The sequence below is a fragment of the Mus musculus genome, chromosome 9 (assembly GCF_000001635.26).
Source record: "Mus musculus strain C57BL/6J chromosome 9, GRCm38.p6 C57BL/6J".
NCBI classification, from domain to species: Eukaryota; Metazoa; Chordata; class Mammalia; order Rodentia; family Muridae; genus Mus; species Mus musculus.
In genome coordinates, this window is record NC_000075.6 from 68434872 (window position 1) to 68579050 (window position 144179).

The following is a 144179-nucleotide window of genomic DNA, read 5'->3' on the forward strand; positions in this document are numbered from 1 at the left end:
GTCAGCCGTGAGCCACAGAAGCTTGAAGTGCCAGCACCCTAAGAACCTACCATGAGAGCTGGGACAGGGTCTTCTAGTAGGAAAAAGGAGAAGGGAGTGAACCAATGCCTTGGGTTCCTTAATGAGAATATTTCCCAGCATGCTAAGTGTAGTGACGTGGAAGTACAATACAGAGGGTGCTAGGCACCAAAGGAGGGAAGTGGGCAAATGGTGTTCTGCACACACACATGCACACACACATATGTAAACATGAAAATAGGAAGTAGACTATACTATAGTATATTTAGGAAGCAGAAAGGAAATAGGAGGAGAGACATGAAGGGACCGGCAGGATGAATATAACTAAAATTTATTACATAATTCATCAAATTAAAGTATGTATTTGGTCAATGCTTTGGTAATATGTATGGTAATATGTATGCATATGTTCAGTCATATATGTATACGTGTCACATATACACATGTACTATTTTCTTCATTTTCTTTTATTTCTCTCTCTTTCTCTCTCTCTCTCTGTTTATGTGTGTGTGTGTGTGTGTGTGTGTGTGTGTGTGTGTATTCTCAGTATATGTGAGTACAGATGTGTGAACAACACAGCAGATGTAGAGGTCAGAGGCTGCCTTGTATGTCAATTCTTGCTATCACCAACACGAAGCAGCCCATATAAGGGATCTTTCTTCTTTCAAGAATATTGACAGGATTGGGATTTAGCTCAGTGGTAGAGCACTTGCCTAGCAAGCACAAGGCCCTGGGCTTGGTCCTCTGCTCTGGGAAGAAAAAAAAAAGAATATTGACAGCATTTTTGTTTAACCTCTCTAGTTGGATAGTATTTAAATAAGTATACTTTATTCAGAAGGACAATGTGCAGTAGGAAACTGGCTCTCAACAGAATTTCTTCTGCTCCATTGGAAGTAGTCTCTAAGTGCCATGTACTCTTGTGTGGCTCTGTTGTTGGGGACAGTGACACCTGTTCCCCAGGATGCTTTGCAGTAAGTGGTTGGAAATACAATTTAAGACAGCCAGTGGGACTGAGGAGATGGAGCAGAGTTTAAAGGACATGTGATGTAATCAAGAAGATGGGATTGTGAATTCTCAGAACTATAGTGCAGCTGTGACAGTCCACCTATGATTGTAGCCTTAAAGGGCAGAGGTGAGGGGTCCCCGGAGCAAGATGGCTGCAGAGGCTAACTTATCCAGGATCTCCAAGTTTGAGTGAGAGACGCTGCCTTTAAGATACTTACTGAGGAAGACACCTGATGCCAGACTCAGGGCTTCCCATCCATGTGCACACATGTGCCCATATATGCACCCACAGACAAGAGAACATACATATACATATGTACACACACATACACATTCTCAAAAATAAGAAAACGAAAAGAAAAAGACTGCCTGAGGCATTTCTCTGACCTTTCCTCTCCATAGCCTCTCTGCCCATCTTTATTGACCTGGTTCCTGTCATAAGGGAAAAGAGGCAGCAAAGTTTCACAGTGAAGTCAAAGCTATTTTGAGTTCTCCTTTTTAAACAAGCTACTTGGGAAAATTGCATTTCATTTACCATATGTCATAATGGCTCTCGACAGAATAGGGAACTATTAGATCCAAGTAACTTGAAGATCCAGGCAGGTGATATAAACTTCATGAACTCAAAACTCTCCAACAGCTGGGCGATGACCCAGTGGATAAAGTGCTTGCTGCATAAGCAGGAGGGCCTGAATTCAGGTCTTCAGAACTCACATACAAAAGCCGGGTGTGGTGGGACACACCCGGAGTCCTATGGCTAGGGAGGCAGAAATGAGGACTACTGTGTCTCACTGGCCAGCCAGCCTAGCTGAGAAAGGTGATCTTCAGAGTACATGAGAGATCCTAGCTCAAGAAATAAGGTGAAGAGAAATTGAGAAATACACTCACCACTGACCTCTTGTCTTCATGCATGTCTGCATAGTTGAGTGTGCTGTCTATATGGGAACACACTTATTGCACACACTCACCCACACATATGCACACACAAAACAGAATTCAAAAATAATGACAGTAGAATACTTTACTTAACCTACAGCTAGTTTGGTTAACTTGTCAGGCATGAATTCAGTTCACCTGAGAAAAACCTGGGCTAGGCATAGTGGCACACTCCTTTACTCCCAGCACTCTGGAGGCAGGCCAGTCTCTGAGTTCAGTCTCTTTCAACCTGGTCTATAGAGTGAGTTCCAGGATAGCCAGAGCTGTCAAGAAAAAAAAAAGGAAGGAAAAAGGACAGAGGAAGGTAAGGAGGGAGGGAGGGAGGGAGGGAGGGAGGGAGGGAGAGAGAGAGAGAGAGAGAGAGAGAGAGAGAGAGAGAGAGAGAGAGAGAGAGAGAGAGATCTAACAGAAATTTTAAATCAACTCTCAGTGTGAAATGACCAGTCTGTTGAATCAATACCTGAGGTGGTTGTGCATGTAGGTTGAACAGTGGACATCTAGACATTCTCTCCTTACTATTATTCTTTCCCATTTATTTATTCATGTGTGTGTGTGTGTGCGTATGCATGTATGTATGTATGTGCACTTGTGTGTGCACACAGCAGAGGACAACCTGCAAGGTGGGTTTCTCCTTCCATAATGTGGACTCCAGGGAATGAACTCAGGTTGTCAGGCTTGTCTGAATGCTCCTCTGCCCAGTGAGGCATCCATCCCATGAGACCCTGCCTGGTTATTCTTTATCAAGCAGCCTGAGAAGTTGAAGAGTTTTGCGAAAGTCAGTGAATATCACAGTTCCTGCCCCAGGATTAGCATGCAGCCACCTCTCTCAGAGCACAGAGGATCCATTAAGTGTGTATACCAGATTCTGGTTCAAATCCAAGCCTAGCCCAGGGCTTCCTGGCATCTCCTGTGTCATTTCTGTCCACATCCTTGAGCAGCCAAATTGGGTTTAAGATGCCCTGTTTCTGTATATGTCCTGACAACTTGTTTATTTCTCCAAGGACAGTGTTTGCTGATGTGGGGTGGGGATCAGATAACTGCAACATGGCTGACAACGCACCAAATTAATTTTTGTCTGGAACGTGTATTTTAAGTTTTTGGGAAGAGGAAAAACAGGCAGGAGGGAAGGAGAGAGAAAGGGAGAGAAGGAATCAATTTTTGCATATCGGAGAAAACATTATATACAATCACCACTTAGAAAATTAAATGAGAAAATGTATTTATATTTCATCATAAAATAAGTAGAAATTGAACCAAACCAAATTATACAACTTTAATTTCCTCCTAATCCAAAGAACCCTTTCTTTTTTCTTTTTTCTTTTAAAAAAATCATTTCTTAGCATTATTTTTCTTCTTTTTGCAGCTTCCATCAGGATGTTAAAGTGGCCCATTGTCTAGCAGAGAACAGCTTTGTAGGGACTGGAGTTTGTGCTGCTGCTGTGTCCAGAACCCTCACAAATAGGAGTTCTGTGCCAGAGCTCTCTTTGGGGAAACAGGTTCAGTGGATGAGTTTTTATTGCAGAGAAAAGTTAAAGTTTGCAGATTTCATAGCAGTCAAACTCCCCTCTGAAGAGCCTTTGAGGTGAGTGAAATGAGTCAGAAGCACGTGGATTACTTTCTGCTCCAAGTGCCTCAGGGCTCAGAATGTTGGGCTAAGTGCGTTTTAGGTTATTCCTAGTACAGAAATGGGGAGGGGGCAGGAGGGGGGAGGTCCTGCTGTTGCCTGAAGCACTTTCCCAAACTCAACCTGTACTAGATCCAGCTGCTAGACCTTCTCCCCTTCTTCCCTCAGAGATGCAAATGAGCCCAGAGCTTCAGCCTACCCTAAGGGAGTAGATGTCAGGTCTGTGCCAGGGAGCTTCACAGATGACATCACTTATGAAAAGGGAGGGAGGAAGGAAGGGAAAGAGGAAGGAAGAGAGAGAGGGAAGGAGGAAGAGTAACAAGGAGGAATGAAGTAAGTTAAGAAGGAAGGAAGACCTGGAAGGAAGGAGAGAGGAAGGAAGGAAGGAAGGAAGGAAGGAAGGAAGGAAGGAAGGAAGGAAGGAAGGAAGGAAGGAAGGGACAGGTTAAAGTCAGGTGAAAGAAAGGCTTCAGACATCCCTGGTGCTAGTGAAGTCACTAGCTCAGTGCTCAGTGTGTGGAAACTCACCAAGTTAAGTGTTTGTGGTATGCCGGCTTTTCTAGTCTATCTTACAGGACCATGTAAAGGTTTTAACACTTTGTGAAAGACTAATATGTGCATATGTGATAAACATCACAGCCAGAAGCAGCTTAAGGGAACAAGTTTGCCTTGGCTCACAGTTCCAGTGATCTAGAGTCTGCTGTAGTGGGTATGGCATGGTAGCAGATGCCAGCTGGTAGCATTTCATCTGCACACAGGAAGCAGAGCATGAACTGGAAGTGGGAGGAAGTTGTAGACCCTCAAAGCCAGTGCCCAGGAACATGCTTTCTCCAGCAAGGCTCCAGGTCCCTAAAAGCTCCAGAACTTCACCAAACAGCAGCACCCACGGGGAACCAAGGCTTTAGCTGCATGAGTCTGTTGGTATGGGGAACATAGCTACCTCATGCACACCATAGCACCGGCATGTATGAAGGCTTCCCCTCGTTTCTACCTTCAGTGTCTTTGTACATGTTCTACAGTGCTATGTCTTTTACTTTTATTTTAAAACTGACTAAGGACATTTGGTACTTATTTTTTTAAATACCTATTTCTCTCTTTCTCTCTCCCTCCCTCTTTCCCTCCCTTCTCTTCCCCCTTCCTCCCTTTCTTTGCTTCTCTCTGTCTCTGTCTCTCTCCCTCTCTCTCCTTCTGTGTGTGTGTTAGTGTGTGTGTGTGCACATGAGTGCAGTGCAGAAACCCTCAGATGCAAGAAGAGAACATAAAGTTCCCTGAACCTATGTAACCTGGCAATTGTGATTCTCTCAATGTGGGAGCTGGGAACCAAACCCAGATCCTCTGAAAGACTAGGAAATGCTCTTCACCACTGAGCCATGGCCACAGCTCTCTGCATTTTTCTAAGAAGGCATAGAAATTATGCAATCTGCTATATGTTTACATAACTGATTTATCTAGCTCATAGCTACTCAAAGCAATTTGTTCAGGAGTATCTATAAAGTTATTGCATATATTATGACTATAGTATATAAATGTCATACATGCATCAATATACACTTGTAGCAACTTGTGGAATGGCCTGAGCAAATGCTAAACTGGTTACTAATTTTGGCATGTGTTGACAGATACACGTGTTAACACAATTTGTCTTTTTGTTTCCTACCAATGTAGAATGAATGTTCTGTTCTTCCATGACCTTTTCTCTTTTATGAGCAGGATATATATTCTTAGCCTTTTTCAGTATATCTGACGTAACATGTTAAAATCTATCACCTATTAATTTAATCTATATTAACTACTTTATTGACTTAATTATTAGGTAAAGCTTATTCCATGAGTTTATGTATGTTGTTATTTGGGTTTTATGGTTTTTCAAGTTATTACTTGCTTAGTTTTTTGAAATTTTAAAAATTAATTTATTTTTAAATGTGTATGTATGGGTGTGTGCCTGCTTGTGTGTAAGCGTACCACATTCATGCACTGCCCACAGAGGCCAAAAGAGGAAGTCAGATCTCCAGGATCTGGAGTTACAGGTGGTTATAAGCAACCTAATATGGGTGCTGGGGATTGAACCAGGGTCCTCTACAAGAACAGCAAGTGCTCTTAACCACGGAGTCATGCATAACACTTGCTTCTTTTAAAAATTATGATGTAATGTACGTTAAGATAAAAGTTTCTGTTTTAGCCAATTTTAAATGCATAAGTCACCAGCCTTGGGTGTGTTCTCTTGGCTGAGGACCAGCAGAAGCAACCGTTTCCAGAACTTATCCTCCAAATGGAAACTCTATACCCATTAAACACCAACTCTTCATTTCCTTATTAGTTTTATGAGCTTTCTATACATTAGGATAATTTATGGTTTGCTGTGTAAATCCTCACAATCGTTCTCTGAAGTTGACAACGGTTTTTATGATTCACTTTCGACAGACCTTCCCCCAGCGTTTAACTCGATGGCTCTTACCAAGGTCATTGGTGACCTCTATATTCTACAATCCAATAAGTGAGTTGAGTTCTCACCTTACTGGCTGGATCAGCAGAATTTGACACAATTGATCACATCCTTCATTTTAGTTACACTCCCCCCTGCCCCACTTAGAATCCAGGCTTCCAGGAAGCCTGTGATATTTGTTTAGCAGTACGTCACATCATATGAGTCTCCTCTCTCAACTCTGTTGCAGCTCTTCCAAACTTCAGAGACTGCCCACCAGTTTCCGAGTCTCGGGTCTTGCATGGTCTTTCTTTGCCTGTGCTTACTCCCAGAGAGCTCTGCTTTATCTCTGGCTTTCAATGGCATCTATATGCTGGTACAGGTTCTCTTGTGGATCTCATCTCCATCACCACGTATGTACATTCAACATCTCCACATATATACATTTGATATCTCCACATTTATGTACACTCAACTGCCTTACCCACCTAGTATTTTCACAAGAATGTTTAATCAATTTATCAAGACTAATTTCTGTTTCTGATCATAGTAGAAAAATGTATTAAACTGCCTTCTCCACAGAGAGCAATTTAAATAACAGGAATATGGGATGGATCGATGGCTCAGGGTTTAAGAGCACTTGCTGATATTTCTAAGGACATGAGCTCAGTTTCCAGCACCCATGATACTTGGCTCACAAGTGCCTTTACTCCAGCTTCAGGGGCTCTGATGTCCTCTTCTGTCCTCCATGGGTACCTGCACACATGTGTTATATAAACACTGACACACACACACAAATAAAAAGTAAAATTATAAATAATATTTTAAAAGCATGTAAAGAAACTAAAGTTTCAAAGCTGCTCTCTCTCTCTCTCTCTCTCTCTCTCTCTCTCTCTCTCTCTCGTGTATGTGTATGTGTGTGTGTGTGTGTGTGTGTGTGTGTGTGTGTGTGTGTGTTTGCTAAACAAGGCAGAATGGGATAAAGCCATAGATTCGCTGGATTGAAGTATCAGAGGGCAGAGTTTGGGGACTGGTAAAATGTCTAGAAGAATAAGGAGAGAAAATATCCAAAAGGAGGGAGCTGGAGCCAAAGCATGCAAGTCTGAACTCTTCTAAACATTGAGTAATAACTGAACTGTCCGTGCTAATGGGCAAAGCCCAGTGCTCCGTGTCAGCAGCCAAGGGATCATGGAGAACTAGGGAGGGCTTAGCTTCTTCATATTACAGGGCAGACAGGTTCAATCCATGTTCTTTATTGCAAGATAACAGACTCTGAAATAGATTGCCATGAGTTTCCAATGAAATAATTACTAGACAAAGGAAGAAGCAGAAATGAGACCCAATTCTAGAAAAAGTCTCATCCTGGATGGTTTTCAGGCTTCGTGGCAAGTACCTTTACCTGCTGAGCCATCTCCCAGACCTCCACTGCAGGCTCTTAAACACTGTGCACTCTGTACCGGGGTAGACCTGATTCCATATCTCTAAATTCAGCACTAATCTCTGAAGCCCTGAAGAGGGACTCTGACTGATTTCCAGTTAAGCTCCCTCAAAGAGACTTTACTCAAAGGACATTTATCCTAGATCAGCAGTTCTCAACCTGTGAGTCTCAGCCCTATTGGGGTCGAAGGACCCTTTGACAAGTGTCAGTACTCTAAGACCATTGGAATAGACACAGATATTTACATTACTATTCATAACAGTAACAAAAATTACAGTTATGAAGTAGCAAAGAAAGTAATTTTATGGTTGGAGTCACCACAACATGAGGAACTATATTAAACGGACATTGTGTTAGGAAGGTGAGACTCAGTCATTCTAGATGTTCGTTTTCAAGTGAAAATGGCTAAGTATTAGAGACAGGCATATTGACATCTGCCAAAAAATTACAGCCCTGCTGTGGCTTCTCTGGTCCTTGGACATATTTGGCTGCAGTATAAGTTTTCACATGGCCCTAAAAAAACTTTTCAGCAGGGGTCAGAGGAAGGGAAAGGAAGAAGGAAGCTACGGAACAAGCATGTCCAGAATGTAGCCCACAGGCCACACGCATCTCAGGAGAGTTTGGGATGTGACCAGATACATTTGTAGAAAACAGTACTATGTCACAATGTCAAAAGGGTGAACATCCTTTGTTCTAGAACAACAAGAAATAACATCAGGAGAAACAACTAGGTTTGGCAACTGATGACAGATTTTAAGAAAAATAATTCTATGACAGTTAGGAGCCCAAAGGACAATTGTACAAAAGACAAGAAGAACTAGGTTCCCCCTTTGAAGAACCACAAAACCAGGGGCAACCAACACCAGCTAAAACAAAAAACAAAAAACAAAAAAAAAATCAAAAACAAAAAAAGAGGAAAATCTATGTCTGGACATTCAGCTTAAGACAATTGTGGGTTGGAAGATAGAAACAGGATCCAGCAGTTTAGATGTTGTGGAAGTCTTTCTGGTTGCAAAGACAATTCCATCGATCATGTCACAGGATAAAGATCTGGACAAAAAAATGTAACAGGGGTGGGTATGGGGGACCTTTGGGATAGCATTGAAAATGTAAACGAGGAAAATACCTAATTAAAAAAAAAAAGAAAAAAAAAAAGAGTGTCAATTAAAAAGCAAAAAAAAAAAAAAAAAAAAGAAATGTAACAGGATCAAAGCAACACTACTCAGATATCATCCTTAGATGGCACTGAGGGCAAGGCATCCAGAGAATTATGGGAGATTCAAGATTCAGCCAGTGCTAGCGGTGCCTCGCCCAGAGCACCCCCCCCAACTGTGGGCTTCAAAGAATACACAGCTACAGAGAGGGAGGAAGTGCTGAAGCTTAAGGTGGAAAATCTAGCCTAAAGTAGAGAGACTGAGCAATGGGGTGGATAAGCATGTGAGCTTTGGTGGTTTGAGCTAATGAGTCAGCACATTGTGAACAGAAGGAATGACTTGGGCTGCTCTGCTGAGTAGGGAAGATGTCAAGTTGAACAAGGGAAGGTAGTTCTGAAAAACTGAGTGAGAAACACACAGACTCACACACACACACACACACACACACACTATACACATTCTATTGAACCCAGGGAAACCTGGTGTATTTTTCCCTTTAGAGATCATAATTGCTAGCATTAAGTGAGTGATTGGTCTTTGCTAGGCATGGTTTTCTGTCTTAGTTAATATGGACTTTTGCTTTTATAATGTTCCTCTAAGGTAGTACCCCAATATTCTCACCTTTTGAAGATGAGGGGAAAACTGTAAAGAACTTAACCTCATGGGAGTTGAAAATATACAGTATGCAATGATAGATGCTGGAATTCCAAAAATCTATAATACCCCACACTATGATTTAGTAAAGTTCAAGAAAGCTTTTTCACTGGGCCACTATTGAAAAATCTATTAATTCATGAGGGTTAGAAATAAAAAACAGGAGGAGGGCCTTCCTTCTTGTTAAACTTCTCATGATCTGTGGATTGTGTCATGGTTATTCTGCATATTTTGGCTAATATCTACTTATCAATGAATACATACCATACATGTCCTTTTGTATCTGGGTTACCTCACTTGGGATGATATTTTCTAGCTCCACCTATTTGCCTGCAGAATGCATGATATCCTCATTTTAAATAGCTGAGTAGTATTCCACTGTGCAAATGAACCACATTTCCTGTGTCCATTCTTTGGTTGAGGAACATCTGGGTTGCTTCCAGTTTCTGGCTATTATGAATAAGGCTGCTATGAACATAGTAGAGCACATATCCTTGTGGTATGGTGGACCGTGTTTTGGATATATGCCCAGGAGCAATATAGCTGGGTCTTCAGGTAGAACTATTTTCAATTTTCTGAGGAACCACCAGATTGATTTCCAGAGTGGTTCTACCAGTTTGCAATACCAACACCAATGGAGAAGTGTTCCTCTTTCTCCACATCCTTGCCAGAATGTGTTGTCACTTGAGTTTTTGGTCTTAGCCATTCTGATGAGGGTAAGGTGTAATCTTGGGGTCATTTTGATTTGCATTTTCTTGATGACGAAGAATGTTGAACATTTCTTTAAGTGCTAAAGAATTGTTTCTGTCTAAAAGAAATGCAGAGACAAAAATGGAGCAGAGACTGCAGGAAAAGCCATCTCGTGACCAGCCCAACCTGGGATCCATCCCATAGGTGGGCTCCAAGCCCTGACACTATTACTGATGCTATGTTGTGCTTGCAGACAGGAGCCTAGCATGTGTGAGAGGCTCTACCACCTGGTGATGGGACAGATGCAGATACAGTTAACCATTGGACAGAAGTCGGGACCCCCAAAGAGCTGTTCTGAGACCCCCAGCAGAGAGCTGCCTTGTCTGGCCTCAATAATTAATTTAAAAATTAATTTTAAAAAAAAGGCAGGAGGAAGAAATCCCAGGCTGTGGAACTACCAGAACAGGTACCAGGAAAAGAGGTGAGAGTAAAGTAAATATTCCTAAGAGAATTTCACAGACATTGGAATGCTTGGGGTGTCTTTATCAATAGCTGCTGAGTAGACATGGAAAGGTTAGAGGATCTATTATGGAGATGGTGGGAGATGGAAAATAGAGGAAGTCAAAACAAGCCCACCATGAACTTCAGAGCAAGGAGGGATGCTCTCAAAATGGATATATGGATTCTGCAGACCCTTCTCTGGAGTGGGAAGCTGAACCATAGATTGACTGCACTGACACTCGGGGTCCCCAGCATGACAGAATCCAGTTCTGCTACCCACCAAGCATACTGGCTATGAGGAGACTTCCTAGGTGCAGTCTTCACTTGTGTAACCTTGAAGAAGTTATACAAACCTTGTTTCTCATTTTCCTCATCTGTAAAAAGTGAGGATGTTCGGGTGCTATACCATCTGAACATTATAACAGCAAGGATCCGCATTTACTACAGAAAACAATCATGCCTAGAAAAGAGCAAGTCACTTAATGTAGGCAGTTATGAGCTCTGGAGGAAAAATACATAGGAACAGGAAGCAGAGAGAAAACTAAGGGAGGACCTTTTTCCTTTTAGTTCCTAAGAACAGGAGGAAGCCCAGTGGGACCCTCTCAGGATGCTCTGAAAGGCAAATGATGTTGGTACAAAGTCTTAGCAGGTATCTACCATCCCCTAGAGTGCACATTCAAATGTTAGATATTGCCACTATCTATCCTGGCTCATTATTTAAAATGGAGGGAAATTGCTATCACATTTGTAAAATAAATAAATAAATAAATAAATAAATACAGAACACAACTCGAATCCACTTAATCACCTGCTACATCAAAGAGAAGAAAACAGGTGTGACTTATTCCCAGAACAAAAATGTCACAGTGTTCCTTTGAAATGTCGTCCAGTAGATGCCCCAGGACAGGAAGAAGTTCCATTGGTAGATCTTTCATCATGTAGAGAACGTTACCCCAGTTCCTGCCTGACTTCCTTTGATGATGGAATAAACTGAATCAACCCTCTGCACCCTGAGGTAGTGTTGATCAGAAAGCAAACTAAACACAACAACAGCAACAAAGGCCTGGCGTGGTGGCGCATGCCTTTAATCCTAGCACTATGGAGGCAGAGGCAGGCAGATTTCTGAGTTTGAGGCCAGCCTGGTCTACAAAGGGAGTTCCAGGACAGCCAGGGATATACAGAGAAACACTGTCTCAACCCCCCCCCCCCAAAAACCAAACAAAAAAACAAAACAACAACAACAAAACAGCAACAGAGAGCAAATTAGAATGGCAAGAGTCACAAGCTGAGTGATTTTTAAGCATCGTTTAATATTTCTAGAATTTTCCAAGAAACTGAAGAGCAATTAATTATTCACAAGTATGACTGACTAGACAATATGGCAGTAGACAGAATCTTCAGTTGTAACCATACTTGTCTAATACCCCAGGAGGGTAGAAATTTGGATTGACATTTGACATAATGATGAATTTGTATGTATTGTATATTGTTTCAATATTCTTAAGTCTTCTTTATTTGTCAGTGCATGTGTGTGCCTGGGTGAGTTTATATGCACTGTGTGCATGCAGCTGCCCTCAGAGGCCAGAAGAAAGTGTCAGATCCCTAGAACAGGAGTTATAGGTGGTTGTAAGTCACTTAAGGTAGGTGCTGGGCACCAAACACAAGGGCTCTGCAAGAACAGTTAAGTCCTAATAACCACGGATCCATCTCTCCAGCTACTTTTGCTGTAACAGGCTCAGTGATAGCAATTGAAAGTGTGTAAACAATGCTTTCTTTGAATGAAAGGTCCTAAATAAATATTGAATAGCTTTCTTCCCAGCTGTTGGCACATTGCCTTCCAACTGTGGCTTCTGCTGCCACTGAAGTTGATATCCCAAACAGAAATTGTATACAGGTATGACATTTGTTTTCTGTGTACCCAAATTTGAAAGAAGGTTTACAGGCTACAATTCATGAGGAAATATTTAGAATACTATGTTAGGGGCTGGAGAGAGGGCTCAGTGACAAGGCGCACATATTACCAGCATTTATGACATAGGTCATCAACTGGACCTTGCTGATGATAGCTGGGTGGTATTATTACTCATGAATCCTGGCTCAACTTCATTTGTCAAGGATTTATGGCAAAGCCTTCTATGGGGGAATACCGCTGCCAAGCCTGGGTGATCACAACTTTTATTTTCTCTTCCTTACCTTCAAAATAGTCTCTTCTACCTAGATATGGACCAATTTCACAGATTCACATTTCAATTCTAGCATCTCTTTCATCACTTGGTTCCTTTTGAATATTTGGGTTAACTATTTTCTCTCTACTTGAAGCACATCTTTTAGAGCTTTGATATGTAAAGATTTTTTGTTGGTAAACTCAAATTTTACCCCAAAATATTTTTTCTTCATCCTCCTCACAGAGACTATCATGTGAGTATATAGTTATTTTTTCTTAGTGTTAATATATATATATATTTTTTAATATATCTTGGTACCTATATTGTGTTAGCAATTTTATGATTCCATTTGTAGTTGAGTTGGAGGTGTTCTGTTTCGTAAGGGAGATATTTGGCTCACAGTTTCAGAATAGTGTCCATGATTGTGAGCATGTCAAGGTAGCATGAAGAAAGAAACTTGTCACAATCCACCCACAGGTGATAGCAGAGAGCAATGAATTAATGCATACATGATAGTGCCCAGCTCACCATGTTCTCTAGTAGTGTTCCAGATACCCTGCTTAGGGAATGGTGCCACCCACAGTGAGAATCGTCTTCCTACTCCAAATAACACAATGAAGATATGCCCCCACAGACTTGCCCATGAGCCAGCCTAATCTAGACCATCTTTTGTTCATACTCCTTGTCCAGGTCATTCTAGTTTGTGCCCATTGATAACTAAATATACCACAGATGTTCACTCTGTACTTTAATGTAGCAGCCTAAGCAGCAAAGGATACATGCTAAGATAACCATTCAATAATCTTTCTAAAAGCTGCTTTTGATGATTTATTATTTATAGATATAGATTTTGGGGGGTTAGTATTTGTTTTCATTAATTACTGAATCTGAGAATTTTTATCAATGCTGAAATTCTTACTACCATTCATATACAACCTTCTTTCTTACTGTTTCCTTCTGTAACTTTTACTTCACATATTCTAAACTTTCACTTCTGATCTGTTTCTTAAAATTATCATCTTACACTTGCTTTCCCCATAAGCAGAAAGCAATAGCTTTAGAATGTAGTATATGGTAAATAGTTGACTCACATCTGTATTCCAGTTCACCAATTCTCTCTTTACTAGTCTAGTCTGTTCTTCAATCTGTTACTAATTTTAAAAGAGTTGTTGACTCACATCTGTATTCCAGTTCACCAATTCTCTCTTTACTAGTCTAGTCTGTTCTTCAATCTGTTACTAATTTTAAAAGAGTTGTTATTAGAGGCTTGGTTTTTCAGGATTGGTATTACTTTCATATTGCGTTGCTCTTTGATTATATTTTGAATTCCTTTTATCTCTATCCCCTTAAAATATCTTAACTGCATAGTTTTCCCCCAGTGGTTGTTATTTACATTAGTGGGCATTTAAATCTTTTTTCTGTGGCTTTGCCATACCTAGTTCATTTTGGTTTTCTGAGGGTGTGACTTTGCCTCCTCCTCTCTTACACATTTCAGTTATAAAGAATTTGCCTAAATCTGAGTTGAAGATAATTCTTTATAGAACTGGGTTTTGTTTCTGCCCTGAGTCTGTGCTGTAGCCACGGTCAGGGAGTAGTAATGATGTCGTTTCCTGGATCTCCTGGGTTCTGCACAAGGGAGCCTAGAATCCATGTGAGTCCATACCTGTGGTCACGAATTCTATAGAGAGACTCTGACAGTACTTTATACTCGGATTAATAAGCTTAATTTCTTCCCATAGACTAATGATTTCTAATCCATACTTTCATCTATGTTAAATGCATAGCCTTGTTTCATTTATGTTGCTGTGATAAAATACCATGACAAAAAAAGCAATTTAGGGGAGAAAAGAATTTATTTCATCTCACAATTTCGGGTGAGAGTCTCTAATGGTGGGGAGGTCACAGCAGGAACTTTAAATAGCTGCTCACATCACAACCACAGTCAAGAGCAGAGAGAAATGAGAGCATGTGTGTGCGCTTGTTTACTTGCATTCTTGGGCTCAGCTTCCTTTGCCCACTCTCATATAGCCCAGTGTACCTTGCAGAGGGAAGAGTCCTATCCATAGTGACTTGAGTCTTTTCACATCAGTTACGTTAACTAACACGGCCCCCCTCAGATATGCCTGTAAGCCAACATAATGTAGATAATCCTCACTTGTTAACACAAGATGACAATCAAAACTGAGCATCCCAAGTCCTTTCAATAACCCTGACTCTGGAGTCTGGCTTCTGTTCCAGACTATGAGTAGCCTCAAGGTTTCCTCCCGTGTGCACATGCAGCTAATGGACGAGAGGTCACAGGGACGAGAAGAAACTCCAAGAGCACCCAGAACCTCAGCAGAGCATCTCTTCTTAGCCTTTGCCCTGTGGAGATTATTTCAGTACAGGGTTAGCATGATTTCTGAAACTTCTGTGAAATGTTTGAGGGAGGCCAGATCCTGTATTCCCTTTTATTCTTGTAGTATCAGAACTCTTTTTAAATTTGTACTGCATTTTATTTTATTTATTCATTTGTGTGTATGCACATGTACATGTGTGCAATGCAATTGTTCGTGTGTTTTTTTTGGCATGCTTTTGCTAATATAACATGTGTATGGAGGTCCGAAGGCAGCTTTTGAGAGTCAGTTCTCCCCTTCCACCATGAGGATCCCGGAGTTTGAACTCAGGTAATTAGGCTTGCCTGAGACCCATTTACCTGCTGAGCTATCTCATTGATTGCCTCCATTAACACTGTCTGTTTCTTCCTAAGATTCAAAATTAACTGAATCAATGTAGAAAATGCACCAAAAGTGAATATTCATTGAAAAATCTAATCTTGTATGATAAAAATTAACTTTTTTTTTCCATTTTTTATTAGGTATTTAACTCATTTACATTTCCAATGCTATACCAAAAGTCCCCCATATCCACCCACCCCCACTCCCCTGCCCACCCACTCCCCCTTTTTTGGCCCTGGTATTCCCCTGTACTGGGGCATATAAAGTTTGCAAGTCCAATGGGCCTCTCTTTCCAGTGATGGCCGACTAGGCCATCTTTTGATATATATGCAGCTAGAGTCAAGAGCTCCGGGGTACTGGTTAGCTCATAATGTTGTTCCACCTATAGGGTTGCAGATCCCTTTAGCTCCTTGGCTACTTTCTCTAGCTCCTCCATTGGGAGCCCTATGATCCATCCATTAGCTGACTGTGAGCATCCACTTCTGTGTTTGCTGGGCCCCGGCATAGTCTCACAAGAGACAGCTACATCTGCGTCCTTTCAATAAAATCTTGCTAGTGTATGCAATGGTGTCAGCGTTTGGATGCTGATTATGGGGTGGATCCCTGGCTATGGCAGTCTCTACATGGTCCATCCTTTCATCTCAGCTCCAAACTCCGTCTCTGTAACTCCTTCCATGGGTGTTTTGTTCCCAAATCTAAGGAGGGGCATAGTGTCCACACTTCAGTCTTCATTCTCCTTGAGTTTCATGTGTTTAGCAAATTATATCTTATATCTTGGGTATCCTAGGTTTGGGGCTAATATCCACTTATCAGTGAATACATATTGTGTGAGTTTCTTTGTGAATGTGTTACCTCACTCAGGATGATGCCCTCCAGGTCCATCCATTTGGCTAGGAATTTCATAAATTCATTCTTTTTAATAGCTGAGTAGTACTCCATTGTGTAGATGTACCACATTTTCTGTATCCATTCCTCTGTTGAGGGGCATCTAGGTTCTTTCCAGCTTCAAATCTCTGAAGAAAGAAATTAAAGAAGATCTCAGAAGATGGAAAGATCTCCCATGCTCATGGATTGGCAGGATCAACATTGTAAAAATGGCTATCTTGCCAAAAGCAATCTACAGATTCAATGCAATCCCCATCAAAATTCCAACTCAATTCTTCAACGAATTGGAAGGAGCAATTTGCAAATTTGTCTGGAATAACAAAAAACCTAGGATAGCAAAAAGTCTTCTCAAGGATAAAAGAACTTCTGGCGGAATCACCATGCCAGACCTAAAGCTTTACTACAGAGCAATTGTGATAAAAACTGCATGGTACTGGTATAGAGACAGACAAGTAGACCAATGGAATAGAATTGAAGATCCAGAAATGAACCCACACACCTATGGTCACTTGATCTTCGACAAGGGAGCTAAAACCATCCAGTGGAAGAAAGACAGCATTTTCAACAATTGGTGCTGGCACAACTGGTTGTTATCGTGTAGAAGAATGCGAATCGATCCATACTTATCTCCTTGTACTAAGGTCAAATCTAAGTGGATCAAGGAACTTCACATAAAACCAGAGACACTGAAACTTATAGAGGAGAAAGTGGGGAAAAGCCTTGAAGATATGGGCACAGGGGAAAAATTCCTGAACAGAACAGCAATGGCTTGTGCTGTAAGATCGAGAATCGACAAATGGGACCTAATGAAACTCCAAAGTTTCTGCAAGGCAAAAGACACCGTCAATAAGACAAAAAGACCACCAACAGATTGGGAAAGGATCTTTACCTATCCTAAATCAGATAGGGGACTAATATCCAACATATATAAAGAACTCAAGAAGGTGGACTTCAGAAAATCAAATAACCCCATTAAAAAATGGGGCTCAGAACTGAACAAAGAATTCTCACCTGAGGAATACCGAATGGCAGAGAAGCACTTGAAAAAATGTTCAACATCCTTAATCATCAGGGAAATGCAAATCAAAACAACCCTGAGATTCCACCTCACACCAGTCAGAATGGCTAAGATCAAAAATTCAGGTGACAGCAGATGCTGGCGAGGATGTGGAGAAAGAGGAACACTCCTCCATTGTTGGTGGGAGTGCAGGCTTGTACAACCACTCTGGAAATCAGTCTGGCGGTTCCTCAGAAAACTGGACATAGTACTACCGGAGGATCCAGCAATACCTCTCCTGGGCATATATCCAGAAGATGCCCCAACAGGTAAGAAGGACACATGCTCCACTATGTTCATAGCAGCCTTATTTATAAAAATTAACTTTTAATAAAATATAAATTGAGAAAGAGCACAACGTTGTAAATTACGTTATGAACAGTGAGAAGGATGAAAAGCTCATGTCATTAATGAGGGACTCCAGCAGATACTAAATTTCTTGAGAGTAGATCATCAGTGAGTTATTACTATGTTTCCATAGCACTTCATAGCTTGTAATGTGATTCTTATGTTATCACATTTATTGTTCAGATTAAAGGGGGGTATTTATTAACACCAGTACCATTGTATAACTGACACATTCATGCCTGGTTCTTTTAACTCAAGTCCTACTTCTTGCATTGGGACTGCACATATAGATGGTGTTAATTCAGCACAACTCTTCCTATAGTAATTGTTTGTGAACTAGTGAAATGAATGATCCTAGGAGAAGATAATTTGTAACTTTAACTTTTTTCAAATACTATTTTTTTGGATGATGATTTTTTTTTAAATTTCCATATTTTCTTTTTTTTTAATTAGGTATTTTTCTCGTTTACATTTTCAATGCTATCCCAAGGGTCCCCCATACCCACCCCCCCAATCCCCTACCCACCCACTGCCCCTTTTTGGCCCTGGCGTTCCACTGTACTGGGGCATATAAAGTTTGCAAGTCCAATGGGCCTCTCTTTGCAGTGATGGCCGACTAGGCCATCTTTTGATACATATGCAGCTAAAGACAAGAGCTCCCGGGTACTGGTTAGTTCATATTGTTGTTCCACCTATAGGGTTGCAGATCCCTTTAGCTCCTTGGGTAATTTCTCTAGCTCCTCCATTAGGGGCCGTGTGACCCATCCAATAGCTGACTGTGAGCATCCACTTCTGTGTTTGCTAGGCCCCGGCATAGTCTCACAAGAGAGAGCTATATCTGGGTCCTTTCAGCAAAATCTTGCTAGTGTATGCAATGGTGTCAGCATTTGGAAGCTGATTATGGGATGGATCCCTGCATATGGCAGTCTCTAGATGGTCCATCCTTTTGTCTCAGCTCCAAATTTTGTCTCTATAACTCCTTCCATGGGTGTTTTGTTCCCATTTCTAAGAAAGGGTAAAGTGTCCACACTTTGGTCTTCGTTCTTCTTGAATTTCATGCGTTTGGCAAGTTGTATCTTATATCTTGGGTATCCTAAGTTTCTGGGCTAATATCCACTTATCAGTGAGTACATACTGTGCGAGTTCCTTTGTGATTGGGTTACTTCACTCAGGATGATACCCTCTAGGTCCATCCATTTGCCTAGGAATTTCATGAATTCATTTTTTTAATAGCTGAGTAGTATTCCATTGTGTAAATGTACCACATTTTCTGTATCCATTCCTCTGTTGAGGGGCATCTGGGTTCTTTCCAGCTTCTGGCTATTATAAATAAGGCTGCTATGAACATAGTGGAGCATGTGTGCTTCTTACCGGTTGGGACATCTTCTGGCTATATGCCCAGGAGAGGTATTGCGGGATCCTCCGGTAGTACTATGTCCAATTTTCTGAGGAACCGCCAGACTGATTTCCAGAGTGGTTGTACAAGCTTGCAATCCCACCAACAATGGAGGAGTGTTCCCCTTTCTCCACATCCTCCCCAGCATCTGCTGTCACCTGAGTTTTTGATCTTAGCCATTCTGACTGGAGTGAAGTGGAATCTCAGTGTTGTTTTGATTTGCATTTCCCTGATGATTAAGGATGTTGAACATTTTTTCAGGTGCTTCTCTGCCATTCGGTATTCCTCAGGTGAGAATTCTTTGTTCAGCTCTGAGCCCCATTTTTTAATGGGGTTATTTGATTTTCTGGAGTCCACCTTCTTGAGTTCTTTATATATATTGGATATTAGTCCCCTATCCGATTTGGGATAGGTAAAGATCCTTTCCCAATCTGTTGGTGGCCTTTTGTCTTATTGACGGTGTCTTTTGCTTTGCAGAAGCTTTGCAATTTTATGAGGTCCCATTTATTGATTCTTGATCTTAAAGCACAAGCCATTGCTGTTCTATTCAGGAATTTTTCCCCAGTACCCATATCTTCGAGGCTTTTCCCTACTTTCTCCTCTATAAGTTTCAGTGTCTCTGGTTTTATGTGGAGTTCCTTAATCCACTTAGATTTGACCTTAGTACAAGGAGATAGAAATGGATCAATTCACATTCTTCTACATGATAACCGCCAGTTGTGCCAGCACCATTTGTTGAAAATGCTGTCTTTTTTCCACTGGATGGTTATAGCTCCCTTGTCAAAGATCAAGTGACCATAGGTGTGTGGATTCATCTCTGGGTCTTCAATTCTGTTCCATTGGTCTACTTGTCTGTCACTATACCAGTACCATGCAGTTTTGACCACAATTGCTCTGTAGTACAGTTTTAGGTCTGGCATGGTGATTCCACCAGAGGTTCTTTTATCCTTGAGAAGAGTTTTTGCTATCCTCGGTTTTTTGTTATTCCAGATGAATCTGCCGATTGCCCTTTCTAATTCGTTGAAGAATTGAGTTGGAATTTTGATGGGGATTGCATTGAATCTGTAGATTGCTTTTGGCAAGATAGCCATTTCTACAATGTTGATCCTGCCAATCCATGAGCATGGGAGATCTTTCCATCTTCTGAGATCTTCTTTAATTTCTTTCTTTAGAGACTTGAAGTTCTTATCATACAGATCTTTCACTTCCTTAGTTAGAGTCACGCCAAGGTATTTTATATTATTTGTGACTATTGAGAAGGGTGTTGTTTCCCTAATTTCTTTCTCAGCCTGTTTATCCTTTGTGTACAGAAAGGCCATTGACTCGTTTGAGTTAATTTTATATCCAGCTACTTTATTGAAGCTGTTTATCAGGCTTAGGAGTTATCTGGTGGAATTTTTAGGGTCACTTATATATACTATCATATCATTTGCAAAAAGTGATATTTTGACTTCTTCCTTTCCATTTTGTATCCCCTTGATCTCCTTTTGTTGTCTGATTGCTCTGGCTAGGACTTCAAGTACAATGTTGAATAGGTAGGGCGAGAGTGGACAGCCTTGTCTAGTCCCTGATTTTAGTGGGATTGCTTCCAGCTTCTCACCATTTACTTTGATGTTAGCTATTGGTTTGCTGTAGATTGCTTTTATCATGTTTAGGTATGGGCCTTGAATTCCTGATCTTTCCAAGACTTTTATCATGAATGGATGTTGGATTTTGTCAAATGCTTTCTCAGCATCTAACGAGACGATCATGTGGTTTTTGTCTTTGAGTTTGTTTATATACTGGATTACATTGATGGATTTCCGTATATTTAACCTTCCCTGCATCCCTGGGATGAAACCTACTTGGTCAGGATGGATGATTGTTTTGATGTGTTCTTGGATTTGGTTAGCAAGAACTTTATTGAGGATTTTTGCATCGATATTCATAAGGGAAATTGGTCTGAAGTTCTCTATCTTTGTTGGGTCTTTTTGTGGTTTAGGTATCAGAGTAATTGTGGCTTCATAGAATGAGTTGGGTAGAGTACTTTCCGTTTCTATTTTGTGGAATAGTTTGTGAAGAACTGGAATTAGGTCTTCTTTGAAGGTCTGATAGAACTCTGCACTGAACCAATCTGGTCCTGGGCTTTTTTTGGCTGGGAGACTATTAATGACTGCTTCTATTTCTTTAGGGGATATAGGACTGTTGAGATCATTAACCTGATCTTGATTTAGCTTTGGTACCTGGTATCTGTCTAGAAATTTGTCCATTTCATCCAGGTTTTCCAGTTTTGTTGAGTATAGTCTTTTGTAGAAGGATCTGATGGTGTTTTGGATTTCTTCAGGATCTGTTGTTATGTTTCCCTTTTCATTTCTGATTTTGTTAATTAGGATGCTTTCCCTGTGCCCTCTAGTGAGTCTGGCTAAGGGTTTATCTATCTTGTTGATTTTCTCAAAGAACCAGCTCCTTGATTGGTTGATTCTTTGAACAGTTCTTCTTGTTTCCACTTGGTTGATTTCACCCCTGAGTTTGATTATTTCCTGCCTTCTACTCCTCTTGGGTGAATTTGCTTCAATAATTTCTTCTTAACTTTTAAATTTTAAATATCATTTTATTATCTCATAAATAAGAACATCTTGCAACTGTTTTATGAAAAGCCATTCAAACACTCATCGTAACCTCGTACTTCATATTTCTATACAGTTACAATGGACATTCTGAAACCATAGAGCTTCATGTAGGGTTTCACACTGAAAATCTAATGTCTTAGGGTTTCTGTTACTATGAAGAAATATGACCAAAGAAAATCTTATAAGGGACAACATTTAATTGGGGCTTGCTTAGTTTCAGAGGTTGAGTCTATTACCATCATGGCAGGAAACATGGCAGCATCCAGGTAGACATGGTGCTGGAGATGGAGCTGAGAGCTCTGCATCTCAATCTGACTGAAACCAGGAGAGAGGCTGTCTTGGGAGCAGCTAGCAGGAGGTTCTCTTCCCCACTGGACAGATCCTGAGCATAGGACCTCAAAGCTTTCCTACACAGTAACATATTTCATTCAATAAAACCACACCTATTTTAACAAGGCTATACCTCATAATAGTGCCATTTCCCATGGGTCAAGGTTATTCATACCACCACATTCCACTCCCTGGTCCCCATAGATTTGTTCAAACATACGAGTCTATTGGAGCCATACCTAGCCAAAGCATAATGCAAAATGCATTTATTCCACCTTCAAAAGTTCCCACAGTCTATAGCTGTCTCAACAATGTTAAAAGTCCAAAGTTTCTGAAATTCATCAAATCACTTAACTGCAGTCCCCTGTAAAATCAAAATCAGAAAGCAGATCATGTACCTCCAACATCCAAATCATAATAGTAAGAAAATACTGGGCCAAAACAGGACTCCAAACACTGCATCTCCATGCCTGATGTCAAAGAGCTCTTCAGATCTCCAGCTCCTTTCATCCTATCACCAGCTTTCTGTTTTCCAACTCCTTCACTGCCTAAGCTTGGCAGTCCTGGAACCTCCTCTTTAGACTGTCCTTGAACTCAGAGATCTACATGCCTCTGTCTCCTGAATGCCAGGATTAAAGGTGTGTGCCACCATGCCTGGACTTAAGCCTTTCTTTTTTTTTTTTTATCATTAGGTATTTTCCTCGTTTACATTTCCAATGCTATCCCAAAAGTCCCCCATACCCACCCCCCCAATCCCCTAAACACCCACTCCCCCTTTTTGGCCCTGGCGTTCCCCTGTACTGGGGCATATAAAGTTTGCAAGTCCAAAGGGCCTCTCTTTCCAGTGATGGCCGACTAGGCCATCTTTTGATACATATGCAGCTAGAGACAAGAGCTCCGGGTACTGGTTAGTTCATATTGTTGTTCCACTTATAGGGTTGCAGTTCTCTAGCTCCTCCATTGGGGGCCCTGTGATCCATCCAATAGTTAACTGTGAGCATCCACTTCTGTGTTTGCTAGGTCCTAGCCTAGTCTCACAAGAGACAGCTATATCACGGTCCTTGCAACAAACGCTTGCTAGTGTATGCAATTGTGTCATCGTATGGAGGCTAATTATGGGATGGATCCCTGGATATGGTAGTCTCTAGATGGTGCATCCTTTTGTCTCAGCTCCAAACTTTGTCTCTGTAACTCCTTCCATGGGTGGTTGTTTCCAATTCTAAGAAGGGGCAAAGTGTCCACACTTTGGTCTTAGTTCTTCTTCAGTTTCATGCGTTTTGCAAATTGTACCTAATATCTCGCTATACTAAGTTTCTGGGCTAATATCCACTTATTAGTGAGTACATATCATTTGAGTTCTTTTGTGATTGTGTTACCTCACTCAGGATGATGCCCTCCAGGTCCATCCATTTGGCTAGGAATTTCATAAATTCATTCTTTTTAATAGCTGAGTAGTACTCCATTTTGTAAATGTACCGCATTTTCTTTATCCATTCCTCTGTTGAGGGGCATCTGGGTTCTTTCCAGCTTCTGGCTATTATAAATAAGGCTGCTATGAAGATAGTGGAGCATGTGTCCTTCTTACCGTTTGGGACATCTTCTGGATATATGCCCAGGAGAGGTATTGCGGGATCCTCTGGTAGTACTGTCCAATTTTCTGAGGAACCGCCAGACTGATTTCCAGAGTGGTTGTACAAGCTTGCAATCCCACCAAAAATAGAGGAGTGTTCCTCTTTCTCCACACCCTCGCCAGCATCTGCTGTCACCTGAATTTTTGATCTTAGCCATTCTGACTGGTGTGAGGTGTAATCTCAGGGTTGTTTTGATTTGCATTTCCCTGATGATTAAGGATGTTGAACATTTTTTCAGGTGCTTCTCTGCCATTCGGTATTCCTCAGGTGAGAATTCTTTTTTCAGCACTGAGCCCCATATTTTAATGGGGTTATTTGATTTTCTGGAGTCCACCTTCTTGAGTTCTTTATATATATTGGATATTAGTTCCCTATCCGATTTGGGATAGGTAAAGATACTTTCCCAATCTGTTGGTGGTCTTTTTGTCTTATTGACGGTGTCTTTTGCTTTGCAGAAGCTTTGCAATTTTATGAGGTCCCATTTATCGATTCTCGATCTTACAGCACAAGCCATTGCTGTTCTATTCAGGAATTTTTCCCCTGTACCCATATCTTCGAGGCTTTTTCCTACTTTCTCCTCTATAAGTTTTAGTGTCTCTGGTTTTATGTGGAGTTCCTTAATCCACTTAGATTTGACCTTAGTACAAGGAGATAGAAATGGATCAATTCTCATTCTTCTACATGATAACCGCCAGTTGTGCCAGCACCATTTGTTGAAAATGCTGTCTTTTTTCCACTGGATAGTTTTAGCTCCCTTGTCAAAGATCAAGTGACCATAGGTGTGTGGTTCATCTCTGGGTCTTCAATTCTGTTCCATTGGTCTACTTGTCTGTCACTATACCAGTACCATGCAGTTTTTATCACAATTGCTCTGTAGTACAGTTTTAGGTCCGGCATGGTGATTCCACCAGAGGTTCTTTTATCCTTGAGAAGAGTTTTTGCTATCCTAGGTTTTTTTGTTATTCCAGATGAATCTGCCGATTGCCCTTTCTAATTGGTTGAAGAATTGAGTTGGAATTTTGATGGGGATTGCATTGAATCTGTAGATTGCTTTTGGCAAGATAGCCATTTTTACAATGTTGATCCTGCCAATCCATGAGCATGGGAGATCTTTCCATCTTCTGAGAACTTCTTTAATTTCTTTCTTCAGAGACTTAAAGTTTTTATCATACAGATCTTTCACTTCCTTAGTTAGAGTCACACCAAGATATTTTATGTTATTTGTGACTATTGAGAAGGGTGTTGTTTCCCTAATTTCTTTCTCAGCCTGTTTATCCTTTGTGTAGAGAAAGGCCATTGACTTGTTTGAGTTGATTTTATATCCAGCTGCTTCACCGAAGCTGTTTACTAGGTTTAGGAGTTCTCTGGTGGAATTTTTAGGGTCACTTATATATACTACCATATCATCTGCAAAAAGTGATATTTTGACTTCCTCTTTTCCAATTTGTATCCCCTTGATCTCCTTTTGTTGTCGAATTGCTCTGGCTAGGACTTCAAGTACAATGTTGAATAGGTAGGGAGAAAGTGGGCAGCCTTGTCTAGTCCCTGATTTTAGTGGGATTGCTTCCAGCTTCTCACCATTTACTTTGATGTTGGCTGCTGGTTTGCTGTAGATTGCTTTTATCATGTTTAGGTATGGGCCTTGAATTCCTGATCTTTCCAAAACTTTTATCATGAATGGGTGTTGGATCTTGTCAAATGCTTTCTCAGCATCTAACGAGATGATCATGTGGTTTTGTCTTTGAGTTTGTTTATATACTGGATTACATTGATGGATTTCCGTATATTTAACCATCCTTGCATCCCTGGAATAAAACCTACTTGGTCAGGATGGATGATTGTTTTGATGTGTTCTTGGATTTGGTTAGCAAGAACTTTATTGAGGATTTTTGCATTGATATTCATAAGGGGAATTGGTCTGAAGTTCTCTATCTTTGTTGGATCTTTCTGTGGTTTAGGTATCAGAGTAATTGTGGCTTCATAGAATGAGTTGGGTAGAGTTCCCTCTACTTCTATTTTGTGGAATAGTTTGTGCAGAACTGGAATTAGATCTTCTTTGAAGGTCTGGTAGAACTCTGCACTAAACCCATCTGGTCCTGGGCTTTTTTTGGCTGGGAAACTATTAATGACTGCTTCTATTTCTTTAGGGGATATGGGACTGTTTAGATCGTTAACTTGATCCTGATTTAACTTTGGTACCTGGTATCTGTCTAGAAATTTGTCCATTTTGTCCAGGTTTTCCAGTTTTTTTGAGTATAGCCTTTTGTAGAAGGATCTGATAGTGTTTTGGATTTCTTCAGGATCTGTTGTTATGTTTCCCTTTTCATTTCTGATTTTGTTAATTAGGATGCTTTCCCTGTGCCCTCTAGTGAGTCTGGCTATGGGTTTATCTATCTTGTTGATTTTCTCAAAGAACCAGCTCCTCGATTGGTTGATTCTTTGACTAGTTCTTCTTGTTTCCACTTGGTTGATTTTACCCCTGAGTTTGATTATTTCCTGCCTTCTACTCCTCTTGGGTGAATTTGCTTCCTTTTGTTCTAGAGCTTTTAGGTGTGTTGTCAGGCTGCTAATGTGTGCTCTCTCTAGTTTGTTTTTGGAGGCACTCAGAGCTATGAGTTTCCCTTTTAGAAATGCTTTCATTGTGTCCCATAAGTTTGAGTATGTTGTGGCTTCATTTTCATTAAACTCTAAAAAGTCCTTAATTTCTTTCTTTATTCCTTCCTTGACCGAGGTATCATTGAGAAGAGTGTTGTTCAGTTTCCACGTGAATGTTGGCTTTCTATTATTTATTTTGTTATTGAAGATCAGCCTTAGTTCATGGTGATCTGATAGTATGCATGGGACAATTTCAATATTTTTGTATATGTTGAGGCTTGTTTTGTGACCAAAAAATAAGGAATGCTTCACGAATTTGCGTGTCATCCTTGTGCAGCGGCCATGCTAATCTTCTCTGTATCGTTCCAATTTTAGTATATGTGCTGCTGAAGTGAGCACAAGCCTTTCTTTTAATGGAACTTGCTCTATACCAGGCTGGCCTTGAACTCAGAAATATATTTGCTTTTGTGTCTTGAATGCTGGGATTAAAGGCATGTACCTCCATCCTTGAGCCTCTATGCTTTTCAGGGCCTCTATTCCTCAAGATTCAGATCAAAAGCCTGTGTGTTCCAGCCTCAAGATCTGGATCACAGGTGTGCCCTCAATTTCTGGACTGTAGCTCATTTCAGATTAAAAGTCCAAACTATTCATTGTTCAACTGCAAACACAAACAATAAGCTTAGCCAGGTGGAATCTTGCCCTGAGATCACTGCTCTCTTAGTTTCTTTGTCCTCTTGAACACAGGATCCAACTCTATTCCACTTTCTGGTGCCCCTTTATTATTACTCGAACCATACAGTTTGTATTTTTTCTTTTAAAGCTTGTTGTGCTTGATCAGAATGTTCTTCATGAGATTAATCCAGAGAACAAAGTCTCCAGTGGGCTTTTTTTTGAGATTTCCTTTGTCCAGTGCAATTAATATAAATCTCTTTAATTTAGCTTCAGGTAGACTCTTCAGACAAGGGCAAAAAGGAACCATGTTCTTTGCCAAAACACCACAAAAACAGTCTCTAAGCCACGTACTGAAATTCTTCTCCACTGAAACCTCTTGAGCCAGATCTGCACATTTCAAGGCACTCTTCACATAGCCCAAGCTGCAAGGCATTGGTCCTGTGGCCATAATTCTGTATCACAGTTACAGAAAGAAAACTGGAAGCCAGACCAGCTCATTGTTTTCTTCTCAGTTGAACTTAAGTCTGTATACTGTGAGGTAGGAACTGAGTCCAATTTCCTGTGAGTCTATCCTTTAAAATAAATTCTGAAACCAAATCTAAGTTACCCAGGCTGTTTGAAACTCATTTTACATCCAAGATAGGCCTTGAACTTGTCCTGGGGTCTTCATGCCTAAGCCTCTCAGGTAGCTATAATTACAAGCCTGTGCCACCAAACCTCATCCATAGCCCCAGTTTTGAAAATATTTTCCTTCCCCTTTTTATTCTGTACTAAACAGTATTCAGCAACCTATGTAGTTTCCTTCTAGTTCCATTCCCCCACTTTCTTATCCAAGCCAACAACCCTGTCTTAATTATGGCAGCATTAGAGGTAATTTTGAAGTCAGGTTACATATGCCCTGCAGCTTGGTCCTTATTATTCACTTTTATGCAACTGGTCCATCCATCCAGTTATCTCTTCATCATAATGGAAACACCATTTTCACAGGATCTCATTCATTCATATATTTTTCATTCTTTTACAAGATAATGTGAATGCCAGGCCTGTGGCAAGCACTAAAGTTGGTACAGAAAATGGCAAATATGTAAAGCATACTCCCTATCTTAAGCTTCTACCATAGTGCAAGAAAGAGAGAAACAAATATTCCACAGTGCACCAAAAGCAAAAGCTCAGTCAATAAATATTTAGTGAGCACGCGCCATCAGCTTGGCACTGTAGAGTACTGAACTTGTGTCAAGTTTCAGCTTTGCCAATGCAAGTGTGAGCTCTCTTCCCAGCCTGATGTCGCCCACATAATATCTTTTCCAAGCTGCACATTTACTGCTAACAACTTGGAGACTCCTCCTATGAACATTTTCTACGACAAAATCACAATGATGTGACTAGGAATACTTTCTTATCACCGTGGTACTTTCACCTTTTCAAAGTATATTTTAGATCCATTATTTTGATTTTTCTTTTCATGGTTCTCTGATGAGTTACTATTTTGTTTTTTATTATCTATTGTTATTTTATGTGTATGCATGTTGGCCACATGCATGCGGCACCCAGAGTTGCCTGAAGAGGGCGTTGAATCTCCTGAAACTGGGATCGGATGGTTGTGAGCCACTGTATGGGTTCTGGGAACTGAACCCTGGTCCTCTGCAAGAACGGCTCCTAACATTTACTATTATTTTTATTTGACAGAGGAAAGTAGATCACAGAAAACTTAAAAGATTTGGCCATTAACCTTCAGTGAAGGCAAGAAACCATTCCCTTTCTTACTCTGCCTGTCTCTTTTCACATTTCTCTCATTAGCATCTTATCAGCATGTACCTTGTAGGAAAGGCTTCCCATTTTGGGTATCACTTTTGAGCTCCAAGGGAAGCTGCCACAACGGCACTGCCTGTGGGAAGACGACGACGATGGATTGACAGCATTATCTTTAAGTGCTGATGGAGATTTATGAATGGGGGTGGGGAAAAGAATCAAGATCATTTTCACTACTATAACTGCCTGAGAAGATTCATAGTGTTTCTGACATGTTCTTCATCGTTTTCCCCAGACTTCTACTGGCAGGCAAAGGTCGTTCCTTCCCATCCAGCTCTGGAGTGAGGTGATAAATGTGTTGGGAAGCTCACACAGTACAGTCTTCTGAGTTATAAACAGTTTTCATTGATACAAATGTTTAAACTTTGCTTGCAAAACAGCAGTGTCCCTGATAAATACCATCCCCATTGTGAGACTTTTAAGGATATGGGCTTTAAAAAAATATGAAGAGGTCTAAGTGGCTGGGAATCTTTACTTAAACCATGTGTTTACTTTTACTTTATATACACGAATGTTTGGCCATGTGTATGTTGACAACCGTACTTGGGCCCTCAGAGAAATAGCAAACACTCAACTGCTGAGCTGTCTCTCATGCCTCTAATGTTTTAGTTTTGCATGCCTTTAAGATTGTATGCATGGGCTGGTGTCTCTTAGTATTCAGTATAGATGACACAGAACTGGCCAATGAGAACTTAAAGGAATACTTTTACTTTTTCTTTGCCATGGAAATCCCTTCCCCCATGGGTCAGTAAATGTAGCAGCTGAATTATGAAGATGTGCTCCTTTGCCTAGGTATAGGGAGAGATAAAACATTGTCCCCAAAGCAAGCATTCGTCAGGGAGAGGAGCCAAGCCTGCCGGAAACTTCCAATGTGGTATTAGCATTAGAGCACATAATCATAGCTGGGAAATGCACCCACAAAATAACCAGTGAGGAAATAGTGATGCTTATGTGTGTTCGTGGGCTAATAGAGATGTGTGCATTTCACACCTTTATCCAGTGAGAGGACCAAGGAAAGAGGATGCCCCAGGAGCACTGAGCACATCTTGTACTAAGGTCTTGAGTCCTCCATAACACTTGCTAGTAAAATGGAAGTGAAGCTCTTGGGGGTTGGGGAGTGACTGGTTATAAGACTAAAGGAAGAAGAGCACAAGGTGGAAATAGAGCATCTGCAGAACCACAGAATAGATGTTCAAACAGCAAAACAAACCAACAAACCAACAAACCAAAAAAACCCCAAACCAACCAACCGACAAAAGACAAAAAAACAAAAAGCAAAAAACCAACCAAACCAAACAACAACAACAACCAACCAAACAACAACAACAAAAAAACAAAGAACCAAGGATGAAGGCATCTCATAAGGGCACAGGGATTCTCTGTGGCCAAACCTGGGTGAACAGAGCAGCAAAAGAGAGAGGGATCATTGGATCATGGTTCACAGAATTAAATAAACATTAATTAAATAAATTAATTAAATAAATCAGGTCCTCACTGATTAAAAAGTTTGAGAAAATGTGTCTGTGGAGAAGGACAGACTTTTCCTTACAGATATGCAGTTAATCACTGCACAGGGAATTTTAAAAACACAAGCTAGCAAGAGATGACCACAGTGAAAAAATGTTGTGGGCTGGTGACATGGCTCAGTGGGACAAACCACTTGTGGCCATGCCCCGATAACCTGAGTTCAATCCCTGGAACTCACATGGTGGAAAGAGTGAACCGATGCCAACAAGTTATCCTCTGACCTCTGTACCTATGCCCTGCCATGTCCACATGCATGTGTGTGCACACGATAGATAAATGAATGAACGAATGAATGAATGAAGACAGGAAAGATCCATGGAGAGATGTTAAAAAGCCATAGTTATAAGTTTAAGGAAAAGCAGGATACACAGAAGTACCTCTCATGGTATTTATTTATTTATGTATCTAGTATATATAGTAAAGGGAAGAAGAGCAATTGCACAGAGGCACAGTCTGGCAGACTGGCAGACACTTCCTCTCCTCACAAATGGATTAAGGTGAGTTGACATCATGTCATCCCTGGTGCAAAGCATGTTGGTGTACTTGCTCACAGAGCAAGTTGAAGTACAACTTGTCAAAAATGTGTAACCTCAGTCTAATGAAGAAACACCCAATACACCCGAAGGGAGCAGTGATGTGGTCAGCCAGGCCTTTGTTAAAAAAAAAAAAAAAAAAAAGGAAGGCAAGTTAGATGCACTGTCACACCCCTGAGAGAGAGGTTGGGAAGGCATGGCAGCTCAGGGCTGTGTGGGGTCCTGCATTGGACTCTGAAATAGGAAAGTACTGTTAGAAGAAAGAGTGCTGAAATCCAGATGAAGGCAGGGCTTAGCCAACAGTATCCCACAACGTTAAGTTTTAAGCTTTCATCATCCATCGTACATCTACATACGATGTCATATCGCAGCACCGCTCTGCGAAGGATGTGTAGATGTGCTCTGTGAAAAGGTGTGTGGATGTCCACTGTGACAACTGAAAATGTTATGCAAACATAAATTCCTTTCAGAGGTGAGCGGCATATTGAGTTACAGCATTTTCTTTCCTCTGACTGCTGTGTGTGTGCACATGTGCATATGTACATGTGTGTACACACATGCAAGTGCACACACATGCACGCTCATGTGGAGGGCCGACAAGGATGTTGAGCTTCCCCTTTCCGTCAGTCTCCATCTTATTCTCTTGAAACGGGGTTTCTCACTGAATTGAAACTCACTTTTTCCTCTAGGCTGTCTGTCCTGTGAGCCACCCCCACCCCCACTCATCTCAGCCCCACCACGTCGCAAGTGGCCACATCCCGCCATGCTGGGGTTACAGTAGCTGTATGTGGCCAAACCCAGATTTATTTTTTAATGTGTGTACTGGGATTCAGACTCAGGATCTCAGGCTTGCATGGCAAGTGCTCTTATCCCCCGAGCCATCTCCCCAGCCCTAGGACTGCTTCCTTTCTCTTCCTTTTTTGAATGATTTCATTAATTGGAACCCAGCTGTCTGGAGGTTTAAACTTCTCTCTACTGCTGCCTTGAGCTGAGCTGATAAATATGATATTATCTAGAACTTATTCATAAAATTCACTTGCAGAAGAAACCCTGGGGTTAGTGCAGATCCAGGAGAGAGAAGTTCTGAGCTCCAAGGATCTGGGCTAACCTCCGTTTCTACTCTTTTCTGTCCTGCTTAGCCCCAATCTCTGAGTAGCCTCAATACCCCTAGATTTGTCCACAGTGCTTCCTCAGCCAGAATTACATTTCCCTTTAAGCTACCCACATGCCTTTTCTATGAGTTAGACCTCAGATTGAGTGATGGACCTGCCAAAATTAGTCATGGGCGTGGCAATGACGTAACTCTCTGACTCTTGATTTCCTGGGCTGCAGAGCCCAAGCAGGAGCTTTTACTCGATAGACTTTTAGATGTTCAGCATCATAATCTGTGTCGCCAGAGCATCACAGTTTCTGTAACTTTCCCTAATTCTTTTGGTCTGATATTGCTTGTTCTGTGGGCCAGGTGAGCTTTGAACACTTAGTCTCCCAAGTAGCTGGGGGCACAGGGTGCTCCCCACCAGGCCCACCAGTCCTTTATGTTAAGTGTGAATGATGGAAGGCTCAGCGACACCACCCTTTTCCAGGGTTCATTCCCAGTGTTCTCATTAAACAAAACTCTCTAACGTCTGCTTTCTGCCTGGCCCTCTGTGTTGGCCTGTGCTTAGAAGCCTTGGTGATAAGCAGTCAGCAGTGTGGAGATCCCGGGAACAAGCCTAAGTCTAGGAGACTGAAACAAACACACGCTCCCAGTGTAAGCTGTGTTGGAAGAGGAGTGGTGTTGGTTTCCAACCCTGCTGGGTTCTCAGGCTAGAGTTAACTACTCTACCTCTGCTCTCAGACAGACTCTTTTATTCACTGTATTCTTCTATAAGAGCAGGAGCAAAGAGAGACAAAATTGAGGCCTATTATTTACAGTTAAAATAAAAACAGTTTTCTGAAGTTCTAAAAACTTCTAAGTTTAAAAAAAAAAAAAAAGACAGTATTCACCAGGTGCATCATGAGCTGGGAATTAACTTCCACTTCCTGACAAGCTCTTATACTGCCCAGCTGGCCTTGAACTCACTATTGCTGGCTTCTGATGCTCCCGTCTCCACATCCCCAATGCTGGGATTACAAGTATGCACCATCTCATCCAGTATCTGCAGGATTAAGACAGAACCCAGAGCTTCATGAGTACTGGGCAAGTGTTATACCCACTGGCCTATGTTACCAGCCTCCACCCCTGCCCACTCTGCAACTTGTATTCTTTACCGATTTTTGCACGTAGGCATTCGGCTACTTTGAGCTATGAATGGTTTTCTTCATTGCAGTGGTGGAAAAGGCGCTGACCTCAGTGAGTGGTCCAGTAGTAGACACTGAGGTACACATAAGCTACAAACCAATGTGACCAATTAAAGCCCATGCAGGTCTGCAGAGTGGAGAGGGCAGGGGATCCTAGCATAGGCATTACCAATCTGGCTCTAGGGGAAACTGGGTTGCTCTCTGGGAAAGCGCCAGGGTGTCCTCAAGGAGAAGAGGAAGAGCAGGCACTACGGAGTAATGTGTCCAGATCAGTGGTAATGTTACAGCTGTGAGGCAGAGACTGGTCAAGGAAAGGGAATGAGGTCTTGCTGGTATATATTGAGGCCAACTTGAATGCCATATCTGGGATGTAAGATATTGGTGTTAGCTTTTGTCAAGGTTGCTATCCTTCTAGATGGTTCCATGCTTTGTTCTCATGCTAAACCTGTTTCCACTAGGCTTGCATCTGAGTTGCCCACAGGCTGTATCTGTACATGGTTGTGCATGCTCCTCAGATCTCTTTCAGTCAGCAGCTAATGCCTCCATGTCTCTCAGATCCTTCTCTATTCCAGGTCACCTCTACAGCCCTGGGGTCCTGTTTTTGCCTACAAATGTATCTTCGGGCAGGTCGGAAATGCCAGCGTAGAGTAACACTATCTTACCTTCAAGGCTGCTTGCCAGAGGTTCCATGAACTTGGCTTCCCAGAGTCAGCCAGTGCCAGTTAAGGAGGCATAAACAGAGTCTGGAAGTGTTGTCAGCATCCATATTAAAAATAATGTGTGTGCAGTTGGGCAGCTATAGTTGAGGTACTAGAAAAAGATGTGTTAGTCTCAGGACTCCACTGTCCTCTGCCTCCCCAGCCAGGCATTAGTGGTGCTCCCACTACTATTTCCTGGACTTCTGGTTCTAAAGTCACTCCTAGGGTACTGAACTCAGTTAAATATTTTACCAACTGAGCCATCTCCTCACCCCCTAGAGAAAGCTGTAAATCAGGACTCAGGTGATCTGGATTCTCTGCAGTTCTACCTTTCCCAGCCACTGCAGTAAGGTACACTCTCCTAACATCAGGACCCACTTCTGTCAGCTGAGATAGGTACTAATTGAATATAGCTGTCTTCTCTTGAGAGCCGGAAGTGATAATGAACATGAAAGCACTCTGTAACTTCAAAGAACCTGTGCAAATTGAGCAAGGTTCTGTTCGTTTATATGATAACCTTAAATAATCACGACTATAATTGAATGAGTCTTTGTTGACATTCTGAGATTTTAAAATTAATCCCGGATGTTTTCCTAGACAGATCATTACCATCATCATGTGTTATGGAAAGAAGGAGGCTCTAATTTAGCTGAACATTTCTTGAATGTTTATTTCATGTTGATTTTGTCAGATAGTTCCTAAGTCCACCTCGGCGGCAGAATTTTAGCAAAAGCTGATAGCACTTGGACAAAATCCTTCCATATTTGGCCTCTGGAGCCAGGGAGATAATAATACTGAGACAGCACATCTGGAGCTGCAGAGGGTGCAGCAGTTTAAAGCAGGCACTGCTCTTGCAAAGGACCTGAGTTCAGTTCCTAGCATCCATCAAGCAGTTCACAACTGCCTGTGACTACAGTTTCAGGGGATTCAACACCCTCTTCTGGATTCCACAGGCATCTCCACTGACAGTGAGTCCCCCCAACATACATCTATACACACACATGAAAATAAAATAAACCTAGCACACACATATAAGCATGCACACGTGTGTGCACACACATACACATGAACACACATGCACATGCAGTGCACACACACATGCACATGCATAAATGTATACACACACACACACAGTGAAAGCAAGTGTGGTATTAAGTGCTAAAGGTAGCGAGGCCAGGCAGAGGAACTGGCTGCAGATGGCTTCACCTCCTTTGACTTCTCTGATCTCTAACTTTGAATGGGAATACTCAGAACTTCTTAAAGACTTTGACTGAATACATGGTACAGGGATAAGCATAGAATATTCTTTGTAGGTAGCTCAGTGCTTCAGATAGATTTTAGCTACTGTCATTAGGAGAGAGACATTTCTCTTTAGATTGACAGAACTCAATCATATTCCTGGGTGTTGGTATGTGTCTGACAATGCTCTGCAGATGAACACGTTATAACACAATAGAAAATGCCCTGAAGGCACAGGTGAGAGGGCTCAGATGTTTCAGCACGTGAAGGCACTTGCTGTGCAAGCCTGATGGCCTGAGTTCAATACTGGAACTCAAGTAAAGGTGAAGGACAGAGGGGACTTCTGCAAGGTGATCCTCTGACTTCCACGTGTGTACTGTGATATGCACACACCTCACACAATACATCTCATGCAAACAGATATACATATACATCATGCATACCCCATGCATATGCATAGCATATACACATCATCGGTACCCTATACACATGTATCACACCCCTCACCATCACTCTGTCACACACACATATACACACACAGACACATACACACACACACACTTACACCATGCACATCCTATCCATATCTCTCTCACACACACACACACTCACACACACACATTGTGCATTCCCTAAACACAAGCATAACACACATGTGCATGCACACACACACACTTACACCATGAACACCTGATATCCATTTATATCTCACACACACATACACATTAACATCATGCATACCCCATACACATGTATCACACACACATACATTGTGCACACCCCATATACAAGCATAACACACATGTCCATGCATATACACACATACTTAAACCATGAACACCTGATATCCATTTATATCTCACACACACATACACATTAACATCATGCATACCCCATTCACATGTATCACACACACACACACATACATTGTGCACAACCCCATAAACAAGCATAACATACATGAGTGTGCACGTGCATACAAACACAATTTTTTTCAAGAAAAACCCATGTAATAAAGCCATATCTGCAGAGTTCAAATCCTTCCTGGCTCCACACTGGCCATCTAATAGCTTGAGGTAAATCACCTTGCCTGTCTTCCTTCTAAACACAAAGTGAACTTTATTCTTATTGCTCATGATGAAGGCCTGGTATGTCTTTCCATCCAACACTAAGTACTGGTGTCTATAGTGTTCTTTCTTTAATGCACAAAGTGAGGACTGGCCAGGAAAACCTTCCAGCGCCATACACAGAGGAGGCACTGTATCTCAGACAGTGTTTTCTTCCCAGCACCAGGTATCCAGAAGCAGATTTTCCACCGGAGACTCGGGACTTGCCCTCCTCTCTCATCCCACACCATTTCTGACTACAGCATCCAGTGGCAGGTTGGATTGGCACTGTAGAGTCATTTCAGCCCCCGACAACCAGCTTCCTCCTGGTGGAAGAGCAGACACTCACTACGAGGGGCTTCCTTGATGTGTGTTTTATAGTGAAGATTCTTTGTTCCGTTCTAAAACCATAAAAAAGGGTGGTAAAAGTATTTGATAAGTTGTTGAGAATTATTGTTTCTTGGTTATTTGGGGGAGAAATTAAAAGTGATAATTCTTTATTGCTACAGACACATTTTTTTTTTTTTGTGAGACAGATTCTCATGTAGCCCAGGCTAGCCTTGAACTCCTGATCCTCCTGCCTCTGACTCTAGAGTACTGGTGTTACAGATATGTGCTACCATGCCTAGCTAGATCTTTAAATCCACATTTGAAAAACAACAGCATGGATCAGAAATGGAGCTGGTTTGAGCAGCTCAGGCCTGGCTGCTTGGTAACTGAGCCCTCATCTTCCCCAAGCCCACTGGAAGAGGTCACATTCTGGCTTCATTTTGTCATGCTTCATGAAGAAGGTCTAGATCAGTTGTTTTCCATCTTCTAATGCTATAATGCTTTAATACAATTCTTCATGCCATGGTGACCTCAAAGCATAAAATTATTTTGTTGCTACTTCATAACTATAATTTTGCTGCTATTGTGAATAGTAATATAATGTGAATATCTGGTTTGCAGGATATCTGATACACAACCCCTCAAAGGGGTCACAGGTCCCACAGGTTGAGAACCATTGGTCTAGATTCTCCTGTTACAGGATTTGCATTTTCAAGGATCCCAGTGGGAAAATATAAAATGCTTACCCATAGAATGGATTATTCATTTTCATTTTTTTGTCTCAACTACAGATTCAGTCTCCCCAGTCATGACAATTCATCTTCTCTTTCTCTAGTTTTGAGAAGCAGAGACTGTGTCTGATTCCTCGGTAGGTGGTTGGTGATTATGATCATGAGTGTTTAACAAGTAAATGAAGTGTGTGTGTGTGTGTGTGTGTGTGTGTGTGTGTGCGTGTGTGTGTGTGTGTGTGTGTGTGTGTGTGTGTGAGCACAAATGCACTGAGATGAGCTTCCTTCCAGCTTGTACCTTCTGACTTAGACCAAAATATTGACTAATAATTTTTGAAAATGTAATGACTCTTTTTTTTCATCATTTTAGCATGTTCTTCTGGCTTTTGGGAACATTGTTATAGTATAATTATTAAAAATATAATCATGCTCTTCCTTTTTACTATATTCCTCCCCATAGTATGCCACAGCCACTGGTTAAGCATGTATGAGTCATAGAGACAACATTCCTGCCTTCACTGATCTTAATATACAGAAAATGGATAGAAAATAGCCTATTGGAGGCTAAGGAGGTGGTTCAGTGGGTAAAGTGCCTGCTACCAAAAAAAAAAAAAAAAAACCAAAAAACAAAAAAAACAAAAAAACAAAAAAAAAAAAAAACAAAAAAAACAGAAAAAAACAACAACAACAAAAATAACCCCATGAGTGTGGTCCCTAGGACCCATGTAAAAAGACGTATGTGTGCACTTGTAATTTCAGCGAGGAAGGGATGGAGACAGGCAGATGCCTGGGATTTGCCAAGTTAGCCAGCCTATCGTAATCACGAATCCCTTGGCCCATGGGTGATCCTGTCTCAAAAAAACACTGTGGATGCACCTGAGGAAAAATTTGGAATGTTCTCTAGCCTCTGCATACATGAGCACACATGTGCAATTGCACGCATGTGCGAGAGCACACGCACAGGAATTGGTAAGAGTATGAAAGGGAGATTGTGTGTGGCAGAGGGAAAATGATGCTTCCCTAACTGGAAAATTCTAAACATCCAGCTGAGACAAGTCCAAGAGTTAAAGCACAGTACATTAAAGACTGAGGAAAGTGTCCCTCCTGAGACCATCCCTACTCAAATTCATTTCTGCCAATCATAATGTCCTACTTACTGGATCTGCCTCAGCAACTGCCTTCTCCCTTCTCCTACCTGAGTCGCCCTGACTGCTCTGCTAATGGACTGAGCTTCCCTCCCTATCTGACACAGCATCACATTAACTACTTCTCCTACCACCTGTCCCTCTCCCTCTTCCTGCATCCTGGTGTTGACACTTCTGCTCTGCACTGCCTGTCTACCCTACACCCCATCAGCTAATGAGAGCCAACAGATCATGAGGAAAAGACCCAGAGCTTTGAAGAAGGATAGACTTAAGTACAAAGTCCAGCTTCACTAATGAACAGTTTTGTGACCCGGAGCAAGCAGATTGTTGTTCCAAATGACCAGAGAGGCCAAATAAAAGGAGAAATTTGTGTTTCAGGGGAAAGAAATTGAGAATTATTTTTATCCAATCTTGATGGTTTGAGTGTGTTAGTCAGCTTTGTCATTGCTGTGACCAGATAGCTGAAAGACACAACTTACTGGAGAAAGGGCTTGTTTTGGTTACATTATTTTAGCCATTGTCATGGGAAGGATATGGAGAAGGAGAACAGTCACACCATAGTAGCCAGGAAGGAAAGGGGGAAGAGGAGAGGCAGGAGAAAGAGGGAAGAATAGGAGAAGAGAGGGAAGGATGGAAGGAAAGTAGGAAAGAGAGAAGGAGGGGAAGAAAGAGAGTGTGTGAGTGTGGAGTGTGTGTGAGAGAGAAGAGAGAGAGAGGAGAGAGAGAGGAGAGAGAGGAGAGAGAGAAGTACATTAAAGAGGAGAGAGGGTAGAGGGAAGGAGAGAGAGAGAGAGAGAGAGAGAGAGAGAGAGAGAGAGATTGTGCCTATAATGCCTATACTAGCTGGCTTTCTCTTCAAGGTAATATCACCCACATTCATTGAAAGATTTCTGCCTTTTCGCAGTCCCCTCAGGGAAAGCTCTCATAGAACACACCCAGCCCACCAGCCTGATGCAGTCGATACTCAAAGCTATCCATGACGTTTCCTGACTCTTTCAGCAGTAAGTTATAATAACGTACACTCTGTGAACTTCTCACACGTGTTTCCCCATAAGCCCCCTGTAGTATTCCTATGAGATGATACCGCACCACAGTGACAATCCTTAGCCCATTTCACCCCCATGTGGCATGGGAGACCTGGGATGGACCATAGAAGTAGCCTGTGCCTCGGGTTTCAAAAGTTCCGACCAGCAGCATCCAGACTTAAGCATCTTAAATGATTAGCCTCCTATCCTTCAGGGAATTGTTGGAATTAAATAAGATAATATATAGGAATCACACACACACACACACACACACACACACACACACAAAGCTCTGCCTGCTACCTTCCCCTCTAAAAGCAGAGTTGCTAGGAGGAGGGTGTCCTGCTTAGAGCTCCATTGTCAGCGGGACACAGCCTATAGTCATCTAAGAGGAGAACCCACCTGGGGCATTGCTTATTTCAGATTGGCCTGTGGCCCTGTCTGGGGAGGATTGTCTTGATTGTTAATCAGTGTATGTGGGCCCAGCCCACTATGGGTAGCACAATTCCCTAGAGGACTGTAATAGACTGGCCCAGCAGTGGGCTTCAGCAAAGAGCCACTCCTTATCTTCTCGCTCATGGCTCTGCCTGCTGTGAAGGCTTCAACCGACTAATCTACCTTCCAGCTTCTACCAGGTCCCCTTGCCTATCATCACTTTGCTGCCCTTTGGCACAGTTTACTATCAAGAGCATTGATCTGTAAGAGGATGGTTGCATCCGCCATAGAATGAAATTTGGGGGACATTTAAAACAGTACTGAGAGGGTGGTCTATAAAGAGAGGGGCAGAGATTATGTGTTGGCATCCCCTTGCCCCCAAAGATGTTTCTATCTATGAGAAAGAAGGAGGGAGAAAATCTACCCAGAGCATGGGCAAACTGCCATGGAGCACACATTGAAATACCTGGAAGCAACAACCTGTGTTTATCTTCCCTCATCCTGCGTAGACGCCTGCATCTCCCTGCTTCAACTCAGACTGTCCACCCTGTGGTTATCAGCTGTCAGTCAAGCATTACCTTTGCTAGCATTCTGTGTTTCCTCTTATGTCTCTTCTGGGTTTAGTATCTTCTCAGTTCACTCTCATTTTTCAACAGTATTTATGGGTTTAATTAGTGTATGGGGTTACGTGTATGAGTGTGGCCAGTGGAGGGCCATCTACACACGTGACAGTCAGAGGACAATTCTTGGGAGTCAGTTCCCTCCTTCCACCATGTGGGTCACAGGAATTGAACTCGGGTTGTCAGCCTTGGTGCTGGAAGCCTTTACCTGCTGGGTCATCTGACTACTCTTACTCCTCCCCACCCCTCTTAGAGGGTGCTCATCCACAAGCATAGGCATACATTTTTTTGCAACCTATGTTTAATAAGGGTTCAACCTCTCCTCTAGCCCACCACCCAACAGAGGTAGTGGAAGAGGAAAGCTATTAGGATGTGGGGGAAGTGGACCTGTTCAGCAATAGTTCTTTGGGGTCAGGAGGTTCAATCTTCTTGAGCAGCGGTTTAGTCCTGTAGCAAACACAAAATATGATTCAGCAGCTGCAGATCAGTCCTCTAGGCAGACAATAGGCACAATCTGGCTGCTACAGTCCAGTCCTTTGAGCAAGCAGATACCAAGCAACTGTGTAGTTCAACCCTGAAGAAACCATGAGGCTCACCAAACAGCCTGAGGCGAGGCCACAGAAGGTCAAGTGCTGCAGGAACCTCAAGAGCAGTTCTTGGGGGAGTTTCTCTCAACGTTGGAGTTATCACAAGTTGAGCTCAACAAGGCTATGTAAGGCAAACTAATACATGCGTGTCTTTAGCAAAGAACAGTGAGGTGGAACAAACCAACCCGAAGCCCAGTGTGCGTCTCCCACTGTCTGTGGGGTCATATTTACATTCCTTCATCAAGAGTCCTTTCATGTGTCTGCTCTATCCAAACATCCTCCCACCTGTGTCTGCTTCAGGAAAACAGCCTTTCATGTGCTTGCTTCAGTGAGACATCTTTTCATCTGTGTGCCCCGGCAAACCATCATTTGGCATAACTAACTTTCCAAAGAACTAGAAGTTCCCACTTCACACAAGAGCTTTTCAGGGACAGGCTACGGAGAGGGCTTTTGAGGCTTTCCATGTCTGAGAACTGTCATTCGGGTCTGAAGATGGTAACTTAGGTATAATAAATTCCCTCCTCACTTCCAAGGTTCCGTTCAGTTACCTTCTCTGTTCACACGCAGCCGCTAACTACCCGTGTGCCTTCCAATTCCTGTCATTTTGCCCATGCACACGCAACACCCCATCCTCAAACCTTTCAGGACTTTCTCATCCTTCTAGCTTTCTGGAAATTCAGGTCAATGCATGCCTGCGTTTAAAAAATTAATTGCATTAGGTACTGAGGGGAGCTAGCAGCCTGGCCACTCTGGTCCTTCAGCTGGAGCTGATCAGGACTGAACTGAAGCCCAACCAATACGAAGCCAGAGCCAAGAACTCACAGACTAGCGGGGAGGAAATGAACCCCGCCATATGCTGCTGGGATTTGCGAGTTGTTTGTTGTGATCGAGAACCTGATAAATACTCATTGACTGTCAATCTGTGCGAAGCATTCAAACACGGGTTTGACGGTCTGCCTGCGTGTGTTTATCTTTGTGATGTGCATGTGTGTGTATTTACGCAGTGTGTGTTCAGTTAGGGCCTGGTCACTATGGGACTGCCTTCAGAGAGGTTGAGGAGCATCTGACTACATCCTTGGAGTACTTTTTTTTTTCTATTTTTTATTAGGTATTTAGCTCATTTACATTTCCAATGCTATACCAAAAGTCCCCCATACCCACCCACCCCCACTCCCCTACCCACCCACTCCCCCTTTTTGGCCCTGGCGTTCCCCTGTACTGGGGCATATAAAGTTTGCATGTCCAATGGGCCTCTCTTTCCAGTGATGGCTGACTAGGCCATCTTTTGATACATATGCAGCTAGAGTCAAGAGCTCCGTACTCTTAAATGTCATCTGATCTTGGAGAGCTCTCAGGAAAACCCCTTAATTCCCTTCCTAGGTGGTCATCTGAAGGCTGACGTGAAGCTACTCAGTGGGATTAGGGAGTTGACTTTATCTGACTACAGCTTTCAAGCTGATGTCTTACCCCTGCCTGCTTCTACCTCCAAGGGTCAACCTGAACTCCCTGTGTCTATTGTGTACATAGAGCAAACCCCTGGCTCCTCACTGGGGTGAGAGGCTTAGAGAATAGGCTAGATGGCTCAGACGGGTGACTAGGGTTTCCTAGGTGACTGGTTTCCAACTAGAAGGCATTTTATTGTAGGGAGGGTATTGGTGATGTGGGGAGACCTTTTAGCACCCAGTAAGTAGAACCCTTGGCTTCTTACAGAATAGACTGCAACCAAAACAAAGGACCATTCATGCCCGGTGAGAAGTAACCTCACACAGGTTCCAGTGCTCTCCTGTTCTCAGCTCTTCTACTGCCTGTGTGTAGGAGCCTGGAGGCTCTGGTCCCTGAGTGCTTTCCCCTGAGGCTAAGGCATGAGTCAGCTGCTGTTCTCAGAGCTCTCTGGGCAGGGACAAATGCTCCAAGGATTCTCCACCCAGCAGACTTCCACCTCTAAAATGCTCTGGTGAGATCTCCGGCCCACTCTCGCCATGCTCCTGTTTCATGTCTTTATATTTGTTTGCAAGAGAGATGATATAAATGCCCTTGATGAGTCAGACTTGACTGGGAGGCTACATCCCTCCTAAAACCTTAAAGAACTATTTTCCATCACTTAAAAAATTATATAATTTTTTTTCATACAATATATTTGATCATAGTCTTTCCTCTCCCCCAACTCCTCCCCGGTCCTCCCCACCTCCCTAAGACTGTAAGAGCCAGAGCCAGCAAGTGATTCTAAGGAAACAGCCTCATCCAGACACAACAGGGCTGATAGACATAGAAACCACAGAGACCGTGACAGCGTGAACAAGTCCAAACCAGACCAAGTCCTAGTACCGAGAAGGGGAGGTGGACACCAAATCCTACCCTCTCCAAGAAGGAATTTGCAATTGATTCCTGCTGGGAGAGGAACAACCAGTTTTCTTCAGTGGAGTGTCACTGGGTATATTGACCAGTGCAGGCTTTACAATATGTTTCTCTCTCTCTCTCTCTCTCTCTCTCTCTCTCTCTCTCTCTCTCTCTCCCCCTTGTCTGTCTTTTTCCTAGGAGCTGTAGAGTAAAGTAACTTATCCAGAAAGAAGGGGGCATTGGGAGTTTTTACTCTTCTCGAAACTGCACTGTGGTATGAATAGACGTAGCAGCCAATAGGCATGGGAGGTAAGATGGATGAGCTGTTCGAGCCCACAAAAGCCATTGTGGGTCATGGGACTCAGTTGTCCGCATGTGGCTTGTTGCTGTGGTGCGGAATCTGAACACTTGCTCACCAGCAAGACAATGGAGGAGGCAGTAGAACCATTAAGAGGTGAGACAGTGGGTTTTCATATTGGAGATTTTGGTATATGGGGGCCTTGTCTCTTTATATGGCCCTTGCATTCTTTATTGCTTTTCTTTCTTCTCCCCTACTCCTCTCAGAAGGCATGATGCTGCTGTTACCACCCCTCCTCTTCCTCTCCCCACCCCTGCAAAACCATGGGCTTGTTACATCTCAGGAACATGTCCTTGTAGCTTCCCACCACTAACCTTTCCCTTTGAGCTGATTTTCAACTGTTTGGTTTTTGGGTTTTTTGTTTTGTTTTGTTTTTCTGGTTCAGGATTGTGTTTTTCTTTTTAAAATATGTTTTAGATACTCTTTTACAACGTTATCCACACTTTACTGAAAGGCGGCTTATTAATGTTTAAAAGCCACTCCAAAGCTCGCACCTTCATTGCAGCTGAACAACAACAAAAATACATAATGCAAAAAACCTGAGAATTCTACTTTTATTAATTAAACGGCAGTATAACAGGTTCCTTTGCTTCCAGTTGTGGTTTTAACCAGACAGATTTAGAAGTGGATATTGGGCAGTTATGAGGCTATAAATAATTTTAGACTTGGAGTTTTAAGACAAATAAAGCAAGGAATGCATGCAGCAGACAAAATTAATTCAGCCCAGCTAGTCTACAACAGCGATTCTCCCAGAGAAATCAGAACTAAGGAAGAGAAGCACTTCCCACTATCTCACTGCACACACTCTGGTCCCCCGACTTTTACAGTCTTTCTCTCCTCTTTTCTGTGATGTTCTCCATGCCTTAGATGTAGGGGTTGGGATTTATGCATATTGATTCTTGCCTGCATGGAGCTCCATATGTGTGCCTGGTACCCACAGAAGCCAGAAGAAGGTGTCAGATCTTCTGGAATTAGAGGTGAGCTACGCTGTGGGTTCTGGGAACTGCCCTGGGCCCTCTGTAAGAGGAGCAAGTGTTCCTAACCTCTGAGCATCTCTATAACTCTATAGTAGAGCTTTTGATAAATATCTGATGATAAGGTACATGAGCTGCAGTTAACTGGTAGCTAGGGGGAAGGAGTAGCCATGTCTGGGGGACTGTAGGGAAGATGGATGATGGCAGAACCCCTGGGTGGATCTAGGACAGGAGACAGTACATCAATCTTCCTACTGACAACAGAAATCCATAAGGAGAGGATGGCTCATGATGGCTAGTCTACATAGCCTCAATGTTAGAGTGAGAAGCTTGGCATAGCTCTCCATTTATAAACATGGGAGGGTCACTAAGGACCACCAGACAGTGATGTAACCCAGCAACAAGAAGGTCAGCCTTCACAAGTCAGCCAAAGATAAAGATACAATCTTGGGTATCAAAGCAAACTTTTAGAAATTCGTCATGACAACAAATATTGGTGAGGATGCAAACTAAAAGGAGTCATTACGCATGGCTATGGGATTGTAAACTATCCCAGAGGCAGTGAAAGTCAGCACGGAGGCTCTTAAAATACTAAAAATAGATCTACCCTGTGCCTGGGTATGATACTGTTCACCAACAAGATCTCGCTGAAACCCCTCCCTAGTTTCAGGATGGATCTGCAAGGATCACATATCAGCTTGGTAAGGATCTCTAGATGCCTTAGTGACACTGAACCCAGAGGTCTAAGAGAAGGCCACTGGCAATCTCTAGAGGGACAAGGATATGCAGATAAATGAGAGAAGGAAAGAAGCTTGATGAACCAGATGCCTCCCATTCATACTAAACCTGCATGCTTACATTCCATATCCATCAAGTGGATATAAGAAACAGTCATAAAATCAGCATTCAAAAAACTCTCAAAGTCTAATATCACTTTGGTCAAAATTAGCCGTATCATTCCCAAATAAGAATGTTTGAGCCTGGTGAGATGGCTCAGTGGATAAATGCTTACCATGTAGCATGAGTCTTGAGTTCAGATCCCCAGCACCCATGTAATGTGTTGGGCCTGGTAGCACATACCTGCAGTCCTAGAGTTAGAGGGACAGTGACAGGTGAATCCCTAGGGATGGCTGAATTGATGAGTTCTAGGTTCAGAAAGAGACCCTGTTTTACAAGGAATAAAATTCAGAGAAACTGAGAAATATACAGAAGATTCACTTCAGGCTATCATATGCATACATATCTGCACAGACAAGCAAGTCCCCCAAATACACACACACACACACACACACACACACACACACACACATGCACAGGTAAAAATGAATAATAAAATGAGAATATTTACAATGTCCAAAGATAAAGCAGAGATAAGAATACATAATCTTGGAAGTAAAATATATGGAGACTTAAAATGCTGTGAGTGACATATGCAGTAGATGAGATATGATTTATGACATCATTAATACAAATAAAAAATGAAAAATGCAAAGGTTTTCATTTCCCTTCGCCCCCCCCCCCCACCATTTACCAGGGATTTGCAGATGAAAACAACAGGATACCACTTCACAATCATTTCCTTAACCAAAAATTTAAAGCCTTAAAATATTAGTGTGTGTAGGTATGGATATAAATATAAAATCCCACATACCGCAGAAGCATAGAAGTTTTCACCAGTTTGTTATTAAATATTTAGAAAGACCCATACACAGGAAGTTGCTTATAATTTACAGATCAGCCAGACAACTGCTCAGTATCCCAGAGGGATTTTCACACTTGCTATATGGGGATATATAAAAGGACCATCATAATAGTAAGTAAAACTTAAAGCCAACCTTGCTTTTTCCTCTCTCTCTCTCTCTCTCTCTCTCTCTCTCTCTGTGTGTGTGTGTGTGTGTGTGTGCACACGCTGTTTGTGTTTTTTTTTTTACTCTTTGAAAAATTCATCCATGTGTGCCAGGCATCTTGATCATACACTTCCTACCTCAAACTCTCTCTGTGATACCAAACTCATCTCTTTCCTAACTTTGTGTCCTCTTTATTTTTATTTATTTGTTTGTTTGCTTAACCCACTGCATCACACGTTCGCATGTGTAGGCACATATGTGTATGAATGTGTATGATCGCTCTTGGCATCATCCTCAGTCACTTCTTTACTTTATTCACTGGGGCGACATCTCTCAGTCAAATCTCGAGCTCACCGATACAGCTCGTCTTGAACACTTTATATCACTTAAAAATAATGAACTGTAATTATCCATGTGTCAACATGAATAAGTCTCAAAAATTCTGTGTAAAATGTGTGATATGTTATTTATATACATTTAGGAAAGTGTGAAGGGTAATTATATGTTGTTTAAGACACGTGTGTGTAGTAACACTATAATTAGATGTCTAATAATATGAAAATTATGGGCGGGGTAGAAGCAGCAAATTCAAAACACCAGTTACTTCGGGGAGGGAAGAATGGGTGAGATTAGAAGGGTGGGAAAGAAAACCATAGTAATATCTCCAGTTTTTTTTTAAAGAGATCTCAGGAAGTTATAAATAAATGTGAAAGGGAAAATATGTAAAATAAGTTACTTGTCTGATACCGAGTATCAGCAATTAATATTTTGCTGATCTAATTTTATAGGTATTTCTTCTTCATACATTCACATATTTCTCTAGAATTTTTAAAACAAATATCAGACATCTACCTTATGCTACTTTGAAATTATCTGTGAGAACTGAGATAATTCTATTTTACTTCTACTATGATTTTAGATTTTTCTTATTCTATGATTATACTATTTTTATTTATCATTTGAGAATTTCACACATGCATGCAATGTATTTCAATCATATTCACCCCCTTTCCTCTTCTAATTTCTACAAGACCCACTCCCACCCCCTTCCAACCTCTTGTCCCTTTTTGAAATGTATAATCTACCAAGTCCAGTTTGTGCTGTCTGTGTCCTTGCAAATGTGGGACCAGCCAGTGGAGCATGGTGGACCTAGCAGGGGCCACAGTCTCAAATAAAAAAGATTCTCCCTTCCTTAGAAGCCATCTTCTGTCCATAGCTCCTCACTGGGGACTGCAGCTCATGGCTGTTGCTAGAATACTGCCTTACATGAACACAGGCAAACAACCACAGCTGCTGTGAGTTCTTGAAAGCAGAGGTCCTGACATGTCTAGAGGATACTCTTCCATCCCAGCCCTTTGCCACCACTGGCTCTTACACTATTTCTACTCCCTCCCCCATGATGCTCCCTGAGCCTTCATGAGGAGGAAATGTAGAGACCGTTTATTATGAAAGGGACGGTACTCCAGAAAGTGGGAATAGTTTAGTGAGTTGGGAAAAGCCATTTGTATTAAAAATGTAGTCGTTATGGCACTATCCTCTTAACCAAAATTACTAATAATTCCTGTGGGATGTGAGAGTAAGAGTTCCTTACAGAGACTCCTAACTCCTAACCCCTGAGCACCTTACCTTAGATCGAAGGTTCTCAATCTGTGAGTCTCAACCCCCAAAAGACCACTGGAAAACATGGATATTTACATTACACTTCATAACTGTAGCAAAATTGCAGTTACGAGTTTATGGTTGGGGGGTCACCACACCATGAGGAACTGTATGGATGGGTTGTAGTATTAGGAAGGGTGAGAACCACTGCCTTAGCTGGTGAAAGGGTGTTTGCCTGTGTGGTTTAGGCAATGGGCTTGCTGTAGGAGATTAACCTTACTTCTCCAGGTGGGCCTCATGGAAATACGTGGGCATTAAAAAGAGGAAGAAGATGAGACAACATAACCAGGAAGTCAGACTGACCATGGAACATCTGGCCCCACTGGCACTGAAGAGTGTGAAAAGGGCCTTGAGCCACGTGCACATGACCTCTAGAGGGTGGAAAAATCAAAACAAAACAAAACAAAACAACAAATTCTTTCCTATAACTTCTAGAAGGAATACAGCCCTGCTGACATTTTGAAAGCCATCTGGGACTTCTGACCCCGACCTTTTGACTGTAAGATAATGAGTTTGTTTTGTTTTAAAGCTAAGTTTCTGATAAACTCTTATATCAAAAAATGGGAAACCAATGTGGTCCCTTAATATTAGGTAATGAGTTTTCAGTCATTCTTCTCACCCATCTGGGAGACATTTCCCAATAGATTTATGCTCTGTGTCTCAACAGGAAAACTAACTTAGGTGCCAGAGACCATGGATTTGTATTATATGACTTTGGGAAGTCTTTTTCCATTTGATGATTTTCTGCTTTTGTTTTGTTGTGCAAGCTGTGTAGTGGCGGGGTCAGTGGGGGATAGAGGGCTTTAAGCAGGATCCTATAATAGAAATAAATTAGTGAATACAAATATAGTTTCAAATTCAAAGCATGATGCAGCAATAACCATAATGCCTTGATTTTCAATTAGACTGATAATCTTTAGGTCGACTTTACCAAGCTTCTTCTCACAGTCCATGGCCCCACACCATCACATCTAGAGAAAGTCCAAATCCCTACATATCTGACCTTTGTTTATCCTAAAGAATAAGTCCCACCATGAAGCTAGTTGATGATGAGGTTGTTTCTTGAAACCCAAGTTAAAGAACCCTCTGAAGGAGGGAGAACAGCGACTGGCCACTGGAGAAGAACTGAGGCACTCGGATGAGCGTCCATCTGCCCACTTAGACCTTATCGACTCAGACACAGCTGAGTGGACACAGAGAAGGGGAACCTGGTGACATGTGACTTCCCATAGGAGGCCTGGCTAACTCCCACACCAGGTTTAGCAGGCCCCACCCAAATGTGGGAGCCACCTTGAAAGGAGAGAAACTGAGGAGTTTGAACCTAAATTGATTGACTTTTTCTTATAAAAAGGAGACTATTTTAAGACATAGTATTATTTTAGTGAAAAATGCTAATTTTTCTTTTCTTTGTCTTTTCTTCTCTTTCCCTCAGTCTCCTGGAACTGGAGCTCCGGAGCACAGGGCACACAGTGGTAGGAAGTTTCATATCAGGTGTTCTAAAGCCTTCTTCTCTGGGAGTGTCCCAAGTAGACTCATCACAGACACAGACACGGACAAGAATTAGAAAGAAGTCAGCCTAGCTTATAGGGATAGACATTTCCTGCTTCCTCTACAGTGAGCCTATAGGAAGACAGCTCAGAAGAAAGGTTCAAGTGTTGTCAAGAGTCAAAGCAGTCCTTCACCTACAAGCTTCCCCAAGGGAAGGACTAAGGGCTCCCTCCCACCCTCGCCCTCACTCCTATGGAGCACCCTGCTTTGTGCACCATCATTACCCAGCATCCTCAGCGGGCTATGAGCTCTACAGAACAGGACCAGTGGTTTCTCATCTGCTGGTTCTCAGTATCTACCTGACACACAACCATTGCACATTTAATAAGAATTTACTGAATGAAAAAAAAATTAGCGTTTTCCCACAAGAGAGAGTCAGTCTTTTGGCTTGTGATTTTTCTCAGTCACTTTTTTTCTTCTTTTCAATTTCAATTCCATAAGGGAGAAACAATCCTTGTTAATAATTAATATTCAATACAGACGAGCAGACCAGAGCCCAGAGAAATGAGGCAGTAAACAGCGCATCTTCATAGAGAATGGGGAGGCAGTCACAGGATTTGGGGCTAGGAGGGCTCCATGGAATGAAGCCATGTGGGTGGTGGCAAGGGCTGAGCAGGGAACGTCTTGTCTCAGGTATACTTCAGATGACTCCAAATGTGGTGACCAACATACACAGCATTTTAATGTAATATCTAAAAAGGCAAAATTCATGTGAAACAAAAATAGCGTTTTTTCTTGATAATAGGATGGTGATTATTAACTTCACCCCCTTGGTCACTAGTGTGGCCTGGTACAACTTTGACAAATCACATCTTTATTTAAAATTCTGGTATTTTATTGGATTTACTGGATTCTGGTTTCATTTTGCATTATAGTTTTTAAAATGTTTTATTATTTATTTATAATTGTGTGTGTGGGGGGGGTGTATGAATGTTTCTACGTGTGGATGCAGGGACCCTTGGGGAACAGAAGCAGGTAGCAGACACCCTGGAGCTGGAGTCACAGGCCATTGTAAGCTACTTTATGTGGATACGGGGATTTGAACTCAGGTCCTCTGAAAGAGCAAGTCCATGTTCTTATCTGCTGAGCTGTCTCTCCAGCCCCTAGGTTGTTGGTTTTAATGCTGCAGTAAGTGTGATTGCTGAATTTCGAGCATCACTTTAACTCTTGCATAGAATTAAGCATATCACCTCCCTGGCAAGGCCTGGACCTTGGGGAGTACACTATCAAGCCACCCTCCAGGACAAGGTGAGACTTTTACCTGGGCCTAACCCTGAGTTTCTTAGATCACTTAGGCTGCCATACGTAAAATACTCCAGGAGAGGATATATTCTCAGAGTTTGAAGGCTGCAAGCCCAAGATCAAGGTGCCGATGTGATTGAACACTGATGACCCCACTACCACCACCAGGTAGGGCTTGTAGATGACTACAGTCTCCCTGTATCCTCACAGAGGAAGGAGAAGAAAGCAAGCAAGGTCCTTGGTGTCTCTTCTTGTAGGGGAGATATCACTGGCATCTTGAGAACTCAACTCATGTTCTCATCCTACCCTAATGAGTCTTAGAGGCCCCGCCCCATTCACAGTATTCCACGAATAATACGAAATGTTCAGGATCCAAATACCTAGTGGTCTATAGCACCACTAGGAGCCTCTCTCTGATACTGGTGACCCAGCAGGGCTTCCCTGTGCATCAGAATATCTTACTTAAAGTCTTTCCATGATCTCGTTCTTGCAAAGCATCTGTGCAAGCAGGCTTTGTTAGCTCCCTTTACAGAAGGCGGAAGCAGGCATTGGAAGCGGTAGGTAGCACACAGGCGTTATGCGAGTGAACCTGCAGCTCCTGATTCCTAAGCAATGTCCTTTCTGCCAATACTGCATGCCTCACAGCAACCAGGAAGGATGCTACATATGTACTCTGCTTTAACCCCCACTTGCTCCAAGCAAATCTTCAAGGTAAACTGAACAGGAGTCCTCTTCCCTATTTTATGGGTGAGGCTACTGAGTCTAAAAAGCCTCTTGCTAACTCCAGTCACAGGGAGTCTCACTGAGAAAAGTGATTTCACTTCCTGGATTCTCTAAGCCTCCTGCATAGGAAACAAAAACATCCTGTCCCATCCATGTGAAGTGAGAAGAGGGAGTCTGCCTACAGGGAGAGGGCTTTGTAACCCCATTGATTGGGAGGGCCTTCCTGCCAAGGCTCTCTGGTACAGCTTTTGGCCTCATGCAACCATGGAATGAGCCGGCTTTCAGGCAAGCTGTTCGCATCCAGCTCCAGCCTTTACTAGCTGCCAGGGCCTCTGATGTTCACAGCCGTCCTGTGGGCAATGGCAGGTCCCAGGCTCACAAAATACAGATGGTCCCCAGGGCAGATTGGGGGAGCGCCAAGCTCAAGGCCCTCATCTCAGCAGTGCCGATCAACTGGCAGCTGGAGAAGAGGCTTTCAGACCTTCCAAAAAACATGCTTTCCCCCTCTCACCCCCCAAACAGGAGGAAACAGGGGCCCAACTCCCCATCAAGATCTGTAAAAATGCCAGTATGTGTCTAATGGACCACATAACTCGAAATTTGATTATGGCCGCCGAAGCACAATACTGGAAAGAGACAGTTGATCCCAGCCAAGGACAGCAAATGAAATAGGAAGAAAATGAAATCCCTGGAGGAAGGGCTCAAGAGGTCTCTTGTATTGGACATTATCTTAAGAAACCCAAGGAATCTGTCAAAGGCTTTGTCTGTTGGGTGGAGCAATGAGGAGTCTTTAGAAAGACGGAGGATGGAGAGATGGCTCAGTGGTTAAGAGTCCTTCCTGCTCTTATGGTTCCCAGCATGCACATTCAGCTTCAGGGGCCCTGATGGCCTCTTCTGATGTCTACTGGTACTTGAATTAATCACACACACACACAAATGCAGAGAGAGAGAGAGAGAGAGAGAGAGAGAGAGAGAGAGAGAGAGAGAGAGAGAGAGAGAGAGACAGAGAGACAGAGAGAGACAGAGAGACAGAGAGACAGAGAGACAGAGAGACAGAGAGACAGAGAGAATTTTAAAGAAAGGATATCATAAATGTGATCACAATAATAAATATTGAAAATCCCAATGTTCATAATATTAAATATGAATGATAAGGAAAACCAATGCATAGATCATGAAGATTTGCAAGCAGCCCATGAGATAAGAACTTCAGGGACCCATCTTCCTTGGAAAACTTCTATTTCTGCTACTAGAGACCATGTTTTATCTGAGGCCTGTGCCCGTTGTCTCTTCATCACTACCTTCTTCTCTCTTCCTCTCCCTCTCTTCCTATTCGTTTACCTTTTTCTGCTACTTCATCTTTTCTTCTTCCTCTTTCACCCTTTCCCTTGTACCTCCCTACCCTACCCCTGTGGATCCCCCAGCTCTTGTGTTGCTCTTCCCTTCTCTTCCCACTTACTTCTTTTATTTACTTCCTTCTTTCTCCCCTCTTTCCAGGAAGTTTTGGACTCTAGACTACCCTTAGCTACTCAGAAATCTCAGAGGTCTTTCTAGGACAGGAAAACTATACAAGGGGCTCCTTGGCCATGTGTGCAATAACAATTAGTGAAAACTGAAGCCACAAATTTGAAGAAGAGGGAGAGATGTGTATGGGACGGTTGAAGGGCAGGGATGGAGAAATGGTATAATTATATTATAACCTCAAATATGTTTTATATTAAAAATAAAATAAACAAGGGAAGTGTGCATGCATGCACAAAGCCTGTATGGTTTCCAAACAAGTATGTTGTGCTGCCATTAAAAATTATGGCCCTGAACACTACAAAATGGCATGAAAACAGCTTATTTTCTACATTTAAATGAAAAATTCAGGATGCAAAATTTTATGTGCAGTGTAATTACAGTTGGGCTTTAAAACCTGCCAAAGCCTCTGTGCTGGGAACACTGGAGGAGAGAAGCCAACTGTTAGCAACCCCTTCTTCACAAGGAGGTATTGGGGGGAGGTAGGAGCTGGTTTCAATTTTTCACCCCATTCTGAGTTTTATTTCATAAACACATATTGCCTTCATGATGACAAAATAAGCCACCAGTGGCCATAACAGAGACCTGCTGTAAGGACCTCAGCCACTGCCATCCCAGGCTACACTCTACAGTTGGCTGGGTTTCGTACCTGCTAAGCTACATGTAGCATCTGACAAAACCTCCTGTCCTGTCTGCCCCCTCCCATTGCCTAGCAGCTCACATGGCCCCCAGAAGGCTTCTGAGGTTTGAGACCTGAAGTTCACATTCCCTGAGTCTCCCTCCAGGAGCAGGTAGACTGCTGAAATTTTTGGAAATGTTATTGTGGACCTGTAAGAGGGTCTCTGTGATCAACCCTATTTTCCTGGAGAGAAGGGCAAGGCTCAGAAATACTGAGTGGCTTGTTAAGTGGAAAACTCAAGAGGTTTTTAATCCAGTCTGATCAGAACTCTCCATCACCTCCAATGACCTCCATGCAGTTTAAGATCCTGACAACCCCAGATGAGGAGGAAAGCGTCACAGAATAGTGACAGTTACAGAAGCTAGTGAGATTTGACTCTAGAAAAATTATCAATGCAGCGACGGTGATTGTGGCCCTGACTAGTGAATGAAACAGGCTACCCACTACTTTTAAACTTATGTACATGCGTGTGCATATGTGTGCACTCAGGTGCTAGCAGAAGCCAGAAGAGTGGAATTGGATCCCCTGAAGCTAGTTACAGACAATTGTGAACCACCTGACTTTGGTGCTAGAAACCAAACACTTGTTCTGTTGCAAGGGCAGTAAGAGCTTCTAATGGCTGAACCATCATCTCTCCAGACCCTGAGACTGTCACTATTTTCTGATAATATCTATTCCTTTGAAATCTTAAGATCAAATTCTTTCATATTTAACAAAATTTGATGTTAAGAAGGGTGCCATGGATTGTAGGAAGATCTAGCCTAAACATGGCTGTTGCCGTTCCCATGGGCTTAGGTGCTAGACTGTACAGGAGTAGAGAAAGCTGGCTGAGCCTTAAGCATGAATGCAGTCATTCCTCTCTGCTCTTAACCTTGGGTTTCATATGAGCAGGTTATGGACTGTAACTTGGGATTGTGAGCTGAAATAAGCCCTATTTCCCATATGTTGCTCTTTATCAGGTATTTTTTCACTGCAGTCGAGATGAAACCAGGGCAGTAGGTATTAAGGGGACTATTATATCCTGAGAAAGAAAATAGGGGCATAGTCTCTCTGTCCAACCCAACACTGCTCACATTGTTTACTGGCTTCTGACACCTCTATTACATATATGTTTTTACACACATGCCTTCATATTTTCATGGAACTCACCCTCAGTCTTGCCCTTAACATTTAGTATATTCTTTCCCACTTTCTGCGCTTTGTCTCATCTGCATTCATGAAATGAGCACACCATGGCTGTCTTAATTCCCCCATCACTGGGCAGTTAGCTCTTGCAGTTATTAGAAACTAAACTGCTATAAATATATTTTTGCATATTACTTTTTCCATATGAATTATTACCTTAGGAAAAATTCCCAAGGGTCATATTACTGGTACAAAATATATGGAAATAGTAACGATTCCAAATATGTGTTGCTGAATTATAATCTGAAAGGATAGGCCCATATATAGTACCTGTGCCTTAATAGATACTTAATAAATGTTTAATGGCTATGAGAATAAATGCCACAGGCAACATATGTAAATCTTCCTTGAATATGTAAACTGGTTAAGAGAAGAAGACGTGGCTTTGTTTTATTAAAGGCACGTGCTCTGTCCACCGTGGCTGAAATGGGACTTCTGAGAGTCTGTTGTTATTTTCGTCTTTATTTTAGTTTTACAAACAGCAGATTTCTAAGAAGGGAGTTGTCTTAGTATTGGCTTGATGGCTGTAACTAGACACCATGGCCACGGCAACTCTTATAAAGGCAAACATTTAATTGGGAATGGCTTACAGTTTCAGAGATTTAGTCAGTTATTATTATGGCAGGAATCATGACAGCATGCAGACAGACATGGTGCTGGAGGAGCTGAGAGTAAGTTCTACATCTTGGTCTGTGGGCAGCAGAAGGAGACTGCGCTCCATACTGGATGTAGCTTGACCATAGGAGATCTGGAAGTCTATCCTCACAGTGACATACTTTTTCCTACAAGGGCACACCTATTATAACAAGGCCCCACCTCCTGATAATGTCACTCCCTATGAGCCAAGAATTCAAACATGTAAGTCTATGGAAGCAATACCTATTCAAACCACTGCAGTAATATTCTCCAAATAGGTTTGGAGGACTTTTGGGTTGAATGGAGAGCATCATCATGGCTTTGGGCAGCCAGGGATGTATATGGGATCTCCAGTGTCCCTCAGCTCTTCCTGGTCTGTCTTAGCTTCTAAGGATGATGGGTGCTCTCTTCATCCTTGGCTTCTCTGGGGTTCTAGATTTGTCTTAGGATTCTAAACTGAGAGCAAGTGTTAAGAGATCTCCCCGAAATAACCCAAAGGAAGACACTTGTATTGTAGAAGTATGTCCATCAAAAGACAGAGTGTAGACAACCAAACTAATGTGTAAATTCGGAGAAAGGTGAAATTTGTCTTCAGCAGGAACTCATATTATAGTCCAGAGAGGAACAAGAAGCCAATGGGGAGGGAAGACAAAAGAAAACACCAACAAGTGCACAGTCTCTATACAGGTGGAAGAGGTCATCTTAAAGCTAACTGCAAATGAAAGCTTGTAGCCTGCAGAGAACAATACTGAACTTGTATGTGTAATAACAGAGAAAGACCTCAGTGGGAGAATTTCAGGGCCAGCAAGATGGCTCAGCGGGTCAAAGTGCTTGCTGCCAAGACTGATGACGTGAGTTTAATCCTTGGAACACACAGAGTGAAAGGTGGGAATTGACTCTTACAAGCTGTTTTTTGACATTCACAATCTCACTATAACATGACCTCAACACCCCCAAAGTAAATAAACATTAAAAAAAATTGTAGAAGTTCATGAACATACTAACAAAATCCAGTAAAATTATGCCAACATTTCATACAGCACACAAGAGGACCCAGAGATGTAATTAAAGAGGGAGAATTATAACAAGTTAGCCAAAGACACCCCCTATCAGCAGGACCAATGGTAAACAAGGGAGGAATGGGTACAGTGAAGGCAGGCACAGTGGCAAGTATTTACTTTATGCTGAGACACTCTCTCAATAGCAACTTCTTAGAGAATGACCAGCAGAAAAATGACCTGTTGGGATGCAAACTGCTAAATGACCAGATGTAAAAGTAAGAATTATGTCACACGTCACCCACCCAATGTCGTACCAGGGCAGGGGCCCACAGAGGGACATGGACCTATGTGAAGAGAAATAAAATGTATGCAAGTCAAGCTTCTCGCCACGATGATTTCTCTCCTTGGAAGCAGGAAGAAAAATGTTCCAAGATCTGCCCAGAGGACATGAAATGATTTGTCAACCAAGTCCCAGAGACTCCAAGATCAGAAAGCCATGATCACTTGGTGCTCAGGAGAAAGAAATGAATATTTAATGGTTTTATTTGTCTTCGGGTTATCTGGTAGTAATTTCAGCAATACTGCGCTCCGCTTCATGAGTTTACAGGCCTGGTTAACACACAGTAATGGATTGACTGACCCTCCTTGTTCAATGAGTCTCTTAAGTGCCAAGTGTGGAACTTCTAGATATGAATTTGGATAGATGACACATCTTGAAACTTTGGAACTGCACCTTAATGCACTTCTCTGCTAATTATGTACATTCTAGAAGTGTGTGTGGGGAAATGTGAAGGTCTCTCAAAACAGGGATAGGGCATTTGTTTTCAAAGGGACTGTACCATCTTGCATGCTGCACTTGGAACTTGGTGGTGAATATTTGCTTAATCAAAATAACAGAGCACATAGTTGCAAAGTCAAATCTTTTTGCAAGACTCATCATGACATCCAAACAGCTCCCTGCCCTACACTCTGTCTTGCCTGGGGTGGGTTCACTGGTTTCTTCTGGCATTTAAGCAGACATCTTTCTAAATAGCATGCATATGTGGCATTCTTTGGATTAATGAATATTAAGTAAGATCTCTGACTTCCCATTATGATAGATGAGGTTTTAGCTCCTTCTCTCTGGCCCCATCATTTTTAGTAAATCAATACTCAGCTGATACCACAATATTCTTCATAAGGATACTACTTCTGACTTCATAGTTCTATTTTTATTTTATTCTTCCTTGCCTTCTGTATTTTGGAAATTGATTGGCTTGTGCTCTCTCGCTCTCTCTCTCTCTCCCTCTCCCTCTCCTTCTCCCTCTCCCTCTCTCTCTCTCTCTCTCTCTCTCTAGCTATTGCTACTTTGTATCAATTGCTATCTACTCCCCCAATGCACAAAAGCTTTCCAATACAATTTTTCCCAGTCATATCAAGAAATGTATCTATTTTTATTTTGATCCTTGAGCATCTCCACCTGGATTGCTCTCAGTCTTGCCCAGAGAAGCTGCTTTCTGAGTTGGCAGCAGTCCATGCAAAGAGTCACAACTGGTCAAAATGCTAAAAATAAGAAGTCGTTAGGTAGCCAGCCCTAAATGGGACATTTTTATCATATACCCCTAATCCTGGCCAAGGCTGAGAAAACATCACAGAGGAGGAGACAGAAGGAATATAAGAACCAGAGTACAGGGAGGGGTGCTGTGAACTGATGCCTCCTGGACGAAGTGGCTATTGCACTCATGAACTCACAGCATCTGTGATTGTCTGCTCAAGACTTCTGCGGGATCAAGCCAACCAAAACTGTAGCCTGAGTGGAAGTGCTCATGAAGCTCCATTCATAACTGAGGCATCATTGCACGCTGGGAGTGGGGAACTCATTCTTCTCTAGGGATGTGGCCATCAGTGGGTTTCTCTTGCTCCAATGGATGGTCCCACACCCATGCACATATAAGTAAAAGTAACTGGAAGTAATGAATTATTGCATGAAAATAGGAGACATTAAGTTGAAAGAGGGATATGTGGAGATCTGATGGGAGTTGTAGGGGGATATGGGTAAAAATTTATCATATTTTATTGTATACAGATGTGAAACTCTCACAGAATAAACTAAATCTCAAATAAAAATAGCAAGTACTTATTTTTGAAACAGGAAGTGGGAAGGGGAATAATGCATACCAGAGTCAAGAGAAGGAGGTAGAGGAAGTGACGATAGAGAGGGGTTGGTCAGTGAGTATGAACTAGCAGTTAGTTCTGGTGCTCTCTTGCATCATGGCACGATTATGGTTAGCAATATTTTATAGAATGATTCAAAATGGTTAGAAGAACATATATAATTGTCCTCAGCACAACAAGATGATAATTGCATAAAGCAATGGGTATGTAACCCCCTAATTTGATTATTACACAGTATACTTAGGTCATAGTATCACACTACACCTAACAAATGTGTGTAGTTATTATGTGACACATATAAATAAAACTGTACTAGAGAGATGGCCGCAGACAGCCGGCCACCGTCCGGACCAGAGGACAGGTGTCCGCCTGGCTCGGGAGGCGGCCTCAGCCTCAGCAGCAGCGGTCACTATCTTGGTTCCGGGACTCAGCAGAACTTAGGAAATTAGTCTGAACAGGTGAGAGGGTGCGCCAGAGAAGCTGACAGCTTCTGGGAACTGCCAAAGCAACACAGCTTCTGAGAAAGGCCCTGTTTTGGGCCTTCTTCTTCGGCCAGGAGGAGGTCCAAAAACAAGATATCTATGCACCTTCCCTGTAAGAGAGCTTGCCAGCAGAGAGTGCTCTGAGCACTGAAACTCAGAGGAGAGAATCTGTCTCCCAGGTCTGCTGATAGACGGTAACAGAATCACCAGAAGAACAATCTCTAAACAGAGTTAACTATAACTAAAACTCCAGAGATTACCAGATGGCAAAAGGTAAACGTAGGAATCTTACTAACAGGAACCAAGACCACTCACCATCATCAGAACCCAGCACTCCCACTTCGTCCAGTCCAGGACACCCCAACACACCCGAAAACCTAGACCTAGATTTAAAAGCATATCTCATGATGATGGTAGAGGACATCAAGAAGGACTTTAATAAATCACTTAAAGAAATACAGGAGAACACTGCTAAAGAGTTATAAGTCCTTAAAGAAAAACAGGAAAACACAATCAAACAGGTAGAAGTCCTTACAGAAAAAGAGGAAAAAACATACAAACAGGTGATGGAAATGAACAAAACCATACTAGACCTAAAAAGGGAAGTAGACACAATAAAGAAAACTCAAAGTGAAGCAACACTGGAGATAGAAACCCTAGGAAAGAAATCTGGAACCATAGATTTGAGCATCAGCAACAGAATACAAGAGATGGAAGAGAGAATCTCAGGTGCAGAAGATTCCATAGAGAACATCGGCACAACAATCAAAGAAAATGGAAAATGCAAAAAGATCCTAACTCAAAATATCCAGGAAATCCAGGACACAATGAGAAGACCAAACCTACGGATAATAGGAGTGGATGAGAATGAAGATTTTCAACTCAAAGGACCAGCAAACATCTTCAAAAAAATTATTGAAGAAAACTTCCCAAATCTAAAGAAAGAGATGCCTATGAACATAAAAGAAGCCTACAGAACTCCAAATAGACTGGACCAGAAAAGAAATTCCTCCCGACACATAATAATCAGAACAACAAATGCACTAAATAAAGATAGAATACTAAAAGCAGTAAGGGAAAAAGGTCAAGTAACATATAAAGGCAAGCCTATCAGAATTACACCAGATTTTTCACCAGAGACTATGAAAGCCAGAAGAGCCTGGACAGATGTTATACAGACACTAAAAGAACACAAATTCCAGCCCAGGCTACTATACCCAGCCAAACTCTCAATTACCATAGATGGAGAAACCAAAGTATTCCACGACAAAACCAAATTCACACATTATCTCTCCACGAATTCAGCCCTTCAAAGGATAATAACAGAAAAAAACCAATACAAGAATGGGAACAATGCCCTAGAAAAAACAGGAAGGTAATCCCTCAACAAACCTAAAAGAAGACAGCCACAAGAACAGAATGCCAACTTTAACAACAAAAATAACAGGAAGTAACAATTACTTTCCCTTAATATCTCTTAACATCAATGGTCTCAACTCCCGAATAAAAAGACATAGACTAACAAACTGGCTACACAAACAAGACCCAACATTTTGCTGCTTACAGGAAACACATCTCAGAGAAAAAGATAAACACTACCTCAGAATGAAAGGCTGGAAAACAAATTTCCAAGCAAATGGTATGAAGAAACAAGCTGGAGTAGCCATCCTAATATCTGATAAGATTGACTTCCAACCCAAAGTCATCAAAAAGGACAAGGAGGGGCACTTCGTTCTCATCAAAGGTAAAATCCTCCAAGAGGAACTCTCAATTCTGAATATCTATGCTCCAAATACAAGGGCAGCCACATTCATTAAAGAAACTTTACTAAAGCTCAAAGCACACATTGCACCTCACACAATAATAGTGGGAGACTTCAACACACCAATTTCACCAATGGACAGATCATGGAAACAGAAACTAAACAGGGGCACACTGAAACTAACAGAAGTGATGAAACAAATGGATCTGACAGATATCTACAGAACATTTTATCCTAAAACAAAAGGATATACCTTCTTCTCAGCACCTCATGGGACCTTCTCCAAAATTGACCACATAATAGGTCACAAAACAGGCCTCAACAGATTCAAAAATATTGAAATTGTCCCATGTATCCTATCAGATCACCATGCACTAAGGCTGATCTTCAATAATAAAAAAAAATAATAGAAAGCCAACACTCACGTGGAAACTGAACAACACTCTTCTCAATGATACCTTGGTCAAGGAAGGAATAAAGAAAGAAATTAAAGACTTTTTAGAGTTTAATGAAAATGAAGCCACAACGTACCCAAACCTTTGGGACACAATGAAAGCTTTTCTAAGAGGGAAACTCATAGCTCTGAGTGACTCCAAGAAGAAACGGGAGAGAGCACATACTAGCAGCTTGACAACACATCTAAAAGCTCTAGAAAAAAAAAGAAGCAAATTCACCCAAGAGGAGTAGACGGCAGGAAATAATCAAACTCAGGGGTGAAATCAACCAAGTGGAAACAAGAAGAACTATTCAAAGAATTAACCAAACGAGGAGTTGGTTCTTTGAGAAAATCAACAAGATAGATAAACCCTTAGCTAGACTCACTAGAGGGCACAGGGACAAAATCCTAATTAACAAAATCAGAACTGAAAAGGGAGACATAACAACAGATCCTGAAGAAATCCAAAACACCATCAGATCCTTCTACAAAAGGCTATACTCAACAAAACTGGAAAACCTGGACAAAATGGACAAATTTCTGGACAGATACCAGGTACCAGGATCAAGTTGACCTTCTAAACAGTCCCATAGCCCCTAAAGAAATAGAAGCAGTTATAAATAGTCTCCCAGCCAAAAAAAAGCCCAGGACCAGACAGGTTTAGTGCAGAGTTCTATCAGACCTTCAAAGATCTAATTCCAGTTCTGCACAAACTTTTTCACAAGATAGAAGTAGAAGGTACTCTACCCAACTCATTTTATGAAGCCACTATTACTCTGATACCTAAACCACAGAAAGATCCAACAAAGATAGAGAACTTCAGACCAATTTCTCTTATGAATATCAATGCAAAAATCCTCAATAAAATTCTCGCTAACTGAATCCAAGAACACATTAAAGCAATCATCGATCCTGACCAAGTAAGTTTTATTCCAGGGATGCAGGGATGGTTTAATATACGAAAATCCATCAATGTAATCCATTATATAAACAAACTCAAAGACAAAAACCACATGATCATCTCGTTAGATGCAGAAAAAGCATTTGACAAGATCCAACACCCATTCATGATAAAAGTTCTGGAAAGATCAGGAATTCAAGGCCCATACCTAAACATGATAAAAGCAATCTACAGCAAACCAGTAGCCAACATCAAAGTAAATGGAGAGAAGCTGGAAGCAATCCCACTAAAATCAGGGACTAGACAAGGCTGCCCACTTTCTCCCTACCTTTTCAACATAGTACTTGAAGTATTAGCCAGAGCAATTAGACAACAAAAGGAGATCAAGGGGATACAAATTGGAAAAGAGGAAGTCAAAATATCACTTTTTGCAGATGATATGATAGTATATATAAGTGACCCCAAAAATTCCACCAGAGAACTCCTAAACCTGATAAACAGCTTCGGTGAAGTAGCTGGATATAAAATAAACTCAAACAAGTCAATGGCCTTTCTCTATACAAAGAATAAACAGGCTGAGAAAGAAATTAGGGAAACAACACCCTTCTCATTAGTCACAAATAATATAAAATACCTTGGCATGACTCTAACTAAGGAAGTGAAAGATTTGTATGATAAAAACTTCAAATCTCTGAAGAAAGAAATTAAAGAAGATCTCAGAAGATGGAAAGATCTCCCATGCTCATGGATTGGCAGGATCAACATTGTAAAAATGGCTATCTTTCCAAAAGCAATCTACAGATTCAATGCAATCCCCATCAAAATTCCAACTCAATTCTTCAACGAATTAGAAGGAGCAATTTGCAAATTCATCTGGAATAACAAAAAACCTAGGATAGCAAAAACTCTTCTCAAGGATAAAAGAACCTCTGCTGGAATCACCATGCCTGACCTAAAGCTTTACTACAGAGCAATTGTGATAAAAACTGCATGGTACTGGTATAGAGACAGACAAGTAGACCAATGGAATAGAATTGAAGACCCAGAAATGAACCCACACACCTATGGTCACTTGATCTTCGACAAGGGAGCTAAAACCATCCAGTGGAAGAAAGACAGCATTTTCAACAATTGGTGCTGGCACAACTGGTTGTTATCATGTAGAAGAATGCGAATTGATCCATACTCATCTCCTTGTACTAAGGTCAAATCTAAATGGATCAAAGAACTTCACATAAAACCAGAGACACTGAAACTTATAGAGGAGAAAGTGGGGAAAAGCCTTGAAGATATGGGCACAGGGGAAAAATTCCTGAACAGAACAGCAATGGCATGTGCTGTAAGATCGAGAATTGACAAATGGGACCTAATGAAACTCCAAAGTTTCTGCAAGGCAAAAGACACCGTCAATAAGACAAAGAGACCACCAACAGATTGGGAAAGGATCTTTACCTATCCTAAATCAGATAGGGGACTAATATCCAACATATATAAAGAACTCAAGAAGGTGGACTTCAGAAAATCAAATAACCCCATTAAAAAATGGGGCTCAGAACTCAACAAAGAATTCTCACCTGAGGAATACCGAATGGCAGAGAAGCACCTGAAAAAATGTTCAACATCCTTAATCATCAGGGAAATGCAAATCAAAACAACCCTGAGATTCCACCTCACACCAGTCAGAATGTCTAAGATCAAAAATTCAGGTGACAGCAGATGCTGGCGAGGATGTGGAGAAAGAGGAACACTCCTCCATTGTTGGTGGGATTGCAGGCTTGTACAACCACTCTGGAAATCCGTCTGGCGGTTCCTCAGAAAATTGGACATAGTACTACCGGAGGATCCAGCAATACCTCTCCTGGGCATATATCCAGAAGATGCCCCAACTGGTAAGAAGGACACATGCTCCACTATGTTCATAGCAGCCTTATTTATAATAGCCAGAAGCTGGAAAGAACCCAGATGCCCCTCAACAGAGGAATGGATACAGAAAATGTGGTACATCTACACAATGGAGTACTACTCAGCTATTAAAAAGAATGAATTTATGAAATTCCTAGCCAAATGGATGGACCTGGAGGGCATCATCCTGAGTGAGGTAACACATTCACAAAGGAACTCACACAATATGTACTCACTGATAAGTGGATATTAGCCCAAAACCTAGGATACCCAAGATATAAGATACAATTTCCTAAACACATGAAACTCAAGAAAAATGAAGACTGAAGTGTGGACACTATGCCCCTCCTTAGAAGTGGGAACAAAACACCCTTGGAAGGAGTTACAGAGACAAAGTTTGGAGCTGAGATGAAAGGATGGACCATGTAGAGACTGCCTTATCCAGGGATCCACCCCATAATCAGCATCCAAACGCTGACACTATTGCATACACTAGCAAGATTTTATCGAAAGGACCCAGATGTAGCTGTCTCTTGTGAGACTATGCCGGGGCCTAGCAAACACAGAAGTGGATGCCCACAGTCAGCTAATGGATGGATCACAGGGCTCCCAATGGAGGAGCTAGAGAAAGTACCCAAGGAGCTAAAGGGATCTGCAACCCTATAGGTGGATCAACATTATGACCTAACCAGTACCCCGGAGCTCTTGACTCTAGCTGCATATGTATCAAAAGATGGCCTAGTCGGCCATCACTGGAAAGAGAGGCCCATTGGACACACAAACTTTATATGCCCCAGAACAGGGGAATGCCAGGGCCAAAAAGGGGGAGTGGGCGGGTAGGGGAGTGGGGGTGGGTGGGTATGGGGGACTTTTGGTATAGCATTGGAAATGTAAATGAGCTAAATACCTAATAAAAAATGGAAAGAAAAAAAAAAAAAGATGGCCTAGTCGGCCATCACTGGAAAGAGAGGCCCATTGAACACGCAAAATTTATATGCCCCAGTACAGGGGAACGCCAGGGCCAAAAAGGGGGAGTGGGTGGGTAGGGGAGTGGGGGAGGGTGGGTATGGGGGACTTTTGGTATAGCATTGGAAATATAAATGAGCTAAATACCTAATAAAAAATTTAAAAAAAAAAGATACAGCAAAAAAAAAAAAAAGAAATGTAGGAGTTGATTCTCTAACTTTGGTCTTTATTAAAACACCTTTATTGATATGTTTCACCCTTAATATTACATATTTAATATCCATAAGTGGTACGTATGGGAGCTGCACTTTCCTACCTATTTCTCATTCATAGCTTTCTCCTCTAGTTTCATTGGGGGTTGTATAAAATATTGTTATTAATTCCAATTGATTGTATGAAATTGGATACCATAGTGTCCTTTATGTTAAAGTTTTACCATGTGTTTTGATCATATCCACTTTCCTGATCTTTTTCTCCCCTCTTTCTTCCCACTAGTGTCCATTCTAATGGCAATAGTGATAGTTGATTATATATGTATTGCTCTATTTTCTCTGTGAAATTCACAGTTTTGGCACTATCGTCTATTCGAGATTTCCTCAGATGTTAGGTAATCCTGCCTGTGTTCATGATTGTGAAGATCACTGATGGGTTTTACACTGTTGCAAGTTCTATGTAAACCATTTACCTGATCTGCTTGTGGTAGGATTTTGATAGTTTCTGCCTGTAGTCTACATGAATTCATAGGAGGAGTCTTCTCACATCTTGTCTAGAAAGCATAGGTCTTGCCACGAGACATCTCTAAGCTAAACTCCAGAAGATAGTTGACCATTACCCACCCTGGGTATATAATCAATTGTGTGTGTCACACCCAGAGATTTTTTTATGTCTAAAAAACAGCCTTCTCTACTCCCAATGCTATGGGAAGAGAAGTTATCTAGAGAGGGAAACAAGGAAGGAGAAATCTGCCCCTTTGTACATTCAATTGGCTGCTCTCACCTGTTCAGTTTCAACAGAGCCCCTGCTTTTCAGCCTCCAGAGTTCTAGAGTTGTTGCCTATAATGTTTGCCCTTCCTCTTTACACAATAAGCTTGCTTTGATTTATTGGGATTTTATGAGAAAATGGGCTTCCTAGAAGTGCTCAAAGCCATAGAGTTGTTGCCTATCATCTTTGGCCTTCCTTGTCTGTTTATGTCTCTTTACACGATAGGCTTGCTATGATTTATTGAGATTTTATGAGAAAATGGGACTCCTAGAAGTGCTCAAAGCTGTCTGAACTGTATTTATTTTTGATAGGTGAGCCTTATACAGCCGCCACTTTTGTAGGTTACAAATTGGTTGGGAATAGACCATTTCATCCGGCTTGACCCCATGTGCTTCTTTTTCAATGTCACTTTTAGATCTCTTTTTATGATATGGGAGGAATCATGATGCATTTTTTTCCTAAGTGAAGCCCCACAGGAGAGGATATGAGCCTAGGCAGCTCTGATTTCATAACATCTGCCCACAGCCTCACTGTCCACATCTATTGTTCCTTCTCCCAGAAAGTGAATTTCAGTGTACCCTCAAGATGAGAATCATCAAAACTGAGATATAATTGAATGGACAATGTATTGACATTCAAAACTCAGTTTGACCTCTAGAATTCCCTATCTACATAATATTAGGGTGTTCCGTGAATATAATACTTTTATTCCAAAAGAAACAAAAACAAACAAACACAACGAACAACAACAACAAAACCTGTCTTTATGGGCAGTCCTTTTAAAATTGTTGACTGGGTAGCTTAGAGTCTTCATCTCTGAACGAGAACAGTAACAGCCTATGTCTTGGGAAATGACTGTGAGATGATGATAGTAAAGCTCTCAGCATGGTACCTGCCATAAGATATTCAAGGGTTATCATTCTTAATTCTTACTGGATTAACCATAGGATTGTACATTGATAGGTAAACAGTTATAAGAATTAAACACCCATCTCTTTCTCATTATCATGGCTCTGTAGATTAAAGAGCTCCGATTGAGATAACATATATAAAATCTCTGGATAAACATTATCTACAGTCTGCCAGGTTTCAAAAACCATGAATCGATATCTTCTGGGACTGGTTAACCCAAAAGGAAGCCACATAATGTTAAAGGCAACTGCTTAATTTACCTGCCAATCAGAAAGATGTATTGTCCATGGCTTTGACTCCTCTTGGCCACAGTTCCACAGATCCCTGGGACTCAGAATTGACAGAAATGTCCAATATCAGGCAAACCAAATACATTCTAGAACTAAAGATATTGGATTTTTTTTAATTAAAAAGGAAAAGAATAGTCCTTTTCTCTAATGTTTGCAGGAAAATTAATAACTAAGAGGGAACACCATTAAGCACTATCTTCTTAATGTGATATTTACACTTGTTTTGGAGATAAGCTACAAGTTGTAAACATCATTGCTCAGCAAGGTTTTAGTTTGGCCCCTGTGGAATCTGCTGTGATCATGGGCCACTTTCTGATGTGTAAGTGGATAAAGAACCCATAGCATGATGGAAGGGCTAAAAAGGATTCCCGTACTTGTCTTCCTATTGCTTTGAGATGCTGTCTGTGAATAAAGTCTTCTACAAGCATGCCATTGATTTGCCAGGTTAATAGAGTGGGTTATGATAGGAAATCTTTGAAAGGGCTGTATAATGGTGTTAACATTAGTGACTTGTCAGAAGTACATGCCTCATAGGGGGAAAAAAGTATTCAAGGCACCAATAATCCACTGTTTGAAGTTACAGGACATTAGTTAGAGTCAAAATGGAAAAAGGAGTTCATGAATACCAAGGCTTCTCGCATCTCAGCCTTCTAGGGAAGGCAAATGGTATCATTAGCTCTTATAAAGTAGTCGAGAAATCTGTGAGGTATGGAAGGAGGCAAAGATAGAAGGACCTCTGGGGATTATTAGTTAGAGACCCTGTGCCTGTGTAGCTGTACCCCACCCACACATACACATACAAGAAATGGAATAACACAGGCTCAGATAGCTTTAGTCATGTACCTAGATACTCTGCTGTTGATATGGACTGGAACCTGGATTGGTGTTAACTTCTGATTCCAAAACTTGACTGGTCAAGAAAAGGGCTGAGCAATGGGGATGAATATGCTCCAGGCTTCCCTGTTGGTTGGTTGCTTTCAGCAGGACCAGAAGCTACATCTCTTGGCTTTTGCTTCAGCGTCCTCGCCTCTGTAACTACCTTCTCCACAAGCATCAGTGCATAGATAATTCTTCTGTCTTCACTCATGACACCAAGTCTGTCCTAACCTTGAGATTTACACAAGGTCAGTGGAGAGAAAAGGAAGAAAGCATGCTATAACTGATAGGTGGTTTTAGGCACAGTTAAAGACAACTCACAGATTGTCCAGAAATTCCTTATATTTTCTTGACTTGCTAAGATGGGACTAAGATCCCTCATCATTGTTGTTGTTGTTGTTTTCACTAATTAATTTAATCTCAGCCCTCCTCCTCTCTCTCTCAGGCCTATGCTTACAAATCCCTGCCCTCATTACTCCCTCCCGTTCTCCTCAGAGAAGAGGAAGCACCTTTGGGTATCACCTGCCCTGAGATATCACATCACAGCAGGTCTAAGCACATCCTCTCCCACTGAGGCCCAACCAGGCAGTACATTTATGGGTAGGGGATCCAGGCTACAGAGTCAGAGACAGCCCCACTCCAATTGTGAGGGGACCCACATGAAGATCAAACTGCAGACTGCTCCAAATGTGTAGGGTGCCTAGGTCCAGGCCCTGAATGTTCCTTGGTGGTTCAGTCACTGTGACCCCCACCCCCAAGGACCCAGGCTAACCGACTCTGTAGTTCTTCATGTGGTGTCCTGGATTCTACCAGCTTGCCCATTTCTATCCTCCACTCTTCTACAAGACTCCCCAAGCTCTACCTGATGTTTGGCTATGTGTCTCTGTGTCTGTTTCCATCTGCTGCTAGATAAAGCCTCTCAAGAGAGAGAGAGTTATGCTAGGTTCCTGTCTGCAAGCATAGCAGAATATCATTAATTGTGTCAGGGGTTGCCTCTCTCACATGGGGCAGGTCTCAAGTTGGGTGGTCATTGGTTGCCAATTCCCTCAGTCTCTGCTCCATCTTTATCCATGCACATCCTACTGCTTCATAAATGTCTACTGAGTCTTTGAGCATTTGCAGAGCTCCTTTCTGACAGTTATCCTGGGGCAACCCATGAGAGCTTCCATCATTTGACTTTGCATATAGGAGATGCAAATTTGCCTACATGAATACTTTTTGTGGAGCTCCAACTTGCATTAAGGTAGTCTGCTCTTTAAGTCACTTGTCTTGGCTTCTTTCCTTATTGCTGTGATAAAATATCCCAACTAAAGCCACTCAGTGGTTTATAGTTCAGAAAGATACAGCCACGATAATGGGGAAGACATGGCAGGAGGCTGAGAAGGTACAGTGGCACCTGCAGACGTCTGGCTGGTCACACTGCATCTGCTCTCAGAAAGCAGAGTAAACAAGAAGTGTGGCTAGGCTATAAGTCTCACAATCTGTCCCCAGGGATTCACTTTCTTCTGCGAATGGCTCCACAACTTTTCTCCAATGGTGCCACCAGCTGGGACCGAATGTTTTAACCCAGGAGCCTATAAAGGACATCTCACATTCAAACCAGAGCTTCACTCTAATAGTACCCCATTTCACAGGATTGACGAGAGCAAAATGATTTGAACTATCTAAAAAGGTCTCCAAAGGGCATCTTGATAGCTGAGTGATGAATGCAGTGCTGAGGTATTGGGAATTTTCTTATTTAAGAGCATATTTTCATGCTGTGAGTGACTTGTCTGGTAAGGAGACCTGTGTGGGTGTCAAGCACTACCAGTATGTATGCATGAAAGTGAGAGGAAAAAATACCAATGCAAGGTTGTGAACTTTCTAGACTATTATAAAGGTGTACTGGTGCCATAATTCAGTAATAGAGCACTTTCTCAGATTCCAAAGGCACAAAGTTTGATCTCTCCACACTACAAAAACAAATCAAACAAAAATCTCCAGAATTTATAAGGGAAATTAATAAGGGCTCAAAATGGTTATATGTTGTTTTTGCTGCTGCTAGTAATATACATATACATACACATACATATATATACATATATATGACTCATGAAAATTGTTGGAAAATGGAAATAGGAAGAATATGTAATGAAATTAGAGTTGTTTTAATTTCAATTTTATTTGCTGAGTATCTAAACTGCTTATCAAGCACGCTGTGAGAATTTGCACGCATGCTGTGTATAAAAATGAGCTGAAGTGAAGGGCTTGGTTGAACACTATTTCTAACATCAAAAGAGCTTACATTTAGAACAAGATGGACCTGGGTTGAAATCTATTTGTCACTTAAATGTGATGTTAGTCTAATGACCAACAGAAACATCTTGCATTGTCTATAGAAGGAGGGCTGATGGCTACTTACCATGCATCCCACATCTTAGCCTCAAAATGATTACCTGGTTCATGTGTATCATGTGTTATTACATATGTTTTTCCCCCTTCTTGTATTTTTTCTTTGCCATGCATCTTTTAGGTGGTATTATAAAAGAGATCTTATTTTCATTAAAAACAAACTTAATAGAATTACTGGCATCTCTCATCTTAGTCATAACAGCGATCACAATTACTAGTTGCTGTGGCTTCTATATTTAGCAGTATTTTATGATTTCTGTATTTCAGTTCATGGGATTCATGAAAGGTAACTCTTATTAGCTCGTGTTTATTAAATACTTAATGAATATCATACTTGCTTCATATTTTACAGTGCCTCCCCACCCTGTTAACAGGATATAACCCATCTCTTGACATAGATTCAACCAGGAGATGTGCTTTGTCTGATATTGTAAGGCAGATGTGATATCAGACTCATGCTCAGGTGAGGCCTCAAGAGACTGCATACGTTGATGCTGAGCTTCTGAGCTTCTGCCAAAATTGTAAGCACATGCTGGAGAAACTGGCTAGTCTCAGCAGAGGGCAGGAAACATGGGTGGTGAAACTTTTTTGTTTGTTTTTTTGTTTTGTTTTGTTTTTTTCCAGACAGGGCTTCTCTGTGTAGTCCTGGCTGTTCTGGAACTCACTCTGTAGACCAGGCTGGCCTCAAACTCAGAATTCCACCTGCCTCTACCTCCCAAGTACTGGGATTAAAGGTGTACACCACCACCGCCTGGCGTGTGATGAAACTTAACCAACAAAGCTACCCCTGGTTAGAGCCTAGGCTCCAAGAGTCCCCTTCCTGTCTACCTACAAATGTATGAGTACAGGACAAACAGAGCCACTTAGACAAGTCAGTCCCACACCAGCTAGTCCTCAGGAAGCCTCAGAAGCATGAACGATAATAGTGTTAATTATAAATTTTATAAATTTGTACAGCTGTTTGAGCCCCTGAACATTAGGTTGGTTTGTTATACAGCCATAGCTAATTGATACATTCATAATTGGGAATAATTATCACAAATATCTAGTATAATTCATCTCTAATGCTGAGAATTGAAAGCTGTGACATATGGATATTTCAACTATGTATCACTTTAGATATGATTGGCTATGTATCTGTTATCAAGGATGGAGACACTATAATATGTAGTTAGAGTTTCCTTCTAACAGCTCAGTTCTGGTCTTCAATCTATGATGAGATATTTTCACAGTCTATTGCTTCGCTCTGGGCTTCTTACATTCAGCTGAGACATGCATTGGGTTCCAGAAGTCTTCTTTTTTGTTTTGATTACTACTATATATCCTCACATTCTGAGTCTTACAAGACTCATCTATATGGTAGCAGTTGAGAAGGCTCAGGCCACCTTATCTTCTTGCCCATGACAATGTCCAGGTCATGACTTCTGGGTTCTCATTTATCTAGTAAACAAAATTGCTTTTTTAAAAAAGTGTAATAATGGCTTAAGCAGCACCATAGTCATAGCTTTTGATTAATTACTTGACTAATTCTTACTTGCTGCAAGAGAAAACAAGGCATTTGGCAGCCACTCCAGAGTCATCTAGCATCAATAGGAGTCTTCAACACTTAAATCTCAGGAGACTACAATGGTCAGAAGACATAGGCTGATTGGGATTTATATAGCACAGAATTCAAGTGGTAATATTCACAAGTGAAATCAAAATCAAACACTGTATGGCTAATCAAAGAAATGGTGGTATACAGGGCACAGGACAGGAGGCATGGTCTAAGGAAGAAGCAACAGGTCAGAAACCAGTAATCCAGAGTAGGTGAAAACGAGGATATTTTCTCTGGAGAATGCAATGAGTCCTAAGGAAGCTCTCTAAATTATTCGTAGAACTCCTGGAAGCTTGGCCATAGATGGAGAAACAGAAATCTCTCTCCCTGTCCCATGTCAAGTTCATCTGTTCCTCCAATGAACTGTACCTCATCCAGCCACTGCTGCTGGAAGACCTTCAATAGTTGTGTGTGTGTGTGTGTGTGTGTGTGTGTGTGTGTGTGTGTGTGTGTGTGTGTGTGTGTGTAACACACATATTCAAAAACTGACTACCGTGCAACCATCTCCTTCTCAATTATCCCACTCATTCCCCAGTAGGAAAGAGAACTAAGCAACTGCCCTAATTCAACACACCCTGGGGACAGCTCAACTTTCTCATTTCCTTGGGATCCCACGGGGAAAAAGAAATGTCATTGACAGTGGAGAGAATCACTGTCTATGTATGTGAAGAAAATTGTTCCCATCTGCCCATGGGCCATGTATAGTTATAGAATGTTAACACAGAAGGTAGGGAGGGGTGATTAAAGGACCTAGAAGGGCTCAGTCTTCCGAGAGACTGAATTAGTGGAGACATGGGTGTGGATGTAATTTCAAATGTCTAGCAAATCCATTTGCCCTTCAAAAATATCTTGCATCTCTACCCGCAGTAATATCATTAGAGATTCATTTACTCACTTAAAAGAATAGCTTAAGGGAAGCTGGGGATCTGGTTCAGTAGTAAGCATTAGCCTAAGAAGCACACAGCCCATGATTTGATAACCAGCATTGAGTAAAAAGCTTAAACATTTCTCCTACTATAGTCTATGTTAATACAGAAGTCACTGGGAAAGGCAAAAGCCTAATGGTCATAATATCTTAGTGATGGTTAGCTTCACATAAAGAGAGTGAGGACAGTCAAGGAAGTCAAATCCTCATGGAGCTGCAAGGAAGATTTCTTCTGCAATAGTGACCTATCTCATAGCTGTGAACAAATACCTGATAAGAAGCAACTTAAGGAAGGAAATACTTATTTGTGCTGGTAGGTCAAGGTTATAGTCTATCATGGTGGGGAAGGAGGCAAGCAATGGAAGTTCCAGGAGGCTGGGCACAATGCAGCCATGACCAGGAAGCAGAGAGAGATGATTGCTGGTGTTCCACTCACTTTTTCCTTTGTATTGGGTTCCGGCATCATTGATGCTGCCAGCCATATTCCTGGTAGGTCTTTTCTTCTCTAGCTAAGTCTTTCTGGAAACACCTTTCTAGGCATACCTGAAGAAATATTTCCATGGTGATCCTAAATCCAGTCAAGGATTGTCAAGGAAGATTAATCACTAGCGTGTCATAAGGCCCTGGACATCTGGGTATGAAAACAATCGTAGGGCAGGAACAACAAGTCATAGAAGCAAAAGAAATGGAAAAAAACAACAGTGAGAGAACTTCACATACTTAAGAATGTGAATGCTACAGACAGACAGAAGAAGAAAGGGGTAAGGCTGTTCTAAGGATCGATTGTGTCATCCAAGTGGATTTCTAGAGCAATGCTGAGCATGTATGAGGTTTCTAGATGGTGATAGCTGTAGCATTTACGTTAGGAGTGATTTCCATTGACCTATGGAAATGTCTGTTCTGAAAACTAGATTCCAGGGGCTGCTCCTGTAGGGCCAGGTTCTAAAGCCTCTCACCCATCTGAAACTCTACATTGAATCTCCCTGGCTACTTTACTCACCATACCAGGTTATCTCCCGGGAAAGCCTTCCCTATACATCCCTGGTCTTCATTTGTATGTGTGTCTTCAGGTTCCAGGGTCCTTTCCTCTCCTCTTCCTTTCATATCTGTTGCTCAGTGTTTATCTAGATCTATCACTCTTCTTAGAATAAACTACAGTGTAGACTCTCTTTCTGCACTGTTATTCTTGCATCGATTATTCTAGTCTGTCATGAATGCACAGGAGCAGATTTTGGGGGATGAAACCCTTAGGAAACCTGAACATGAAGCCATTAGCTGCCTCTCACTTTTTGACCTTAAGAAGCTCATGCATAACCTCCAAGCCTCAAATTCCCCATCTGTGAGACTGAGATGGTATCTCTACCCTACTTTTCATTTAGCATGCTCTCCTATTCAGTGAGTGGCAGATTGGGTAATGTGCATGGAAACAACCACCAAGGACTCTCAGTGCTTCTGCTTAAAAATGTGCGCAAACACCAGAGTGCTATGGGAAATTGTTTCAACACTGGAAAACATAGAAATACCTTTGAGATATTACAGCTAAGACAGAAGATTTGCTGTGTGCCAAATTCATTGGGAAATACAATGCAGGAAGCTTGAGTAGCTTCTTTTTTCTCATGCAGCCAAACAATGTGCTTCTTGATAACAGAAAGAAAAATGGAACTGGGTGGACACCTGAAAATTACTGTGCATCATTTTCCCCATGGTGTGGATGCTCCAATGATAAGATATATAATTTATATCATTCCATCCTATTATAATACTAGTCTTGCCTTAATTATATGGACAGTGTGAGGTTAATCAATGTCCCTAAGATCACTTCCATAAGTAGAGAAGCAAGAATCCAATCCTGTGAATGGTTGGTGTCAACCTCATGGTCCTTTCTTGATGTTTTACAAAAACTACTGTTGTATTCTTACTGAAAACCATCTTGGATTCTTGAGTGCATCTTTCATATGATCTTAACACTAATTCTGTGAATTTGGGTTTTCATTCTCACTTTTTATATACAAAATTGAAAAACTAAGGTTAAGAGGAACTAGCTAGGTTATTGTTTGCTTTACATAAGTAATTTATAGATTATAAGAAAACTAGTCATGGCCAATGATGAGGAGTATGGGGTTTCTGACCAAGGACAGTGATTAAACCCTTATGAAATCTGAGGACTATTGAAAAATAAAAAAAAAAAAATAAGAAAAAGGAAAACTAGTCATTACATATTTATCTTTACTTCTTAGATACTAACTACATGAAATATATTATGTAAATAGTTACAAACTGGATATTGTAAAAAACTAAAATGATAAATCTTAGTTTCCTGGCTAAGTTGAAATTCTAGGCTCATGCCTGATATTTGCCCTATTTTCTGATTTCTTAATACATCTTTAATTTTTAAAAAATCCGTTAATGTTTAGAATTATATGGGTATGTGTATGAGCCTGGAGTCTAAGTGCAGCTTGTACAATGTGAATATGTGTGTAGGAACACGCAGAGATCAAGAATGAATGTTGAGTACTCTAGAATCCTAGCTGCAGGTGGCTATGATCCATCACTGCAGGTCCTGGGAAACAAACTGAGCCTTCTGCAAAAGCTCTGATGTTCTTAACTTCTGAATCTCCCTACACCCTCTTCTAATTTTCCTAATCTTGTATTTTTATTGTATAATATACATATATTTGTTGATGATGTGATTCATATAAATTATGTAATCATATAAAGTATATTACAGAAACACATATATACAAATATACCTGAATAATCTCATAGTAACCTATTGTTCATAGTAACCTATTGTTCAGAAACAACTCCTCTTTATGTGTTGTGTGGATGGAGTCAGCGTATAAACTCTGACATAAGAAAGGAGACCTCAAGATCCAATAAGGTGCAGCAGCAAGTACTTCTGTGAGACGGGAAGCACTGATAGCCCACCCTGCCCTAGTCCCTATGATTACAATGTCAATAGATCAAGAAGAAGGTCATAGCAAGTGGCTGTGTGGTTTCAGTCAAGATGGGCACAACTGCTACTCATTGACAGAATCAAGAAGGAGTTTTAACAAGTTGACTAGAAATGATGTCCTTTCTGATGTTGTTTTCATGTTGGGAAACAAGAAAACAAGCCTCTTTGGAATCTTTGTTAGGAAAAACCGTTGCAGACATATCAAGTGTTATCAGAAAGGCATTGATTAAATAAATTAAGGAGTATCCATGATAGAAGATAGTTTGTCAAGGGCTCCATGGGTAAAATACTTGCTGCACAGGCTAAGGACCTGAGTTCAGATCCCCAGCACCTTTGAAAAATTATAACGTGGTTCATTCCTGCAACCCCAGCACAGAGGTTGGGTGGAGATGGACAGAACCCTGGAGCTTGCTGGCTGACTAGTGTAGTGCAAAGAGTGGTTTCAGTGAAAGACACTATCTCAAGAACCTAGCTGATGAATGATAGATACCTAACGTTGACCTCTGACCTCTATGTACACATACTGGTAAGTGCACTCACACATATGTGAACACATGCATACAATACACACAGAGAGACATACAAACATAAAGATACTGTGTCAAACATTTGAAACTTTGTGTGTGTGTGTGTGTGTGTGTGTGTGAGGGTGTACATGTTCTCATGTGTAAATGTACATATATGTGTAGGTGCACATGTGTATGAAGGCCAAAAGCTGATACAATGTGTCTTCCTTATTGTCTCTCCACTCTCTCTTTCTCAGTATAGGCTCTCTTGCTGAACCTAGAGTTGGCCAATTCCTGCTAGTCTTGGTAGTCCATTTGCCCTAAAGATCCCATCACTTCTTTCCAAGTGCCAGAATTACAAGCAGCAACCACACTTTCCCAGTGGATTCAGGGAATCTGAACTCCTGTCCCCAATCCTCTCACATAAAACAAGTGCTTTATGCACTAAGCTATCTCCTCAGCCTCTGGTCTTCATGTTTTCTTGTACATACTTTTATGTTGTCAGAATCTTTTACAACAAGGATGATTTCCTGTATAAGTTTTACAATTAAATGTGAAGTTAAAAAATAGCATAGTAATCAGCTACAATCATTACTTCTAAGTATATTCAGTATGTACAGTTTGTTCCACAAGGGCACATGCCCTTATGTGTCTTACTGTATATGTGTTAGGTATTGGACAAAGGGCTTGAATTTCTGTGTTCTAATAGTTTAACATTGCTTGTGGAAGGACTGTCATTTGAAATATGTTCTGGGGTGCTTTTGAAACACATTTAATCTTTCCCCACTAATCTGCTTTCCCTAAACCTTCCCTTAATTCTCTCTAAGGATTCCCCACCTGCTGTGCAGGGTATACAACAAAGTGACTCTAATCATGTTTGGAATTATTTTTTTTATCAATTTAATCCATACTTGGCAGCTCTTTCCATTCTAAAGGCATACATTTTTGGATGGATGCTGATCAATTTCTCAGTGTCATATGACATGGGCAACAGATAATAAATGGATAACTATCTTCTGAAAAAATAATGTCACATCAGAGAGACTAAACTAGCTTAGATCTATTGAATATGTCTTATATCTTCTTATTATGAGAATTATCTCCTACCAAAAGGAACATTCCTTACTGGTTATATATTGACTCCATTCTCTTTTTTGTGTGTGTGCATGTATGTGTGTATGTTTGTGTGTGAGAACATGTGTGTGAGTGCACACATACAGGTCAGAGACTGACATGAGCTTCTTTCCTCAATTACCCGCCACTTTATCATTTGAGGCAGGTCTCTCACTGACCCTAAAGCTCAGACTGCCAAGTTGGCCTGGCCAGTAATATCCAGGGATCTGCCTGTCTGTACCTCACCAGAGATGAGAACAGGTACACACCTCTCCACCCTGGAGCACCCTGCTTTTCATGTGGACACTGTGGATTATGTTCCAATCCTCATGCTTGCATGACAAGCCCCTTAATACCATAGCCACCTTCCTAAGCCTGAAGCTGCATACTTTCAGACATGCATATGAATTCATTGTTTGTACTGGTTTATAGGCTGCTTGGTGATATAAAAGCCAGTTTGAGATCTTAAACCAGGAGGACCAAAGAGCTCAGTATTGAGACTGCACTGCTGCAGACTTGGTACTCCCCTTCTCCTTGAACACTGAGGGTCTAATTTCTTCTGGGGTGGGCAACCATCCTGCTGTGCTTTATATTTATTGCAGGTTCCTCACTGTCTGTGCATTGCCACAAAACAGCAGCCATTGAAAGTATAGGGAGAAAGAAATGAGATGGGCATCAGAGAGGACTCAGTGATATCTTGTGATGGGGTAGGCATCAGGGAGGACTCAGTGATCTCTTCAGATGGGATGGGCATCAGGGAGAACTCTGTGCTTTCCAGAGATGGACATCAGAAAGCACTCAATGAAGATCATGGTCTCCATTGTTTTGTCTGTTTACTGTTCTTTTGGGAAGCATAAAATCCACAAAAAGATATCTCATATTCTACAAGGGAGTCTCTAATTTGAGACATAGGGTTCATTGGCAAATTGACTGCTGTATGACTGAGCATGGTATCTCAGTACTGTGGATTCTAGTTGATGTAATGGAAATAATATACCATAGCCTTGTTCCAATGCTATTCTTGAAGACTAAAATCTCGTTTAACGAGATGAACTTCACAGCACTCAGTAAGTTACTTTCAGTCCTCAAGCCTTTATACCTCAACTTCTGGTCCCTACTGCATGATTTGGAGGAGTAATTTAACCTCCCAAAGCTTCAACTTCATCATTATGAAATGAACTCCCTTCAAGAAATGCTCATTAGAACTAAGTTAGAGAAAAGCAATCAAAGCACAGATCCATTGCAGCTCTAGATTTGCTATAGTGTGAAGCATCCATCCTTATTATTGAGCATTTGCCTGTGGCGGTTTTTGTTGGTGGTCAAAAGCACTCTGACCCAGATGGCAGCTTTCTGTTGCTGTCTCTAGCCTCAAGGTTTGAAAGCCCAGCTACACAGCCTGACCTCCCATGCGTCTTCTCTCCAGCAATGGTCATTCATAGATGTTTGTCCTTCCTTTTCTATATCATAACAAATATCTGGTAGATTCTGTGGCCTTTTTCTTCTAATTCTTACAGACTAGACTTCTGAAATCTTATCTGCTACTCGCATTAATAGCTTCAAAGATGACCTCCCTTTAACAACTTCACTTGAAATCTAATCCCGGAAGACACTGAATGTCTACCATATGTCTATATATCAGATATGATGTTAGGCTTCAAACTCCTGCTCCCTGGCTTCTTTCATGGCTACTGATGTGGCTGTCTTGGTGGGTGTCCATTGGCTGCTAGATGACATTTTTTTTTTAACAAACAAATCTGTTTTTATTAAACCTGTCTGCCAAACATCACATGTGTGAAAGAGAGAGACCGAGAACTCAATTTTCTTAGATGTTTGGTTTATTTTGTCATTCCCCCCACTCTGAAATCTCCAAGTATCATGACAATGGAGAATTCTGATTGTCAATTGGGTTGTTTGGAGCATAGTATAGCTCACTTCTGGGTGTGTCTGTGAGGATTTATCCAAGGAGGATTAACTATCAGGGTAAGACCCACCCTGGATGTGAGTGGTAATAAAGGGGAAAATGGAGAAGGTTCCATCTTTCTGCTCCTTGGTCACCATGATGTGAGCCTCTCTGCTCTGTCCTCAGGTTCCCTGCCACGATGAATTGCAGCCTCTGAAATCATGGGCCAAATAAGTCCTTTCTTATTCAAGTGCATTCTTTTTTGTTTTTTTAAGTATTTGTTTCTGCAATGATATCCTTGCACCTTAGCCACTCACGAATGCCTCATTAGACCAGACATTGTGGTAAACAGTTTTCCTGGCCTTGATCTACATGCTTTAAACCACGACATTGCTGGGAAAAGGCCAATTTATGTGACAATTGAATAGATGACTAGCTTCCAATTGCTTAACATGGTAGCTATCAGCCACTTGTGCTTTTAAAAACTAAATGTGCCCTCTATTGGATATGGAGTTAATGAAGATTTTTTTCCCAGTCTGTAGGCTGCTGATTTGTCTTATTGGCTATGTCGTTTGCCTTACAGAAGCTTTCCAGTTTCATGAGGTCCCATTTGTCAATTCTTGATCTTAGAGTATGAGCCATTGGAGTTCTGTTTAGGAAATTTCCTCCTGTGCCAATGAGTTCAAGGCTCTTTCCTACTTTCTCTTCTATTAGATTCAGTGTGTCAGATTTTATGTCGAGGTACTTGATGTACTTGAAAATATGGGTCTATTTTCATTTTTCTACATATTGATGGCCAGTTAGACCAGCACCATTTGTTGAAGATGCTTTCTTTTTTCCATTGTATATGTTTGGCTTCTTTGTCAAAGGTCAAGTGCCCATAGTGTGTGGTTTTATTCCTGGGTGACAGACCCAAAATGGGATCCAGCTCAAGAGGAGGTCCCAAGGCCTGACACTATTACTGAGGCTACAGAGCACTCACAAAAAGGGACCTAGCATGACTGCCCTCCAAAAGACCCAAAAAGCAGCTGAAAGAGCCAGATGCAGATATTTGCACCCAAACAATAGATAGAAGCTGCTGACCCCTGTGGTTGAATTGGAGAGAGGGGGGCAGGAAGCTGGAAGAAGCTAAGGAGAAGGGCAACCCTGTAGGAGGACCAGCAATCTCAATTAACCTGGACCCCTGAGGTCTCTCAGATACTGGAACACCAACCAGGCAGCATACACCAGTTGATATGAGGCCCCCAACACATATACAGCAGAGGACTGCTGGGTCTGTGTTTAGTCAGAAAAGATGCACCTAACTCTCAAAAGACTGGAGACCCCAGGGAGTTATAGAGGTCTGGTGGGGTGGGGGTGGGAGGTGGAGGGCTGTGAGGACCTCCTTTTGGAGACAGGGGGTGAGGAGGAGGTATAGGATATAAAACAGTTGGAAGGTGTTCTAAGAAGGGAATAAAATCTGGAGTTTAAAATAAAAACAAACAAACAAAACTAACAACTCTAAAAATAAAAAAATAAATAAGGCATGAGTTATCTCAGGGGAAAAAAAACTAATTGTGTTAAATTCAATAATATGTATTCATTTCTTTGGTAACATTGATTATCTTTCAAGTGTTCCATCATCCCACACAGCTAGTGGCTGCCATATTAGACAACACAGAGCGCAGCAACCAGAGAATACAACAGAGAGCCCTGCTGTGTTGCTCTTGAGAGTGAGGTGTCTGACGTCAGAAGCCAAAAGCCAGCATTCCCAGGAAAAAAAGAGATATGAACAAAAATTTAGTGATGATGTATGAAGCCTCAGGCTCACGTCTGTGCTCTATCACCTCACTCACCATATTCCATTGCTCCTCAGTTCTTCCTCATCTATAAGGTGATGATGTCATCTCTGACTTGGTTCCTTCCCTGAATGGTGAATGAAATCCCATGTAACTGCCAAACTCACTTTGAACCTTGCCAGCAATTGCGGGCTGAATCTATGGTGGACACATAAGATCACCCCATCTCCCTTTGTTTCCTACAAAGGAAATTATCTAGGCTGCCAGTCGCAATAGATGAGGAGGAGGTGGGAGTGGCTACAGTCCCATCAGACACTAGAACTGACAGGGCTATCATATCCTCAAGCTCTCCCTTCCACCAAGTTACACCAAAGAATGGGTACTGATTTCTTTGACTTTACTTAAAACACTTAGTCCAAGGCCACAACCTGTTAACTCCCATCCTCTGGGTTCATCAGGAACAGAAGGGTGCCTGGTTCCACTGAGTGCCAATGACCTTCTCAAGACCAATGGCCTAGAGGATGCCATTCTTCTCTGTGAAAGTGGGAATGCCCGCCACTCACCCCTAGGATCCTGCCCCGACTCAGTGCTTTGTGAGCTAACTTGTATGTAATCCCATCACAAACAGCATGTGAGCCATTTTCGGAGTCCCACAATTTATTCCATTTCCACATAGAGGAGAGTGTTAGAAACCTAGCCCCATTTCATTATCCATTTGAATAACTTTTTCAATTTCGAGCTTGCTGCCTAACCATGAGGACTGAATTATTACCGGGTTCTCACTCTCTTGTGCTCTCTCTTTCTCTCCCTGCCTAGTGGGAGCACTAAGTAGATAAATAAAAATCACTGCAGAATAATTGCAGGTGCTGTGGGCTAAAAGCCAGACTGGGCCCATCCACAGTCTCTGAGCCTTGTCTGTCTGGGATTTTTTTTTCTTATTTTATTTTTTTTTCCTTGGCCCATCATTATAGAGGATTCAATTACCTCCATGAGCACTGTGGAAGTTTGCATACATCAACCCTGGGGCATTATTCATCACAATGTATTTTTGAGAGTGAAAGAAAAAGAGGGTTATGTTTCTGCTTTTCCCTAAAGCTGTTATTTTTCATGAGGAGCCTTGGTCAGATTTTAGCATTTTGAACCCTCTCCTGATTTCCCAGCTCAAGCGTGAGCTATTCTCAGAGTGTCCTTATGCAAATGACAGCGGATTCAGAGTATGAAAGTAAGACTGGCTGGCATGTGCTGCGCAGGGCCTTTCTCCAAGGAGGCCAAGCAGAAAGACAGAAAACCTTGGAATTGGTCCCTCTCTACCAGGTTTGGGGGATCTTGGAAATAACATTGGGGAAGATATATGTAGATGAAGAGACAATCAAATCTGTAGGGACAGTTTCCTTTGTGCTTATGGAATCTTCTAAATACTGGTGGCCACTCTAGAATGCTTCCTCACTCTTCGGAGGGCTCAGAAGCAAACCACCTAGTCTCAGACTCCCTTAAGGAAGATGGTATGATTATCCTCATTTTGCAAAGACAGACCAAAAGAAGTTTTTAAAAAAGATTTAACCCAGTTCCCAGAGCCATTGCGTTTAGAGATAGTGCTGAAAACATGCACAGCATTGCTCCAGAGCCTCTGCATTTATCTGCTTATCTGCTAAACTTTCCTGACTTGAGAATATTGGTTATCAGTGTGTTTCATGCTGCTATGATAAAGTACACTGACAAAAATAAGCCAAGGGAGAAAGCATTTATTTTGGCTCACAGGGCAAAAGGATCAACCAGCCTTGTGAGAAAGTTATGGTGGCAGGAGCTTGAAGCAGGTGGTCACATTCTGTCTCCAGTCAGAAAGCAGAGAAGGATGGATGCTTTGTAAAATTCACTTTCTCGCCTTACAATTGTATACTTACTAATATGTGTGTATGTGTGCACGAGTGTGCATGCATGCATTAATATGGAGGTTAGAGTAAAATTGCAAGAGTTGGTTCTCTCTTTCCATCATGTGGGAAACAGGGATCTAACTCAGACTGATAGTCTTTATTCAGCAATCAACTTTACCCATTTAGCTATCACACCAGCCCGACTTTTAGGTATATTGATGATAGATGGATATATATATAGATAGATAAATGATAGAGATAGATAGATAGATAGATAGATAGATAGATAGATAGATAGATAGATAGATAGACACACAGACACAGACAAACAGGTAAATCTAGGACTACATACAAGGGGACTTGCCATTCAAAATGAACAGATTTTCTCATTTTAATTAACCTAACAAAGATAATTCCTCATAGGCATACCCAGGGACGATGCTTCCATGTCATCGTAGATCTTATCAAGTTAATAATTGAGATTAACTATTGCACCATCTTTTACCTCTTGCCTCTAGTGACATAGCTTAGCTCCAGCCTGCAGCTCTTGAGTTCTTGGTAGTAGAAATACCACCCCTGGTATCAGTATGTTGGAGAAAGAGAAAAGAGACCACATGCTGTTTTGTTCATTATTTAAGAGTTTAAGAATCTGCCTGAAAGTATCAAACAAGTGATATTCTCCCCCAATGCTGTCTTCAGAAAAGATGTAGAGAATTTAAAAAGGCCAATAATATCAAGTATTGTCAGAGATGTGGAAACATCTAGAACTCTCTTACATTACTACTGGAAACTTAAAAATGGCAGAGTTCCTTTAGGAAGCAATTGGGCAAGTCTTCATATTGTCACAGAGTCCATTTATGACATGGCCATTCTAGTCCTTAGTATTACATACCAAGGGCAATGGAAACCCATTCATGCAAAAGCTGCTGTACAAATGTTCATCATATCACCATTCATGATAGCTAGATAAAGGCTAGAAAAGATGGGCCATATTGTACACTATGTTACACATGGATATTAGTGATAAATATGGACATTATGCATCAAAAATTACAAACTGGTTACAAAAGTAAGAAGTACTAGTACATGCTACAACATTGATAACCTTTGAGAACATTAAATGGAAAAAACTAGCTGGGGTGATGGCTCACACCTGCAATCCCAGCACTTGGGAGGCCAAGACAGAGAATCATGGTGAGTTTGGGGCAGCATGGGCTACAGAGTGAGATCCTGTCTCAATGAATGAATGAATGAATGAATGAATGAATGAATAAATAAATGCAGAGGCTACTTATTATATGATGTCATTGATTTGAAATGTCTATAATAAGAATATCTACAGAGATAGGAAGTAAAATAGTGGGTGTTTTAGAGTTTGAGGTTTAGGGAGTGGCTGCTAATGGATATAGAATTCCTTTTTGGGGTCAAAGATCAATTCTGAGATCAATTCTAGTAATGGTTATCCAACTTTACATATATACTAAAAAGTCACTGAATGGCACATTTCAAATGGTGAACTATAGGGAATGAAAATTCTAACTCAATAAAACCATGAGATAGGACAGAAGAGCTAAAACAGGTTTTCTAACCAGAGCGTTGACAAGGAAGATCCCAGAGTATCTGTGTGGAGAAATTGAACTGGCCTTTAAGCCCAAGAAAGGACCAACCATTCAGAACTACAATCGTAAGAATGGAGCTAGCGTACACTTGCAGCTTAGGGGTCTCAGCTGCAGAGTGTGACCCGCATAAGGACAGGAGCCACTACCATCCATCCATGCTGGTGGCATGGGTTAAACGGGTGTCATACAAGTAAAGATGGGGTCCAGTCCTCTTGCCTTCAAGGAAAAGGGGATATCTCATGGTAAAGGTGGGAGAGCCAAGCTGATCATGAAAACGGAATAGGATTTGTGAGACCAAATCCAGATAATGCAAGTGGCTCACCCTGCACTTCATGGTGGTTTCAGACACAGACACCTGTGGTCGGCAGTTTCTAAGGTAGCCACAGTGGTCCTTCTTCCCCACAGTTCTACAATCCTCCTCACCTGTGTTCTGCTTCTAGAATGTAAATTGTATGTAAAATAGGAAAAGAGTGATGGGTGTCATGGCTATGCTTGTATGGTTAGGTTATATAGTGACTTTGTTCCCATGGCAGCCTATAGCTGTTGCCTTCTTGGCTTGTAAGCTTTGATGGAACACGCTGCCCCCTCATTTAGATCCCTTAGCAAGGAGCCAAGAGGTGTCTCTGACTAATGGACTGGTGTTCACACTGTCTGACAGCCTTGATAAAGTCAAATCCTGCACATAGTCATATAGGTTTGAAAGTAATCTTTCCTGTGGAGACTTTAGCTGAGATGACACCCTTCCTTCTATAGTTTTGTGAGATGCCAAAGGTGAGGCACAGATCTGCTGCTGAGCTCCACCTTTGTTCCTGACCCCCCATCTACAGGGAGATAATAAATATCTGTTGTTTTGGGATCGAAGTTTGTGATCATTTGTGGTGTAGTGATAGATAATGGACACAACCCCTCAGGACATTTGCTAATCTATAGGAGTCCTTCTACAGCAGTGGCTCTCAACCTGTGGGTCAAGACCTCCTTGGAGGGTCACATTATCAGATATTTATGCTCTATCTGATACCCTGTGTATCTGATATTTACATTATGATTCATAACAGTAGCAAAATAGCAGCTATAAAGCAGCAATAATAGAACAGTTTTATGGTTGGGAGTGACCACATGAGGAACTGTATTAAAGGGTCACAGCATTAGGAAGGTTGAGAGCCACTACTCTACAGGGAATAAGGAGATATGGCTTCTGTTTCGCAGTTGTTACCGTGGACAGCTGGGCAGGAACAAAGTCTAGGGTGCTGAGTTGCCTGTATAGTTGGTGTCATTTAGTCCTAAAGGCAGGGAGCAGACATGTCCTACTTGTCTCTGTATCTCCTTGCAGCACAGTTTGCAGAAGGCAGATGCTCAGATAATGTAAGCAAATGCTGAACTCTCTCCACGGTAAGGTCTCGAAAGGAAAATCCTTGTATTTTTACTAGTGGACGGAATGAATAGGAGAATGGGCAGAGGAATGACAGAGTCAGAAGGTCAGGAACACCCCCGAGAGCTTCCAAACCATGCTGTGAATACTGAAACAGGAGGGGCTGGCTCACTCCCAAGCTATCTTCCTTGCATCTCTTTAAGCCCAACATTTACATATTCATTTTCAGACTATTTAAAAGAATTGTATCATCTCCCTGTCTGTATCACTGGTATGTTCTGTGACTCCTTGCACTTGAACAAGTTTGTTCAGCTCCCCAGTAACCTCTCTGACCTTGAATCCAGGAGGCCTGATTCTCTTCGCTCTCAGCGGTCATCAGCCACAGCAGCCACATCCTCCAGAGAACACTCGGCCTCTTGGCTCTCATGAGCCTCCTTCACTACACTTTCATTCCATGTCATTTCTATCTCCTTCCCCTTAACTTTTTAACATGCCTGCTCCTGGTGGGTTATTCTTAGTCTTCCCTCTCATCTTGGTGACTTTCTTCTAGTGGTTAGAGGATGCCTGTCTAGCCCCTGCTTGCTTGCCTTTGATTGCAGACCACAGATGACACACAGCCGCAGCTCCAGTCCCTCATCTGCTCCTCTCCCCAAGTGGATATCTCCAAAGCACCTCACCTCTGTCCTCTCTAAAGCTACCTCACCCCCAGACCTTGATATTTACCTTGAATGAATCATCCATACCCTACTCAGAACTCTGTCAAATGGCTCTTCCAGGAAATCTGCCCCATCCCCCTCTTAGGCTCTGTGCTTCTCCATCATCAAATCTGTCATCACTTCTAAGCATCTCTTGGAGTGATTACTGGATGGAAATCTCCTCCTGGACTAGACTGTAAGCTCCACAGGCAGGAGGGGTCATGGCTGTGTTGCTGACTACCACTAACCCGCCCCCCCTCCAAATCAAGTACAGAAGCTACAATAGTAATTATTGATTAAATGTCTAAGTGCAGGCTGAATTCCTCTCATTCTTCTTCATTACTTGATTTGGTTGATTGATTTGTATCTGTCAATAGTTAGAATTCTTTTGTAATTTCACTGTAGGCTGCTATGATTTCATCGTTACACTTGGTTCTTTGTGAATTTCTAGAGGCAGCATACAAAAAGGGCTGCCCAGGAACCTTCCTGCCCAGTAAGAAGCCACAGTTAAGGAGTCTCTACTCTTCTACCCAACCGGTTTCCTCATTATCTAGATAATAGCAGGCAATTAGTGATAGAATGTGTTTTAAAGTATGAGGTCTAATTACTTTACTTTTCAGGTGGGGAAACTGAGGCCCAGGGGAATCAAATGGCTCTCTAGAGAATAAATAATGTGTTAGTTGCAATGGTAAAAATTTGTTTCCTATTTTATTAAAAAGATATATATGTGTGTATTTGTGTGTATACATATATATGTATCATTGATGCCATATGTGACACACACACATACACACTATATATATATATATATATATATATATATATATATATATATATATATATATATGAGGAAACCCGTTGGGTAGAAGAGGAGAGACTCTTTAACTGTGGCTTCTTACTGAGCAGGAAGGTTCCTGGGCAGCCCTTTTTGTATGCTGCCTCTATAAAATCATAATATAGGGCATAAATGCATACACACACATAATATATGCAATTTTTGGTCAACTTGACAAAGCTAGAATCATCTGGGAAGAGGTAGCCTTAATTGAGAAAATAGTTCCATAAGATTGGCCTGCAGGCCCTTCCGGCCCACTGCAGCACCGGGGTCCCTGGCCTGGGGAGTCTCCGGACACCCACAAGGACCCACACAGGATCCGCCACGGGAACCTAAGACCTCTGGTGAGTGGAACATAGCACCTGCTCCAATCCAATCGCACGGGACCTGAGACTGCATTAATTAAGGAAGCAGATAACCCGGCCTGATCCGAGGCTCAAGTTCCTTCCGGCCCACTGCAGCACCGGGGTCCCTGGCCCGGGGAGTCTCCGGACACCTGCAAGGACCCACACAGGATCCTCCACGGGATCCTAAGACCTCTGGTGAGTGGAACACAACTTCTGCCAGGAGGCAGGTTCAAATACCAGATATCTGGGCACCTTCCCTGCAAGAGGAAAGCTTGCCTGCAGAGAGTACTCTAACCACTGAAACTAAGGATAGATCTAGTCTCCCAGGTCTGCGATAAAGGCTAACATAATCACCTGAGGAACAAGCTCTAACCAGAGACAACTATAACAACTAGCTCCAGAGAATACCAGATGGCAAAAGGCAAACATAAGAATCCTACTAACAGAAATCAAGACCACTCACCATCATCAGAACGCAGCACTCCCACCCCACCTAGTCCTGGGCACCCCAACACAACCGAAAAGCTAGACCATGATTTAAAAGCATATCTCATGATGATGGTAGAGGACATCAAGAAGGACTTTCATAACTCACTTAAAGAAATAGAGGAGAACACTGCTAAAGAGTTATAAGTCCTTAAAGAAAACCAGGAAAACACAACCAAACAGGTAGAAGTCCTTACAGAAAAACTGGAAAACACATCCAAACAGGTGATGGAAATGAACAAAACCATACTAGAACTAAAAAGGGAAGTAGACACAATAAAGAAAACCCAAAGTGAGGCAATGCTAGAGATAGAAACCCTAGGAAAGAAATCTGGAACCACAGACGCGAGCATCAGCAACAGAATACAAGAGATGGAAGAGAGAATCTCAGGTGCAGAAGATTCCATAGAGAACATCGGCACAACAATCGAAGATAATACAAAATGCAAAAAGATCCTAACTCAAAACATCCAGGAAATCCAGGACACAATGAGAAGACCAAACCTACGAATAATAGGAGCTGATGAGAATGAAGCAACAATTACTTTTCCTTAATATCTCTTAATATCAATGGACTCAATTCCACAATAAAAAGACATAGACTAACAGACTGGCTACACAAATAGGACCCAATATTCTGCTGCTTACAGGAAACCCATCTCAGGGAAAAAGACAGACACTACCTCAGAGTGAAAGGCTGGAAAACAATTTTCCAAGCAAATGGTCTGAAGAAACAAGCTGGAGTAGCCATTCTAATATCAGATAAAATCGACTTCCAACCCAAAGTTATCAAAAAAGACAAGGAGGGACACTTCATACTCATCAAAGGTAAAATCCTCCAAGAGGAACTCTCAATTCTGAATATCTACGCTCCAAATGCAAGGGCAGCCACATTCATTAAAGACATTTTAGTAAAGCTCAAAGCACACATTGCACCTCACACAATAATAGTGGGAGACTTCAACACACCACTTTCATCAAGGGACAGATCGTGGAAACAGAAACTAAACAGGGACACAGTGAAACTAACAGAAGTTATGAAACAAATGGACCTAACAGATATCTACAGAACATTTTATCCTAAAACAAAAGGATATACCTTCTTCTCAGCACCTCATGGGACCTTCTCCAAAATTGACCATATAATTGGTCACAAAACAGGCCTCAACAGATACAAAAATATTGAAATTGTCCCATGCATCCTACCAGACCACCATGGCCTAAAACTGATCTTCAATAACAACATAAATAAGGGAAAGCCAACATTCACATGGAAACTGAACAACACTCTTCTCAATGATACCTTGGTCAAGGAAGGAATAAAGAAAGAAATTAAAGACTTTTTAGAGTTTAATGAAAATGAAGCCACAACATACCCAAACCTATGGGACACAATGAAAGCATTTCTAAGAGGGAAACTCATAGCTCTGAGTGCCTCCGAGAAGAAACTGGAGAGAGCACACACTAGCAGCTTGACAACACATCTAAAAGCTCTAGAAAAAAAAAGAAAATTTACCCAAGAGGAGTAGACGGCAGGAAATAATCAAACTCAGGGGTGAAATCAACCAAGTGGAAACAAGAAGAACTATTCAAAGAATTAACCAAATGAGGAGTTGGTTCTTTGAGAAAATCAACAAGATAGACAAACCCTTAGCTAAACTCACTAGAGGGCACAGGGACAACATCCTAATTAACAAAATCAGAAATGAAAAGGGAGACATAACAACAGATCCTGAAGAAATCCAAAACACCATCAGATCCTTCTACAAAAGGCTATACTCAACAAAACTGGAAAACCTGGACGAAATGGACAAATTTCTGGACAGATACCAGGTACCAAAGTTGAGTCAGGATCAAGTTGACCATCTAAACAGTCCCATATCACCTAAAGAAATAGAAGCAGTTATTAATAGTCTCCCAGCCAAAAAAAGCCCAGGACCAGACGGGTTTAGTGCAGAGTTCTATCAGACCTTCAAAGAAGATCTAATTCCAGTTCTGCACAAACTATTTCACAAAATAGAAGTAGAAGGTACTCTACCCAACTCATTTTATGAAGCCACTATTACTCTGATACCTAAACCACAGAAAGACTCAACAAAGACAGAGAACTTCAGACCAATTTCTCTTATGAATATCAATGCAAAAATCCTCAATAAAATTCTCGCTAACCGAATCCAAGAACATATTAAAGCAATCATCCATCCTGACAAAGTAAGTTTTATTACAGGGATGCAGGGATGGTTTAATATACGAAAATCCATCAATGTAACCCATTATATAAACAAACTCAAAGACAAAAACCACATGATCATCTCGTTAGATGCAGAAAAAGCATTCGACAAGATCCAACACCCATTCATGATAAAAGTCTTGGAAAGATCAGGAATTCAAGGCCCCTACCTAAACATGATAAAAGCAATCTACAGCAAACCAGTAGCCAACATCAAAGTAAATGGTGAGAAGCTTGAAGCAATCCCACTAAAATCAGGGACTAGACAAGGCTGCCCACTTTCTCCCTACCTATTCAACATAGTACTTGAAGTCCTAGCCAAGCAATTCGGCAACAAAAGGAAATCAAGGTGATACAAATTGGAAAAGAGGAAGTCAAAATATCACTTTTTGCAGATGATATGATAGTAATATAAGTGACCATAAAAATTCCACCAGAGAACTTCTAAACCTAAAAAACAGCTTCGGTGAAGTAGCTGGATATAAAATAAACTCAAACAAGTCAATGGCCTTTCTCTACACAAAGAATAAACAGGCTGAGAAAGAAATTAGAGAAACAACACCCTTCTCAATAGTCACAAATAACATAAAATATCTTGGTGTGACTCTAACTAAGGAAGTGAAAGATCTGTATGATAAGAACTTCAAGTCTCTGAAGAAAGAAATTAAAGAAGATCTCAGAAGATGGAAAGATCTCCCATGCTCATGGATTGGCAGGATCAACTTATAAAAATGGCTATCTTGCCAAAAGCAATCTACAGATTCAATGCAATCCCCATAAAAATTCCAACTCAATTCTTCAACAAATTAGAAAGAGAAATCTGCAAATTCATCTGGAATAACAAAAAACCTAGGATAGCAAAAACTCTTCTCAAGGATAAAAGTACCTCTGGTGGAATCACCATGCCTGACCTAAAGCTTTACTACAGAGCAATTGTGATAAAAACTGCATGGTACTGGTATAGAGACAGACAAGTAGACCAATGGAATAGAATTGAAGACCCAGAAATGAACCCACACGCCTATGGTCACTTGATCTTCGACAAGGGAGCTAAAACCATCCAGTGGAAGAAAGACAGCATTTTCAACAAATGGTGCTGGCACAACTGGTTGTTATCATGTAGAAGAATGCGAATCGATCCATTCCTATCTCCTTGTAATAAGGTACAAATCTAAGTGGATCAAGGAACTTCACATAAAACCAGAGACACTGAAACTTATAGAGGAGAAAGTGGGGGAAAGCCTCGAAGATATGGGCATAGGGGAAAATTTTCTGAATAGAACTGCAATGGCTTGTGCTGTAAGATCAAGGATTGACAAATGGGACCTCATGAAACTGCAAAGCTTCTGCAAAGCAAAAGACACCGTCGACTCAAGCCCCGGGCTTCCTTGCCAGCAGAGTTGCCTGACACCCGCAAGGGCCCACACAGGATTCCCCACGGGATCCTAAGACCTCTGGTGAGTGGAACACTGCGCCGGCCCCAATCCAATCGCGCGGAACCTGAGACTGCGGCACATAGGGAAGCAGACTACCCGGGCCTGACCCGGGGCAAAAGCCCCTTCCGCTCCACTCGAGCCCCGGGCTTCCTTGCCAGCAGAGTCGCCTGACACCCGCAAGGGCCCACACAGGATTCCCCATGGGATCCTAAGACCTCTAGTGAGTGGAACACAACTTCTGCCAGGAGTCTGGTTCGAACACCAGATATCTGGGTACCTACCCTGCAAGAAGAGAGCTTTCCTGCAGAGAATACTCTACCCACTGAAACCAAGGAGAGTGCTACCCTCCCAGGTCTGCTTATAGAGGCTAACAGAGTCACCTGAAGTACAAGCTCTTAACAGAGACAACTATAACAGCTAGCTTCAGAGATTACCAGATGGCGAAAGGCAAACGTAAGAATCCTACTAGCAGAAATCAAGACCACTCACCATCTTCAGAACGCAGCACTCCGACCCCACCTAGTCCTGGGCACCCCAACACAACCGAAAATCTAGACCCAGATTTAAAAACATTTTTCATGATGATGATAGAGGACATCAAGAAGGACTTTCATAAGTCACTTAAAGAATTACAGGAGAGCACTGCTAAAGAGTTACAGGCCCTTAAAGAAAAGCAGGAAAACACAGCCAAACAGGTAGAAGTCCTTAAAGAAAAACAGGAAAACACATCCAAACAGGTAATGGAAATGAACAAAACCATACTAGAACTAAAAAGGGAAGTAGACACAGTAAAGAAAACCCAAAGCGAGGCAACCCTGGAGATAGAAACCCTAGGAAAGAGATCTGGAACCATAGATGCGAGCATCAGCAACAGAATACAAGAAATGGAAGAGAGAATCTCAGGTGCAGAAGATTCCATAGAGAACATTGACACAACAGTCAAAGAAAATACAAAATGCAAAAGGATCCTAACTCAAAACATCCAGGAAATCCAGGACACAATGAGAAGACCAAACCTACGGATAATAGGAATTGATGAGAATGAAGATTTTCAACTTAAAGGGCCAGCTAATATCTTCAACAAAATAATTGAAGAAAACTTCCCAAACATAAAGAAAGAGATGCCCATGATCATACAAGAAGCCTACAGAACTCCAAATAGACTGGACCAGAAAAGAAATTCCTCCTGACACATAATAATCAGAACAACAAATGCACTAAATAAAGATAGAATATTAAAAGCAGTAAGGGAGAAAGGTCAAGTAACATATGAAGGAAGGCCTATCAGAATTACACCAGACTTTTCACCAGAGACTATGAAAGCCAGAAGAGCCTGGACAGATGTTATACAGACACTAAGAGAACACAAATGCCAGCCCAGGCTACTATACCCGGCCAAACTCTCAATTACCATAGATGGAGAAACCAAAGTATTCCACGACAAAACCAAATTCACACAATATCTTTCCACGAATCCAGCCCTTCAAAGGATTATAACAGAAAAGAAGCAATACAAGGACGGAAATCACGCCCTAGAACAAACAAGAAAGTAATCCCTCAACAAACCAAAAAGAAGACAGCCACAAGAACAGAATGCCAACTCTAACAACAAAAACAAAAGGAAGCAACAATTACTTTTCCTTAATATCTCTTAATATTAATGGACTCAATTCCCCAATAAAAAGACATAGACTAACAGACTGGCTACACAAACAGGACCCAACATTCTGCTGCTTACAGGAAACCCATCTCAGGGAAAAAGACAGACACTACCTCAGAGTGAAAGGCTGGAAAACAATTTTCCAAGCAAATGGTCTGAAGAAACAAGCTGGAGTAGCCATTCTAATATCAGATAAAATCGACTTCCAACCCAAAGTTATCAAAAAAGATAAGGAGGGACACTTCATACTCATCAAAGGTAAAATCCTCCAAGAGGAACTCTCAATTCTGAATATCTACGCTCCAAATGCAAGGGCAGCCACATTCATTAAAGACATTTTAGTAAAGCTCAAAGCACACATTGCACCTCACACAATAATAGTGGGAGACTTCAACACACCACTTTCATCAAGGGACAGATCGTGGAAACAGAAACTAAACAGGGACACAGTGAAACTAACAGAAGTTATGAAACAAATGGACCTAACAGATATCTACAGAACATTTTATCCTAAAACAAAAGGATATACCTTCTTCTCAGCACCTCATGGGACCTTCTCCAAAATTGACCATATAATTGGTCACAAAACAGGCCTCAACAGATACAAAAATATTGAAATTGTCCCATGTATCCTATCAGACCACCATGGCCTAAGACTGATCTTCAATAACAACATAAATAATGGAAAGCCAACATTCACATGGAAACTGAACAACACTCTTCTCAATGATACCTTGGTCAAGGAAGGAATAAAGAAAGAAATTAAAGACTTTTTAGAGTTTAATGAAAATGAAGCCACAACATACCCAAACCTATGGGACACAATGAAAGCATTTCTAAGAGGGAAACTCATAGCTCTGAGTGCCTCCAAGAAGAAACGGGAGAGAGCACATACTAGCAGCTTGACAACACATCTAAAAGCTCTAGAAAAAAAGGAAGCAAATTCACCCAAGAGGAATAGACGGCAGGAAATAATCAAACTCAGGGGTGAAATCAACCAAGTGGAAACAAGAAGAATTATTCAAAGAATTAACCAAATGAGGAGTTGGTTCTTTGAGAAAATCAACCAGATAGATAAACCCTTAGCTAGACTCACTAAAGGGCACAGGGACAAAATCCTAATTAACAAAATCAGAAATGAAAAGGGAGACATAACAACGGATCCTGAAGAAATCCAAAACACCATCAGATCCTTCTACAAAAGGCTATACTCAACAAAACTGGAAAACCTGGACGAAATGGACAAATTTCTGGACAGATACCAGGTACCAAAGTTGAGTCAGGATCAAGTTGACCATCTAAACAGTCCCATATCACCTAAAGAAATAGAAGCAGTTATTAATAGTCTCCCAGCCAAAAAAAAGCCCAGGACCAGACGGGTTTAGTGCAGAGTTCTATCAGACCTTCAAAGAAGATCTAATTCCAGTTCTGCACAAACTATTTCACAAAATAGAAGTAGAAGGTACTCTACCCAACTTATTTTATGAAGCCACTATTACTCTGATACCTAAACCACAGAAAGACTCAACAAAGACAGAGAACTTCAGACCAATTTCTCTTATGAATATCAATGCAAAAATCCTCAATAAAATTCTCGCTAACCTAATCCAAGAACATATTAAAGCAATGATCCATCCTGACCAAGTAGGTTTTATTCCAGGGATGCAGGGATGGTTTAATATACGAAAATCCATCAATGTAATCCATTATATAAACAAACTCAAAGACAAAAACCACATGATCATCTCGTTAGATGCAGAAAAAGCATTTGACAAGATCCAACACCCATTCATGATAAAAGTTTTGGAAAGATCAGGAATTCAAGGCCCATACCTAAACATGATAAAAGCAATCTACAGCAAACCAGTAGCCAACATCAAAGTAAATGGTGAGAAGCTGGAAGCAATCCCACTAAAATCAGGGACTAGACAAGGCTGCCCACTTTCTCCCTACCTTTTCAGCATAGTACTTGAAGTATTAGCCAGAGCAATTCGACAACAAAAGGAGATCAAGGGGATACAAATTGGAAAAGAGGAAGTCAAAATATCACTTTTTGCAGATGATATGATAGTATATATAAGTGACCCTAAAAATTCTACCAGAGAACTCCTAAACCTGATAAACAGCTTCGGTGAAGTAGCTGGATATAAAATAAACTCAAACAAGTCAATGGCCTTTCTCTATACAAAGAATAAACAGGCTGAGAAAGAAATTAGGGAAACAACACCCTTCTCATTAGTCACAAATAGTATAAAATATCTTGGCGTAACTCTAACTAAAGAGGTGAAAGATCTGTATGATAAAAACTTCAAATCTCTGAAGAAAGAAATTAAAGAAGATCTCAGAAGATGGAAAGATCTCCCATGCTCATGGATTGGCAGGATCAACATTGTAAAAATGGCTATCTTGCCAAAAGCAATCTACAGATTCAATGCAATCCCCATAAAAATTCCAACTCAATTCTTCAACAAATTAGAAAGAGAAATCTGCAAATTCATCTGGAATAACAAAAAACCTAGGATAGCAAAAACTCTTCTCAAGGATAAAAGAACCTCTGCTGGAATCACCATGCCTGACCTAAAGCTTTACTACAGAGCAATTGTGATAAAAACGGCATGGTACTGGTATACTGACAGACAAGTAGACCAATGGAATAGAATTGAAGACCCAGAAATGAACCCACACACCTATGGTCACTTGATCTTCGACAAGGGAGCTAAAACCATCCAGTGGAAGAAAGACAGCATTTTCAACAATTGGTGCTGGCACAACTGGTTGTTATCATGTAGAAGAATGCGAATCGATCCATACTTATCTCCTTGTACTAAGGTCAAATCTAAGTGGATCAAGGAACTTCACATAAAACCAGAGACACTGAAACTTATAGAGGAGAAAGTGGGGAAAAGCCTTAAAGATATGGGCACAGGGGAAAAATTCCTGAACAGAACAGCAATGGCATGTGCTGTAAGATCGAGAATTGACAAATGGGACCTAATGAAACTCCAAAGTTTCTGCAAGGCAAAAGACACCGTCAATAAGACAAAAAGACCACCAACAGATTGGGAAAGGATCTTTACCTATCCTAAATCAGATAGCGGACTAATATCCAACATATATAAAGAACTCAAGAAGGTGGACTTCAGAAAATCGAACAACCCCATTAAAAAATGGGGCTCAGAACTGAACAAAGAATTCTCACCTGAGGAATACCGAATGGCAGAGAAGCACCTGAAAAAATGTTCAACATCCTTAATCATCAGGGAAATGCAAATCAAAACAACCCTGAGATTCCACTTCACACCAGTCAGAATGGCTAAGATCAAAAATTCAGGTGACAGCAGATGCTGGCGTGGATGTGGAGAAAGAGGAACACTCCTCCATTGTTGGTGGGATTGCAGGCTTGTACAACCACTCTGGAAATCAGTCTGGCGGTTCCTCAGAAAATTGGACATAGTACTACCGGAGCATCCAGCAATACCTCTCCTGGGCATATATCCAGAAGATGCCCCAACTGGTAAGAAGGACACATGCTCCACTATGTTCATAGCAGCCTTATTTATAATAGCCAGAAGCTGGAAAGAACCCAGATGCCCCTCAACAGAGGAATGGATACAGAAAATGTGGTACATCTACACAATGGAGTACTACTCAGCTATTAAAAAGAATGAATTTATGAAATTCCTAGCCAAATGGATGGACCTGGAGGGCATCATCCTGAGTGAGGTAACACATTCACAAAGGAACTCACACAATATGTACTCACTGATAAGTGGATATTAGCCCCAAACCTAGGATTCCCAAGATATAAGGTACAATTTGCTAAACACATGAAACTCAAGAAGAATGAAGACTGAAGTGTGGACACTATGCCCCTCCTTAGAATTGGGAACAAAACACCCATGGAAGGAGTTACAGAGACAAAGTTTGGAGCTGAGATGAAAGGATGGACCATGTAGAGACTGCCATATCCAGGGATCCACCCCATAATCAGCATCCAAACGCTGACACCATTGCATACCCTAGCAAGATTTTATCGAAAGGACCCAGATGTAGCTATCTCTTGTGAGACTATGCTGGGGCCTAGCAAACACAGAAGTGGATGCTCACAGTCAGCTAATGGATGGATCACAGGGCTCCCAATGGAGGAGCTAGAGAAAGAACCCAAGGAGCTAAAGGGATCTGCAACCCTATAGGTGGAACAACATTATGAACTAACCAGTACCCCGGAGCTCTTGACTCTAGCTGCATATGTATCAAAAGATGGCCTAGTCGGCCATCACTGGAAAGAGAGGCCCATTGGACACGCAAACTTTGTATGCCCCAGTACAGGGGAACGCCAGGGCCAAAAAGGGGAGTGGGTGGGTAGGGGAGTGGGGGTGGGTGGGTATGGGGGACTTTTGGTATAGCATTGGAAATGTAAATGAGCTAAATACCTAATAAAAAATGGAAGAAAAAAAAAAGACACCGTCAATAAGACAAAAAGGCCACCAACAGATTGGGAAAGGATCTTTACCTATCTTAAATCAGATAGGGGACTAATATCCAATATATATAAAGAACTCAAGAGGGTGGACTCCAGAAAATCAAATAACCCCCTTAAAAGATGGGGCTCAGAGCTAAACAAAGAATTTTCACCCGAGGATTACAGAATGGCTGAGAAGCACCTGAAAAAATGTTCAACATCCTTAATCATCAGGGAAATGCAAATCAAAACAACCCTGAGATTCCATCTCACACCAGTCAGAATGGTTAAGATCAAAAATTCAGGTGACAGCAGATGCTGGCGAGGATGTGGAGAAAGAGGAACACTCCTCCATTGTTGGTGGGATTGCAAGCTTGTACAACCACTCTGGAAATCAGTCTGGAGGTTTCTCAGAAAATTGGACATAGTACTACTGGAGGATCCTGCAATACCTCTCCTGGGCATATATCCAGAAGATGTCCCAACCGGTAAGAAGGACACATGCTCCACTATGTTCATAGCAGCCTTATTTATAATAGCCAGAAGCTGGAAAGAATTCAGATGCCCCTCAACAGAGAAATGGATACAGAAAATGTGTTACATTTACACAATGGAGTACTACTCAGCTATTAAAAAGAATGAATTTGTGAAATTCCTAGGCAAATGGTTGGACCTGGAGGGCATCATCCTGAGTGAGGTAACACAATCACAAAAGAACTCAAATGATATGTACTCACTGATAAGTGGATATTAACCCAGAAACTTAGTATAGCGAGATATTAGGTACAATTTGCAAAACACATGAAACTGAAGAACGAAGACCAAAGTGTGGACACTTTGCCCCTTCTTAGAATTGGAAACAATCACCCATGGAAGGAATTACAGAGACAAAGTTTGGAGCTTAGACAAAAGGATGGACCATCTAGAGACTGCCATATCCAGGGATCCATCCCATAATTAGCCTCCAAACGATGACACCATTGCATACACTAGCAAGAGTTTGTTGCAAGGACCGTGATATAGCTGTCTCTTTGAGACTAGGCTGGGTCCTAGCAAACACAGAAGTCGATGCTCACAGTCAACTATTGGATGGATCACAGGGCCCCCAATGGAGGAGCTAGAGAAAGTATCCAAGGAGCTAAAGAGATCTGCAACCCTGTTAGGTGCAACATTAAGAACTAACCAGTATCCCAGAGCTCTTGACTCTAGCTGCATATGTATCAAAAGATGGCCTAGTTGGCCATCATTGGAAAGAGAGGCCCATTGGACAGGCAAACTTTATATGCCCCAGTACAGGGGAATGCCAGGGCCAAAAAATGGGAATGGGTGGGTAGGGGAGTAGGGAGGGTGTGGGGGACTTTTGGGATAGCATTCTAAATGTAATTGAGGAAAATACATAATAAAAAAAAATTGGCCTGCAGACATGTGTGAGTGTGTGAGCACTTTTTTTTTGTTTTTGTTTTTTTGTTTTTTTTTTTTTTGTTTTTTTTTTTTGGTTTTTTGAGACAGGGTTTCTCTGTGTAACTCTGGCTGTCCTAGAACTCACTTTGTAGGCCAGGCTGGCCTTGAACTCAGAAATCTGCCTGCCTCTGCCTCCCAAGTGCTGGGATTAAAGGTGTGAGCCACCACCACCCAGGTCACATTTTTTTGATTAATGATTGATGTGGGGTTCAGCCTACTTTGGGCTGTGTCATCTACAAGCTGGTCGTCTTTGGTTGCCTAGAAAGCAAACTGAGCGACCCATGGTAAGCATGTCTATAGGTAGATTTTCTTTAGTTCCTACTTCTAGGATCATGCCTTGAGCTTTTTTAATTTGGCTTCTCTCAGTGATGAAATATAATCTGTGAGAAGAAATCAACCCTTAACAACTGAGTTTATTTTGGATGTGATGTTTAAACAGTAATAGAATACAATCTAATTCTCTCTCTCTCTCTCTCTCCCTCTCTCTCCCCCCCCCCCCCCCCCGTGTGTGTGTGTGTCAATTGAGTCAACAAAAATATGTGTGTCTAAACATTTCCAGGTATTATTCTTTTGTGCATAATCAAGACTTCAAGGGTAATAGTGACTCTTACACTCTTGGAAGCTAAGCAGCCCTTGGTCAAGAGCTTCGCATGTTAAAGTTTTAGTCTGAGAGCCTATAGAGAGCTGGCGTGACAGAGTACATAGACCATCAGGGAACAGTGGTCATCTGAGGTCAGCATTCAGAAATACTCTTGGGTACAAATGTTAGCCAATTTACATGTAGACATATTTCTCTCAATCTGTCTTCTGTTTAACAATGCAAATAAGTTCCATTATAACTTGCTATCTAAAGTCAACCTGGTGACACTTTTCATGTACCTACTTCAAAAACTTTAGTCATATTTGCATGCAGAGAATGTGGAACATGGCAGGGAAAGCCATGGAGCTGGTTTCTGCTCCAAGCTCATCAAAGTGCTGGAACAAACTTTACCACCAAGAATCAAAGAAGTTTAAATGCAAAACTGTCATAGCATTAGAGTTGAGGCAGAGAAAAAAAGTCCATAGATATGGTAGAATAATGCATTTATTGATGTAATTTGATATTATGGGTTTTTTAAAACAGTTCACTGAAGGCACTGAGTCAGAAGATAGAGGGTAGGCTTGATGTGGAGTTTTCCTACTAGAATATTTGCAAGTATGCTGAGACCCTTAAGAGGAGATAGTACCCGCTATGGCTTCTCTAACTCTGATGATGTAGGTAACATATATGAAAAGTAGTGTCCTTTTTCACAGATGTAACACTCATCTGCCTCGGGACTTAGAAGAGCTGAAAGAGGATCCCATGGGAGCAAAAGGAGCTATGAGGTAATTGTTGTTCTACATAAGTCCATTGAGGGAAGACTCATGGTGAAGTCTATCAAAGAGATCAACACCTCACATCCCTCCTGCCATCCAACTCATGCTACCGTCCTATTGCTCCTGTTACAGAACGCAACCCACTTGGTGGCTTTAAACAGCTCAACTATACTGTCTTATGGTCTAGATTCAGAGGTCCAAAATGGATCTCAGTGGAAATAAATCAAAGTGCTAGCAAGAATGTGTGCCTTGGGTAGGGGTGGAGGATGCTGGGTGAACATTTATGTGCATTGTGGGGGTTAATACCGTGGTGTGCCATACCCATGCACCAAAAGACTTGGGTCTTGTTCCTCATTTATTGTCCAATAATTCTCTCCTATAGCATATTTGAAGAAGAAATGATAAAATACTGGATTATAGACACACTCCTAATTCTATACCAAAGTAAGAGAGCCTCATCCCTGTCAGGCTCTGGCCAGGTGCTCACAGCCATCCAGAATTCTTTTCTTCTACTCCCCATTCTGTGTTGTCTTTGAGCTTGGCAGGTATGGTTGCTGCTTCTATCTCCTTATCTAGTGTGTGACACAGACCTTTGTCCCCAAAGGGGTTGGATTGTAAGCAGTCCAGTCTCAATCTGTCTTCTGTTTAACAATGCAAATAAGTTCCATTATAACTTGCTATCTAAAGTCAACCTGGTTACACTTTCCATGTACTCATGGCTTTCCATTTATTTTAGTCAGAAGGCAAGGGAAGAGTAAGAGGCTGCCAGCGGGTTTTCTTGCATTCCATGGATACCCCTCCTTTCTCTCATTGTGTGATAACAACCTAATCCCCTGGCAGTCAGGCTCAACCACCCCAGTCAGTTTAATACCCTTTCTCTGCTTGTTGGTTCATTGGCTTGAGAATCCCCAGATGGCAGCCTCATATTCTACTCTAAGAGAACTACTGTTCTGCTCCTTGGGAAACATTGCTCTCTGGGACAGTGAAACCCCTGGAACAGCAGATTGTAGTCATGGGGATGTGGTGTGCTTGCTGGTGAAGGCTTGCAAGAGTTGCAATGTAAGAACAAAAGAGGAGTTGGGGGTCAAAGAATACATGAATGGAGGAAGGGAAGGTGGAAGCAGAAAAAAGAGAAGGGAAGGGAAGGGGGAAAACTAATAGGCAACTATGATATTGGTTGTAGAGGAACCCTTACTATTTCTAACCCTCCCACAGCTCCTACAGCCACTGTCTGTGAGAGAAACAGCTCTGTTTATTTGCTGTTGATTTAGGGTATACCAGGCCAGTGACTGGAGTAGTATCTGGAGGGCATGGTCAGACCATGAGAATGAGCCTAGGACCGGACTGCATTCCCTGTAGAATGAGGTCCTTCGATTGATGCTACATTGTGCTAAATATTCTGATGGGGAACATGGCATACATAAGTTGCTGGATGATAACTCTAGCAGAAATATTGCAGGTAGGGAAGGCAACTCTGTTTTCAGAACAATTGTTTACTCCAAAAGGATTACAGCTTTGCTTCTCCTATAGTATAAGTGGTCTAATGTAAATCTCCTGCCACCAGTTGACTGCTGATTCCTCTGGGAATGATGCTCTATCAGGAGTTTGATGACTTGTGGGCACGTGAGACACTTGTAATAGAGGAACTAGATTGCACTTTGTGAACAGAAAGTCATGAAGCCCACGTGTCATCTCTACCCATGTCACCATTGCTCTTTTGCTTGCAAGTCTATTATGTGAAGATAGATGAGGCTAAGGGGAAAACTCACCAGTGTCCATGGGAAAAGCTGTCCTTCCACTGATTAGGTTTCTGGTAACTGTTGGTCATCCTCAGGATCTATGTGTCTTCAGCATTATCAGATGTGATGTGATGGGAATCAGCTTGCCCTACATCTTCCAAGTCCCTCGAGGCTGTCACTCATTTCTGTTAGCCTATAAGAAATGAGATATTGCTTTAGTAGGTGGGGACAACTTTAGTAGCTTCCACTTGGCCATCCCTGTCAGAATGGATCTTAAGATTCTCCAAGTTTATTAGCATCTATATGTGTCAATTGTATATTCAGTTAGTGGCACCAACTAAATCAGGTTTAGAGACCTATAAGATCCACTCTAAAATGGCTCCAGACACCATGAGAATTCCTTATTATGAATAGATACAGGCAATGACATTTAGAGTCTCTAGGGATTTGTATTTGTTCAGAGCAGGGGTCCAGTATTCCCCCCAAAGTCAAAGTAGCTCCTCTTCTTAATTCATGCCCACCTTGGGAAGTATCCAAAGACCCCTCTTGCTGGCAAGACGCACAGTCTAGTTTTTGATTTTTGCGTGTTTGTTTTGTTTTTCTGTATAGAAAAATCTCCTCCTTAAGTTGATTCCCTCCATACTAGACCAAGATCCCTCCATGCTAGACCAAGAGAGGAAGGTCAACATATTTCAAAGGATATAATTTGTGAAATATTATTATCTGATAATAAAGTCATTAAATCCAAAATCAATAACAAGCAACCCCCAAGTATTCCAATATCTAGAAATAGAGGGTCATCTTTTAATATGTCCCATGTATGGAAAAGATTGTATGAGGAAACTATGAATTTCAAACTGTACTAAAATGAAAATATAATCATGTAAAAATCAGCAATGTGCTTAGAGGAAAGTTCTGGTTTTAAATGTATTCATATTATAACTAAGGAAAGGTATATAATCAACACTCTAATTTTCCTCCTTAGGAAGTTAGAAATTAAAAAAATATTGTACCCAAAATAAGTAAAAGAAAGTAAATGACAAAATTAGCAGCAGGATAAATAAAATAGAAAACAAATATTATATAAAATAAGCAAAGTCAGGAGCTTTCCTTAGACTTCTGAATAATTTTCTGAGTGCCTTTATTCATGATAGCCCCAAACTGGAAAAAACCCACAATTTCCAGGTGAGTGGGTGAACAAGTATTCAACTAATGAAATACAGAGTTACTTGGGGATATTTGCACTTATATACCTTAAAACATACCGAGTAATAAACGTCAGAAAAGAAAAAATTACTATATGATTCCACTTATATAAAATTTAGGATAGACAACACATGTATCCATGTTTTGTTTATACCAGAGATGAAGATGAATAGACTGCCTAGTAAGGACAGGGACATTTGAGGAGAGGTGGGTATAGTGACGTCAAGAACAGAAGGACACATTTTCCAAATATATAGTTAACATTAAGAATAGTCATTTGGGATACTTTTTGTAATTTATTTCATCTTTCTGCTCTTCCTGAGGTCCCAAGCTTGGTTCTCAGCACCCACATCAAGTGGCTTGTAACCTAACACATAGATAGTTAGTTAGTTAGTTAGATAGATAGATAGATAGATAGATAGATAGATAGATAGATAGATAGATGATATGTTAAGAGATAACAGAGATATTCATAGGGCAAAGGAGCTAGATGGATGCTAGAAGAAATAATCACTTCATTCCAGTAAATTTGACAGTTGAAGACACAGACTGATTCTGAAATGGACTTAATGTCTGGTTTAATGCTCATAAATCAAATGATGGTAGATTTTAAACTTAATGATTTTGAGGTTAAGAATCCAGGAAATAGTCATCTTATAATATCCAAGGTGACAAAATATTTTATAGTTATGCATAATTTACTGCCTACTCTACAGTGTGGACATTGTGCTTATTATATGGTGAATATTACGTATATCATAGGAGCTTTGTGAAACATACACTCACACATACACAGAGGGAAGCAATATGACCATAGTCCCACTCTTCAGAGACTACAACTGTCATCATGCCGTTGTTAAGGGTTTACTTTTTCATGTATCTGTATGAATGGCTGTATTTGGGGGTCACAAATTGCAGTCTTTATACTGCACACTAGTGCTTTTATCCTCACTCTCTGAGATGATATTTGTCATTTAAAACAATGGGAAACAAAGCTGGAAATGGCTCAGAGGTTAAGAGCATACATTGGTTTTGCAGAGGACCCAGGTTCAGTTCCCAATACCCAATATGATGGGTCACAACTACCTGCAATTCCAGTTCCAGGGAAATCCATCTTCTTCTCTTGGTCTCTCTGGGTTCTGCATGCATGTGTTGTATATAAACTCAATAATTAATGTCCAGCCAAGAATGATGACCTACAAGTTCAGTCTTTTCTTAAAGGGAAAGCCTCCACCTTCTTGTCTGGCTTTCAGCTTGGGCATCTCTGGAAATCTGGATGTGGTCACAGGTGTATCTATGGTAGGCAGATAGAGAAAAGATGGATCTGGTGAGCTACCTACCCAGCCAGTCTAGCCAATCCATGATGTCTAGGTTCAGGGAGAGAGTCTGTCTCAAAAGACAAGGTGAAGGTTGAAAGGAAAACACAAATGCACATGAACACCACACACACACACACACACACACACACACACAGAGAGAGAGAGAGAGAGAGAGAGAGAGAGAGATTTAGAAAAAAACACTGTAGTTCAATGACATTAGCTTGGATTCAGAAACAGAAACCCCAGTTTTCTTTGGCAATTTGTGCAACTTCCCTGAACTTGTATTGCTTATCTATGAGATACAAAACATAAAATTAATTTTACAAGGTTGTTTTTAAAATTATATGTAAAACTAGTCTAACAAGAGCCCTGAACAGCACATGGTGTTAACTGAATATTGATGACAAGTGGAAGTATCAAAATCACAGGGAGTCAAAGGCCTCTTAGCTACATCAACAGCAGCGAGCTCCTACTGTTAGTGTAAATAAGGTTTGATTAGAGTACGCTTATGCTCATTCATGGCTGCCTTCATTCTGCCACTTAAAATGAATAGTTGCAACTGTCCTGATCCACAGTGTCTAAGAATTTTGCTGTCTAGCCCCATATAGGAAGTTTGCTGTCATCTAAGATAGATAGATATACCTGCTGTACTCCCCAGTAGTATGACCCACTCTGAAAGAAACTCTGCTTAAGGCAAATTGATCAGTGGAATCAAATCAAAGACCCAGAAGTAAATCCACACACTTATGGACCTGATTTTTGATAAAGACACCAAAAACATACAATGGAAAAAGGAAGGCCTCTTCAGCAAATGGTGCTGGTCTAACTGGATGCCTGCAAATAGAATGCAAATATATCCATATCTATCACCCTGCATAAAACTCAAGTCCAAGTGAATAAAAGACCTCAATGTAAGACCAGATACACTGAATTTGACAGAGGAGAAAATGGGAAATCGTCTTGAACACATTGGTATGGGGGGCCACTTCCTGAAGAGCATACCAATTGTACAAGTATGAAGACCAACAATTAATAAATGGAACCTAATGAAACTGATCAGCTTCTGTAAGGCAAATTATACTGTCAAAGGACAAAATGGCATCCTACAGAATGGAAAAAGATCTTCACCAATCCTACATCTGATAGAGGGCTGATATCCAAAACATATAAAGAATTCAAGAAACTAGAAATCAGCAATCAAATGATCCAATTAAAAAATGGGGATACAGATCTACACAGAGAATTCTCAACAGAGGAATCTTTAATGGCCAAGAAGCCATTGAGTACTGAACATTAAAAAAGTGTTCAACATCCTTAGCCATCAGGGAAATGCAAATCAAAAGGACTCTGAGACTCCAAATCACACCAGTCAGAATGGCCAAGATCAAAGATTCAAGTGACAGCACATGCTGGCAAGAATGTGGAGTGAAGGGAACAGTTCTCCATTGCTGGTGGGAGTGCAAACTTGTACAGCCACTTTGGAAATCAATATGGTGGTTTATCAGAAAATTGGAAATAGTTCTACCTCGAGACCCAACAATACCATTCCTGGGCATAGACCCAAAGGACACTCTACTATACAAGAATACTTGTCCAATTATGTTAATAACAGCTTATTTTGTGTAAGAGCCAGCAACTGCAAACAACCTAGACTTTCCTCAATCAGGATGTCCTTAAACCAAAGAATGGATAAAGAAAATGTGATACATTTACACAATGGTATTAAAAACAATGACATCATGAAACTTGCAGGCAAATGGATGGAACTAGAAAAGATCATCCTGTGTGAGGTAAGCCAGACCCTCAAAGACAAACATAGCATGGACTCTCTTATAAGTGGATATTAGTCATAAAGTACAGGATAACCACATTACAATCCTCAGACCCAAAGAAGGTACATAACAAGGAGTACTCAAGTGGGAGGGGCAGGGCACGTGAATCTCACGAAGAAAGAGAAACAGAATAGACATTGAAGGTGGAGGGAGGGAAATGACTGGGAAATGATGGGGGTGGGAATAGAAACAGGAGGGATCAGGTGAGGGGAGGATGGAGGGAGACAGTGCTGAGAAAGGCAGCTGGAATGGGGGGGGCATCTCTGGGATGAGCTAGAAAACTAGGGCAATGGAAACTCCCAGGAATCTGTGATAATGGCCCTGTCTAAGACTCTTAGCACAGGGGGTGGGGGTGGGGGATATGGAGCCCGAACCAGACATATTCTTCTACCAGGCAAGGCTTCCAGTGAAGGGATTAGGACACCAACCTACAAAATGTACTGGGGTAAAGGTGAACCAAAACTTGTGGAAGTGGCCAACCAATGATTAGTCCGTTTTGAGATGTGTGCCATGACAGGGTGCTTACTCCTGACACTGCCCAGAGGATCAGGAACCAGATGCTGTCTAGCTAAGAGACCCAGGATAAAACCAAATACAAATGGCAAAAAGAAAAATTATGTCAATGAAATGATTCCTAATGACCTTGCTATACTCAGATTGGTGTCTAGCCTGATTATCATCAGAGAGGCTTCATTTAGCAACTGATAGGAACAGATGCAGAGACCCACAGCCAAACATCAGGCAGAGCTTGGAGAATCCTTTGGAAGAGGGTGAAGAAGAATTTTAGGAGCAAGAGGGGTCAAGGACACTACAAGAAAACCCACAGAATCAACTAACCTGGGCTCATAGGAACACAAAACTGAACCACCAACCAGAGAGCCTGTGTAGACCTGATTTGGACCTTTCATATAAGGTACAGTCATGTAGCTTGGTCTTCTTGTGGAACTCCTAACTCCTGGAGCAGGGGCTGTCTCTGACTCTACTGCCTGCCTGTAGGACCCTTTCCCCTTATTGGGTTGCCTTTTCTAGCATTACTAAAAGACAAGGTAGCTAGACTTACTGCATCTTGCTGTGCCATGGCTGGTTGATATCCATGGAAGGCCTGCCTCTTTCTGAAGAGAAAGGGAAGGGAGTGGATGGAGGAGAATGGGAAGGGGAGAGCTGAGGGCAGACGGATTGGGAGGAGAGAAGCAAGGGGAAAGCACAAACGGGATGTAAAATTAATTAATTAAAAATTGAAAAAGAATAGAAGGGCAGATCTACAGTGAAAAAAGAAAAGGAAAAAAGAAGTCTGTTTGCTTCCTCATTAACAGTCAATCCCGCAATGCAAGAGAATCAGAAGAGTCTAGGTCTAGACTGAGAGCCAAAGAGGGCTAATGGGCTCTGAATTTGATAATCCTGTCTGGACTTGGCATGCACTCAGATCCAGATATAACTCTATAGGAAGTATAAGAAAATTCAGAGCAGTGTTTTCACGTGAGGGAATTCAGCTTTCTGATAAATAGTGATTTCTGCCTGTGTAATGCAGTAAAATGCTGTCTTCTAGGCATGGTATGATTTGTACTCACATTTCATGTATGATCACATTTCATGGTATACATGTATAAAATTATCAAAAAGGAAAAATGATTTTATAATAGCCATTTTCTTCCTTTTATTGCATGGTTTTTCCCCTATATACCTTTCCTCTGCTATACAGACCATCTGAGCAAAGAAACAAAGTGACCAACACACAAGTCTTTATGGAAAAAAACAACCAGTTCATTATTTCACCATTTAAATGCAACTTGTTATGTGTCGACTTTAGGGGTCTTAAGGCAGTAGTAACAGAGTGCGTGTTATTGGGTGGCACATTCCATACCATGATCGTTTTCCCACCAGAGTTTATTTAATCTTGATGTGCCACTGGACATGTTGCATCTGATATTTTTCAGTTTTCTCTAAAATACATGAAAGAATCATCTTATAGACTACATTTTTCTATAATTTAGGCTTTTTCATAGGATAATTTAAAAGGACAGTTTGGGAACCAAAAGATATAAATAACGTTAAAGCATGTGATATGTATTTATAAAGAACTCTCCAGAATGATTATATCGATTTGCATTTCTATCAGCAATGGATAAACATGTTATTTTGACTTTACCCTTACCAGGAAAAAAAAAAAAAAAACAATCATTAGTTTTGGTTTCACTTAGGACAAATTTGCAAAGATGCGGATGGTACAGACATAGGATAGTTCAATCCTCTATCGTGGACAGGAGTTTCTTTTCTTCTTTCCTTCTTTACACTTGAAGTAGAGCCTATATAGACAATGTTAATTCTCTTCAGTGAACTAGAGCAGGAAGTAGAATCTGGTTACGACTTGACTCGATCAGGAGTGAGGGTGCAGCATATCTGATTTGAAGCACATCATGGAGTCTGGTTAATTGGCATCTAAAAAGAACTCTCACTGACAGCACCGCTTAGAAGATGCTTCCTGGGCATGAGCTCTGAAGGGTTCAAGGAAGGTTTCCATAAGGAGAAAGAAAAGAAAAAGTGGACTGAGTCATGTTCAGTCTTTGTAATCCTTCCAATTTACCTGAAAATCTTTTTGTACTGAGCACACACACACACACACACACTCATACACACACTTCATTTTTTTTTTTACCTTATAAATACCTCTTGAGTAGAGGAAGCCTTGCCATTCTAAGTCTAAAGAGGCCAATCAAGGCAAAACTTGGAGGTAATTGACTTGCCTAAGGTCACAAAGATTCAGAGACTCATCAAAAGTAGAATTTCTATTCATCCAATTGTCCACTCATTCATGCCTTCACTTATCAACTTGATAAATATTAATTGAGCATGCTATGTTTGAATACAAAGACTTGAAACTGTAGTGTGGAAGAAATAAAAATGGATCTTGCCCACAACGCCTGCTGTTTGATAACAGAAAAGATCCCTGTAAATACTCAGCTATATGATACATGACTCCATCAAGTAAATGTGTGTGGTGTCTCAGAGCAAGGAATAGAGAAGTAGTACTAGGGTCTGTTATTTGTATCAGATGATCAGGCAAAGCTGCTGTGCAGAAGTGCTATGTGGGCAGTGATGGGAAAGATAAGTAGGCTTTAGTTACAGATGTATACCCTGTGTGCGAGAGTTTGGCGGGGGCAGGCTGGGTGGCTACCAGATATATCCTGATGTGCAATGTTCCAAATATGGAAAGACTCTTGACAAGTTTCAGAAACTGAAGAAATATCTGTGTAGTCAGTCCGACCTACAATAAAATATACCAACCAGTAAGTCCCATGAAGCTAAGAAAGCCTGTAATAAGCTTTCATCATTTAATGGGTCTACAAACAAGAAGTAGAAAAAAATTCAGAATGTCTCCAAAACTAAAGAGAAAACCAGAACAAACAATAGAAAGGGGAAAGACCCCTCAGATAATAACTGAGGGTCTCTGACTGGTGACAGGATGTCCAGCAAACATGGACAGGGCACTGTGTGGAGAATGGGAGAAATCAGTTGAGATTCCTTTTATTGTAATCTGGCAATCACATTTTAAAATCAAGTAGGAAAATAGGAAAATGATTGCTAAGTATCATCCTGGCTCATCTCAGCACAAGAGCAATGAGCAGACAAGTAACAGGTGGACTGACACTCAAACCGCCTAGTCAGCTAATTTGATTTTGTTTTTAATTCCCCAGGTGATGTTCATCTCAAGTGTACAAAGGACTATTGAGTACCTATCACAAAGAATTTCAAGGAACTTCACATGTCAGATCCTACTGTGAAGTTTCTAAACCCAGAGACAGAAAGATAAGGAGCGTCCACAAAGGATCACTCTGTACAAATCAGAAAGAACCTGGAAGCACTGGCCTCCACAGGAACTGTAAAACGTGGAAGAAATGGAATTCACTTCAAAAATCACGAATGGTTGGTCTGCAGAGATAAATCAGGCAGAAGACTGGCTACACAAGCATGAGGACCTGAATTCAAATCTCATTAACAGCAACCTAAAGGTCAGGTAAGGCTATCATAGACCTGTAACCACCATACTAGAAGAAGGCAGAGACAGAGGACCGCCAAGGTTTGCTGGCTGCCAGAATAGCTCCCGTGTTAAGAGGATAAGAGATGGAAAGTGATACAGTGAACATCATGCCCTCCTCTGTTTTCTCTGTGCACATGAACAGGCTATGCACACACCCATACATGTGTGTAGACACATACACACATGCACATGTGCAACATACACATGCATACACACCTGTACACAAATATACACATATGCATCTTAAGAGGCTTAGTCGAATTGCATATTGTCACGAAGATACTTACAGTCTGATTTTAAAATGTCTATAATTTCTTTTCACCCATGTAGTCATCATTAAAAGGATGCCCTTCAACTAAAAAGAGTTTGCAAACCAAGACAGAGAAAGGGAGTTAGGAAAGCCTTTACTTGACACCATAGCTTGGCTTAGGGAGGCCATAGGATGTCAGCTGTTCAGGAGATCTGGGTTAGGGGGAAGTAAGAAGTTAGAGGCTACAAGAGTCAACTTATGCAAAAACATGGAGTCAAAAGTTTATCCAATGTATCTTATGTTTAGAGAACACTGATTTTTATTCTCTAATTGCCTTTCCAATTCTGCATGTTTAGATCTCTTTGATAAACATGAAAGTCAACTCACCATAATAAGCCAACAGACTGGATATGATGTCCAAAGACAAGGGAAAACAGCAGCTGAGACTGAGTCCTGCCATTCAAATCTGGAGGTCAGAAAAGGAGGGATGGCATCCTGGGCATCTGAAGAGGAAGTTCAGGAAATGGTAGCTGACTGTTCTTGAGATGCTAAAAGAGATGAGGACGGTAATGTTTCTGATTGATTTGGAAGGCCTTTGGAACCTTCAGCTTGCACATTTCCAAAGGAACCGTTTAGGAAGAGGAGGGGGCAGGAGCAAAATTGAAGTCGCGTATGAGGAGATGTGGAGCCAGTGTGTGGACCTCTGTGAGGTCTTGAGGCAAAACAGGAACATGGAGAGACTGGGACGTCAGTAGAGACTTTTTGCCTAGTTTTCCTTTCAAGAAATCTAGGGGAAAGGGTCGGGCTACAGGCCTGCCTAGTGTGCATGGGCCCCAAGTTCCACCCCCAGAGCCAGCCCAGATTCCCTGCGGCAGGAGTTTGTTTATCTGTAGGGCTGCTCCAGCAAGAATGATGAGGAACAGTCTCTGAGGAGAAAGAGCAAGCAGGGCCCTGTTTGAGTGGGCGAGCCCCGCAGCATGTGGGAAGAAGTCCAGTTCCGAGGTGCTCATTTTAACCAAGCCAAGGAGCAGAAGATGAGCCCTGATGAAGATTGCAGGTTTGCTAAAGGGAAGATAATTTTTCAATTTTATCATCATCCGAGAGTGGAGGAAGAAATAGAGGAGGTTTTTGGGAGACAAGACATAAAATATTTTTCTTAGGGAATTGAGGCCATGGGAGAAAAGTGAAGGGCCTGCTGGGCACCACTGAGTGTCCATTTGAGGATGGAGACAAGGAAGTTTTTAAAGTGAGCCAGACACCACTGCTGTGATTCTCTCCCCACATAGAACAGCTCAGGCGCAGGCTGGCCAGTCTGAGTTCAGGGTAGCAGTAGTCTAGACTGATAAATAAGACAGAAGGAGATACAACTGGAAGTGTTCGAAAGGGAGACATGATGGGGCCAGAGTCCAGCTTTATGCAGAGCCAATGAGCTGGTGTTGTGAGAAAATGAGATCGATCCAGAGTCAGGAAATATCCCTACTTTGGGGCCTTGCAATACTCCAGGAAAGAAAGCATCTACTGGGGATGGGAGGATAGCTCGGTTTGGTAAAATTCTTGCTGAGTTGCATATCTAGAGTCTGTGTAAATAATGTCAGATGTGGAAGCCATGCTGATAATCCTAGAGACTGCAAATCCCCAGGGCTCACTGGACTGCCAGCCTAGCCTTGGTAAATTATAAGACAATGAGGAACTCTTTCTCAAAACCAAAATGTATGAAATGGAAACAAAATGTAAATTATGCCAGAAGTGATATACCTGCTATTATTCTCTGCCACTCACCTACATCAGAATACAGTTAGGTGTGCATGCACACATACACATGCACACGCGCACACACACACATGCTGGGTATTTATATAGTATATGGAGGAACAATAGAAGAACATTTGCTGCTCTTAAGAAGTTCAGTGGAACATTTCTTGGTGCTGGCTTTGCAGAGAAGGGCTAAATGTACTGATTCTAGATGCTTACCTTTGTCTTCAGAGTTGGCTCAGGGCTGACTTTCACATTTCTTCCAAGTTAAATATTCTGAGTACCACAAAAGCAAAGGCGTAGGCTGTGTATGAGCTGTGGTTCAAATACTTGGTCTTTTCTTGGGATATGAAGCCTCAGAAAACCTGTATCACCTACACTTGAGGGACACTCTTTGACTAAATGTGTTTCTCAAAATTTGGATGTGCAGTTTGAGTGATCAGAATGTGTGCTTCCCACACAAAAGAAGCCAAGACCACACAAGCCTTATGCAGAAGTCACCTGATTTGTGGCTTGTAGTTCTTTGACTTTGAAACACCCCACATAGGCTCTTGTATTCAAGCACCTCCTCGAGAGATAGAACCTCACTGAAGGAAGTGGGCCACTGGACCTAGCCCTGAGACTTTATATCCTGACCCCCTCTCCCTGTTCACTTCCTGTGTTTTCTGGGTATAGATGCCATGTAGTCAGTCAGACTCCTGTCTCTGCTACTATGACATTGCTGCCATGAAGGACTACCCCTGGAATTAAACAAGCCCTTTCTCCCTTAAGTTGCTTTGGTCAGGGTAGTTTATCACAACCAGGAAAGAAATGACTTCAAACCTTGCTGTGTCGTTACTGTGAAGAAGAAATGCTGTGGATTGCTGATTATCAACTCAAGGGTTATGGTTGACATTTTCATCTAAGTGCTTGTCAAAAACTAATATCTATAATAAACTAATGTTTCTATCCTGTAAGATATAAACATTTAGCTGCATCAACATGTAATTCTTTCCTCCTTTGCAAATATTTAAAGCTTTTTAAAAAATTTATCTGAAGAATGTTGTTGTAGGGATCTATGTCCCATTACCTTTCAACACAGTCTCAGCCCACTGCCCCATTCTCTCCAAAAAATACACTCGGTGACTTCTCCCCTAACACATAGCACCTTTTATAATTAATGTATTTACCTGTATGTCATTTATCATTACATCTCTGTATGATCCCCAGCAGATGAAAGCTACTAAATTAAGAGTGAAAAGCTGGAACCATGGAGGAGATTAATGCATGGGAATAAAGATTTGTGTGTGATTAGGTCACGATGCAATAGTCTTCTACACTAGCATTTGGCCATCTTGTTCACAAGAGTTAGGCAAGTATACCATCCCTGCAGTACAATTGGGTTCCAGAAACGTGAGTGAATTGTTGAGAGACATGTGTCTCAAATAATTTCTAGAAAAAGTATTTCTCTGGAGTTTCTGTTAAGGTTGTTGTTGTTGTTGTTGCTGTTTTCATTGTTGTTGTTGCTGCTGCTGCTGCTGTTTTAACCAACGTGAAGGTTAGTGATCGTGGTCTCTTGTATTTTCCCATCCTTGTTTCATCCTTACTCCAAGAAGTACAAGACAAACTTGAGCTGCTCGGTCATCTAGAATTAAGAGTGCACTTCAGACCAGGGAGTCCCACTTCTTCTCAGAGTGTTCCTGAGGCTCAGTCAACTGAGGGTAAAGCTGAGGTGGCTTTTATTCAAGTTGTGTCCTTGTTAAGCAACTCAGCCTAGATTCCAGTGAACTCATCTGTGTCTCCATTCAACCACAGCTCCCTCCTGCTCAACCATCGCTAACTCAATGCTACTTGGCATCCTCAGGAGCTCAGCTTAGGGAAATGGGATTAAGGAATGGTAGGCAGAAGCCCCCTTACAGATCACAGCCTTTCTGTGACTCCAAGCTGGCCACTGTGTAATTCTGGGTCAACCAGAAGAGCCAAATGGCAGACATGAGACTCCATCACATTTGCCCCTGAAGAACACTTCTGAGCTGTGCTTGATTTCTTCCATCAGGCTGCACAGCAACAGCTGTGAAGCCAGCCTCATTGCCTCCAGATGATAAGACAGCATTGAGAAAGACATTCAGTACAGCAGGTAGCACGCTCCAGAATTGGCTGTGGAAGACACCTTCATGTGATCTAGGGTGAAAGATAGTTTACCTTTTCTGTTTCGAATTGGCATATATTAATTATACAGCATGATGTGTTTTGTCATGGCATTTGCATGCATGTTCATATTTTGAACATATTTACCTCTACCCCCTACTTTCGTCCTCCCCTCTCTCCTCCTCCTCCTCTTCCTAGCTAGTCACCTTTCCACTTCCCTATCTTTTACTGTGACCCTGTGGTTTGCATTAAGGAATGTGTGACTTTATCATGGCTACACCACTGAACCTCCGATAGCAACCATTTGCTCCATGTAAGTCCTTATGAAGGGGTGAAGCCCTGAGCTCCTCCCCTCCAGAGACAGGGTACTGATAGGCCAAATATTTTGAAGATCATATATCAATAGCCACAGCTGTGAGTCCAAGAGTGTGGTATGCCTTCTTTTAATGTGTTCTGTTTGCTTACTTGTTTGCTTTTAATTATGCGATTACTCTGAAATGTTCACATGGTCACATTTATCTCAACCAATCTCCCTTCCTTCTTTCATTCCTTTCTTTTTTCTTTATACATTTATTTATTGAGGACTGAAATTTTGAGAACTAAGTGTATCCCACACCAACAGATATGCAGCCCTGTGTGTTCTTTGGTACCCACACTACAGACGGGCTCTACTTCATCACCAGATGTTCCTCCTTGTGCCTCCGGTTCCAAATTGGAGATTCATTCTTTAGATTAGTCAATGAGGGCTGGAGAGATGGGTCAATGGTTAAAAGCACTTACTGCTCTTCCAACAGTCCTGAGTTCAAATCCCAGCAACCACGTGCTGGCTCACAACCATCTGTAATGAGATCTGACGCCCTCTTCTGGGGTGTATGAAGATAGCTACAGTATACTTACATATAATAAATAAATAAATCTTTAAAAAATTAGTCAATGAAAACAGGCCAATAAGAATCCATATTAATGCAGTCAATGAACCCCTACAAGAATGACTCAGAACACCTTTCACAGCTTAAGACAGGGACAGTAGGTATCCAGCTGGTGCCACTATACCTCTTTCCCCCACTGCCACTGCCTTTGTCCCTGTCATGCACCTTAATTTTCTTACCCTCCTAATCAAGTGCTGTCTGCAGTTTTCAGTGACCCCAGCTAGATGACTCTTTTAGCTTCCATGTTCACTTCTCCCGCACAATTACCCTAATGGCACACACTAGAAAACAGCTGGGGAGTATTAGGGACGTCAGTCTGGGTTTAATTTCATTAAGAGCGACTTGACGATGCTTCACAGATCTGGCCACTAACTACTTGCTGCCAGGGGTGAGGGGAGGAACTGAGGTTTACAGGAAGGGTCTCTGCCTCACTGGGTGAGTGATATGGGAGTGTAGGTGCCAGCTAGTGGGTGGGTCCTCTAAGTGTCATCCACAGTTGGTACCAGCCCAACCTGGCCTCTCCAGCCCTACTGAATCAGTTGAACAGGAGGCATAGGTGATTTGCGTACTTTATGACATTTGAGTCTTCAGGAACCCTGTGAGGAAGGCAGTGATGTCTGCCTCCATCAGCTTCTGGAGAAGTAGCACCAGGCCAGTGTCTTGGGCAGAGTGCTGAGGCGTGATGGGAAGAGAATGTGCACTGTGATGCAGTGATAACTTGCAAGAGAGCCATTCCATTAGCAGGCTGTACACAATTGGAGAGTTGGGTTCACCCCTCAGAACTTCAGTTACTTCATCTGTTCAGTGGATGTTACCATTCATCCCTTGCAAGGTGAGGATAGAGTGAGGTACTGGGTGCTAAATGCCTCCTAAGAAGTGAAAAAGTGAGAGAGGACGGTGGCAGCTCGGGGCGCCCCGGCGGGGGTCAAGGCCCAGGCGCCCAGGACAGCGAGCATCACTCCTGCCCTTTCACATGGCGGGCCTGCGGGACTCGCAGCCAGAGTGACCCTGGGTAGTCACCAACACCGCAGCAGGAAAGGAAACAGACTTAACTGAGGATATCTGAAAACCTTGACAAGTCCCATGTAGATGAAGCAGGAGAGGCAGAGTCAGCTGCCTCTGAGCAAGGCCTGGAAGGTGCTCTGAAGTGCTCTGATAAAACCTTACAGAAAAAAGTGAAGTCGGACTCACATAGTTCCCAAAGAGTGGGAAGACCTTACTGACCTCTCACTGCCCAGGCAAAAAGGATTGGAACTCATTAACTCTTTGTGAACCAGAGATAAATGAAAAGAAGAAAATTGGGGGCTGGAGAGATGGCTCAGCTGTTAAGAGCACTTGACTGCTCTTCCAAAGGTCTTGAGTTCAATTCCCAGCAACCACATGGTGGTTCACAACCATCTGTAATGGGATCTGATGCCCTTGTCTGTTGTGTCTGAAGACAGTGTACTCATATGCATAAAATAAATAAATCTTTTTTTAAAATAAAAAAATGGAAATGAAACAGTGTGAGTAAGACTCTATCTAAACAATGCCTGTGGGATATGCCTAAGTACACTGGATGTTGTGGGACCTCTCCAGACCAGGATGGTGTCTATCCATGAACTGGGTGTCAGCCTCCCTGTCGACATCCAGAACTCTCTCCAGATCATGAGCATCATCTGTCCACTCTGCAGCAAGTTATCCAGGTTCATCTTGATTGATTCCAGCCCCAGGGAAACCTCCCAGAAGAAGAGCAGCCCACTCTTTTTTTTTTTTTGGCAAACCACTCTTTTTTTTTATTAGGTATTTTCCTCGTTTACATTTTCAATGCTATCCCAAAAGTCCACCATACCCACCCCCCCCCCAATCCACTACCCACCCACTCCACCGTTTTGGCCCTGGGGTTCCCCTGTACTGGGGCATATACAGTTTGCAAGTCCAATGGGCCTCTCTTTGCAGTGATGGCCGACTAGGCCATCTTTTGATACATAGAGCAGCCCACTCTAAGGAGCAAGAATTACATAATTACATGTCCCAGTGAATCAACACGTAACAGAAAATTCAGTAGTGGCCCACAACCCACTGCTGATCTTCAGAGATTTCATGTCTGGACACAATTGGTTCCTTTCTAGGCTCTTTGTATCACATGCTTGTGGTTGGCATTGCTACAGATATATTGAAGAAGCCATCATGACAGTGTGTGGTGCCCAATAATATCAATCTTAGGTGAGCCTCTTCCTTCTGGAAGCCCACGAAGGGTTCATACCTAGTTCATTTGCAAGTGATAGTTTCTTCTTTAGAGACCTTTGTAAGTATAAATGTCACCTTGATCTTCATCCCCCTTTGATCCCTGCTTGATCGGAGTCTCTAAATAGCTTTTATGGTTCCCTCCCTCACGGTCAGGGTCTGCTCACATTGAATGGACAGTGACCAGTGGATTCCTGGAGTCTGATCTATGTGATTAACTTAGCTAATGTGTCACCCAAACCCCCCTACCCCCTGACACACACATATACACACACATACACACACACACACACACACACACACACACACACACACACACTACAAAGCATCAATATTTCACATCAGGACCCTGATTTACTAGCCATCTGCTCAGAAGCCTGTCATCTTTAGAAATGATTTCTTTTCTTTCCCCTGACTACATGCCTCTGCCAAGGTGCCAGTGAGTCAAGCCTTGACCTTGAAGGTAAAAAGCCATTCAGGAAACTCATTTCTTAATTGCTTTCATCGTCTACCTGTCAAAGTGGGCAATGGACTCTTTGGTTTTTCTTGCCAGACTTCCAGTGTGTTGGAGATGTGACATTAAGGCAACCACACACACACACACACACACACAGAGAGAGAGAGAGAGAGAGAGAGAGAGAGAGAGAGAGAGAGAGAGAGAGAGAGAGAGAGAGGCATCTCTGGATAACAACTGGGTATTTATTAAGGTTTCACTGTTAGGGTCCTTGTTTCAGCAAACTTTAATTGGAGAGAAGAGGAATTCGTGCGGGATGTTCTTGGAGGGAAAATGCAGAGATGTAATTTTTTAAAAGGTGTGGGTAAGCTAATCTGAGTGAAGGTGAGGAGGTCATGGTGAGGGCTAAACGGCAGTATCTAGGAAGGGCTTTTTTATTATTATTATTCTGAAGTGACTTCCCATGAGGACGCCTGCTTTGTTTCTCTTGTACATGCTTGGCTGCCATGGCCTTCTAACTTCATCCCTCGTCCCTCATCATACCTGATAGAGTCCTTTACTTCGTCCAGAGTTTATCATACTCTGGCCATGATCTCTAAGTCTCAAAAAAAAGCAAAACTTTCCAACGAGAAATCAGACAAGCCCTCTTGGCTTTTGTAAGCCCTTGGGCTGCTTGTGAGTCAGCTGCCCACTTGATCACAGAGAGTGGGTCTCTAGGTGTTGTTCCCTGTACAGTAGAGACTATGTGTGGGACTCATGCACAGTCACTCTTGGGAGGCAGAAATTTGGCATTTTAGGATATATTATTGTAATTCCAGTGTTGTCAGGGACAGAGCAATATATACAAAATTATCTCAGTCCTAAGTGGCCCTTATGAGACTCGCCTATCCCCTGTGACCCCAGGATCCACCAAATATAGCAAGAAGGATGAATGAAGGACAGAAAGCAAACAGTCTCTGGGGAAGGGAGGTACCCCACCTTCCACAGTGTTGCTTCTCTTGTAGCACTAAGCACCCCAGGCCCCTGTTTTGACCTTCAAACCCTATGTGGTATTGACATCCTGCCTCTCAGTCCTCACCTTAACCTTTGACCCTGTAGACCTCTGCCCAGAAATCTGTCTTATAGAGTTTTGGCTTGCAGTTTCTGGTTTCTGATGCTGGCCTCTTGTGACAATTGGCCTCTTTCTCATTCTGAAGGACCAAAATGAGGATAAGATACATGACATTGGTCTGAACTATTCTAGCCAGCACAAGGTTGGCTAGAAGAATGATGCTCATAAAAATAAATGGGCTCTTATAGAAAGACTGAGACTATTGCATCAAGTTGATGGAATAGCAAGTAGCCACAAACATTGCAGGGAAGAAGTTTTAAGAACATATAAATGAAAATAATGTGGATTATTTATATGCATAGATATTATGCTTAAAATAGAAGCTGTATGGATTAAGAGGGAGAGGGTAATGTTTAAGAGAGTTGTTAAGGAGTATGAAGCACAAAGTCTTCATAGTTTTATAAAACCATTCTTAGAATTTGGGGCCATGTTGTTTTGCATTTTCTTTCTAAAAAGTGATAAGAATGATATAAACCCACAGAACAAGCCACCATTGGAGAAGGGAGTTCTTCTACTTACCAAAATACACTTGGACATGTGTAGTGATCTAGAAGACAGCATCCTCCCCTCAAAAAGGAAATTTTATCAGGTGATATTACCAAATGGATCAATAAAGTTCTTTCTAATCTAACCTGCCAAACTAATAATTTAAAGAGTGGAAGGTCGAGGAGCTAAGATAGGGATCAGTGGTGAAGAATGCTTACTGCTCTTGCAGAGGGCCTGAGTTTGGTTCCCAGCATCCAATTTGGAATGTTTACAACCACCTGTAACTGTAGCTCCAGAGTATCTAATACCATCTATTGTTTCTGTAGGCACCTGTAAACACACACACACACAAACACACATACACTGTGTTAGGGTTCTATTGCTATGAAGAGATACTATGACCATGGCAACTCTTATAAAGGAAAACATTTAATTGAAGCTGGTGTACAGTCTAGAGATTTAGTCCATTACGATCATGGCAAGAAGTATGGAAGTATGCAGGCAGACACGGTATTGGAGAGGTATCTGAGAGTTCTACATCTAAATAAGTAAGCAACAGGAAGAGAGAGTGATGCTGGTCCTGGCTTGGGCTTCTGAAACCTCAAAGTCCACCCCCCACCTCCACCCCCGCCCCCAGTGACAAACTTTCTCCAAGACCACACCTATTCTAACAAGGCCACATTTCTTAATAGTGCCCCTTAGTATAACCCTATAGGGGCCATTTTCATTCAAACTAAAACACACACACACACACACACACACACACACACACACACAAAATTGGAAGTAAAATAAATGTTAACAAAGGGTGGGAGGTACCAACCAGAAGTTAAGAAATGAGTGATTTCAATGGTAAAATTGACTATTAACTCATCAGGGTCTAGGATCACCTAGAAGACAAGTCTCTGGGCACATCTCTGAGATTAGTTTGAGTTTCCAGATTATGTTAGTTGAAGTAGAGCAGCCCCCCCACCCCCTGAATGTGCACAGCACCATTCTATAGGCTGGGGTCCTGAGCTGACTAGGAAAAAAAGAAAGAAAAAGAAAGCCAATTGAGGACCAGTGTTTCTCAGCCCCTACCTCCATGCCTCCTCCACCCCATGATGGACTGTACTCTGGAACTGTGAGCCGAGATAAATCCTCCCGTTCTGTCAGGTATCTTGTCCCAGCAAGATAAATGGCCAAGACAGTAGAGGAGGAAGTTATTAAGAAGATTGAGTCTGTAATCTGGACCTTCATTAAGAACCAAAGCTTTCTGGGTATCTGGAAGACAGAGCAGTCTCCCAAGGGATATGTTTGAGGCTTCTGTAGTCCAGAGAACATACACAGGTTTCATCTTGCCTCTGGGAGCGAAAGAAATCCAAATCTTAGGGGTTCATGTGTTAAGGAAGATTGCAAAGCCAAGATGACTAAGGAAGAGGAGGCAGTCATGGAGAGGAGCCTGTCCCTCTGAGCAGATGTCTGTCTTAACTCTTCAGCTGCCAGGAACTAAAGAACCTTCCAGATATGTTCAGCTCCAAAAACAACTACCCGGCAATTCATGGCTGGAAGCATCCCTGCAAAGTAGCTTCCCACAAATTGCTGTGGCTTCTTACAGACAGTTTGCTGTTCCAGTTAGCACAGGGTGGTGTCCCTCTTTATTTTGCATATTATGTTTGCTTACTATCATGCATAGGTGACTAGACTTTTCAGGTAGGCAGTCCTTCTGTTGAAGAAGTTCATGTCAGAAGTCCATGTGTCATCATAGGCTCCTGGTAGAGTAACACCCTGGCCTCAGTTGCTACCCTTTTATATTAGCATCTTGTTAGTGCTTTGAGAACACACAAGTTAGTATACCCAAGGGAAAGCTATCACTCTGTGGATAGCCAAACAAGCATGGGTAGAGATCAAGGGGTCAGATGAGCAAAATGTTGACCCAGGCATACAGCTTCAGTATTTTCTGTCACTCATCTGTACATCTTTCTTAATCCATTCAAACTTTTGGGATATGAGTTCCTCTTCTACCTTATGAAAATAGAACCATTTCAGTCTTTAAGTTATATGAAGTATTACCCAATTCAGTTACTGTTATAAAACCCAGTCCACCAGCTGATTTCTTAACCACAGTCCAACACTAAGCAATCCTAAGGCTCTTTATGCAAATCACACTCTGCATCTTCCTTGTGTCTAGACTTGGTCCTTCCCTGCTCACAGCTGAGGTCTCAGTTCTTGCAATCTCACATCACAGGAATGGGAGGAGGAGTTCCTTGGGAAAAATGTAATATTCCAGTCTGTCAAGCATAACTCCTCTTAGACTTGACCTTCTGGGATCTCCCTGTAGTAGCTTGGCCCTCAGACACCATTGACCTGTGTCCCTTAGACCCATAGTTGAGAACTAGGCAAACATTACCTGGTACTCAGTGTCTTCATTGAGAGGCGGGAAATTGGTCAGGAAACTTGGTAGAATACAGGAGCTATCCTTGCTGCTGTGTCTCTTGTTATTCCAAGAAAATAAATAAATAAATAAATAAATAAATAGGAATTTTAGTTAACATTTTATAGTTCCTCTAACTTGGGGACTGACTAGACATCTTAAAATACAAGCAACAGGAATGGGGAAATACTCAAACCAAACAAAACCACTGAACAAAAACTTAGGATATTCCATTCCAAAGTACAATACATAACAAAGTGACATGTATTCCATGGGCAAGATGTTTGGACAATATTGACCCATGCAAGAAACATTTTAAAGGCTCGGAGAAGTCCTTTGTTAAGGAAGGCTTTGTAAATGATCATACTCACCCTTTCCCACACTGACCCAATAGTACCTAGTCCCATTTGTAGTGGCACCAGTGTTACTTTGTAAAACTGCAGAATTCTCCTGGAGAGGGTTTTCTGTATTAGAGCTGACAGAATAACCACTGCATTCACCTGCTATGAAAAGGAAGCTTTTAGAGAACTGATAAAGGGTTCTACTGAGGATTGAGTTAGTGATGGAACATCAAGGCTAAGCAAAAAAAAAAAAAAAAAAAAAAAAAAAAAACCCTAAAGGCAACCATCATCATTGTTTACTTAAAGTAAAACCAGAAAGGGAGTCATGGTCTCAGTTTCTAGTAGCTCTTATGCAATGTCTAAAGAAAATGCGGATGTGACCACACTAAGGTGTGTTCTAAGCACTCTACCAGGATGCCAGGAAAGTAGAAAGAAGTCCGTGCATGTGCAGGAGCAAGGGAAGGAAAGGCAGATAACACTTTTTTCCATGGGGCAGGAAATCGATGTGTTACTAGAAATGAACATTCAAGAGCAACACAGGAGAGCTTTCTGGTAATCTTGGGGTAAATGTGTAATCATGAAGAAGTCTTGTCCTTGGAGGAGAAAAATGGTAGGTAACAGGTGCTTGGAATGAAGCACCTTGGGCTTGTTTGGGTAGTAGAGGTAAACAACTTAAGACAAACTATATTATTCCTGAAAGAGCATGCATTTATAACTTTAATTTTTTACAAAAGATTCTAAAAGTTGAGAAAGAAAGAATAGGGAGCCTTACTATAAAGGTTTTACATCCTTATATGAACGTGAACTTATAGGCCGATCTCAATTATGAATATAGATATAGAAATTTATGTCTGATTAGTGGTGTTTTAAAAATATACTATCAAACATGGTGAAATCCTAACTAAAGAATAAACAAGCATAACAGTGTATTCACATCTGGCTAAAAAAGTTAAAGACAAAAACATGCCATTGTTATAGATTATGAAGAATCACTTAACAAAACTCTGTATTTACTTAGCTTGTATGTCACTAGCAGACTAAATTTGGGAAATAATACATTCTATGTACAGTAAGCAGCTATTTCCAAATGAAATGGACTTAACAGTTTCACGAACAACATCAGCAATAGCAGAAAAGCCCTCAAATAATTTACACCAACTTCAACATGTTGTGATAACTGATGTGAAAAACAGGGAAAACACTGAAATCCATAAAAGATGGTAGGAGGGCTAGAGAGATGGTTCTAGGGCTCAGTATGTGCTGCGCTTCGATTTGCTTCCCAGCACCCATACTAGGCAGCTCCAGGGGATCTAACCCCCTCTTCTGGCCTCTTTGGGTATCTGCACACACATGGCAGACACTCATAGTCACACAATACAATAAAAATTAAATAAATCTTTTAAAAGATGGTATGAATGAATTCAAAGTTATTCCACACTGCTGTGCCGAGAAACTGAATGTGTGCCCTGTGCTAACAAATTGATCAACAATGCAAAGAGATTTGATCAGAAATCTAGGGAACTGCTTGGAGCTTTACAAACACATTCAAATATTCATGGGAACCCAGAGAAAAGATGCTACAGTATGGGGAAAGAGAATAAAATCCTTCATTGCCTGCCCTGGGCCAACAGGGTATGTGAAGGTAAGTGAATAAGACAGCAGTTTGTCAACAGAGAGATGAGCACCGAGCCCAATTAGGCAAACCTAGAGTGCAAATGCAGAAGTCCTCACACGAGGACTCATGTGTAAGGGTAACAAATGACATCACAGGGCAGAGGGAGCAAACACAGTTTAGAACGTTGAGAGCACAGACACACTTCCACTCATATGGAAAGAAATTGCACCACTGTCTCACACTAAGCATCAATAAATCCTAAGAAAGATTTGATATGATGTAACTGTAGGAAGAGGAAGCCACTGTGTCTTCTGTCAGAAGATATGTAAGGAAACTCATATGACCTGTGTTGAAATGTCACTGCATAACAGAATCTGGGTAGTAAAAAAACATATCCAGTAAAGACTATGAAAACAAACCATGGGCTTGGACAAACTACCCAACAGAAACCTGACAATGCAGATAAAGACACTTCAAGGATTAGGGATGAGGAATTAAAAAGAAAAAAGTGCAGGGGCTGGAGAGATGGCTCACCAAGTGAAGGTGCTTACCACCAAACCTGGCATCCCAAGTTCAATTCCTACAATCTATACTATAGAAAAAAAGACTGACCCCAAAAGAACTGCCTTCTGACTTCTACTCTGTGCCATGGCACACATGCATGTGCATGTAGACACACACACATACACACACATACACACACACACACACACACACACACACACACACTGCACACACATCCCCTCTATAAATGGACTGTAATAAAAATTTAAGTATATAAAAATAATAATGTTTAGTATTATGTATAAGCAGAGCAGCATGAAGTAAGGCTGAGCCAATTGGACTGGCAGATATAAAACGCTTGACAGAGTCAAATACAAGACAGCCACAGGGAAGCACAGACTTGTTAGACACTGCGGGTGACAGTATGGCTTGGTCCTGCTTCTTTAGAGCTGATTTAGAAGCGTCTAGAAAGGTTAGGAGTGTATGTGCTTCACAAAACAATGCTCTGGATTTAGTGTGGGCAAAACAACAGAAGTGTACAACTGTGCTGCAGCAGAGTAGGATAGCAACAGTACAAAAAAACAGTAACCCAGAGCTACAGTCACTATTGTCATGGCTGCTACCTGTCGGGTAGAAAAACCAGCATTGCAATGTATCTGCAGTAAGCTGTCTGGACCTCTCCAGTGTATTAGCTCAGGACTTTTACAGTTAGTCATCTCCTGATGACACTAAAGTATCTTCCCTATTCCATGTCAACCTGTGCCTATAAGCTAAAGCTCAGAGTTGCGTTGATACACAGAGCAAAGTTGAAACCCCGAGTAATGTCTGAATTAATCTTTTAGAGATATAAAATATTGGGTGGGTATGAGAGCTCAGACAATAAGAATGTGCCTTGCAAACATGAGGACTTGACTTTGAACCCCAAAACTCATCAAAATAAGATGGATGTGGCGGTGGGCAGTTGTAAGTCCAGCACTAAGAAGGCTGGACAGGTAGATTCTTAGGGACTCCCTAGCCACCTAGACTTCCCAAAGCATGAGCCCAAGATCAGTGAGAGACCCTCTTTCAAAAAGTAAAGTAGATGCCACCAGATGAATGACAGCCAGCCTTGCTCTGGCCTCCATGTGCACATACACGCATGTGCATCTGTTCACATACAGATGCACCTCTACAACATTAACATACATAAGCATACATACATTCTCACAACAAAAAGCAGAAGGAAGATAGATATCTGTGATAACCAAGTGCTTATAAATTACTAATCTGTCTTTAGAGGCTGTGTGCTCGTACTTGGAGAAAGCCACTTCAAGCGTCAACACAATTCAAATGTGACTCAATACATGCAGATTTTCTGATGGCCAGTGGGTTCCTCTGAGCACCCCGGGTGACACAGCTTTTTTGAACAGTTAGTACTTTTGGCGAGAGCCGCCACTTGGACCAAGCAGCTGTGCTTTCCAGAGGCTCTGCACATCTGTCCAGACTGTGGCACAAAATATGCTTGTCCCAAATTGACCTCATTACTCATTTGTAAATATACAAATGGACAATGGAGAGAAAACTTACCTCCGTGCCCCACGGAGGGACAGCTTGTTACATCGCTCATCCACTCTGCTGTGTGCTTGCATTTCTAGGGAGACCCCAGGGAGCTTCACAAAGGCCAGGCTTAACAAACACCATACCAGCACTTGGGGTGGGGCTTGGATCTAACAAGCCCGGAAGTGAAGGACACTCTTTGTGCCTGCTCTTCGGGGATGATCCATATGTGTCACATGAACGCCTCGTCCAAAGAGCTTGTCCTTTGATGCTGATTTCCTGTTTCCTCTTCTAATGAGCAGCCAAGGTTTCCCTGTGTTCACTGGTCTTTGTGAGCCCTAAATGGTTTCTAGGGAGTCTCTAGTAGCATTAGCTGGTTTGGTAAAGCATTTGGACACCTGCCCAGTTTCCACTTCACCTTCAGAAGAGGAAGAGCCCGGTTGGAAGCCCTCATCAGACTCTTTGCTTCCTGTAGCTTTTATGAAAACCCGAAGGTGGCCTGAGAGGGATGAACATTTTCTATTCAATTTCCAGATCAAGTCTGAGTAACAGGAAATTACCATGGCTCAGACATGAGGCAGGTACAAAAAGGGGGCTGCCTTTTACTTTATTATTGTTATTGTGTGTGGTTATGAGTATGCAAGTGCACTCCCACGTACACACACGTGGAGGGCAGGGGTTAGCTTCATGTATCTTTGCCTGTGGCTCTCCATCTTGTTTTATTAAGACAGGGCCTTTCACTGAACCCGGAGCTTACGTTTCAGCCTCACTAGCATGCCAGCAAGCCTTTGGGATTGGCCTGCCTCTGCTCCACCCCACCCCTGCCAATCCAGGGATCACACTTAGCATCCTATGGATGCTCAGTGTCTGAACCCAGGTCCCACTGATTTCACGGCAAATGGGTGTCCAGTGGGCCATCTCCCTAGTCCCACGCTCTGAATTTCTACTTTTCTCTCTCTTTAAGATGAGATGGGTTCCCAGCACCCATATCAGGCAGCTCACAAATGGCCTCTCTTCTAGGGAATGTGACACCCTCTTCAGGCCTCCAGGGGTACCTGTCACATATGGGGCATATACATACACTGACACATACCTAAAATATCGTCTTAATGAAGAGGACACGCAGTTGGGTGGGTAGAGAAATAGAGACTTCAAATGGGAGCAATCACCAGAGAAAGATGGAGATAATGAAAATATATTGGACAAAATTCTCAAAACAAACAAACAAAACAAAAAACCCTTGAATTTCTAAAAGATAAAATCCAACCCATTAGTATCAAAATGTTCAAAGATAAGCATAGACAAGTCCACTGAAAAGTCACGCCTGTAAGCCACGTGACCAGATATGTGAACAATGTCTCCCTGGGGAAAGAATCTCAAGAGTCCTCAACTGGAAAGCCCTCCAGGTCACACCCTGTTAGTCAGGGTTTCAGTGGCTACAGGGACGTGTGCAAAAGTTGTCAAGGGTAAGGACAAGGTTCGTTTCATCTCTGTTTCTCCAACTGACTAGCTTCATGGTCTTGGGCAATTGACTGTAAACATCAGTTTTCTTAGTGGAAAAATGGGGTGGTACCTTTTAAGATTGTGGTGGAGAATAATTGAGTTCATGCCTACAGAAAGCACAGCACAGAGCCAAACACATGACACGTTCATTAGATGGTAGCCACTGTGATTACCTAGCACTTTGCTGAATATTTTGGGATAAACGGAACTGCATTGTTCTGCTGTTTCTGTCAAAGGTATTTAATTGAAAGAGACAAGGAATGTTCATATGAGATAATTAGCGCACAAAACACTCGCTCTGTCAGCAGCAGCTGCTGAGGTAAGCTATTAGACAGAGAGATGCGAATGATAACGGAACGGCTGGTCTCTGCCTTGCCATTGAAGATGCTTGGCTTGCAAAGAGTTAAAGAAGCTAGAGCTGAGAGCAATGGGAATATGAAGGAAGTCTCACAGCCAAAGGTGACCCTGAACTAGGCCTGGAAGGTTCTGGCAAACAGACAGGTAAAGGAGAGCTGTGACAGGACAGCCTCAGAAGAACACAGGAGGCTGAGACAGATGGGGCAGAGCTGGCCTGTGAGAATGCAGGAGGGAACTCTGGGATGTGGGCATCTCATTGTCTTTGCTGAATCACTCCTATACACCTGCCATGACTCTGCTCAGTGCTGCACCATCCCAGCACCAAACGCCCCAGCTTCTGTCCACTCTACTTCTTCCTTCTGATGTCTTTCCTTTGCCGAAAGTACCTCACTACCTTACCCCTAACCCCTCACAATCTCACAACCTCACCCCTACCACCTCACCAGCTCACTCCTCACATCTCACCCCCCACCCCTCAAACATCACCATCTTGCCCCTCACTCCTCACCACCTCACCCCCTGCACTTCACCACCTCACCTCTAACCTCTCACTACTTCACCCCAACCCCTCACCACCTCACCACCTCACTTCTTTCCAGTACAGTAGAAACTGCCTCCAAGCAGAGAAGCCCTTTGCAGACTTGAAAATAAAAATGGTCCAGACTTTAAAATATCCCAGGTACCAATTCTCAGGGTGGGGTCCTCTTGGATTTAAGTCAGATGAGCACACAGGAAACAGACCCATGCCTATCACAGGCTACTCAGCACTTATCTGCTCAGCACTTATACCCGCCTAATACGAAGCATATCCAAGGTGCCAGCCATTCTTCCTTTATGTGGACAGAGTGGACTTTCTGCTGAGCATTCATCTCCAGTCCTCTTACAGAATTACTTTAACTCTGTTAGACAAACTCACCAAACCCTCATGGAAAATCACGGCATAGGGAAAGCTGCCTACCTCTTGGAAATCTGAATGACCACCCGAGTCTCCTTTAAATGTTCCCTCTAGTTTTCTTTAATTGAGAGCAGAATGTTGATAGAGAATGGGGTGAAGAAGACAACCTGGAGACATCCAAGGAGAGGACCAGGACCAAGGAGGAACCAGGACCAGGCTCTTTTTCTTCATGTACTAAACATAGGGAAGGAGTTTTCATCGTGGCAAACCAGAAAGTGACTTCATTTCTAAATGAGGCTCATCAACACCTGCCTCCCATCATTCTGTAGTGGCCATGTTGGATCAAGCCATAAACATTGGACCTTCTAATTCTCACCAGCAGTGAGGCCTCAGCGTCAACTTGGCCTCAAGTGTGCTAAGCAAGCCCTCTGCACACACAGCCCTAACACGAGTCTTATAAACTATGTTCCTTTTCCCTTGTAAAAAGTCATGAGGCCTTTAAATCAGAATACAATTAATTTGCACAAAGATATGGATCTTGTTGCCTCCAGTTGCCCATGCTGCTCCTGTAACTGGCTGTATACAAGGGAACATACACATGGTAACAATAAAGTCAAAGCTTCATATTGGAAGTGAACCAAAGTGTAAGCATGGGCTTGGGACCCATCTTCAGGCTAAATGGCCCAACTATGATAACAATGGCTCCCTCAGCAGAGGGCCTCGAGAGACCTCCACTGGAAAGTCCTCCAGCTCACAGCATTTGTCGGTGCCATAGATAGTGCCTGCAGGGACTGTGCAATGATTGCATCTGCTACCCCAATCTTGTCCTGACTAAACACCCGGCAATAAGCAGCTTATTATTGGAAGGGTCTGTTGTACCTTACACTTAAAGATGACCCAGCCCATTATGGCAGGGAAGGGAAAGGAATGGATTCTGGACCAGGGAGATAGCTGGTCACCTTATAGCCACAGTTAAAAACCAAAGAGTAAACCAGAAGTGGGGCTGGATTATAAAGTCTCACAGTCCATCCCCAGTGGCCTACATCTTCCAGGAAGGCTCTACCACCTGAAGGTTCTACAACTTTTCTAACCCACACCACCAACTGGGGACCAAGTGTTCAAACAAATGATCCTCCCATGGACAGCTCAGATTCAACCCAAGAATTATTCACTAAGTGACCAGAACTGTGTAATAAAGTCCAGAGCCTCTGAGAAGTTACCAGTAATGAGAGAGACTGGTGTAGTTGTTCTCCACCTTCTTAACATGGCAACCCTTTAACACAGTTCCTCATGTTGTGGGAACCCTCACCCATAAAATGATTTTTTTGCTGCTACTTCATAACTCTAACTTTGGTACTATTGTTAATCATAATGTTAATATCTGATATGCAAGATATCTGATATACAGCCCACTGTGAAAGGATCTTCCATCCCCCAGAGGGTCGCAAGCTACAGGTTGAGAACCACTTGATTGGGGAATGTAGAGAGTTAGTGGCCCTATGATCCTGTCTGATTTTTTTCCATATAAAAGGAGTCCTGTGGCATTCATGAATACATGAATACAAGTGATAGATTAAAAGAATCCCATGATCCATGGCATAGAATCCTTGGGAAATAAGTTCCATGTGCTGATGAATTTGTGTTCATGATGCCAACCAGTGGATTTTGTTGTTGTTGTTGTTTTGCTTTGATTTTGGGGTTGTGTGTGTGTGTGTGTGTGTGTTTCTAGCAGATTCCTAGGGTCACACTTAGAATGATTTATGTTCCTCCTATTTATCTCTATGGATAAGCTTTATGGGAGAAGTCGTGCAGGCAAAGTCCTAAGGCAAAGCCATGACTTGATAAACAATTGAAGTTTTTCATGTGCCCATGCCAAATTAAGGAAGTCTACAGTGCCTATCCAATTGAGTTCTGGGTACACTCTTTAAAAGAGTCTGCTATGTTCTTTGAGGCACTGAATATTATATTAATTCTATTTTCTGCCACTGTGATGAAATACTTTGACAAATGCAACACATGGGAGAAAGGGCTCATTTTTCTCCTGATTCCAGGTCACAGCCATAGATAGCATCATAGTCAAAGCAGCAGAAACTTGAAGTAACTGGTCCCATCACATTCACAGTCAAGAGCAGAGACAAAAGAATTAAGTCACACATGCCCACACTCAGCTCACAATCTCTACTTTTGAACAGTTCAGAATCCTCTGCCTAGGGAATGGTGACACCCACTGGAGGCAAGTCTTTTACCCCAATTAGTGTAATCAAGACAACCTTTACTTCTTTAAAAAAAAAAAACCTTCTTGAAGAATAGGATAGGTGGAATAACAATATGAACTAACCAGTACCCCCCGGAGCTCGTGTCTCTAGCTGCATATATATCAGAAGATGGCCTAGTCGGCCATCAGCGGAAAGAGAGGCCCATTGGTCGTGCAAACTTTATATGCCTCAGTACAGCGGAACGACAGGGCAAAGAAGTGGGAGTGGGGGGGTGGGGGAGTGGATGGGGGAGCATGTGGACTTTTGGGATAGCATTGGAAATGTAACTGAAATAAATACCTAATAAAAGAAAAAAAAGAATACTTAGTATCCACTTGGATATCATTAAGCTATCATGGAAGAACACCTGTTACACTGCTGAAACTTCTATTATGTTCCTATTATTTTAGTCCTGGTTGAACAGTTTAGAGAAACACACCAAAGATATCTCCTTGTTGGCTTACACATCATGACTTTAATCAAAGTATTTCATCACAGCGGCAGAAAATAGAATTAATATAATATTCATTGCCTCAAAGAACAGACTCTTTTAAAGTGTGGACCCAGAACTCAATTGGGTAGGCACTATAGACCTCTTTAATTTGACATGGGCACATGAAAAACTTCAATTGTTTATCAAGTGTCACTTACTTGTGAGCATTTGTCGTTCTCTTGGTGATGGAAGGATAAAAACTAAATAAAATATTGATAGTGATCCCTTGTCCTAAGGAGAGAAAAGACAACTGACTGCAGACCTAGCACATGGTGAAGGGACAGAGGTAGCGGTAAGAGAGGCACAAAATCGAGGCAGGCTCCACTCCTTAGGCGATCTCAAGAATGGTCTTCTTGGAATTCAGAGGAGATGTAAGATTTTCTGATGTGTATTAAAGGCCATTCCAGGCAAAGAGGTTAGAGAGGGCTAAGGCACAGAAACGGGAGTACCCATCTGTACGTTAAATATCAAGCCAAATTTTCCAGAATCATAAAATCTGTGAGGGAGATAAATGGCAAACACGGGCAAGTGGATTCTCATTCGCTGAGACTTTCTGTTGTTAAGGAGGTTAGAGAACTCAGGGAGTGACTTAAGGTGGATAGAGCAGCAGTTGGTTTGTCCATCCTGTGAATATCAGGTGGCATTGTTGTGTGCATCCATGTCACCCAAGACACCCAGGTGACTTTAGACTCCTTTTCCTTTCTCTGTGGCTACCCCTTGCTTCACCCTTCCATATTTTGCAGGCTTTGCTTCTAACATCTCCCAGCTATGCATTCATTCAGATGTCTCTGACTTTGGGCTATGGGAGTCACTTTGACAAAACAAGCTGAGTGATGAAAATGTTGGGGATAGACATCCCTTGGGGGCAGCCATTAGCCAGTGATTGACAGTGTGGATATGTTAACGCTCAGCTCACTAGTCTACAGTTGGCATGTACTCCAAAGTACTATGCGGGTTTCAGAACTCCTGCAGGATCATGCTTGCCTGGGTATTCTGCACAAAAACTCACCTTTACATGCGTTCTTCTATTTTCCTGTTTTGTTTCCCACAAACTCCTACCCAATTTCTCTCAGGAGAACATTCGTACCTTTATGCCCCCCCTTATTCTCAGGACACATTCCAAGGTTCCCAGGGGAGTCCTGAAACTTGAATAGTAGTAATACCATCTGCACCCAAGATGAGATTTAATTTTTAATTTAGTTTATTGTATGTTTATGAGTGTTTATTTTGCACCTATACATGTTCCCCATGTGTATGTACCTTGGAGATCAAATGAGTGTAATATTGGAATTACCTCTGTATTGAAACTACAGATGATTATGAGTAGCCATACAGGTGCAAGGAACTGAACCCAGGTCTTCTGCAATAAATAAATAAATAAATAAATAAATAAATAAATAAATAAATAAATATAAAAATAAAAATAAAAATAAAAATAAACAAGTGCTCTAACTATTAATTAAACCACCTCTCCAGTACCCAAAGTTTGATTTTTATTTTAGACACGATAAAAGATTAACAAAATAAGATAGACAAACCACAATAATAGCCATATTAAAGCAATAGGAGCTGTGATCTCTGTATCTATTCCCCAACATATCTTACCATATTCATTTTTTTCTTGTGATAATATGACCATACACAGAATGATACACCTTTGATGTGTATTATTGCATATCAATACACATAATACAAGATTGATAGGATGATGTGAAGTGAAAGGATGATGGAATTGTGATGTCGCATTCTGCTATCACTGACTGTCCTACCAACCCTTGAGAAGCTATTCTAGGTAGCATGGTCAGATTTCTCACTCTCTGCCCCTTCTTGTCTGGGTGCACATTAGCTTGTTTGTCCATAATACCCATGCTGTGTATGCCACCCTCCTGTTAGTCATCAGTAGTCATGTCAGTTATCAGAATTGAGTTCCTTATGTTCAAGAAACTTGTATATCAATGCACTTTAAATATCTCAAATTGCTTATCCCTGGATGTTTCCAGACTGAATTTGACTGTGCGTAACAAAAACCACGGAGAGGAAACTGTGAAAGAACAGTGGCCATGTGATAAAGAAGGCCAAAGGAGAGTATAGACATACATTGAAATGGCAATCAAAGAAGAATGCATGATTTCAAGCCTAAGCAACAGATCCTTTTAAAAATTTCTTATTGATGGCATTATTATTATTATTATTATTATTATTATTATTATTATTATTGTGTGCAGATATATGTACAAAAATATGCACACACAGAGACCTCACATGAATTGGGATGGACTAGAAAGGCAAGGCAGGGGCTGATACACCTTATTTGAGGGAAGTCCATGGTAACAATAGAAACAAAGAGTGGTGACACTATTCTGTTAGCAAGAATGCTAGGGACTTAGTGTCCCAGACATATGCTTTCTTAATGAGACTGTGGCAGCCATGGCAGATGGGGTTCACACAGGAGAGAGAGAGTGTTTATGCTCAATGGCCCCTGACATTCTATACTCCAAGCCTGTGCTTATCTGTGGGTCTTCAGCAGCAGCATCGAAAGTAGACCTAGAAAATGGCTGAGAAGTAGACTTTTCCAGCTCCAACCTAGTCCTGTCAAATGAACAAGTCTAGGGATGAGACGCAGGACCTTACCTGCTAACGTGGACATCAAGTGATTCTGGTAGAGCATCTGGTAGGTACTCTAGGAAGTGGGAAGGGAATGTATCCTCAGGGGTGTTTTATGAGGACAAAAAGCCACATTAATTTATCGGGGCTGAAGGACAGAGAGAGAATTGCAGGCTCTCTATAGACATGCTAGCTCAGACTCCAAGAAATGATCAGCCAGAGGCTCTGGGGTCCTGCCTGCCTCTTCCCTATTGAGTCCTCCTGACTCATCAGGTAAGTAATCTTGTAGAAACAGCAGCTCATTACCCTCCATCAAATGGGCAGTGAGGAGGCACTTTTCATTTAAGATCTAGATGATGGAAGAGATTCGCCCAGCACCATCGCAGTGGCTGGCAGTGATTTAGACTAAATTCAGGTTTAGAGGACAGCTGAGCTTTGGGATGACTTGTGCAAAGTTGAGACTGGAGTAGCAGCAGGGATGTTGTGCAGGGCACTTGCTCCTCAACTAGCAGGAATTGAATCACCTCTTTTTCAAAGCAATTTCTGTCCCCTGGGAAATGGAAGGCTGCAGACAGGCCATCCGTGAGGCTCAAGTGTAAGCACTAAGACTTGGTTGACTCAAAAAGCAAATGATCGACAGCTGCCATCACCCTCCCCCAACCCATGAAACCAGTCATGACAGTAAGTGGGAAAAATCAGTAGAGAAGCCAAATGATTCATAAAACTCAATTTAAAGCAGCACGGGACAAGCAAAAATCTTAAGTTAAAAAAAAATACAGCGAGGGCCTCATACACTTCAGAATGAAAATAAACATCTTTAAACAAGACTCACTGTAACCTTTGGTAATTGTAATGGGCAGGATTTGACCACAAAAATCCATGGTGAAAATCCAGAGAGATATGCTTGGCCAGTACACAGAATAAGAGGATCAGAAAGCATATTGTACAGGGGCAAGCTGGGGGCTGGCACAGAAATCAAGGGATTGGGGATGATGGATGGACAGAATGCAATCCTGTTGTCCCTATATGTTGGAAGTGCCCCCTTTCATGGTGACGCAGGCTGCCCCTTGCTCCTGACCCTGACAGCTGGAGCTGGTGTGGAAGGCGGCAGAGCACACAGTCAATAGGCAATTACAGTAATCGAATCTTGGAGGAAGTGACACAAGAGTAAATAGCAGACTCCCAGTTGGCCTGTGATTAACGTGACAACAACTTGGATGTGTTTCCCTCCGTGGAAGCAGTGCAGCCTCCTCACTTGAAGTAAGACTGAGAAAAGCGTGTCTTATCTACGTTATCTGTGTGGTGCCCAGACTGTTGGTACTGGCTTGTCATTGGCTGAAACCTAGGAAGAATGGAATTAGGGGGAGGTATAGAATCAAGGGAAGAGGGCTTGCTGCTAAGCCTGGTGGCCTGAGATTGATCTAAAACTCACATGGTAAAAGGACAGAGCTGCTGACTCCTGCAAGCTGCCTTCAGATCTCTCTCTCTCTCTCTCTCTCTCTCTCTCTCTCTCTCTCTCTCTCTCTCTCTCTCTCTCTCAGAGTATGTGGTTGCAAAGCTTCACGGATACATTAAATTATCTGTCCTATTTAAGCCACATTATTTGGTTCCTTTCTGACAAAGATATTTATTCACATTGGTATTCACATTCAGTCTTTCTAAACACATCACATTTGAACTTGTAACTTTGTGGGACCCAGAACCTCAGCTTCTCCTCCCACCTAAGCAAGAAAAAGAAACCCAATGGGGCACCTAGAGTGAAGAGGGTGTGCAAGCATATGTGTGTGTGTGTGTGTGTGTGTGAGAGAGAGAGAGAGAGAGAGAGAGAGACAGAGAGAGAGAGAGACAGAGAGAGAGAGACAGAGAGAGAGAGAGAGAGAGAGAGAGAGAGAGAGAGAGAGAGAGAGAGAGAGAGAGAGAGAGAGAAGGATTCCCAGGGCTCGTGTCAGGAGTGTGAACTCTAGGTTCAGAGACACCCTATGTCAGACAGTAAAATGGAGGGGCTTAAAGGATGGTCCAATGGTTGAGAACTGTTGCTGCTCTTGTAGAGGACAGGAATTCAGATCTCAGCACCCATATCAGGCAGCTTACAACTGCCAGGAATTCCAGTTCTTGGGGGATCCAGAGCTGCCCTCTGGCCTCCACACATCCATACATAGCTATATAAGCACATATATGCATAAATAGAAATAATAATTCAAAAGCATAATGTGGAGAGATGGCTGAGGAAGATATGACATGTCAGCCTCTGGCCTATACACTCATGCGTGAACACCCACACATACCCACACCCACAAGTGCACATACACATGAACATGTACACACATGCACATGAGTATATATGCACACACAAGCACATATACACATACAAAAAGCTTGTTAGAAATATACACTCTTATCCCCCACCTATTCAACCAGAAACTTCAAGGTTGTGGCTAGCACCTGCACTTTTATATGCTTTTCCAGACAATTCTAATACAGACTGAACCTTGAGGTCCACTGGTTTACTCTATTGAACCTCTGGGGGGAGGGGGGAGCTGCATGGCCTTTCAGGTTTGATGGGCCTGTGACCATTGCTTGGGAGATAACATGCCACTCAACAGCCTGTAGTGCCCAAGAGAACAAAATCTGCAGAGCCATAAAATTCAGTCACACAGTTCTGAAATGAGGTACTGCTCCAAACCTCAGAGGGACTGATGGGATTCCAAGGATGTGAAGCCAGTGGAGCGAATGACAGGCAGTTTAAAGTTAAGGCCACCGTGTCAAAAGTTTAACCATGTGGTTCCATCAGTGTCTCACCACCAGGCCACTTGTGTGCCTCCCAGCGCTTATACCTAAGGAAGTGGGGCTGTGAGGTTTTTATTGTATTGTACTTGACTCAAGAAAGCTGAATGATAGGCTGAGCTACTAGAGAAGCTGCTGGTGTAAAGGGAGCAATTTCAAGCTTTTGAAGTCTCCATCCAAGTCTTAACTCTCCAGCTTGCAATCTCTGAGATCTTGGGGAAGCCACATCCTCCTTCAGAAGGAAAAGATGGCATGGCTGTTTCAATGAGAAATGTCCAGTATGGTCTTTGGTATTTGACTGCTTGGTTGTACCTGGTGGTACTGTTTGGGGAAGCTTAGGAGAAACTTACTACTTACTAGAAGAAGTATGTCACTGGAGGATGGGCTTTGAAGTTTCAAAGCCTCACACCGTTCCCAGTTTGCTCTCTCAGCTTGGTGTCACAGTTCAAGGTGTGAGTCCCAACTTCCTGCTCTTGCTACCATGCCTGCTTCTTCCTTGCCATGATGGACTCACCCCCTCTGCAACCATAAATCCAAATAAACCCTCCCTCACAGCAATAGAAAAGTCCTAAGTACAGACTTGTAATATCTCTTCCTTCAAGACTTTCTTCAAGGCCATCACAGAAATATGCATTAGTTATTTTTCTTTGCTGGGAACAAATACTCAGGAAAGCAACTTTCTAAAGAAGACTTTATCCTAGTTATATAGTTCTAGGTCACGGTTCATCATGGTGGAGAAGGAATAGTGGCAACATTATGAGGCAGGTGGTCATCTTATGTCCAGAATCCAAGCCCATAGAAGGATGCCACCCACCTTCAGGGTGAGTCTTCCTGCCTAGAATCTCCCACACATAGCCAGAGGTTTGAGCCCCTTGGTGATTCTGGATCCTGTCAAGTTCACATCTGTATTGGCCAGAATAAAAGAAGATGCCTGACTCAATGCTTTATACATGTGCCATTTTATTCTTCTTTCTATCACACTCCACCCCGACTTCCAGATTCTACAAAATTTCTTACCTTTTACCTTCCACGCCTCCTCTTCCTCAAGTCCTCAACTGACAAGAAGTGCTAAAAGAAGACCAGATATTTCTATTTTTCTCATGCCCCTATTTGCTGTCCCACAGAGCTGTGTAGTGACAACTGTGTAATGAGTGATGTGGAATATACCCAAAGTAGCAGCAGGTGTTACAGACCTTGGACCCATTAGAGTGGTGGTTCTCAACCTTCCTAAAGCTGAGACCCTTTATACAGTTCTTCATGTTGTGGTGACTCCTCAGCCATAAAATTATTTTCATTACTACTTAATAACTGTAATTTTGCTACTGTTATAAATAAAAATATAAATATTTAATATGCAGGATATTTTATATATAATCCCTGCGAAAGGGTCCTTCAACTCCCCCCAATGGAGTTTTGACCCACAGGTTGAGAACTGCTGGTCTAGACCATTTTCCTTTGGAGGAGTCACATTGGTTTGGGATTAGATAGTGGCATTTAGAAATCACAATGAGCTTTTATTTATAGTTAAGGAAAGAGTGACTAGAAAGGAAAGGAGTCTACCAAATTTCCTTTCTTATTTTGTGTAGTCTGAGCCAGACAGTCTTCTGGTGAGGAACAGGCTCTAGCAGGTAGGCTCAGGAGCAGCCACTGCCATGGTGACTGAGGGCCTCACCTGAGAAGGATGTGCTGGAGTGAGGCAGAGGCACCTGTCATAAACAGTAACTCCCTCCCATGAGTGCTGACACAGACAATTCCTCCATGTTATGTGTATGTGACTAAAACCAGCTCCTGGCTAGCAGCATTTCATAAGTATGTTGTCTGACCCAAGAGTCTTCTAGATTACAAGTTCATATGCAGGTTGAAAAGTGAAACAGACAATCAGGAAAACAATTAGTTACAGTTTGATCATAATACAGTCATAATGTCCAAAAGACAAACAAGGTGTTAGAGAGAATGATACCCTTTAGAAAACTGAAGATGGTACAAAATTAAATATTATTTTTAAAAATAATATTTTTAAAAAGCATTTTTTGGGGCTCCACCAAGTACAGGTATTGTTCAGAATGTTTTCCTGCACTATCTTGTTTGTAGTCTTTCAAGAGTCCCATGAGGTTGGCACGAGCTTTAGGCCCACTTTAGAGATGAGCAAAACAGTGCTCGGGGAAGGAGGTGACTCAGGGAGTAATTTGCCCAAAGTAACAGGAGTGAGATACAAACCAGTATTACAAAGCAGATAGTTCCCTGTCACCTTCAGCGAGTAGTACTTCTTGAAGAGCAGGTGACAGGGCTTGAATTAGTTCATCCCTCTGAATGCCATTTAAAAACATCAGTAGCAGCAATGTAGCAGACCTCAAAAAGTTATTGCCAGACATAAAAAGGGGAGATGGGGGTTGGAGAGAGGGCTCAGTAGGTAACAGCACATACTGCTCTTGAAGACCCAAGTTTGCTTTCCAGAACTTCTGCTGGGCAGCTCACAACCACCTGTAACTTCAGCACCAGGGAATCTGATGCCCTTTTCTGGCCTTCAGGGGCAATTAACATCCATGCATGTACTTCCTACAGACATACATGCATACACGTAATTAAAATCAATCTTCAAAAAGAGATAATGAATACACCTTTAAATTACCAGACAAAAAAGTGACAATTACTGTTGCTAATTGGGAATAAGTAAAGAGGAACTGAGGAGAGGGCTCAGACAGTGAACTGTTCGGTAGGCAAGCATGAGGATCTGAGTTCAATTCTCAGAACACGCCTAAAAGCCAGCCACGCCTATAGTCCCAGCACTGGGGAAGCAGAGACAGCAGGATCCACAGGGCTTGAGCTACTCTAGCTGAACAGATGACCTCTAGGTTCAGTGAGAGATGCTTACTCGAAAACAGAAGTGGAGAGTGATGGAGAAAGACACTTGATGTCTACCTACTACCACCACTGTCACCACCACTGCTACGGGCTCCACCTAAACCACCACTGCCACCACCATTGCCGCCACAGCCAGGTTCAGTCAATCACTTTAGGTTTTCTGTTGCTATCCCTTTACCTTTATTTTAATTATCATAAAACAAATGCCTTTGTGGTGGTGGTGATGGTGGCAGCGAAGGCAGGGTGATGGCAGGACGGGTGGCAACAGCAATGGAAGTGGCTCATGAGTAAAAAAACACAGGATTTCCTATAAATCAAGACATAAGGAAAAGATCATTTCATTGTTCTCCATGGCTTAGAAAATGATCTTAGCAATGACACGGAATCGCTGGTTAGCACTGCTTTCTGTGATCAATACCTGGTAGATATAGTGTAAGAGGCTGCTGATGGTGATAGGTATGGAACCATTTCTAGGAAGTCTGGTGTCTAATTTTTAGTTCCTTGAGAATATTTTGATCATATTTAATCCTCAACCCAACTCTATCCCTTCTCTTTTTTTATATTAGATATTTTCCTTATTTACATTTCAAATGTTATCCCCTTTCCTGGTTTCCCCTCCAAAAACCCACTATCCCCTCCCCTCCCCCTGCTCACCAACCCACTCACTCCCACTTCCTGGCCCTGGAATTCCCCTACACAGGGACATAGAGCCTTCACAGGACCAAGGACTTCTCTTCCCATTGATGACTGACTAGGCCAAACTCTGCGACATATGCAGCTGGAGTCATGAGTCCCACCATGTGTACTTTTTGGTTGGTGATTTACTCCCTGGGAGCTTTTGGGGTACTGGTTAGTTCATACTCTTATTCCTTCTATGGGGCTGCAAACCCCTTCATCTCCTTGGGTCCTTTCTCTAGCTCCTTCATTGGGGACCCTGTGCTCCAACCAATGGATGACTGTGAGCTTCTACTTCTGTATTTATCAGGCACTGGCAGATTCTCTCAAGAGAAAGCTATGTCAGGCTCCTGTCAGCAAAAATCGTGTGGGCATCTGCCATAGTGTCTGGGTTTGGTGGTTGTTTGTGGGATGGATCCCCAGGTGGGGCAGGCTCTGGATGGTACTTCCTTCAGTCTCTGCTCCAAACTTTATCTCTGTAACTCCATCCATGGATATTTTGTTCCCCCTTCTAAGAAGGATTAAAGTGTACACTCCTTGGTCTTCCTTCTTGAGTTTCATGTATTTTGCAAATTGTATCTTGGGTATTCAAAGTTTCTGGGCTAATATCCACTTATCCATGAGTACATATCATGTGTGTTCTTTTGTGATGGGGTTACCTCACTTGGGATAATACCCTCCAGATCCATCCATTTGCCTAAGAATTTCATAAATTCATTGTTTTTAGTAGCTGAGTAGTACTACATGGTGTAAATGTACCGCATTTTCTGTATCCATTCCTCTGTTGAGGGACATCTGGGTTCTTTCCAGCTTCTGGTTATTATAAATAAAGGTGCTATGAACATAGCGAAGCATGTGTCCTTGTTACAAGTTGGAACATCTTCTGGGTATATGCCCAGGAGTGGTATTGCTGGAACTTCCAGTAGTATTATGTCCAATTTTCTAACGAACCGCCAAACTGATTTCCAGAGTGATTGTAGCAGCTTGCAATCCCACCAGTAATGGAGGAGTGTTCCACTTTCTCTACATCCTCGCCAGCATCTGCTGTCACCTGAATTTTTTATCTTAGCCATTCTGACTGGTGTGAGATGGAATCTCAGGGTTGTTTTGTTTTGTATTTCCCTGATGACTTAAGGATATTAAACATTTTTTTCAGGTGCTTCTCAGCCATTCATTATTCCTCAGTTGAAAATTCTTTGTTTAGCTCTGTACCCCATTTTTAATAGGGTTATGTGGTTTTCTGGAGTCCAATTTCTTGAGTTATTTATATATATTGGATATTAGTCCTCTATCGGATTTAGAATTGGTAAAGATCTTTCCCAATATGTTGGTGGACTTTTTGTCTTATTGACAGTGTCCTTTGCCTTACAGGAGCTTTGCAATTTTATGAGGTCCCATTTGTAAACTCTTGATCTTTCAGCATAAGCTATTGGTGTTCTGTTCAGGAATTTTTCCTCTGTGCCAATGTGATCAAGGCTTGTCCCCACTTTCTTTCCTATTAGTTTCAGTGTATCTGGTTTTCTGTGGAGGTCCTTAATCTACTTGGACTTGAGCTTTGTACAAGGAGATAAGAGTGGATCAATTTGCATTCTTCTACATGCTAACTGCCAGTCGAGCCAGCACCACTTTTTGAAAACGCTCTCTTTTTTTCCACTGGATGGTTTTAGCTCTTTTGTCAAAGGTCAAGTGACCAAAGGTGTGTGGGTTCATTTCTGGGTCTTCAATTCTATTCCATTGATCTACTTACCTGTCATTGTACCAGTACCATGTCGTTTTTGTCACAATTGCTCTGTAGTACAGCTTAAGGTCAGGTATGGTGATTCCACCAGAAATTCTTTTATTGTTGAGAATAGTTTTCGCTGTCATAGGTTTTTTGCTATTCCAGATGAATTTGCAAATTGCTCTTTCTAACTCTGTGAAGAATTGAGTTGGAATTTTGATGAGTATTGCATGGAATCTGTAGATTGCTTTTAGCAAGATGGCCATTTTTACTATATTGATCCTGCCAATCCATGAGCATGGGAGATCTTTCCATCTTCTGAGATCTTCTTCAATTTCTTTCTTCAGAGACTTGAAATTCTTATCATGTAGATCTCTCACTTCCTTAGTTAGAGTCACACCAAGGTATTTTATATTATTTGTGACTATTGTGAAGGGTGTTGTTTCCCTAATTTCTTTCTCAGCCTGTTTATCCTTTATGTAGAGGAAGGCCACTGCTTAGTTTGAGTTGATTTTTGTATCCAGTTACTTTGCTGAAGTTGTTTATCAGGTTTAGGAGTTCTCTGGTGGAATTTTTGGACTCACTTAAGGAAACTATCATATCATCTGCAAATAGTGATATTTTGACTTCGTTCCTTTCCAATTTGTAACCCTTTGATCTTCTTGTGTTGTCTAATTGCTCTGGCTAGCACTTTAAGTACTATATTGAATAGGTAAGAAGAGTGGGCAGCCTTGTCTAGTCCCTTATTTTAGCGAGATTGCTTCAAATTTCTCTCCATTTAGTTTGATGTTGGCTACTGGTTTACTGTATATTGCTTTTACTATGTTTAGGTATGGGCCTTGAATTCCTGATCTTTCCAAGACTTTTATCATGAAGGAAT

At 41.8% G+C, this 144179-nt stretch overlaps 2 long non-coding RNA genes and 1 other non-coding gene across 5 annotated transcripts; all 3 read right to left on the reverse strand.

Annotated features, from left to right (window-relative positions):
* Positions 1 to 26467: 26467 nt before the first annotated feature.
* Gm22169 lies at positions 26468 to 26574 on the reverse strand. Its single transcript, XR_003948536.1, has one exon. It is a non-coding gene; the product is annotated as a U6 spliceosomal RNA (small nuclear RNA).
* Positions 26575 to 36030: 9456 nt separating this feature from the next.
* On the reverse strand, positions 36031 to 85329 carry 4930502A04Rik (RIKEN cDNA 4930502A04 gene). The gene is made up of 4 exons (NR_040737.1): positions 85261 to 85329; positions 68250 to 68513; positions 67377 to 67498; positions 36031 to 36440 (listed from the first exon to the last, which is right to left on the reverse strand). It is a non-coding gene; the product is annotated as an RIKEN cDNA 4930502A04 gene (long non-coding RNA).
* A 36088-nt stretch (positions 85330 to 121417) lies between these two features.
* On the reverse strand, positions 121418 to 127430 carry Gm31141. Of its 3 annotated transcripts, none has more exons than XR_379582.2 (4): positions 127182 to 127430; positions 123527 to 123655; positions 123132 to 123215; positions 121418 to 122746 (listed from the first exon to the last, which is right to left on the reverse strand). It is a non-coding gene; the product is annotated as a predicted gene, 31141 (long non-coding RNA). The 3 variants fall into 3 exon arrangements; XR_379581.2 differs by having other exon boundaries at positions 121418 to 122742; positions 123527 to 123658; XR_379580.2 differs by having other exon boundaries at positions 123527 to 123658.
* Between the last annotated feature and the right edge of the window lie 16749 nt (positions 127431 to 144179).